Source organism: Molossus molossus, unplaced genomic scaffold (assembly GCF_014108415.1).
Source record: "Molossus molossus isolate mMolMol1 unplaced genomic scaffold, mMolMol1.p scaffold_m16_p_1, whole genome shotgun sequence".
NCBI classification, from domain to species: domain Eukaryota; kingdom Metazoa; phylum Chordata; class Mammalia; order Chiroptera; family Molossidae; genus Molossus; species Molossus molossus.
In genome coordinates this window covers 61470564-61614742 of record NW_023425344.1, presented here as the reverse complement: position 1 = coordinate 61614742, position 144179 = coordinate 61470564, and the positions used below count along the sequence as shown (strand labels likewise).

The 144179-nt window shown below is 42.6% G+C and overlaps 1 protein-coding gene and 1 pseudogene across 1 annotated transcript; both read left to right on the top strand.

Moving 5' to 3' along the window:
• Positions 1–33046: 33046 nt before the first annotated feature.
• Positions 33047–129616, top strand: TMEM150C (transmembrane protein 150C). The gene is made up of 8 exons (XM_036271707.1): positions 33047–33090; positions 114482–114571; positions 115369–115422; positions 115525–115557; positions 115993–116060; positions 122615–122742; positions 125271–125448; positions 128373–129616. The coding sequence occupies exons 2-8, from the start codon at positions 114492–114494 to the stop codon at positions 128579–128581; spliced, it is 750 nt and encodes a 249-aa protein (XP_036127600.1). The 5' UTR covers positions 33047–33090; positions 114482–114491; the 3' UTR covers positions 128582–129616.
• Positions 97732–97961, top strand: LOC118636577 (annotated as a pseudogene).
• Positions 129617–144179: the final 14563 nt, after the last annotated feature.

Genomic DNA, 144179 nt, shown 5'->3' with positions numbered 1-144179 from the left:
ACTGCCCCAGCATACACTCCTTTGCGTGTCCCTAGGCTAGACCCACACCGACACTTGTCGGTCCAGGATGCCACAGACTACCAGTTCTCTCTCTTCCCATCCTCAAGGTAATTTTACTTCAAAAGACCCTTTGCCTTATCCTGACGTGAGCCTTAGTTAGGGTCCTCCAAATCTACTCCAAAAGAGTTGTCTCACTTTGAGTTTCAGGGATAAGTTATCGGAGTCTCTGTCACTTTTCCCGCAGAAGTCCTCTGGGCTCCTTATGCAAAGGAGAGCGCTTTGTGCGGAAGGATGAGCCCCGAGAAGCAGGGAGACCTGCCTGGGCTCCGCCACCGAAATGCACTGTCCCTCCCTCAGGCAGCAGGTGCGTGGCTGCCTCCTCACACCACAGAGCAAGTTAATGTCTTAAATGATTCTTCCCGTAAAAAGGAAAGTGTATGTCAGGAGGCTGGTGGTCTCCTCCTACAGACTGAGAGGTCTCTGGCATCATTTTTTTAATTAATTAATTAATTAATTAATTAATTAATTTCTGTTAGCACCATAAAGTCCCCCCGGCATACTATCCTATCACATGGCTGCACTGTTACCTATTTCACTGTTCCTGTATTTTGGTACATTCAGGTGGTTTCCCATCATGAATTAACTGGGATAAAAAAACTCATTCACTTGACAGATGTTTATTACCGATCTACCAGGTGCCCATCGAGGTTTTAGGCCCAATGGGTCTTGTTTTCTAAGAACTTGCATTTTAGTGACAGAGAAGGAGATAGAAAACAAGCAAATATAGAAGTTAATGTCTTCATAATTACAACGGAGGAAAAGAAAGCAGAGCAAAGTGATAGGGGAATAGGGCTGCTATTCTGCACAGGGAAGTGGGGGCCTGGAGCAAACCCTGCCCAGCCTGCTGAGCGGGGGAAGGCTCTTTCTGAAGCACGGCACACTCACGAGGTGCTGTTTTTTTCCCTTTGTTGTTTATTCGCTTAACTACATCACATACAAATATAAATAAAAGGGAGAGCCCTCCATGAAGCGAAATTGCCACCGAAATCTACATGAGTGCAATTTGCATAAGCAGATCATGAATAAACTGGATATAAAACCAATACTATCCAATCACATAAATAGTAAAAACCCACAATTAATATTATACATGCTCCAAGAAATGCATGTGTTACCGAAATGAAAGGACACGGAAAACTGTAAAAAGTGGAGATACAGGTGGATCCATTTGTAACTTGTCCTTTTGTCTTTAGAGATTTGACAATTTTCTGTCCCTCCAGTTTCGTTAACAAAATTGGTACCAAATGAAGACTAGCAGAACTACTCAGACTCTGAAAGTAAGTCTTTTAAAACCTATTATTACAATTTACTTACTAAAAATACCCAGTCTGCCTTTAAACTGCTGTACTGAATTCCTAATACTTAAATGTTTTTGTCACACCAATAACCAAGCTCTTCACTATTTTTATACCTTAGTTTTATTGTACTGCAACATTTTAGATAGCCAGATGTCTTGCACTTAATATTATTTATTTATTTATTTATTTAATTTTTTAATTTATTTTTGTTACAGATGTTTCTCCTTTTTCCCCCCAGACACCCTCCTCCCCAAACCACCCCACCTCGCACCCCCGGCATTGTTGTCTATGTCCATTGGTTACGCATACATGCATATAAATTCTTTGGTTTATCTCATCCCTCCCCACCGCCCTCCTCCTCTGAGGTTTGTCAATCTGAACCGTACTCCTTTCTGTGTCTCTGGGTCTATCTTGCACTTAATTTTTAAAGTGAGCGTGTGCGCCCTGGCCGGTTTGGCTCAGCGGTTAGAGCGTCGGCTTGCGGTCCAGAGAGAACCGGGTTCGGTTCCCGCTAGGGGCACGTGCCTTGGTTGCAGTTTGTCCCCGGCCCTGGTTGGTCGTGCAAATGGCAGCCACTCGATGTGTCCCTTTCACGTCGATGTTTCTCTCTCTCCCTCTCTTCCTCTCTCTCCCTCCCGCTCTATCTGAACAAAAAATGGAAGAATGTCCTCGGGTGAGGATAAAAAAAATAATAAAGTGAGTGTGTGTGTGTGTTCTGGTTATCAGTCTAGTGCTGTGTAACAAACAACCCCAAAACTTGGTGGCTTAAAACGGAAATCATTTTACTATGCTTTCTCCCTGTGGGGCAGGAATTTGGGCAAGGTTTCACTGGGTGATTCTCGTGCTCAATGGCACAACCAATAAGTCGCCCGGTGACAGCCCGCTGGGGGGGAGGGGAGTGTGACTGGAAAGCTGAGCCCTCTGCCCTCTCCGTGTAGTCACAAGGCCACTCCTCGTGGTCTCTCCAGCAGCAGTCACACTCCTTCTACGGCAGCTCAGGGCTCCAAGCATGTATCACAAGAGACAGGGGCCGGAAACTGCTAATCTCATTAGGCCAAGGCTAGCAAACAGCACGGGGTCACCTTCACTGTACGCTGTTGATCAAAATAGTCACAGACCTCGCCAGATTAAGGGAAGGTGACACGAACCCCGCCTCTCAAATAGGAGAATTTGTAGCCATCTTTACTATGATATATATATTTAACTTTTATTATGAAAAATGTTAAACATATATAAAAGTAGGCAAAATACTCCACAAACTTCCATGTACCCTTCATCCAGCTTCGGCAGTTTCCCACTCACGGCCAGTCCGTTTCATCCGTGCTACCCCTCCACTCCCCCTAGCTCTGTATTATGTTAAGTCAAACCTCAAAATTCATATTAATTCATCCATTAATGCCAAGTTTTAAAGTGCTATGATGCACAGAGGACAAAACAACTTTTAGAGAAAAAATCTGTTCATTTCAGGGCTTTTCCTTTCTTAACACCAAGCTACCCTTACCTTTGGAAATGCCTTCCTTCCAAGAAATCTCTAAGTATGTGACCAGCAGAACAGTCACTTTCCTGTATAGTTTCTGGGGAAACACAAACTGGACTAGAGGTCAGGAGACCAGGGTTCTAGTACCCCAGCCACTGACCAGCTATATAATAAAGAGAATGATGATAGCTAATTTTTACCGAATCCTCACTTCCCTCTCCACAGTCATCATTTCAATTCTATTATTACTCCCATTTCACAGATAGTGTTAGAAAAGTTAAGCAACTTGCCAAGATCAAAGAGTGGCAGAGATGGGATCTCATCCAAATCACTTCGAGGCTCCGTTTCCTCCCCTGTCCCACGGAGTCCATCGAGCAAGTTCAACCTAGTTCCCTGGGGAGTCATATATTTTCAAACCACTTTGAAAATATTTCAAATTCTAATCATAAAAGCTTTTAAATAAGTATTCCATTTTTATGCTTCAGAAATCCAAGCAGTATAAAGCGGTGATGAGTCTGGCTCCCACTCCTGTTCTCATTTATCCATTCCCCTACCCACTTTCCCTGTACAAGTAACCATCTGATTATTATTTATTTATGCAAACACAGTGAATGTGAATAAGTGCATTTCTCTGTTCCCCCTTCTTACACAAAAAGCAGCCTTACATGTTCAGTCTCCGCGGAAGGTATTCCTGCGCCAGCAAATAGATGGCTTCCCTTCCTTTTTGTTAGCTGCTTAGTACTTCATTGTGTAGGTGCACCATCATCTATTGAACACATTTTCTATTAATGGACATTCCATTTCCCCCCAATCTTTAGCTATTAAATAACCTGTACGTTCTTTTGGAGTCTTCTCACCAGGGAAACCCCAGCGACCCGAAAATTAGACAGATGTATTATTATTATCATTGTCATTTTTTACCAGTATTGCCTGCGTTTGCTTATTTTAAAACTCTGCCTATGCCCTGGCTGGTTTGGCTCAGCGGTTAGAGCATCAGCTCGCAGACCAGAGAGACCTGCTAAGGGCACGAGCCTCAGTTACGGTTTGTTCCAGGCCCCAGTTGGGGTTGTGTGGGTGGCAGCCACTTGGCGTGTCTCTCTCACATCGATGTTTCTCTCTTTCTCTTCCTCCCTCTCTCCCTCCTACTCGATCTGAAGATAAATGCAAAAATGTTCTTGGGTGAGGATAAAAAAAAAAATTAAAAATAAATAAATAAATAAACCTCTGCCTATACAACCAGAGCGTCAAGAACAGAGTGTTCCAAAGGCTGAGATCTTAGAAGTGCTTCTAGGGAAAGATACCCTGGGGTATCTGTTCCCTTTATTATAGTTTGTACTATTATAAACCCATGCTAAATTGACTAAGGACACAGACCAAAGACATGGATGACCCTGACTTAAAAAGAGGGGGTAGGGGTCGTGGCCGGTTTGGCTCAGTGGTAGACCGTGGGCCTGCGGACCAATGAGTCGCGAGTTTGATTCCGGTCAAGGGCACGTACCTCGATTGTGGTTCGTCCCAGCCTCGGTCGGGGTAGTGCGGGAAGCAACCAGTCGATGTGTCCCTCTCATGCCAATGTTTCTCTCTTTCTCCCTTTCTCTCCCTCCCACTCTTTCTGAAGATAAATAGAAACATATCCTTGGGTGAGGATTAAAAAAAAAAAAAAGAAGGGGTAGGTGGTAAAATCCAAGACAAAAGGGAAGGTACTTCATGACTTCAGAAGAAAAATGTCTCCTTGCTTTCCTCGTTATTTCTCTCCGAAATGAGGAAGTGATTCTAGAGCTGGCTTTAAGCAGATTATTTGTTGTGGCTTAAGTGGGTAATACATCAAAGACATCCCCAGATGTCTACATCTCTCATCTCTCTGTGACTGCCTGAAAATCTTCACTCTTACTTCTCTTAGGCGCTGCCTAAAATGCCACCAATTACAGATTCATTTGTGTTAGAAGCATCTCATTTAAAAGCAAATATCTTCAGTCATTATGCCTTAAAGTAAATTGATTTTCTCAATTACCCTCTCCTAATACCCAGCAGGAGCAGCCATGCTGAAACACAATGTACTGTGGGGTGGGGGTCGGGAAGAGAGGATGCTTGTGATCATTCTGGACCGCGGGCTGCGGGAGAGAGGGTGGGAGAGGCCAGCAGGGGAGAGGACTCTGGGAGCTACCAGTGGAGAACGCTCACCATCTCGTCAACAGAAGGAAGGAAGCAGGGAATAGACTTGTACAAGAGAACTGGGTGAGGGCCAAACAGGACACTGTCCTCTATAATTTTACCCAAGAGTAGCCTTGTTTATTTGTACATGTTTTCCAAGAATGTATCAGTTGCTTAATTCTGGATCTTGCCTCTGTATTGTTTGTCCAGGTTTATTATTCCCACTGTAAACTGGGATCTAGAGAAGGCTGGACAAGGTACAGTTGGAAAGTAAACACTGGCATACCATGTGGTTGTATGGTCAGTGGTGCCCTCAGTGAGACTATCCCACTGGCACTGTGGTTTAACCACAGAATATTTTGTTTCATGGTCTGGATTTCAAAATTCTCAAACATCATTACCCCCACACCAAGAACACGAAGAAACAATTTAGACTGGAGCAAAGAGTTTTTAGAAAGGATGGAGTGGGGGGGAAGAGAGCAATACACACATTTTCAAAGAACTCAGTCAATCATTTTCAAAATGATTCAACAGCAAGAAATCTCAGCTTCATGCACATCCCAGTTCCTTGTCCTCTTTTCTTTAGAGACTCTCCAAGTTGTCGAAGTCTTTAACGTCAGGTGCCAAGCTGCCATGTAAATGGCGAAGCTGCCTAATGCAACATCTGTGTTTTGACAGATCAGCTTCTAAGAATCGGGGAAAAATCATCATGTAACACCAACGTGCAATGAGAGCTTTGTAAGCCTGACAAGATATTAAGCAATAGTGACCTGCTTCCCAGACTTTTCCTGTTAGGGGTTTTTTGATATCTGCATGTATTGTCTGGGTCTCCTTCTGATTTTTATTTCACTCCATTTAAGTGTTTCTTCCCCTTCCGGTTATACCAATAGTTCCTCCCTTCTCTCCCTACACATCATAAATAGATTTTTCTCCAATAATAGCCCATGCCTTGTACCTCATTCTCATGCCCCCCCTGGAAGACCCTGTGGCTGGGCTGTGGGCAGTGAGTGCTTGAAGAATATTTTAAGAGTGCTGGTCACCTGTGGAGAACACAGGCCAACGCTTCATTCCACTTCTGGCCAGGACTCCGTGGGTAAACTTGATACAGACATACCTTGCTTTATTGTGCTGCACTTTATTGTTCTTCACAGATGTTGTATGTTTTACAAATTGATGGCAAGACCGTCTACCAACAAAAAGATTATAACTCACTTTATTGAGGTGATCTGGAACTGAACCCACAGTATTTCCTGCGTATGCCTGTAATGGCACTTCATTTTTCTGTCTTAGTTTTTCCTTTTGTAAAATGAAATTCTAAATAACACGTCATTTAAAAATGCATATAGCACTTTTGCATGCACCATCTCCTTTGGTCCTCAACGTGATCCCATTAGGGTGAGTATTTCTATCCACAAGCCAACGTTACCTGGTTTGTTGGCAATGTCCCTGATTTGGGGCACTGTTAGGTGCTACAGACACTGTTGGTCCCTACACACTCTACTTCTGTGCCAACAGGACTCCTCTGTGCCAGGTGTGCTTCTGTTGGGGAAGAAACCCCTCACCCAGCTCAGCCCATCATGGTGATTTTATTTTCTTTGCCAGTGATTGTTTTGGGGGTGGGCAAATGATCCAGTTCTTGCTAATGAAACAGGAGATGAGGTCTGCTGGAGGGCTTCTAGACCTTAGAAAGACACAGGGATGAGACAGTCCTCTGGGCCTCGTGCCTGAGCTGATGTCGAGAACTGGGGAAGCCATCCTGAGGCTGTGCAGGAACTAGTCCAGGAGACAGCCAAGAAGGCTGCATCACAGAGGGGAAGGCAGACGGCGTTAAGACTGTGATGTCGTTACCACTGAATGAACCAAACTTGCATTCACCCTACCGAAGGCCTTCATGTTATGTGAAGTAATAAGTCTCTTTATGAATTCCAGCGTTTTCTGTTCTTTGCAGCTGAACACAACCTAAGTGACATGTCCAACTTTACAGGTATTTTGAGTCTTTTGGCTCCAAAGGAACCACTTGGTTTGTACCCAGTATGAGTATTGGTACCCACCCAAGGTCCTGAGCGGGGTTCTCAACTTTGCCTGCACATTGAAATCACCTGGAGGCACGCAGGACATGCTCGTGCCTGGCTTTTACCCGCAGAGGTTCTGACACATTGGTCTAGGCTGGGGTCTGGGGCTTGATTTTTATTTTTTTTAATTAATTTATTTAATCCTCACCCGAGGATATTTTTCTATTTATCTTCAGATAGAGTGGGAGGGAGAGAGAGAGAGAAACATCAACTGGTTGCTTCCCGCAGGACCCCGACCAGGGCTGGGGATGAACCACAACCGAGGTACGTACCCTGGACCAGAATCGAACCTGAGACTCATTGGTCCGCAAGCTGATGCTCTACCGCTGAGACAAACCAATCAGGGCTTGATTTTTTTTTTTTTTATCCTCACCCGAGGACATTTTTCCATTTTTTGTTTAGATAGATTGGGAGGGAGAGAGAGGAAGAGAGGGAGAGAGAGAAACATCGATGTGAAAGGGACACATCGAGTGGCTGCCACCCACACGACCAACCAGGGCCGGGGACAAACTGCAACCGAGGTACGTGCCCTCAGCGGGAACCGAACCCGGGTCTCTCTGGACCGCAGGCCGATGCTCCAACCACTGAGCCAAACCTGCCAGGTCAGGGCTTGATTTTTATTTTTAATCTCTCCAGCAAATTTTAATGTGAGAACCATTGGTCTAAAAGCTCTGAAGGACACATCGGATACACAGTAGAACACTTTGTCCTTCTTAACCCTGTCTGTCCCATCCCCCATCTCCCACCAAGTTCTCAGCACCTCCCAAACTCAAGCACAGGGTGACCATACATCCTAGTTTGCCTTGCACAGTCACAGTTTGTAACTGGTTGCCATGATGTAATTTCAGTAGCAAACCCCTTACCCTAAAAAAATGTCTCAATTTAGAGAATTGGTCACCTTACCTAGAAGGCTTCTCAGTGGAGCTAGTTTAATCCAGACTCTTATCACTATCTCTGCCCTGTTCCAGAGGAGCATGTGCTACTCCAGCGCTGCTGGGAGGCCTGGGTTTGCGAAGGACCCGGGCTTGCTGGGGTTTTTGATAAGCGCTTCAGTCCCAACCCTGCGGGCTTTAGATTCAGGCTGGAAGATTGGAGGTTGCAAGAGAATCTCAGATGTCTGGTAGAAAGTTATGTATGTCCTGAGTTATTTTTATATCCTAAATTATTTGTTGCCACTCTGATGTGCGTGTAGTCCTGCCTGAAGGCAAGGCAATGACCTAAGTGATCCCCCAGGTTCCCTGATAACGCATATCCCGTTGCAGCCCTTCGGAATCAGAGGGGGAAGTTATACCATCGGGGCTGCAGCAACAGAAGAGAGCCATGATGTAAGGGACTGGGCTGGCATCCAACTCAGATAGCTGAAGCATCAAGCCGAAGAAACTAAAAGGTGGGGAAAGCAAAAACCAGGGGACAGATAGTGAGTCACTTTACGATGAGTTAATGAAGATTTCAGAAGTTTCCTGGGGATTAGCAAGACACTTTGGATGTTATGCATGTACCTAAGGTGTGGGTATCAGAGGGGGCTGGCCAAGGCCCACCAGGGTAGCCAAGTAGAGCCCTCATGTCACAGAGACCTGATGACTCTGTGGGCGGGGTGGGGGAAGAAAGAGGACTTCGAGGACTGCTAGTTGGGCTCCAATGAAGACTTATAAACACGAAGCGGCGCTCCACGCTGCCCCCACTTTATGGGATGACGCCTTAGATGTTTAGAGGGATTACCTGTGGGAGGGCAAGGTCAGTTGTTGAAGAAAGGGAGTGCTTTAGAATGAGACCCTTGAAGGTGCCACCTCAGCCCCTAAGGTCTGTGACACACTCAAGAAGGAACTAGACATTAGAAATCGCAGCCCTGGTCGGTGGCTGAGTTGGTTGGAACATGGTCCCATACGCCAACAGGTGGTGGAGTTTGACTCCTGGTAAGGGCACATAACCAGGTTGCAGGTTTGATCCCCTCTCGGGACACCTATGGGAGGCAACCGATCAATGTTTCTCTCTCACATCTATGTTTCTCTCTTCTCTCTCTCTCTCTAAAACAAAATTTTAAAATATCCTCTAGTGAGGATTAAAAATAAAAACAGAAGTTAGAAGAACAAGTATCTTGCTGTTACCCAGAGGCAAGAGATCTCTCCTCTCCTCTAGGAGAGAAATGGGGTCAACTTTGGGGGTTGTTTCAGGAAAACATTGTTGTGCCTCACACTATCTCAAAGTGCAGTTTCTTAAAACAGGAACCATTTGTTTGATCACAATTTTGATGTTAGGTCAGGATTAAGCTGGCACGATTCATCTTTGATCCATGTAGCACCTGCTAGGCGGGCCTCAGTGGAACTGAGAATCTGCTCTCAAGTTCGCCCCCTCCCATAGCTGTCAAGTTCAGGCCAGCAGGCGGCTGGCAGCCAGGGCCTTGATTCTCGGCCACACAGACCTCTCCAAGTGGCTGGTCCGGCTGCCTCACAGCATGGAGGAGGACAGAGAGGAAGCTGACAGTCTTATTATTATTTTTTTATCCTCACCTGAGGACATTTTTCCACTTTTTGTTCAGATAGAGTGGGAGGGAGAGAGAGGAAGAGAGAGAGAAAGAGAAACATCGATGTGAAAGGGACACATCAAGTGGTTGCCACCCGCACGACCCAACCAGGGCCGGGGACAAACTGCAATTGAGGTACATACCCTTAGCGGGAACCGAACCCTGGTCTCTCTGGACCGCAGGTTGATGCTCTAACTGCTGAGCCAAACCGGCCAGGGCAAAGACACCTATTCTTTTTTTTTTTGGGGGGGGGGGTGCGTGCCCCTAGCGGGAACCAAACCCAGGACTCTCTAGTCCGCAAGCCGATGCTCCAACCGCTGAGCCAAACCGGCCAGGGCTGGCAGTCTTATTAAAGGCAAGGCTCAGAACTGGAATGGTGTCACTCTCTATAGTCTACTGCTCAGGGCAGTTGCAGGCCCAGCCCACGTGCACAGAGGTAGAGAAATAGATGCCACCTCTCAGTGATGAAAGTGACAAAGAGTTTGCTGCCATCCTTAATACACTACCTGGGCCATGAAAAAGGTCAGCCGTAAAATGTCAGAACAAATGGCTATCACTGTAGAACTTCTGGTTTGTCGATGAGAAAGTATTGTGGAGAAAGGAAAAAGGAGTTTGGGAAGCCCGATATTCCTGGTGATTTGCTGGGGAGGAAGAAGAGACCAACCATTTTTGTTATCATTGCTACTGTAACTCACATTCCTGGTCTTACTCCTAAATCCATGCACCCAGGGAAACAAAACGTACATCGCTGTAGCTGAAAACTTCAAACTTTAAGATTGACACATGACAAATTATTTAATTCAAAAATATTAAGTTAAACCATTTACTATGTACAAGATAGTATATTAAGTCTTGTATTCATGATAAAGTTTTACAAAACATGGCTCTGTCCTCAAGGAGCTTTTCAGCTGAGTTTGCATTAGTCAGGATGCCACACTGCTGGGTGTACCGGCTGGTGGATGCCAACGGAGCCTCCGGTCCGCGGGCCGACGCTCTAACCGCTGAGCCAAACCGGCCGGCGCAATATAGTGTTTTAATAGAGAGAAATGTGTGGAATGTTCTAAGAGCTGTACCCTTGCCGCTCTCAGAAGGGAGAGACATTCACATCGTCTCAGAATAGAGGTGCCATCTAAGTCATGGCTAGAAGGGTGAATAGAAATCCTGGTTGATAATTGTCTTTGTGTGTGTGTGTGTGTGTGTGTGTGTGTCTGTGAGGGGGTAACCTTACCAAACCCTCATATGGGGGAGAGATTCTTTATTGTGTGTGGTCCTGTCGGGTCTGGAGAGCTTTGTCCTCTGCAGGGAAATCAGAGATGTACAGCTCCGTTTCCTTCTTCCTGAGAGCCAGGCATGAGCACAGGGGCTGAGTTCAGCCTGTCAGACTCCCTGCCCAGCGTACTGAATCTGGGGCTGGAGGAGCAAAGACAGGATGGAGAGAATGTATCTGGAGCAGACGCGGACAGGCGCAATGTGGTGACCGTGGTAGCTCATGGCAACAGTGCCCAGCAACGGCGGTGGCAGAATCCTGTTTAAAAACAGCTGTATTTCTTGATCTTGATCCTCCTTGGTTCGCTGTTCCTGTCGCATTCTAATCTTGGTTCTCTAGCCTCCTATTTTTTTATGAGTCCCCAAAACCCTTCCAACAAATTCCTTAAGGAGAATCAAGCTTGGATCCCGTTGTTTGAAGCAACTGATTGACAGAGGAGTTGGCTGGGCAGGGGAGGGGGAGGGGACAGAATCACAGTACATGCAAAGACAGAGAAGCCTGAAAGGGTGGATGTTCTTTTATCTAGAAAAAGAGACAAGAGCCCTGGCCGGTTTGGCTCAGCGGTTGGAGCGTCGGCCCGCGGACCAGAGAGGCCCGGGTTTGGTTCCTGCTAGGGGCATGTACCTCAGTTGCAGTTTGTCCCTGGCCCCGGTTGGGGTTGTGTGGGTGGCAACCAGTTGATATATATATACAAAAGAAAAAAAAGAAAGAAAAAGGGACAAGAGATGCTCAGACATATATATGGTAGGGAAAAGGTACGTGCTAACTACTTTGGGGGCGCAGAGGAAGGCCCACTCACTTCCTGCTGGGTCAGCAAAGATGCAGTGGAAGAAATGGAATCAATTTAATCACTGGAGAAAAGGAAAGCAAAAAGATACTTATTCCAGGCAGAAGGAAAACTATACACTGACTGAAAAGATCCATGTGTCATTAGGACTCTCGTAGCAAAGTAAAGAAGTAGCTCAAAACAGCCAATGTGTGAAGGAGGAGCGAGGATCTGGGAAGGTTGGCGGGTACTAAATTCCACTGGTGTTTCATGATAGGACATAGAAGTTGGACTTTCTCTGGTAGGAAATAGGGAAACAGGTTTGGGGCCAGGGAGTGTCATTATGCAAGTGATGCTTTAAGAGGCTACCTCTGGTGGCTGTGGACAGAAGGGTCAGGTAGGAGGCTGCCGCCATGATTTAGGATGAGTTGATAATGTCCTGAGTTACACTGATGTCAGAGGGAATGGAAAGGACCAATGTACAAAACATAAATAAGGATTTGTAAACTGACAGCAACTCTGTTAAAAAAAAATTAAACACTCATATGCACACAATCACTGTGCTTATAAATGGGCTGTATTTACATATATATGGAGTATAACATCACATATGCTGGCTGTAATTTTCTCCAACTAATACAGTGGTGAATTTATTATCCACATTATGCAAAACAACTAAAATAAATATAGCCAGGCAAAAATGATCTGCATCATTCCTTTGAAAGTGTGTGTGTGTGTACGCACACGCGTGTGTGTGCTCACGCACATGTGGACTTGGAATGCAGAATACAGCAAAAAGCTTAGGCTATAGATGGAGTTCTGAAATTCCTCTGAGGAGTCAGACTATTTCCCACAACTTTGCTCTTACTGCAGTTGAAATTGACAATGAATACAAGGGATTGTTGCTGAAGTACATGGGAGTTTCTTGGGTGTGTCTATGGAAAACACTCTGATTGTTCCAAGGGCAGTGAAGTTTAAAAAGCTTCCTAACAGCCTGGCCGGTGTGGCTCAGTGGACTGAGTGTTGTCCCACAGACCAAGAGGTCCTGGTTCGATTCCCTGCCTGGGTTTCAGGTTCAGTCCCCAGTGGGGGGAGAGGGGCAGCTGACTGATAGTTCTCTCTCACATCAATATTTTTATCCTGTTCTCCCTTCCTCTGTCTCTAAAAAAAAAAAAAAAAAAAAAAAAAAATCAATAAAAATGTATTTTTTAAAAAGTTCCTTAACAAATAAGATGAGCTAAGGCAATTACGTGATAGACTGAGATTCAATTTACAACCATCCTGTAATCCAATCAAGTCTATTAATTCTACCTCTTAACTATATTTGAAATCTGCATCCTATTCTAGTCTAATGAATCACTGTCACCCAAAAATTTCACTCCAAACCACTTCCTGCCCTGGCTGGTTTGGCTCAACAGTTGGAGCATCGGCCCATGGACCAAGAGGTCTGAGTTCAGTTCCCGCTAAGGGCACGTACCTTGGTTGCAGTTTGACCCTGGCCCTGGTTGGGGTCATGTGGGTAGCAACCACTTGATGTGTCCCTCTCACATCGATGTTTCTCTCTCTCTCTCTTCCTCCCTCTCTCCCTCCTACTCTATCTGAAGATAAATGCAAAAAAAAAAAAGTGTCCTCAGGTGAGGATAAAAAAAAAACAAAAAAAAAACACTTCCTGACCACGGTGTCCTTAGCCAGAGTTATGTCTCTTGCTTTCCCACAAGGAAAACACGTCAGTCAATTTCCCTGTCTTCACGATACCCTTATTCCAGCAAGTGTGTCCCCAAGGCCCTTCCTGAGTAGATAGAGAGCAGATTTTGTGACCCTGCCCCTAACTATATTTGGACCTGACTCAAGACTCACCTGTCAAATTCTCTTTCTCAGGAATTTGGAATTGGGACCCAGTGACTCTAATTAGCTGTAAGTGTTGGACCTGAAGATTATGTAGACTCTGCAGCTTGGCACTGCTTGAGGGAAGCTACAGTGAACTGTGTGAAACAAAACAATGGACTTAGTCTGGAGAGAAAGAGGAGTAGGTATGTCAAGGGAAGAAGAAACTGAAGACCCCATTACCCCAGAAATAAAGACAGAGAGACAGAGAAGTAGCTCCCCTGGTTCCTAATGCATTTCAGACCTAAGCCTAGGGTTCCCGGATCTGGAGAGGCCAGGACGCACTGCCTCCTTGGATTCCAGGCCATTTTCCTATGTCTTTATAATGAGCCCTCCGGAATTTGAACCAGTCTGAAGTCATTTCTATTCTTTGCCCCAAACATGCCCTGATTAACCAATCCACAGCACCTGTTATGTGCCCTGGCTTAGCACTTGCCATATTCTACTGGAGCTGTGAATTTGCTGTTTCCTTTCCTGGTTAAGGCTTTGAATTCCCTTGAGGGCAAGAACTCTGTCCTGCTCATCTTTTGTATTCCCAGCACTTAGGAGAGTGACTGGCATATAGCAGATGGACAGTAAATTTTTAGAAAGTACTTTACGAGTTAGGGGTGACCTCTTCACAAATTGTATTGATTCTGCCTTTATTGTAACTCAATTTTTCCACTAGGTTTTGACAGCATAGCTGTTACACACAGCAACTGCTTCTGAGCTGCATTGGGAGTCTCAGACTGTGGTACTAGGAGCTGGGCAATATTAGACTCCTGGGCTAGAAGGAACCTTTCATAGAACATTGTTCTGTGAAAACCTGAGATAGTTCTGCTATAAAAGATTGGCCACTCCCTTTTATTTAAAAACATTATTTAAGCCCTGGCCGGTTTGGCTCAGGGGTTAGAGCGCCCACCTGCGGTCCGGAGAGACCCGGGTTCGGTTCCCGCTAAGGGCATGTACCTCGGTTGCAGTTTGTCCCCGGCCCTGGTTGGTCGTGTGGGTGGCAGCCACTCGATGTGTCCCTTTCACATCGATGTTTCTCCCTCTCTCTCTTCCTCTCTCTCCCTCCCACTCTGTCTGTACAAAAAATGGAAAAATGTCCTCGGGTGAGGGAAAAAACAAACAAACAAACAAACATTATTTAACTTCATACACACACACAAATATTGTGGCAATACTAATGAAAAGCTAAAATTTAAAAAAATAATCTATTATGTCATCATTGCAATAAAATAACGTGTTTTCATATGTCCACATCCCCTGCTAATCTCTATTTGTATGTATTATATAATTTTGTAGATATCATTTGGATAAAAATTTTCTTTTTCACTTAACAATTCATCATAATTGTTTTTCCATGTTGCTACAGAGACTTTCTAAGTTTTAGTGGCTCCATAATGTCTTAATTGATCAGATATTTAACTTCTGCTACTGTGGACATTCACTTGGTTTCTCTTTCAATCTTTCTTCCCTTCCTTCCTTTCTCCCTTCCTTCTTTGCTTCCTTTATTCCTCTCTCCCTCCCTTCCTTCCTTTTTTGCTATTATAAGTATAGTTGCACTGGACATCTTTGTGTAAATTCTTTTAGCTTGATTCTTTTAGGATAATTTTGTCCAAAGCCCAGTTACTGGTATAAGGCTCTGCTTTGGTTGAACAGCAAACATTTCCTGAGCACCTACTGCTTCAGCTGCTAAATGCTGGAGACACAATGATGAAAATGATATCCTGACCCTCAAAGAGTTCTCTTCTTGGTGATGGAGAGAGACATTTTAACAGAAAAATCAGAATATACCACCATAAAATGCTATAACATAGATAAGAACAATTGCTGTGGAAGCCCAGTCTGACTTTGTTTGGAGGGGTGTTGCTTGACTTGCCATATTTCTTTGTATAGGACACCTATGTTCCCTGGCCCAGCAGTGCATGGGTATACCTTGAATCTCTCTAGCCCCAATGTCATTACTAAAGATATTCAGAGAACAAAATTTGAAGCTCCCTTAATAATAGTAACAATGATTATTTACTAAATTCTTATCATATTTGAGTGCTGTAGGTATCTAATACACTGTATAGATCTAATATAATTCCTTCAACAACCAATTAAGATAGTTATTATTATTGTCCCATTTTACAGATGAGAAAATAGAGGCTCAAAGATGTGAAGTAACTGCCAGCCTCACACAGCTAGAAAGTCATGGAGCCAGGCTATGAATTCACCCTGTTTAGACACAGAATCACACTTTCCTGTGGATGATACAGCATTATGGGGAGGAGAACCCCTTTCAAACTAAATCCCATTTTTACAGGGGATGCGGCACAGCTGGGCTCTATTCTCTGTAAATGCAATGCCTGCTTTCCAGCAAGGAACTTGTGCTGTTCTTTTTTTTTTTTTTATCCTCACCCGAAAAAAATTTTTCCAATTTTTGTTCAGATAGAGTAGGAGGGAGAAAGAGGAAGAGAGAGAGAGAAACCTCAATGTGAAAGGGACACATCGAGTGGCTGCCACTCACACAACCCAACCAGGGCTGCGGACAAACTGCAACCGAGGTACGTGCCCTTAGCGGGAACCGAACCCGGGTCTCTCTGGACCGCAGGTCGATGCTCTAACCTCTGAGCCAAACCAGCTAGGGCTCTTGTGCTGTTCTTGAAGCCTTGAGGACCTAGTTTTAAGTCTATTCAAAGAATTCTGTCTCTCCTCTTCAACCCACACTATCAGGCCCTCTCCTCAACCCTCATATTCTTTATGGCTTAAAGGTGTTGTTTGAGCATACGATAGTTGGATCATCATTTGGAAGCCCATTCTGATGCACACTGCTATTAGACACCTGTGCAGCACCTGTGCAGGGAAGATCATATCCTCTAGCTTCTTATTTTAAGTCAGTGTGATCTTCATAGAAGGTAACACTGTACCTCCTTTAACATTTCTATTTTTAGTCACTGCAGTAATTGCATACATAAATATATAAGTATATAAAACTTACCTATATACAAATGAATAAACGTTCTTATAAATGTTTCTTAGGTAAGGAATTATTAGCAACGAACTTGCATCTAAATTGGAAAAAAAAAGTTGCCTTTGGTTGGGCTGCCAAGGAACAGTCCCTGAGACGGGGGCTCATGAGCAAGGGGTTGGAAGCCGGTGAGGGAGTGGAGGAAGTGGGACAGGAAGTGGGAGACAGACACTGGGCAAGAGTGTATTTCAGGTGAAGTGTCAGCCTGGGTCTGATCCCCAGGGGAGCTCTAGGGTCTTAATGACACCTCAGAATTTGTCTGGGTGAAAGCCCGGGAGTTGAACTTTGGTTCTCCCTTGCAGTGAATCGCTGGCTTTGGGCCACTTCATGGGGATGTGAATGCTGTGCACTGCGGGCTCTCCGGCCTTGGGCATGGCAGACCCATGGCCCCTGGGAGTCCTCTGAAGACGGTCACGATTGTGAGATGCTGGAAGAGAAGCAGGTGGAAGTGGGGGATGGGCATGCAACACCTGTAAAAGGCTCACAGCGGTGTCTGTTCCAAAAGTCCTATTGCCTAGTGGATAAGAACAGAGTCTCTAGAAGTATATCTGGCTTTGCATTCGACTTCACTGTGCTAGGTATGTGGCCTATCCTTATATGTGTGGTTTTCCTCCACTGTATCATAGGAACAGTACCTTCTGGGGAGGGTATGAAGATTTAAGATATTTCATTTGAAGGATTATTTTGATGACTAGCAGAAGCAGAAGCTCAATAAATGGTAGCTATTAGTTCTAATTTGATATAAAGATAATTTCTAGATATACTTAGCCCAGCTGGATCATATACATAAAAAGTCCTTTCTCATATCATGAAATGTGCATGTTATAAAAAGGCATATATTTTTCCTATCACTCCACCTGTGTAGACAACTCTTCCCTTAGAGAGAGCCATTAGTCTGGAAATCAGAAATAAGCTACTTTTACTCAAGAAAGAAGGAAGAAACTTTATTCTTGCTCACCAGTGCTTTTTACTTTTAACTTTGTATAAGGAAAATCTTTAAACATATAGAGAAAGAGAGAAGAGAGCCTAATGAACCCAGTTTCAACCAATTACCAACTCATGGCCCATCTCATTTCATCTCTACCCCACCATTTCCCTCCCTCCCATGTTATTTCAAAGCAAATGCTAGATATTGTATCATTTCATCCATGAATATTTCAATATATATCTCTAAAAGATGAGGACTTTTTAAATACTTAATTCTTAAATTAATATGCTGTAAAGTTGTCTTTTTGTGGTGTGTATAGTTCCATGAATTTTCACACATGTATAGACTCGTGTAACCAACATTACAATCATTATACAGAATAGTCCCATCACCCCAGAGGGCTCTCTTTTTAAAATACATAGCCACAATACCATGATCACAACTTTACAAAAATTGACATTAACAAATAGACTTTCAAAGATAAATATGATCCTATCTCTCTACAATAAAAGATAATACACTCCAATTCATAGTGTCCCTTTCACAAAGGAAATATTCATGTCAAGACATTCAGATGTGTCATAAATAGAACGTGTTCCAAGCGTCCCTTCACCCATTTTTCTGACAAGAAGGCCAAACATACATGACCCTTTTGTAACAAGTATTCATTTTCTTCCGCATACAATAACCTACCTGCTCAATACAGATCTCTTTCTCAGACAGACATTTCATAACACCCTCAGTTCTCCCAATTAGTATTATTATCCATCTTATCATGACTAATTGTTTAGATTTATAGGAGGGTGGAGTAGTCTTAATCAGTTTTAGTTGAACAATGGAGAGTTGCATCTGAAATAACTCCAATGCTGCCATTATTTCTTAAGAAAATAATCTAGGATCTTAGATACAGAACAGAGCTTAAAATCTATTCACTTGAGTGGAGGTGGACAAAACGGGTGATGGGGACATCTGTAACAGTGTCAACAATAAAAATAAAGTTAAAAAATGTTATTCACTTGGATCCTCTCATCTCATGGATGAGAAAATCAACGTGGAGAAGTTTAAAAACTTACCAAAGGCTCACCGCCGGTTAGGAGAACAGCTGAGACTAGAAAGGGGTCTCATAGTCTTTTTTTTTTTTTTTTTTTTTGAGAGAGAGAGAGAGAGGAACATTGATGTGAGAGCCAAACATTGGTTGGCTATATCCTGCACGCCCCCAACCAGCAATGTAGGCATATGCCCTGACCCGGAATTGAACCCCCCTCCTCTGTGCACTGCAAGATGCCCAACCAGCTAAGCTACCCTGGCCAGGGTGGGGTCTCCTAGTCTTGACGGCTCTTTCCACCACCGTGTATTATTGACCATCCCTTCATTTTGCTGTTACCCAACTGTGGGGTCCATTTCCAGTTGAGTGTCCATATGCCAAAAAGCAGTTAGGAATAGTTTCAGCTACCAAAAAAAAGCGTTATGTGAAATGTCAAAAAACACTAATCTGTACAGACAGAATAAATTAGAATGGGGATTGACCGCAGACTGGCACAAGGAATCTTTCTGCGGTGATGGAAGTGTTCTAAAACTGGGTTGTAATGGTGATTCACAATCCGTAAGTTTACTAAAACCGGACACTTAAATGAGTGAGTGTTATGAGGACTGAGTTAAAGTATACCTTAATAAAGTTGTTTTTTTAAAAAATTATTGCATACAGCTATTTAATTATCTCATAACAAGTTGTCTGAAATTGGTGATTCCAAATTTGGTCCACTCCTCTGTCAAAATGATAGTGACGAGTTGTCTGTGACCATGATGCTCCCTCCCCATTTAGCATTAGAAGTCTTTTTTTTTAAATCCTCACCTGAGGATATTTTCCTATTTATCTGCAGATAGAGTGGGAGGGAGGTAGAGGGAAAAAGGGAGAGAGAAACATCGATGTGAGAAAGACACATCAACTGGTTGCCTCCTGCACAACCCCACCAGGGCTGGGGACGAACCGCAACCGAGGTACGTGCCCTTGGCGGGAACTGAACCAGCGACTCAATGGTCTGTGGGCTGACGCTCTAACCACTGAGCCAAACCAGCCAGGGCAGCATTAGAAGTCTTAATCAATCAACCAAAGCTGCTCTTGATGTTATTTCTCATCAGGCTTCATCTGTGTAAACCTACTAATGAGGAAGGATAGGGGAGGCCATGGTGACTTGCCTCAGCTCCATTCTGCATGGGTGACTCTGCATCTAAAAATCATAGTCTATAAGAACTAGGAGATCATCAAAGATCCAAGACTTTAATTTTACAGCTGAGACACAGAGAATTTGCCTGGTTCCAAGTGACATAACCAGTTGATGGCCCAAGGACTGTCTTGGACTAACTCAGTTCCCTGACAGCAGGTTGTTGAGTGGAGTTTAATTGCATTGACTTGATTTGGCTACTGCAGGGACCTCCTCCTCTGTCATGCCTATTTATAATACAACATAGCCTTTTGTGAAGCTGTCTTGTGGAGTCCTGAACATAAACTTATCCTCACTACCTTGCAATTGTGGGGGGAGATAAGGCTGAGCCAGTGAAAGCAATGCTTTAAAACAAGGATGGTTCTGTTACTTTCAAAGACTGTATCTATAGTGACAGAAACTGCTAACAAAGAACAGCTAGGAGAGGTCTAGCCAGCACCCCCAGAGAGAGGGTTGGGCCAGCCTGCCTCTTCAAGGCTCAGAGTCCTGCGAGTTTGAAAGGGCTGCCTGAGGGGAGCTTGGAGGGCTGGCCCTGTGGAGAGAGGGTCTGCAGAGGCCAGGGGCAGAGGTCACCAGGCGGTAGTGCTGGATGCTTACCTTTCAATTAGTGTATTTGAGGAAGCAAAAGGTGAGAGAGATGATTAGTGTGCATACGCAGTGCTGAGCTACATATAAAAATTTGATAGACTCACACAGTGGAAGCTGTGGTCTGAAACTGCAGGGCCTGACTCTCAGGACCTATTCTGTAGAAATGAACAACCCAAGGTTTGTTAGTAACTTTGTCCTAGGAGATGGGTTCCGGGTGAATTTGGAATCCGTGATGGATCAGACCCTGAGCTGACCAGCTTACCTGCTTTCATAGGTCACTGTGGTTCAAATGAAGGCAGCCTTTAAGGAGAAAAGGCAGGAAACGGTGTTGGAAAAGAAAACAAATAGCCTGGAAATAAGGTAGGGTTTCGTTAGCAAGGAGGTAGCCCCAGCTTTTTTAGTGCTTTTGCAATTCAGGAAGCAAACATTGAGTGCCTACCTTGTGTGTTAGGAACTGTGCTAAGATACAGAGGTAACTAAGGCAACTGGGGTTACTAAGGTGAACAAAGCAGAGGCCTCCCCTTTCGCCAGGCCACACTCTACTCTGGGTGTATGTGTCTGAGGCTCACTTTCTTCTTAGTACCAATCCAGACAAATTATTGATGTTTCTCTCTCACATCAATGTTTCTCTCTCCTCTCTCTCTCTCTCTCTCTCTCTCTCTCTCTCTGCCCCACTTCCTCTCTCTCTAAAAATCAATCATTTAAAAAAAAAACAAAAACATGCCCTGGCCGGTTTGGCTCAGTGGTTAGAGCGTCAGCCTGCGGTCCGGAGAGACCCGGGTTCAGTTCCCGCTAAGGGCATGTACCTCTGTTGCAGTTTGTCCCCTGACCTGGTTGGTCGTGCGGGTGGCAGCCACTCGATGTGTCCCTTTCACAGTGATGTTTCTCTTTCTCTCTCTCCCTCCCACTCTATCTGAACAAAAAATGAAAAAATGTCCTCGGGTGAGGATAAAAAAAAACAAAAAACATATCCTTGAGTAAGGCTAAAAAGTAGAATGATATTAGCAGAGAGTACCCAGAAATAAATTCTTTAAAACAATTTTTTTTTTCTTTATTGATATATTAGAGACAGAGGAAGGGAGAGAGAGAGATGGAAACATTGATGAGAGAGAACATCGATTGGCTGCCTCCTGCATGTCCCCCATTGGGGAATAGGCTCACAACCTGGGCACATGCCCTGACCGGGAATTGAACTGGTTACTTCTTGGTACCTCTTGGTGCATGGGTCGACACTCAGCCACTGAGTCACACCAGCCAGGCCAGAAATAAAGTCAAGTTGATATTAAAATTAGTTTATGATGAAGGTGGTGTAACCAACATGTTTATAAGGTCTGTGAGCTGCTCTAGTAATTTAACTAAATTTGAGGAGAGAACTGTTGGAATCGCCAATCTACAGCTTGCTGGCCAAAAGCACAGGTGACGACCTGGACTTGCGACAGGCCTCTGAAGTGAGGATGGTGGCAATCTCATAGAATTAAACCCTAATCCGTGGGGTCTGCCACTATCTCCAGGTATAACCAACCTGTCAGAATCAAGTGAAATGGTAGGACCCAGCCGGTGCCAGAGAATTGCTTGATTGTGCGAACCCACAGCTGGTGTCAGAAGTGAGGTACTTTGTAGTAGATAGAGTTTGAAGGTAGAGGAGACACAGTAGGAGTGTGTTTTTCCTGCACATTTATTATTATTATTATTATTATTATTATTATTATTATTATTATTATTTTAATCCTCACCCGAGGACATTTTTCTATTTATCTTCAGATAGAGTGGGAGGGAGGGAGAGAGAGGAAGGAAGAGAGAGAAACATCGATGTGAGAAAGACACATTGACTGGTTGCCTCTCGCACAACCCTGACCAGGGCCGGGGATGAACCACAACCAAGGTATGTACCCTTGACCGGAATCCAACCCCCGACTCTTTGGTCCACAGGCTGATGTTCTAACCTCTGAACCAAACTGGTCAGGGCTCCTGTACATTTTGGTGGCAGTAATAGGATTTGCTAGACTGTCCCTGGCTCACAGAAACATGTGGTTTGGGAAAAAAAAGATGAAAGGGAAATAAAATTAAGAAAACAATCTACAATAGCATCAAAAGAATAACATACTTAGAGATTAACTTGACAAAAGAAATGCAAAACTTACACTCTAAAAACTACAAAATATTATTGAAAGAAATTAAAAAAGACTTAGATAAATGAAAAAATAAATGGAAAATTATTGCATGGTCATGAATTGAAAGACCAAGTATTAATAAAGAAACCATTTTCCAAATTGATCTATGAATTCAATGTAATATCTATTACAATAGCAACTGGCTTTTTTACAGAAATTGACAAGCTGATCCAAAATTTCTTATGGAAATAGAAGGGAGTCAGAATATCCAAAACAATCCTGAAAAAGAACAAAGTTAGAAGGCTCACACATCCTGATTTCAAAACTTACTGCAGTAATCATGAAACTGTGGTACTGGCATAAAGGCAGTTCAGTGGAATAGAATTGAAAGTCCATAAACAAATCCTCACATTTACAGCCAATTGATTTTCACCAAGGATGCCAAGATAATTCAATGAGGAAAGAATAGTCTTTTCAACAAATAGCTCTAGGACAACTGAATAATCACATGCGAAATAATGAAGTTAAACCTTTTTTCATACCATACACAAAAAATAGCTCAAAAGAGATTAAAGACCTAAATATAAGAGTTGAACCTATAAAACTCTTGGTAGAAAATACAGGAGCAAATCTTGTGGGCTTGGTTAGGCAAAGTCTTTTATGTGACACCAAAGCACTAGCAACTAAAGAAAAAACTAGATAATTTGGACTTGATCAAAATGTAAAACTTTTGTGCTTCAAAGGCTACTATTATGAAAGTGAAAATATAACCAGCAGAATGGGAGAAAATATTTGCAAATATATCCGCTAAGGAACTCATATCTAGAACATGGAAATAACTCTTGTAACTCAATAGTTAAAAGACAAACAACCCAATTTAAAAATGGGCAAAGGAGCTGGAGAGACGTTTCTTTAAAGGAGACATAAAAATAACCAATAAGCACATGAAAAGATGTTGAACATCATTAGCCATACAAATCAAAACCACGAGATAACACTTTACTAAACTCACTAGGATGGCTATAATTTTAAAAACACTTACAAAAGAAAACTAGATAATAACAGCATTGCCAAGGATGAAGAGAAATTGAAACCCTCACATACTGCTGGTGATAACTTAAAATGGTACAGTCATTTGGGGAAACAGTTTTGGAATTCCTCAAAAGGTTATATATAGAGTTATATATCCAAGAGAAATAAAAAAAATATATATATCCACACAAAAACTTGTACACAAATGTTCAAAGCAGCATTATTTATAATAGCCAAAAAGGCCTGGCTGGCTTGGCTCAGCAGTTAGAGCGTCAGCCTGCAGACCAAAGAGTTGTAGGCTTTGGTCCACAAAGTGCCTTTGATTCTGGTCAAGGGCACGTACCTCTGTTGTGGTTCAGTTCTGGCCGTGGTCCGGGTTGTATGGGAGGCAACCAATCTATGTGTCTTTCTCACATTGATGTTCTCTCTCTCTCTCTCTCTCTCTCTCTCTCCCTAAAGATAAATGGAAAAGTATCCTCTGGCGAGGATTTACAAATAATAATAATAATAATAGCCAGAAGGTGAAAACATTCCGAATGTCTATCAACAGATAAATGGGTAAATAAAATGTGATACATCCATTCAATGGAATATTATTTAACCAATAAAAGGATTAAGTACTGACACATGCTACAACATGGATGAACCTTGAAAACATGCTAAGTGAGAGAATCCAGACCAAAAACCCCACATAATATATGATTCCATTTATATGAAATATCTAGAATGGACAAATCTACAGAAACAGAAAGTAGATTAGTGTTTGCAAGGGAGTGGGAGAGATGTTGGAAAAAATGGGAATAACTGATAGTGGGTCTGGGATTTCTTTTTGAGGTGATGAAAATGTTCCAAAATTGATGATAGTGATTGATGTTTGCAACACTCTGTGAATATACCAAAAATCACTGCACACTTTAAATGAATGAATTGTATAGTGTGTAATTATATTTCAATAAAGCTGTAATTTTTTAAGAGAGTTAGCTTTGTATTTATTGACTTGGAAAGATGTCCATGATACACTTTTTTTTTCAATCCTCACTGGAGGAACATTTTTCCTTTTTTTTTTGTTTAGACAGAGTGGGAGGGGGAGAGAGAGAGAGAGAAACATTGATGTGAAAGGGACACATTGAGTGGCTGCCACCTGCATGACCAACCAGGGCCGAGGACAAACTGCAACCGAGGTACATGCCCTTAGCGGGAACCAAACCGCAGGTCGATGCTCTAACCTCTGAGCCAAACCAGCCAGGGCCCATGATACACTTTTAAATGAGAAGAGAGAGTTCTAAAGTAATATATATATATATATATATATATATATATATATATATATATATATATATATTATGACTCCATTTTTATGTTTAAAATGTGAATATCTGTTTATTTGAGCATCAAAAAAATTCCAAAGGATATATACCAGGCTGTTAACCTTGGAGGTAGAAAGGAAGGGATTAGAGACAGTGGGAGACTACTAACTTTTATTTACACATATTTGGATTTATTTTCACTTTTTAATTGCACATATAAGATCATGTACCTTAAAAAAAACCACGTGGCCCTGGTCGGTTCAGCGGCTAGAGCGTCTGCCTGCAGTCCAGAGAGACCCGGGTTCTGTTCCCCCTAAGGGCACGTACCTCGGTTGCAGTTTGTCCCCAGTCCCATTTGGGGTTGTGCGGGTGGCAACCAATCGATGTGTCTCTCTCATGTCGATGTTTCTCTCTCTCTCTTCCTCCCTCTCTCCCTCCTGCTCTATCTGAAGATAAATGCAAAAAAATGTCCTCAGGTGAGGATTAAAAAATAATAATAATTAAAAAAAAAATAAGAAAAGAAAATCACTGAAAAAGCGACTGGGGGGCAGTGAGAAAGGAAATTGGAACAGGGGAGAGGGTGGGGGCAGAGAAAAGGAAATAAGATGACCAGGCTTGCTGGAGGTGATGAGGATTTCCCTAAAGCAGTAGAAATAAAAAGGAGACAGATTCCTAAGACACTAGAAAAGGAGGTAGAAATAGAATTTAGTTACTAAGTGAAGATAAGATCTCTCAAAGAGAAAAGGGGTTGTTGATAACCCAAGATTTCAGGCTGATCTACAAATAAGATGTTCCTAGAATTTGATTTTGAATTAGGAGTACAGGCTGTTCATGAAATAGAGACTCATGGTGGATGAGTGGTCTGGGGAGTCATGTGAAAGATACAACATTACACAGAAGGAGCGACCAGTGTTAGAAGAGAGAGGACCAAGAACAAGATACTGAGGATCACACCCCTGAACAGGGCATTCCTGTAAAGGAATATATGAGGAAGAAGGAAATCCAAGAGTTTGTGATGACATCCCAAGATGGGAAATGTCGTCAAGTTTCAGAGACAGGGAGGAAGAGCAGAGCTCCATACAGCAGTCATTGGAACTCGGTGCCTGGAAGCTCATACCTTATGGATCTCCAAGGGAGCATTTTCAACAGAGTAGGTGTGGAATCCAGACTGCTGGAGGCTGAGAGTAAATCAAAGACTAGAATAAAGAAGAGGTAGCAAGTGAAATCTATGTTGTTGGTTTTTCATTGTTAATCCTCACCTGAGGATATTTTTTCTATGTATGTATGTATGTATGTATGTATGTATGTATTTTAGAGAGAGTGGAAGGAATAGAAGGGTAGGAAGGGATGGGGAGAGAGAGAAACATCATTGTCAGTAGGCTGCCTCCCGCACCGACCAGGGGCTTGGGATGGAACCTGCAACCCAGGTATGTGCCCTTGACTAAGAATTGAACCCATGACCCTTTGGTGCACAGGCCAACTCTCTAACCACTGAGCAACACTGGCCAGGGCACAAAAACTATGTTTTTGAGAAAAATCTCTTCAAAAAGAAGGGAAGTAATGAGACGGGAACTTGCCTGAGTAAGCTGAAGCTACGAAAGGTGTTTTAAGATGGAGGAAGTATGCCTGTGTTCATGGGCTAAGGGGAAGAGCTACTTGAGAGGGAGAGATGAGATACTCTAAGAGAGTCTTGGGAGAGGACAGAGAGAAGAATAACAACGGGTAGAGTTAGGAGGCTTAGATATAAAATGAGGACCTTCATCTTGTAAGAGTGGGGTTGGAGGAAAGAGGGAGAGAGAGTGGGGGGAATACAAATTACAAAAGATAAAAAAGATATTTTTGGTGGAGAGAAGTTGAGCTTCTGTCCAGGGGTGATATCTGAAATACTTAACGACCAGCATAGAGTAGGCACGAGCCTAGGTCTCCGGTAGAGGCTGGGCAGCTGAGGAGCGGACAGCAGAGGGAGGCAACAAAACAATAGGGCTGAAGCAACATCTCTCAGCTAGAACTTTAAAAGCCTGAATACAAATTGTCTAAATTCCTCAAAAACCATCATTTGTGACAAAAAATATGATACTATAAAGTGATTCATCTTTATTTTTTTGGTATGTGCCCCTAGCGGGAACCAAATCCAGGACTCCCTGGTCCGCAGGCCGATGCTCCAACCCCTGAGCCAAACCAGCCAGCTCTCTGATTTAGGTGCTTTTTAAAAAATCAAATAAATAATGGATGCCTTCTATAAACTTAATGCACATTGGCAAAAGGTTCGAAGAGAGGGACTTGATTGAAATAAAAACTGTTCGCACTCTTTTGGCTGACTCTCTTGCCAAAAAAACCCCCCCAAAAACAGTCTCATAGTTCAAATAGGGAAAACAGGGTTCCAGTGAACTTGAGACACAGAATCTGGTGTTCACTTGAGGTTCTCCCTCTGAGCACCAAGCGCAGACCCCTTTGCAACTCTGCTCCCCCGCAGGAGGAGAGAGCGCTGATCACACCTAGCACTCAGGAGAATACAGGAGACTGCCTGGCGGCGCCCAGATCACAACTGCCAAGTGCATAGTATGGAAACTGTCGCCAAGGAGATTGTCCCAACCTCAGCCCCATGCTAGCTTACAAAGGAAGGCACCCTTGTACTTGCCAGCCTGCATTTTGGAAACATGTATTTCTCCCTCGTCACTCCAAAGCACTGCAGGTCTCTAGCACCAGATATGCTGGTCTGAGGGATGCTGGCCAGCGGAGCCGGCTGTGAAGGATGGATAGGTCCTTGATCTAGAACGTGCTATATGTGGCTATAGCCCTTTCAAAACAGGATTTTGGGCCTGAAAGAGACCTTTTATCCAATGCTAGCTCTTTAGAGATGAGAAAACTGTGGCAGCTGACTATTTAATAGAAGATTAACCCAACATGTGGATCTTTCATTTTATTTTTTTCCTATTAACAGTAATCTTTATTTAGCATTTAGAAGTATCGACTCTGTGCTAAGCATTCCAAATATTATCATAGTTAATGTTCTCAAACACTCTATAAAGTTTTTTTTCTTTTCTCTAGTTACATCATCTGTAAGATAGGGATAATATTATCATCTTCATTACAGGATCCATTTGGTTCTTTTCATCCAGAATCCTTACTTCCAACTTTCTTATTGGAAAGCTTGTTATAGTTTATATACACATGAAGGGGGTTTCTTGATACATATTACTGATTTGTAAATTAGGTGAGATGACCGAATGAGACATCCTCAAAGTTTTAAGATGCGATATGGAATGCATTATATTTAAATGTATAGCTGATATATTGACCCAGTGGGGCTCAGCATAATCAGAACACAATTTTATTCTCTTCTATCATGCCTGGGCAACCTGCTCTGTGGGGCTAGCTGTTTTCCTGCCCCTTGGATGAATTAATACATAGGCCCTATCACTTTTTGGGTCACTCTTAAATAGTAAAAAGTCCTCTGGTTACTTTCAGTCAAAATTACAGCCTTATATCAGTAATATGTCAGGAGCAGTGTAAAAGAAAAAAACTCCATACTTGAGTAGCAAAGGGGAGTAATGGCAGGCTTCCTCTGTATGTCTCCCAGCCTGGAACGCCTCCCCTTCTTCCACACTCACTAGGCCGCCCGACTCCTCCAGGATTAGAGTGCGGAAGAGGAGGCAGAAAGGCTCTGGAGGGCTCCAGCTGGCCTTGCTCCCTCTGGCCATGGCAGATGTTTCCAGCTGACACTTTCTCTCCTGAGCACTTTTATGGGTTTGTCAGAACCACCGCTGAGGAATCTCTCACCACCTCTTTTCTTGGCACAGGCAAGTTCATTTTTCTTCTGACTGGTTGCCTTAGATTCCGCCCCCGCCCCCACGCCCAGGCCCTGGGCACCTGGAGGCAAACCTCTGGCTTCTTTCTGTTGAAGGCTCTTTACTTTCCAAGCAGTCTCTCCGGTAGGATCAAAGTCAAGCCCACACTGTCTCACTCTCCTAAGCTTGTCTTCCGTGGGAGTAAACCACTTCCTCACCGTAGTTCTTACCCTGTATTCAGGCCATTTTTGCCATCTCTGGCCCTTTAGATTTCTCAGGCATGAGGTAGACACCAGTCCATGGTGCTCCCCAAACTGCAAGGGACACGTCCTGGGCTCTCTGAGAGCTCTGCCCAAAGTGCCTCTCACCAGACTCAAGGTGAGAGTGAAGCCCCCGTCACCCTCTGCACTCCCCTGGGTGGGGGGCGGGGACGACATAGGAAAGGGGCTCTTAGAACACCTACAACTCCTCTACAGAAACCACTCTCTAATCCACAGGCTCCTCAGCCTCCACTTCAAACCTCTTATACCTTCAAGGTAAGTGAGACATCAAGGGAGCACTCCTTCGCAAGTCCTATACCTTGTTTGGAATGTAAAAGTGGTAGACAGCTATTTTGTGGAGACTGATAAAATGGAAACAAAATAACAGCTCCCATTGAACATCCTGTTACCAAATGTATTCTCCCTCTCTTTCTTTTTCTTTTTTTTTATCCTCACCCGAGGACATTTTTCGATATTTTGTTCAGATGGAGTGGGAGGGAGAGAGAGAGAGAGAGAGAGAAACATTGACACGAAAGGGACACATGTAGTGGTTGCCACCTGCAAGACCCAACCAGGGCCGGGACAAACTGCAACAGAGGCACGTGCCCCTAGCAGGAACTTCGGTCTCTCTGGACCGCAGGCTGACGCTCTAACCGCTGAGCCAAACCAGCCAGGGCTCATTCTCTTTCTAATTACCCCTACAAGGTTTCCTTTAATAAGTAGATACTGGTAAAAATCAAATGATATTTTAATGAACTTTGTGTAGTTTTGTTGTTTATCAGAGAAGACTTGAATTATGGGTGGTTGAAGAAGGTCTGGCAATAACTTTATTATACAGAAATTTTTATTATAACTAGATTCATTGCAATGTGACCAGTGGCAGGGATTCCCAGAATGCTGGAACTGTTATTTAAGAGTTGTGCTTCTCGCCCTGGCCGGTTTGGCTCAGCGGTTGGAGCTTTGGCCTGCAGTACAGAGAGACCCAGGTTCGGTTCCCACTAAGGGCACGTACCTCAGTTGCAGTTTGTCCCCGGCCCTGGTTGGTCGTGCGGGTGGAAGCCACTCGATGTGTCCCTTCACATCGATGTTTCTCTCTCTCTCTTCCTCTCTCTCCCTCCCGCTCTATCTGAACAAAAAATGGAAAAATGTCCTCGGGTGAGGATAAAAAAAAAAGAGTTGTGCTTCTCAAGTCTGTTTTTCCAACTGAATAAGGGAAGCGATTTGAATCTTCATCAACAACAAATTGGCTGTCCAAGAGAAAGGAAATGAATGTGAATATAGAGATTCCTTGTAATTCTAAATGGTCTATAGTTGTTTCAGTTAGATAAGTTTACTTATACAAAAAAAACTCCATCACCCCTACTCAGATGATGGACGCCTGTGCTATTCACCAGAGTTAGGTCAGCACAGTTGGTAGAACAACATGCTGGTGCCTCATTGGGATCCTGTGGCATGATTATGTCCCTACGTATTGATCTCCATTCTACCCCAGGAAGTTTGTGGCTGGCATCTGTCTTCAGGCCTTAAACTTGTTCTGTAGTTGGCCCTTTCCTCAAAGCTTGAAGCTTTTGGAACACTGTCAACATCCTTCAAGAATACAAGATGAGCCCTGGCCAGTTTGGCTCAGTGGTTAGAGCGTCCTCCTGCGGTCCGGAGAGACCCGGGTTTGGTTCCCGCGAAGGGCATGTGCCTCGGTTGCAGTTTGTCCCCGGCCCTGGTTGGTTGTGCGGGTGGCAGCCACTCGATGTGTCCCTTTCACGTCGATGTTTCCCCCTCTCTCTCTTCCTCTCTCTCCCTCCCGCTCTGTCTGTACAAAAAATGGAAAAATGTCCTCGGATGAAGACTAAAAAAAAAAAGAATACAAGATGATCCCTGGCCGGTTTGGCTCAGCGGTTGGAGTGTCGGCCTGTGGACCAGAGAGTCCCAGGTTCGGTTCCTGCTAGGAGCATGTACCAAAAAAAAAAAAAAAAAAAGAATACAAGATGAATCTTTATACACATATTTTAAAAAAGACATCCAGCAGTGTGACACTATTTCAATTTTACACCTATACATAATATAAAATATCTGAGGTCATATTGAGTATATGGTGGACATATTTTAGTGGGTAGGAGCCCACGACCAATAAAAGAAAGATAACAGCACAGTTAAATTTGTTTTGTTTGTCTTCAGTTTTCTTGAAGCTTTACTAAAACTCTCATGACGTTAACAGAATCTGTGTATAGCAACCAACTCTTCTTCATGGCCAGCATTTTTTTCCAAACCTCACCCAAGGATGTTTTTCCATTTATCTTTAGATGGGGGGGGGGGGGGGGAGAAAGAGAGAGAGACATTAATGTGAAAGAGACACACCTATTGGTTGCCTCCTGAGGGACCCCAACCAGGGCAGGGGGCCCAGCCACAACTAAGGTACATGCCCTTGACCGGAATCGAAACCTCAACTCTGGTCTGACACTCTAACTGCTGAGCCAAACCGTCCATGGCCATGGCCAGCATTTTAACGTAATATTTCAGCTGTCAATACCACTGTGAGGAATGTAATTTATTTCACTCTGGGTTTATGTAGATAGACATTTTGGAGATGAAGGTGGCAGTGATGTAATGCTGCTGACAAATGGCACTGAGCTTGCTATCTCCACAAATTCAAGTTGGCTTCTTAAGCAAAAGTGAGCCTGGCTCTAAGTGAAATGAAAATGTTCAAATAAATTAAACATAGTGCAAGGATTCTCAGTCCTTCCATAGAGAAAAGGAAAAGTAAGGGCATTTTACCACTCAGGGATCCTATTCCCAAGAAAGGCAGTGTCTTAGTCATGGGCATGTCAGAATCAGCCCTGGCTCTTATAAAAATACTCATGTATTAGGCTCAACTGCCCACCCTCCCCACTCCGAGTTCTGACTCAGGGGGTCTGAGGTGGACCCAGGCATTTGCATTGTTTAAAAGCACTCCCCCCTCCCCCCCATGATTCTGATATGCAGACAGTTGAGAGGGACCACTAATTGTTTGGATGGGTCCAGAAGTTTTTAAAGAATGGATTGGAAGGTCTGGCTGGAGGGCTCTTTCAGTCAAGGCAGAGTGGTTGGAGGTAGGAGGGGTGTCACCTCAGAGCCGGGGTTCATTCACAGATAGATCTCAAGCAATTCTTAACTTGGAGAAAGTGACAGATCACTTTGAGAGTCTGATGGAAGCTATAGTTACTCTCTCAGAAAAATACACATAGGCTAACCCCTACAAAAATTTAGCACATACTTTCAGAGGGTTCTAGATTAGAATCAAGTTTTTGTTTTTGCTATTTTAACCGGACGGGTAACAGTCCCATTTGTCAAGATGAGGAAAACAGGAGAGGCCGGGTCCCTGGCCATCTAGCAGCTAGGAGAAAAAAGTAACAAGTCAGTATATGCATACCTAGACAATAATTACAACAGCATGGGGAGAGGGTGAGTTCTCCAATGTTAACCTGGAGAATTTGAATCATGTGCTTTGAGAAGCAACAGATGAATGAGACAGGAGTGGTATGGAGGCCCCTGAAAAGAATGGAGTTCTGGTTGATAAAGGGGGACCCATTGTGTGTGGGAGCCCCTAAGACTACTTTTGGAATAGAAGTTAATGGTGAGCCTGTGATTAAAATGGCACCGATCCAGCTGCTGCTAGAGGTCACTGACAAGGTGCCACTGGTAGGTCCGGGTCTGGGGTGGAAGAAGCTATTAAAATGCGTATGAATTCAGTTTTGTAACAGACCCGGAGGAGACTCTGGGAGGAAGGGAGCGAGCTGGTGATGGGAGGGCGGCCTTGGAGTCCGCTATTCATTGCCAGGGTCAGAAGTTGGCCCCTGTTTGTTCTTTACGATGAAAGAAAACCGCGGGAGAGCGCCGAGTGGCGGAGAACTACGTTCAGCCGGTGGGCACAAGCATGGATTTTAGCTGCTATGTGCAAAAACCCTAGGTGTGTGGACAGAAGGGAGCCAGCCAGAAGGTTACGACAGGTCAGGAATAAATAACCACCAGGCGGAGGATCCCTCAGACTCCGTCCTTCCTTTTGTTGGGTGAGGAGCGCCAGGCAGGCGCGTCCACAAAGGCTTTGGAAAGAAGCGGTTCAACTGTCCCCACGCGGCTCCAGCCCCGGTAACTATTAGGGACCCCGAGGGGTGGTGGAAGCGGAGGCCCGGGGGTTCAGCTGTCGCCCGGAGGCCTCGCAGCAGGGACCCCAGAATAAGTCGGGGGCGGGCCGCGGCTCGGCGGGCGGGCGGGCAGATCCCACCCCTTCCTGAAAGAAGCGCCCTCCTCTCCGCGACTGGAGCCGCCGCCGCCGCCGCCGCAGGTCACGGCCCCGCGAGGCGCCCGCGGCCCCGCCGCCCCGGAGCAGGTAAGCGCCCCGATGCGCTCGCGGCGCCCCGTCCTCCGCCCGGGCCCGCCGGGCAGCCAGGGGGAGTCGGGCCCGGCTCCGCGCCCTGCCCGGAGGCAGAGACCGGGGGCGGCGGGCGCTGCAGCGGGGCTCGGGCGGCGGGGTCCGCCCGGCAGCGGGGCCCTGCTCGGCTCCGTCACTCTCCCCGGGGCGCCCCGAGCGCGGGGCCACCAGCCCGAGCCCCCGCGAGCGGACGCCCCGAGCGAGGCGCAGGTGCCGGGCGGCTCCCGGAGTCCCTGCGGACTCTCCCCGCGGACCGAGCGCCGAGCCGGCGCGCCCGGGTCCCGCCGCCGCCGCAGTGCCGGCCGCCGAGCCCCTGCGCCTCCCGCCGGCTGCGGCTCCAGCCCCGTCCTTTGACAGGTGCCCGCACCCGCAGCCCCAGCGATGCCCAGGCCTTTTGTTGTTGGGTGGACTCTGGTCGGAGGCGACCGCAAGTTTGGCCCCCCAGCCTCGCTGCCACTCGCTGTTCACTTTACCGTTAGCCAAGTCGGCGGGCCCGGGAGCGGGCATCCCGGCACCGAGGCACCAACTTGCCGTGCCCTGCGCACCGCCCTCCGCGTGCAGGCACAGCCTCGCTGCCCTTCCTGGGCGCGCGCCGGCGAGGGACGGGCTTTCTCTGGGGACACGCCGGTGGGGGCACCCAGGCTGTTTGGGGGCATCCGTTACAATAAATAAAAGTCATTAGCTTGCGTTATGGAGGGAGCCCTTGTTCACTGCTTTGCTCCTCCTCAAATAAAGTAGAGGACGAGTTTTCCCATTTTTAATTCATACTCCTTTTCTCTCCACTCATCCCTCTCCGCAGTCCACCGCTACCTCCACTGCACTTGACTGTATCTCAGACATTTCACTGATTTTTGGGGGGTGGGGGGTTCAGATTTATTCCCACCAGACCTTCTTTCAGGGCTAAGCTAGGATTGTGACTACGAATATGAGAACATAGCCCAGCTGAAATGGAAGCCCCTCTCCTAGAGTGAACCCATTATGACTTCCTACGTGCCCGGTCCTGTTAGGGAACCAAATATAATAAATGATGGGTTTTGTTTTTTAAGGTTCTTGGATATATCTTGCACCTCACTTTTCACTTTCAATATATCTTGGGGAATTTTCCATGTTAATGCTTAAAGAGTTTCCTAACTCTTTATATGATGGGTCAATTGATAAATTATTATCAGTGGTTTCACACAAAAAAAGTTACTGGGTCTATTATAATAACAAAGCCTAAACAGTAATGTTACTTTCTGCTTCTTCATTTGTCTGCTTGAATCAAAGGCAGATTTTTGATAGTGCAGTGCTGTAACCCCATTCTGGGCTGCAGTTCATCAAAAGTATAGGTGAAAATGTGGATGTATAAACTCCATGGTAGCAGTTAATAAATTGACCTACTTAAAGTTTTCAAAGAAAAATGGTTAGGCTCATATATGTGATATTTGCAGATCAAAGAATCTTAGAGTCTCAGGTCTCATTCATTAAATCCCAAACGTTTTCTTCTACATGTCCTAGAGACACCGTGTTTCCAAGATTAACTAATAGCTGTCATATCTTAATGAACTAGAAATGTGAGTTTAATCTTCAAGGCATAGCATAGGAATTTTAATGGTGTGTCCTTTATTTAAACACATGTAATAAATGTGTTGCAAGCTCCCCTAGTTGGACACTCAAAACTGGACATGGTAAATAAAAGGATGAAGAAGTTTTGCTAACGATAATGAATAGATAGCAGATGTTATGACATTGAGTAAACATAAAGTATTTGGAAAATACATGATTATTATAATATGCCATTAGCTGAAGGCAATCTGTTTAGATTATTTAAATCAATATTAAAGTGTCTTTATAACAATTGTTTAATTCATGTGTTTCACATCAAGTGCCTTTCACAGGTTGCTCTGCAGAGGAGATTTGCTCTATGGCATAGTTTTTTTTTTTACATGAACATAATAATGTCTGATGTTTAGGCTTTGTTTTAGAACGGCGGTTTTCAACTGGTGTGTCACAAGAATTTTTAAAACGTGAGATATCTGTTTAGTCAGGACACTGACCTTTTGCCCCCTAGATTGTCAAATTAAAAAATGACAACAGCGCTGGCCAGTTTGGCTCAGCGGTTAGTGTCGGCCCTCGGACCAGAAAGTCCTGGGGTTGGTTTCCACTAAGGGCACGTACCTTGGTTGCAGTTGGTCCCCGCCCTGGTTGGGGTCGTGTGGATGGCAGCCACTCGATGTGTCTCTCTCACGTGGATGTTTCTCTCTCTCTCTTCCTCCCTCTCTCCCTCCCGCTCTATCTGAAAGGTAAATTAAAAAATGTCCTCGGGTGAGGATAAAAAACAAAAATGACAACAGCCAAAACAACGATAACTGTGAATGAGTCAAAATTACACCTTTTTTTTTTTTTTTTGTCAGATCTGCAAAAAATATATTTTTGGTTTGCCACGGAATTTTAGTGATTAGTTCATGTGTGCCATGATTTGAAAAGGCTGAACATCGCTGTTATAGAGCTATCACAGTCATGCTTACGACGACTTTGCAGGGGATTTTTGTTTTGCTCACTTTACCTGTTCTGAGATCACTTTGCTTTACACTCTTGTCTGTCCTCCTGCTTTGTTCCCCTGTGACTAGGCACACCACCGCAGTACAGTGGCCAGATTAGCAAGACACCTGCCAAAATGACAGAGGGAAAACTAGCTGGCCCTGCAGTCTTAGCCACTTGGTTTCTCTATAATCTGGCCACTTGGGATCAGTTCCATTACCAATTAAGCAAGACAGCCACAGACAAGATAATGTATTCCCTGTCAGTCTTCCCCTTCACGAGAAGGATCTACAACGCTCAGAATCCACACTACAATGGTGATTAGGTTCTCTGCGGCTGAAATGAGATAGGTGCTAAAGTTCTCAATGTGTGATTCAAAGACCAGGGGTTGTTGAATATGAGTCTAAGTTCGTGAAAAGGCTAGGGACATACCCAGGTATGTAGTACATATTTTCCTCATCCTGGAGCTGATGGTACCTGTGTATTTTTATGTTTTTTGATAAATTGCTCTAAGCACTTTCAAACTAAGTGAGTGAAACTTCAACAAGTTATTGTGATCATCCAATAGTCCTTTCCTGGCATGTCTGGATTTTGAAAGACAACTTGTGGCAATGCAAAGTCAATGCAAAGTGATTTCAGACAGGCCGGTTACAATGATATTTTGAGATAATAATGGAATTTTTGGCATTAGCCTTTAAATTCAGCTCCACAGTATTCAAAGTCAAGTCAATTCTGCTGGGTAGGACTTAGAATTCTTTTACCAAATGAGAAGTGAACAATTTTGTTTTTAGCGTTTGTAAGCGGCCTTTCTCTAGGTCAGTGCTGTCCACTAAAACTTTGTAAGTGATGGAAATAGTCTACAATCTGCCCGTTGTGGTAGCCAAGAGCCACATGTGGCTATTAAGCACTTGAAAAATGCCTAGTGCACCTTGGCCAGTTTTGCTCAGTGGTTAGAGCATCGGCCTGCAGTCCAGAGAGACCCGGGTTCGGTTCCCGCTAAGGGCACACACCTCAGTTGCAGTTTGTCTCCTGCCCTGGTTGGGTTGTGCAGGAGGCAGCCACTCGATGTGTCCCTTTCACGTTGATGTTTCTCTCTCTGTCTCTTCCTCTTTCTTCCTACTCTATCTGAACAAAAAGTGGAAAAATGTCCTCGGGTGAGGATAAAAACAAAAACAAAAACAAAAAAAGAAAAGAAAAATGCCTAGTGCAATTGAAGAACTGAATTTTCATTTTTGTTTAATTTTAATTAACTTAAATAGCCCCTGGGGCTAGTGGCTGCCATACTAGACAGTGAAGCTCTAAATTCTCTTCACCCATCTCCTGCAGAGATGACTCTTGATGGCAATATTCCTTTAATTAGAACAAAGTGGAAACTGACATTGATAGAACCAGGAATGAGGAAGATTTGACTCTGTAATCCCGTTGTTTCCCTCCTCCCCCAAAAACACTTGTATTTACTCTAAAGATCATGTTTTATGCTGAAGATCAACTCCGAAAATAAAGCTTCCCTTTTAAATTCCATATGTCTGCTAGCCACAAAAATAAGCATCACCTAGAGTTGTTTAGATGCTTCACCCATGTGTCTGTGTTCTTGAACTTGCTTGAATTTGCTCTCTTGCACATTATAGAATTATTTATTCTGAGAGTTGGCTTCTGCACTTTTTAAATTTTTTAAGGGGAGGGAGATTTGGAAAGAGGTAGGAATTGATGGTGATTTCCACACACCCCTCCCCCACCCCAGCATTCACAGACACTTCCACAAGTCTGACAAATGAGTTCCCCTGCCTCAAGGAGTGACTGAAGGCTCTGTCTCCCCTGGGACCTTCTTGTCTGGTTTCTTTCCCTTGAGCTTCAAACCCAGGTCTTCTCACTCAGCCCAGCCCCTGTGGATGAAAAGAAAACCTATTATTATTTTTGGTTAAAACCATTAAAATAGGATTTTATTTAGCATTTGCCATGTTGTTTCAGTTTTTAAACTAATTTGTTCTGATTAAAGCCATCATTTGACCATTAAGAGTGACACGTTTTTAATTAGACTTTTTCACAAGACACTGCCTCTCCTATTTTCTTATGAGTGAATGACTGTCCCTTGCCCAGCCTAATAGTACCTAGGATACCTCTCTTTAGGCCAGAGCTCAGGGTCTTGGTGGTCCCCCTTCAATCAGTGGGGCTCTTTCTCAGTCATTTATTTAGAACTTTTTCAAATGTGTTTGTGCATACTAACTAAAATATAAATTAAATTTACCCCTGAATTTTCTGCCCTGAAGGTGTTAACACCCTAGGTTGACATTTCCCAAATTAGTGTCCATCCCATAAGGGGACAGAGATGCTTGAATAAATTTAGAAAATGCTCCATATACTTCATGTGTGTGTAGATTTGCAATGCACAATAGCATGGTAAGATGAGATATACAGACTTATTTAACTTTTTAATTAATGTTTTCAAAAATTTTTTATACAATGCTTATAGTATTTTTCAAACTATATGTCTTGGGTCATGAAATCCATTTAACAGGTTAGGATCAGCATTTTTTATTAAATTTATTGGAGTGACATTAGTTAATAAAATTTTATATGTTTCAAGTGTACAATTCTGTGATACATGATCTGTATATTGCATTGTGGGCCCACCACTCAAAGTGAGATCATCTTCTATCACCATATGTTTGACCCTCTTTACCCTTTACTAACCCCTCATCCTCTTTCCCTTTGGTAACCACCATACTGTTGTCTGAGTTGTTTGTCCGTTTATTGCTTTCAGTTTTATATTCCACATATGAGTGAAATCATACGGTTCTTGACTTTTTCTGTCTGATAATTTCACTTAGCATGATATTCTCAAAGTCCATCATGTTGTTGCAAATGGTAGTATTTCATCTTTTCATATGGTGGAGTGGTATTCCAATGTACATATGTTCCACAAATAGTAACAGGAATATGAAAAGATGCTCAACTTCACTAGTCATTAGGGAAATGCAAATCCAAACTACCATGAGAGCCTGGCCGGTGTGGCTCAGTGGTTGGGCATCAACTCATGCACCAAGAGGTCACCTGTTCGATTCCCGGTCAGAGCACATGTCCAAGTTGTGGTCCCAATCCCCAGTGGGGGGGCATGCAGGAGAGGACCAATCAATGTTCTCTGTCAACCATGTTTCTGTCTCTTTCTCCCTACCTCTCTCTCTAAAATCAATAAAGAAAAAAAAATTAAAAAGAAAACTACCATGAGATACCACCTCACACCTTTTAGAATGGCTTTTATCAACAAGACAAGTATAGGAGAGGTTGTGGAGAAAAAGGAACCCTCATTCACTGCTGGTGGGAGTGTAATCTGGTACAACCACTATGGAAAACAGTATGGCGACTCCTCAAAAAATTAAGAATAGAGTTACCATATGACACAGTAATCCTTCTTCTGGGTATTTACCTGAAGAATTTGAAAACAGTTTTTCACAAAGATATATACACTCCTGTGTTCATTGCAGCATTATTCACAGTGGCCAAGATATGGAAACACCGAAGTATCCTTATAGTAAGCACTATATAAGCATGGTCATTATTTGTAGTATTATTATTATAAAATGTATGTATATATACTGGATCATGATGTAAAATACTGCCTCTGAAACTAGGCTTGGGACCCACTTTGGGAAGTACTGATCTAAGACGTATGTAATAGATGGTAACATTGTTCAGTACTTACCAAAGGCTCCATGCTGAATTCTGTACATGTATTATCTTGTCTGTACCTCAGAGCAGCCCTTTGATGGTAGACACTGCCATAATCCCACGGTAGCTACATCCCAGTTAGTCATAGAGGCAGAACCCACAAGTTCAACCATCTCACCTCCCATATTTCCATGCGATATCGCTGCATAAGTAGACATCTGCAGACCTGTGAGACTCAAACATTGTACAGCACTGCACAGGTGCAGAAATGAGCTGACAACAGTGGTTTTCTGAGTAAGATGAGGCTTGATGGGTGAGAGGGGAGTCATTGCACATTTAGGCTGGAAGAGACCTCACTGCTGCCAACCTGTGGCTTCTGAAGGTTAATGCCCTCGGATAGGCAGTTTGGTGCCCAAAGAAACCTGAATGTCCCAACAGATTATGTCTCCAGAACTCAGTCTTTCCCTCCTAACCACTTCCTAATGTCTGCATACTGGTATGTAGCAAATAGTGACAAATAGTGTGAATAGGTATGTCTATCCCATCCATAAATCTCCCAATTTTTACTAACTTCTAAATTATTTGTTTTTCAAAACCACTGCTTGCCTGAAAGTACTTCATTTTATTTATGTGTGTGTGTGCGTGTGTGTGTGTGTGTAACAGTACAACATTATATTAATTTCAGGTATAAACCATAATGATTTGATTTTTTTATCCTCACCCGAGGACATTATTGCATTCCAGATAGAGTGGGAGGGAGAGAGAGAGAAAGAAACACAGAGAAACATTGATGTAACAGAGACACATCGACTGGTTGCCACCCACACGACCCCAACCAAGGCCAGGGACAAACTGCAACCAAGATAACCGCAGGTGGACGCTCTAACTGCTGAACAGGCCAGGGTCACTTGTTTTTTTTTAAGGTACATGATGCCATATGTGATGTTGAACATTTCTTCATATGTCTCCTGGCCATTTGTATGTCCAGTTTGGAGAGGTGTCTATTCAGCTCCTCTGCCCATTTTTTAATTGGGTTCTTTGTCTTCCTTTTGTTGAGTTGTATGAATACTCTATGTATTTTGGAAATTAACCTCTTATCTGATATATCATTGGCAATGATGTTCTCCCATACAGTGGGTTGCTTTTTCATTTTGATGGCTATTTCTTTTACTGTGCAGAAGCTATTGAGTTTGATGTAGTCCCATGTGTTCATTTTTTCCTTTGTTTCTGTTGCCTTACGGGATGTATCAGTGAAAATTCTGCTGCGTATGATGTCCGAAATTTTGTTGCCTACATTTTCTTCTAGAATTTTGATGGATTCACAGGTCACATTTAAGTCTTTTATCCATTTTGAGTTTATTTTTGTGTATGGTATAAGTTGATGGTCTAGTTTTACTTTTTTGCATGTAGCTGTCCAGTTTTCCCAACACCATTTATTAAAGAGGCTATCTTTACTCCACTGTATGCTCTTGCCTCCTTTGTCAAATATTAATTGAGCATAGTGTCTTGGGTCCATTTCTGGGTTCTCTGTTCTGTTCCACTGGTCTATATGCCTGTTCTTGTGCCAGTACCAGGCTGTTTAGATTACAGTTGCTTTGTAGTATAACCTGATATCTGCTATTGTTATCCCACCTACTTTGTCCTTCTTTTTCAAGATTGCTGTGGCTCTTCGGGGTCTTTTTTGGTTCCATATCAACTTTTGAAGTGTTTGTTCTATTTCCGTGAAACATGTCGTTGGTATTTTGATGGGTATTGCATTGAATCTATAGATTGCTTTGGGTAGTATGGACATTTTAATGATGTTAATCCTTCCAATCCATGAACAAGGTATGTGTTTCCACTTTTTTATATCTTCCTCTATTTCTTTTTTCAATGTCCTGTAGTTTTCTGCAAATAGGTCCTTTACTTCTTTGGTTAAGTTTATTCCTAGGTATCTTAATTTTTTTGCTGATGGTAAATGGGATTGTTTTTTCAGTTTCTCTTTCTGTGAGTTCATCATTGGTGTATAAGAATGCCGTCAATTTCTTGACATTAATTTTGTATCCTGCTACTTTGCCAAATTTATTTATTAAGTCTAGTAGATTTTTGATGGAGTCTTTAGGGTTTTCTGTGTATAATATCATGTCATCTGCAAATAATGACAGTTTTACTTCCTCCTTTCCAATTTGGATCCATTTTATTTTTTCTTCCTGTCTGATTGCTGTGGCTAAGACTTCCAGTACTATGTTAAATAAGAGTGGCGAAAATGGGCATTCCTGTCTTGTTCCTGTTCTTAAGGGAAATGCTTTTGTTTCTGCCCATTGAGTATGATGTTGGCTGAATGTCTTTCATATATGGCCTTTATTATGTTGAGAAATGATCCCTCTATTCTCACATTGCTGAGCGTTTTTATCAGAAATGGATGCTGAATTTTGTTGAATGCATTTTCAGCGACTATTGATATGATCATGTAGTTTTTATTCTTCATTTTGTTTATGTGGTGTATCACATTTATTGATTTGTGAATATTGTACCAGCCTTGCATCCCTGGAATGAATCCCACTTGGTCATGGTGAATAATTTTTTTGATGTATTGCTGGATCCAATTTGCTAGTATTTTGTTCAGGATTTTGGTGTCTATGTTCATCAGGGATATTGGCCTGTAGTTTTCTTTCTTCGTAGTGTCTTTTTCTCGTTTTGGAATTAGAATTATGCTGGCCTCATAAAACGAGTTTGGAAGTCTTCCTTCTTCTTGAATTTTTTGAAATAGTTTGAGGAGAATGGGTGTTAGTTCTTTTTTGAATGTTCAGTAAAACTCCCCCGTGAAGCCATCTGGGCCTGGGCTTTTGTTTGCTAGGAGAGTCTTGATTAACTCTTCAATTTCCTTAGTTGTTATTGGTCTGTTCAAGTTTTCTCTCTCCTCCCGGTCCAGTTTTGGGAGATTGTGTGTTTCTAGAAATTTGTCCATTTTGCTTAGATTGTCAAATTTGTTGCCATATAATTGTTCATAGCAGCTGTTAATGATCTTTTATATTTCTGTGGTGTCAGTTGTTACTTCTCCTCTTTCATTTCTGATTTTGTGCATTTGGGTTCTCTCTCTTTGTTTCTTGGTGAGTCTAGCTAAGGGTCCCTCAATCTTGTTTATCTTTTCGAAAACCAGCTCTTTGTTTCATTGATCCTTTGAATTGTTTTTTTGGTCTCTATGTCATTTATTTCTGCTCTGATCTTTACTATTTCCTTCCTTCTACTTGTTCTGGGGTTTTCTGTTTGTTTGCTTTCTAATTCTTTAAGGTGTGAGGTTAGACAGTCCATTAGAAATTTTTCTTGTTTCTTGAAGTAGGCCTGTAGTGCTATGAACTTCCCTCCCAGAACTGCTTCTGCCCCATCCCATAGATTTTGAGTTGTTGTGTGTTCATTTTCATTGGTTTCCAGGAAGTTTTTAATTTCTTCCTTGATTTCCTTGGTAACCAATTCATTGTTTAATAACATGCTATTTAGCCTCCATGTGTTCAAATGCCTTTGTATGTTTTTGTTGCAATTGATTTCTAGTTTCATGCCATTGTGATCTGAGAAGATGCTTGATATGATTTCAATCTTCTTGAACTTGTGGAGACTTAGTTTGTATCTTATCATGTGGTCTATCTTTGAGAATGTCCCATGTGCACTTGAGAAGAATGTGTATTCTGTAGTTTTGGGGTGTAATTCTCTGTAGATATCTATTAAATCCATTTGGTTTAGTGCTTCATTTAGAGTCTCTGTTTCCTTGCTAATTTTTTGTCTAGAGGATCTACCCAGTGGTGTCAGCGGGGTGTTGAAGTCCCCTGCTATGATTGTATTGCTGTCGATTTCTCCTTGGAAGTCCTCCAGAAGATTTTTAATATATTTTAGTGCTCCTATATTGGGTGCATGTATGTTTATCAAGGTTATATCTTCCTGTTGGATAGATCCTTTCAATATTATGTAGTGGCCTTCTTTGTCTCTAGTTATGGTCTTCATTTTGAAATCTATTTTATCAGATTGAGTATTGGTACCCAAGCTTTTTTTTGCTTTCCGTTTGCTTGGAAAATTTTTTTCCATCCCTTCACTTTCAACCTATGTGAGTCTTTTGTTGTGAGGTGGGTTTCTTGTTAAACAACATATAGATGAGTCATGCTTTCTAATCCAATCAGCTACTCTGTGTCTTTTTATCGGAGCATTCAGTCCATTTACATTTAAGGTGATTATTGATTGATATGTACTTATTTATTGCCATTTTTGTTTAGTTTGGTTATATTTTTCTTCCTATTTCTTCTACTAATTACAGCAGTCCTTTGAACATTTCTTGTAGTGCTGGTTTGGTGCTAATGTATTCTCTTAGCCTTTTTTTTGTCTGGGAAGTTCTTTGTTATCTTCTATTTTGAATGATAGTCTTGCTGGATAGAGTAGTCTTGGATTCAGATCCTTATTTTTCATGACCTTGATTACTTCATGCCATTCCCTTCTGGCCTGTAGTGTTTCTTGTGAGAAGTCAGCTGAGAGCCTAATGGGGTTTCCTTTGTAGGTAACCTGTTGCTTATCTCTTGCTGCTTTTAGGATTCTCTCTTTGTCTTTGATTTTTGGCATTTTAATTACTATGTGTCTTGGTGTGGGCCTGTTTGGGTTCTTCTTACTTGGGGCTCTCTGTGCTTCTTGAACTTGAATGCCTTCTTCCTTCACCAAATTAGGGAAGTTTTTTTGTCACTGTTTCTTTGAATATATTCTCTAACCCTTGCTCATTTTCTTCTTCTTTGGGGACTCCTATGATGAGAATATTATTATGTTTCCAGTTGTCCCACAGTTCTCATAAGCTGTCTTCCTGGTTTTTAATCGTTTTTTTCCTTTTGGTTTTCTGATTGGTTGATTTTTTTCTACCCTGTCTTCTAATTCACTGATCCAGTCCTCAGCTTCCTCTACTCTGCTCTTTAGACCTTCCAATGTGTTCTTTATTTCTGATATGTCACTCTTTATCTCTTCTTGGTGGTTTTTAATTTCCAATTGGTTTATTTTCAGCATCTCTATGTCTTTACTCATGCTGTTGAGCTTCCTCAAGATCATGGCTCTGAATTCTAGCTCTGTTAACATGCCTAAGTGCTCCACATTGATATCATCTTCGGTGGAGGTCTCTTGTTCTTTTATTTGGCTTTTGTTTCTGTGTTTCACCATTTTGGCTATCACAGTGGGCTTTGGAGCCTGCCAAGTTTTCTCTGTGGGTATTGGTGTTCTGCTGTTTGTGGTTCCCTCTCCTGGGTTTAGATGAGCGAGGGAGGACCCACGTTAAACACCACTATTAAGTCTTACTTTCCTGGTTAGAGTTGCTAGCCCAGGAATGGTACTGTTATCCTCTAGCTTTCCCTGGAGGCTAGCAGTACAGATTACTTGAAGAGTTTTGGGTTGTCAGTTGATTGAAAAACTCTCTCAGGTGCTCAGCATAAGGGGATTTCACGAGGGTGGGGCAGATGCTGGTTGTTAATGAGCTTCAATTAGCACTTCAGTGGCCCACAGGGTGGGGTTGGATCTCCGAGGGAGGGGCTGCTGCCTCTCCCCAGAGCCCTGGGAAGGAGCAATGTGGCCACCGTCCTGCGTGGCTGCAACTCAGCAAAAGCTCTGAGCGCCCTCCAAATCCCGAATGTCCCCACACAGTTCCAGTCCAGTCTGCCCTCCCTCTGCCGGAGCCCAAGGTGAGTGGCTGTGGCTGTTTCAGCCTCTGTCCCGGCTGCGCTGTGGGGCCGCCTGGGAGTGTGACCCGAGGGCGCTGCTCCCAGCTGAGGCCGCTGCCGAGCTGCCGACCGTGGGCTCCCAGCCCCGTCTCGCCTTCGCAAGCCTACCAGGATGGAGTCAGTGTCCCTCGTTATATGGTCCTCCAAGCTGCTTTTCTGTTGCTTTTTCCCATCAATTTGTCTGTGTTTTAGTTGTAATTCCAGTTTAGTCCTGGGAGATGGTGTGTGTAGCTCCGTTCACTCCGCCGCCATTTTGGAATCCAGTTTATACCTTTTAATTTCATTTTTAATATAATAAATGGAAAGCAATGTTGTTTTAAGAATTGAATCCCTCTTCTGGACATCTACCCGAAAAACTCGAAAACATGTATTTGCAAAGATATATGCACCCCTATATTCTTTGCAGCATTATTCACAGTGGTCAAGACATGGAGACAACCAAAGTGTCCTGTGATAGAGGATTAGATAAAGAAGTTGTGGTGCCCTGGCTGGTTTGGCTCAGAGGTTAGACTGTCAGCCCACAGACCAAAGAGTTGTGGGTTTGATTTTGGTCAAGGGCAAGTACCTCGGTTGCGGTTCAGTCCCTGGCCCTGGTCAGGGTCATGCAGGAGGCAACTAATTGATCTGTTTCTCTCACATCAGTGTTTCTCTCTCTCTCTCTCCCCCTCACACTCTATCTGAAGATAAATGGAAAAATATCCTTGGGTGAGGATTATAAAAAAAAGAAGAAGATGTGGCCCATATGTACAGTGGAATACTACTCAGCTATAAGAAAACACGCAATACTGCCATTTGTGACAACATTGATCTGGAGAATATTATGCTAAGTGAAATAAGTCAATCAGAAAAAGTTAAGAACCAAATGATTTCACTTACATGTGGGATATAAAACTGAAACTCATAGACACAGACAACAGTATGGTGGTTACCAGAGTGGATGTGGGGGGTAGTAAAGGGTAAAGAGGGCCAAATACATGGTGACAGAAGATAATTTCACTTTGGGAGATGGATATACAATGCAGTATACAGATCATGTATCATGGAAATGTACACCTGAAACGTATATGACCCTATGAATCAGTGTCATCCCAATAAATGTGCTAATAAAAATAAAAGTAAATTTAAAAAAGAATTTCATATAAAAGGAATTGTCTTTAAATTCAATCTGGAAACTTTTATGTCCCCTATTGAAATCTAGAAATTAAAACTAATTTCATTTTGGAAGTAGATTTCAGTTTTCCTTAAAGGTCAAACTAAATATAAGCAATCACTTGTCCATAGACTTTGCAAGGTAGAATAGAAGAGGCAACAGCTTGTCATCATGGTTAGTTTTCTTCTTTAAAAAGTTCAGAGGCTGTGTCTAACATACTAAAAATCCTTAAGATATTCAGATTTTTGTTCAAGGCTGCAGAATCGTCCATCTCCAGAGACAGTGATACAAACTGTCTCCGGAATACAAAGGAGTGACCAGAAGTGTCTTTGAAAAAATGTTGAACATTGGTAATACTTTTTGGAAAGTGTAGACAAAGCTTAAGAAGTAATTATGATTAACTATGGCAGTAGAGGAAATTAGCCTGTAGTTTAAATGGTGTTGACTCTGAATTATTATAATGAATTACAATGGTTTTCAACTGAATGTAAACATAAATGTCTCCAAAAATAGCATAGCTTTACTATTTACCAGACATTTCAAAGTAGACTTTTTTTTTTTTTTTTTTTTACACTTATGATGTGATTTAACTGCCAGAGAAATATTTTTAAATGGAAATAATTGGACATTTTAAAGCATAAACTGGCTGCACATGGTTAGAATTATGTTATACATTATTTCACTTGGCTGCTTAATGAAATAGTTTTTCAAATTATTTTTCTTTTAATTGGTCCATGAATGAAAAAGAATTAATTAAGAAATGTTGATACCACCCTGGCTGGTTTGGCTCAGCAGTTAGAGCATCAGCCTGTGGATGGAAGGGTCTCAGGTTCAATTACTGGTCAATGGCATGTAACTTGGTTGCAGAATTGATCCCCAGCCCCAGTGGGGATCATGCAGGAGGCAACCAATCGGTGTGTCTCTCTCACATCAATGTTTTTCTCTCTCTCTCCCTCCTTCCCTTCCTCTCTATCTAAAAATCAATGGAAAAATATCCTCAGGTGAGGATTAACACACACACACACACACACACACACACACAAATGTTGATACCACTGTAAAGCAGTCAAAATAGAAATATAATTTTTTACTGAATTTGGAGTGTATAAATAGAATTAGAATTACAATTCTGTAAAATAATTGCTGTGGAATTTCAAATGGAAATATATCTCCTGGAATTTCTAAATTCTACTTTTCACTAAAATGTAAAGTACATGTGCATAGAAGCACTAGTGATTAACATATACCCACATGCAGTAGCAGGAATATTCACTTGGAGGTGACAGTTTTTCTTCCTTGCAGCATTATGTTCCCACATAGCCTAGATGTCCAAAGTGTGTCAGTTTGAAATATTTTTTGTCTTGTCAATGAAAATTCAGTGTTCCTATTTATCTCCCTGTAATTTTAGCAGCTAATGGAATTTTTCTTGAGAAGGCTGATTATCTTTTCTGACATTTTGATTCATGTTTTTACATTTTAATTTGAGCTTGTATGTGGCATAAAAATTGGTTTACATGAAAAGGAGTGGGTTGCCATTTGTATACCAAAATTTTGATTGTATATGTAGAATATTAAAATAATTTTTCATTAACCAATTTGGTGAAAGGACTGTTGTGAGAAAATCTTTTAAGAGCAGGCCATTGAACCAAGTGAATATTCACTTACAGAGCTGTACTTTTGGCGATTCAGAAATGGTGTTCCTTAGTTAGCTACTGAACAATGTTTGTGAAATCCTTAGCATGGTCTTTGGCCAGAGTACCTTTTATCACATAGGAAATTAAAGAGAATTGTTCTGGATAATAACTGCTTCCCTATTGAGCATATAAGGCTAGAAAAAGCCTTTGCACATAATTTATTTCTTAAATCCTTGGCATGACCACAGTCATCACGGAAAGACTCCATTCTACTTTTAGGCTATGAATATTTTACCCTAGTTCTTGACATACTGTTTATCTGAGCTGACTTAACAGTAATCTGATGTTAAACCTAGGCTCACTTCAGCTTCATGGATCCCCTGGTTTGCTTGCTTGTTGCATATGTACCTTGTTTTTCCAATTAAATCATTGTTGTTTTCTGTGTAGAAATTATATTATGTAATTTTTTTGTATCCCACTAGGTTATCTGAGGACGGAGGTTGGCAAACTATTTTGTAAGGAAAGTTTTATTGGCACACAGCTATGCCCCCTGGTTGCCTGTTGCCTGTGAATACTGCACTGCCGCCACAAAGTTGAGTAGTTGGAACGGAGCACACATCTGGCCTATAAAGCTGAAAACCTCTACTACCTGACCCTTCCTAGGAAAAGTTTGTAAACCCCTGTTTCTATGCTACTCTTCTTATAGGGTCCTTGGAAAAAAATGTGGAAATTATTACAAATTATATCTAGCTAGATGCTTTCTGTAGGGACAGATTTCACATCTGAATGACTGGCTGAATGACAGATATCTTCTCTCTTCCTGCTGTTGCACTGTGCATTGACTGTGAAGGAGGGTGTCATCAGCATAGGCTTAGATGTCATATAGACCTGGGTTACTAACTGGAACCTTGAATACAGTACTTAGTCCCTTTTAAGCTATTATTTCCTCATGTACAATATGAGGATAAGTATGGTATGTACAGTGGGGAGACAGTTCTCCATGTGTTCCGTGCATTTTGATAGGTCTTACAAAGAGAGGCACTCACTGTCTTTTTGTTCTGAGCTGTCTTTTCAAGGATGTTTGTAGTGAACCATCTCGGATGATAGAGATAGTGTTGCCCCCAAAAGCAAAAGGCGAGCCTGCTTATGTCTGGTAGATGTGTGTTTCCCGAGGTCAGAGTTCCTTGCCAGTAAGGCTACCCACTGTGTGTGCAGGTGTCCTCTTTGTGGCACCCTATGGGATTTGGAGCTGGGTAACTGCACGAAAAATGCGGATATGAATATGTCACTGCTGTTGCTGTGAGAAATGAAGTCCTTTGTCCCTAACCCAGGAGTCTTGTGTCTTCTGCTAGCACCCATGAAACTGTGGCAGGCTAACTTGTGCAAATAGCATAAAATCTCAGCCCTTTCATAATTCTTGGACACCTTTGTATGGGGTTATTATGAGGCTTGAATAAGGTAATGAATGAAAGCATTTACCATAGCCCGTCATATGTTCAACTATAGGTCACCAGGGCTATAAAAACAGTTAATTAACTGTTCAACGAAAGCAGTTTACATGAAAACACAATATAATAGAATAATAAAGAAAAAAATCAAATACAAAATACGTAAAAAGGATACATGTTGATGTATAAAACTTTTAGCTTCAGTTATATACATATATATCTGTATACAAGGTTGGGATATAAAATATATTTTTTTATTGTTGCTCACAGTAAAAAGAGTCGGAAAGCCACTGCTGCCCGAATACATACATGGAATTGTTCTGAAAAACGTTTGTTTCTTTCTTAGTTCTCACGCCTACAAAGGGGTAGAAGGAGCCACTGTCACGCACTGAGGTGTGGCTGCTGAGAAGAAATGCCCAGACATTCAGTTTGCCCTCTGCACACCTCATGGCTCATTTTTTTCCATGAGTAAGCAGAACATGAATATAACCAGGTTATTTTCTGAAGAGAGATTTTTTTATCTTAGCACTATCCAGTGGAACTCTCTACGTGATGGAAGTGTTCTGGTTCTGCTTTGTCCGATACTGCAGCCACTAACTATTGAGCACTCGAATGTACAACCGAGGAACTGAATTTTTAATATAAAATTTTTTATTTTGGATTAATTTAAACTTAAATACCCTTTGTGGCTATTGGACAGCACAGTTTCAGATGGAACACAAAGGTGTGCTTTCCTCCAGGACAATAACTGCATGGTTTGGCTTCTGGTACTGTCCCAAGGAGCAGCATCCTTCTGCGGGGTTGTTCGAACAACCATTGTCTCTTGCCCTTGGCTGGCTTTGGCGGACATGGGGGTGAAGTGCTTGATGAGATGCTACCTTGGACAGTGCCCCAGCCAGGAGGAAATGACAAGGAGCCAAGGAAGGGGCAAAGGTTCTCAATCCTGGCTGTGCCATAGAATCACCTGAAGAGCTGTAAAAATCCAACCTGCACTCTAGACCAATAAGATCTGACATTTTTATAAAGCTCCCCAGGTGTGCTATCATGCTGTGTACGTTGAGCAGCACCACAGGTGGGCAAGGCAGCCCACATACTTCACTGCTCCATGGCATTCCAGTCGTGCCTGCTGTCAGGTGGGCAGGGGATTGGGCACATGAAATACAGTGGACCCCTGTCATATTTTAAACAGAAAGACTCCAACTTATCTTTGGTGTTGGGAGTTGAGCTGTTTTCCCACCCAGTTGCCTTGGCAACAAGGGCCCCCTTGCTCAGTGGGGCCAAAGTGCAAATTCCTGTATGGCAGATTTGAGCTTCAAAGAAGGAAAAATACAGGTTCTTATTGACCATCTCACATGACCGTCACACTTTCTGCTAAGTGATTTCCACTTACAGCTTCAGCAAACATTGCTGGAGTCCCTATTATGTATTCAGACATGCTGTTCTTAGTCTAGTGGGGGGACTGACATGTAAACAATTATTCGGTTGCCTTAAGAATGTCCAAACCTGTAGAGAATTTTCTAAGAGTTTCTTTGAGTCAAACTGACTACATGTACCGGAGAGCAAGATCTCAAATGTCCTGGAGAATATGATTTTGCCGCTTCTTTTATGTATCTGAAATTAAAGAAGGAACATAAGGACGATTACGTGAGGGGGAGAAGCAAGGCGGAGACTGGGTCATAGTTAACAATATTATGTGCTTTCTGGAGGGTGCTTATTGCAAAGGTGTGTTCACCTAGATGCACAGAAACAATGGACAGTGCTTAAAGCAAAGATAAACCTTTTACTAAAAAGTTATATGCTTTGGACATGGCTACTCACCAAGACCTGTCCAGTTAGGAATTTATCATCAGATGGCCTTGTGAGGTTACTTTCCATAGAACCCCTTTTTTCATCCACTACACATAATAATAGAAGAATCATTGATAGGGTGCCTTGAGAGTACCCAAGACGGGGCAGCTGCCCTGGGTTGGGGGAGAGACTTCAGGAGTGGTTTCCCAGAAGTGGTGGCGCTCAAGCTGACCTTACAGGATCAGAAAGAAGATGTAGTCATGTGAAGAGCGATGTAACCTGGAAGGAGGCCAGGGCTGACATTTTCTGTCTCCGACTGAACACCTGAAGATAGCTTCTTTCTGGGGAAGACCCTACCTGCTATTTTAACAAACCTCATGGGATAGCTTTATCCTAACTGGCCTTTATCATTTAGTCATTCACGCATTTATTCATTCAGCAATTTATTGAGGCGTTACCATGTGCAGACATGACCTAGGTGTTGGTGATAGAGCAATGAACAAAACAGATGGTGTTTCTGCCCTCGAGAAGTTTTATATTCTGGTGGAGAAGACAGATCAGAAATGAACAAGGAACTACTATAGTACAAGGCTAATGTGCAGTGGAGAAAAATAAATCATGGTAAAGAATTTGGAGGTATTGGAGAACGTGCTCTGGGAACTAGAAATCTCAGTGCTGTCACTTGCACACTTAATAGTGACTCTTACCTCTTTTCTAAGACTAGACCTGGGTCCTGCAGTCATTTTCTTTCCTTTGTTCACGCCTGGCCATCCACCTATGACCGTAACCCCATGTCCTCCCCCTCCTACAGGACCAGAACTGGTCCCAGCACAGCTCTCATGTGCACCTCCCTACTCCCATGTATAACATCTTGCATGTTCACTCCATCTTAACTTGCTCACTTCCAGTCCTCTGTTGATTCCCTCCCCCACCCTTGTCCTCCTCACCCTAGGGAATCCATGGTTAGCGTGCTCAGCCTTTTGGCCGGCCACGCTCCCAAGCTCTTTTGTGGGTCACTGCATGAAAGGCTTGTCATCCCTGACGCTGCGGCTCAATGTGGTAAACGGCCTGTCACCCATTCTCATCACTACGCTTCATCCAGCTCCCAGGCACTTTCACTCATTTCTTGAGGAACCGAAGACCTGGCCCCCTGCCTTCTCGTACCTCCCTTTCCTCCCCAACTCCTGTTGTAACCCTTAGTGGTGGCACCACCCTGGAGGATCTGACCATGGACCTGGTCTCAAAGTCTCTACTGGGCCGTCTTAATTAATGACCTCACCTCCACTAAACCACAGCTGGTCGTTCCTAACCCTCCACCCAAAGTCTTGTCCAGTTGGCACTTTTTCACCTCAGAACTCTGAACGCCAGTAGTCCATTTTCTGGACAAAGCCGTGTATCCTTCCAGCTCTTTCATTCATACCTCACTTCCTCTACCTCTAACTGCGCTGGGATGTGCAGTCTCTCCACCTTCTTCAGCTGCCCAAGTCCCTGTACATGCAAGTCTATTCATCGCCATCTTCCTCCCTTTTCTCAGAGGATGCAGTGTCCACGTTTCCCCGTGTCTGAGGCCGGCCTGGTACACCCGACGGCCGTCTTCTCGCGCCTCCCCCAGAACCGCTGCCCTGTTGATATTCCTCTCTTCTGTGGTCGTATGTCCCTCTGCCCTTTACTGGCTGCTTCTCCTCAGCCAAGCGTTCATGATCTGCTTCCATCCTAAAAATTAACTCTCATAGGTGAAATAAAGTAAAGTAGGTCTCTACAATAGAATACCGTGCAGTCACCTGAAACATTGCTGGAGGTGTGTATGTCTCTCATGGGAAGATGATAAAAAATAAGTGAAAAGAGGATTAAAACAGCTTCATTAAGTGATTTTCTTTTCCAAAGTTTATTAATTTACTTATATTTTTAATTGTGGTGAAATATATATAACATAAAATTTATCATCTTAATCATTAAAAATTTTTTTTTTAATTAATTTTTAAAGAGAGAGGAAGGGAGAGGGAGGGAGAGATAGAAACATCGATGAGAGAAAACATCAGTTGGCTGCCTCCTGCATGCCCCCCACTGGGGATCAGGCCCACAACCTGGGCATGTGCCCTGATCAGGAATTGAACCAGCAACCTCTTGGTGCAGAGGTTGACGCTCAACCACTGAGCCACACTGGCGGGGCCCATCTTAATCATTTTTACCTATACAGTGCAGTGATGTTAATTATATTGATTGGATACTGTTGTGTATCCAATCTCCAAAACTCTTATTATCTTGCAAAACGGAAACTCTGTACCCTTTAAACAACAGCTCCCTAATACTTTTCCTCCCCCAACCACCATTCCACTTTCCCTGTACATTTAACTACTAGGTACCTCGTGCAAGTGGAACCATACAGTGTTTGTCTTTTTCTGATTGGCTTACTTCACTTAGCACAATGTCCTGAAGGTTCATCCATGCTGTGGCATGTGTCCAAGTTTCCTTCCTTTTTGTAAGGCTGAATAATATTTCATAGCATGTATACACCACATTTTGCATGATTTCATTTTTGAAGAAAAATATATTTGTTAGCATATGTAAATAAATATAATATATAAACACACACATCTATAAGATTATACATCAAAATGTTAACAGTGGTTATCTTTTTTTTTTTGTATATCCCCCTAGCGGGAACTGAACCCAGGACTCTCTGGTCCGCAGGCCGACGCTCCAACCGCTGCGCCAAACCGGCCAGGGCAACAGTGGTTATCTTTAAATTGTGGTATTTTGAATACTTTTCATCTTCTTTTTTCTGAACTGTACCTTCTGAAGTATTTATATGAGTACATTTCCCTGTTGTAAAAGCCAAAGGAGACAAACCTTCAGTGGCTCCTCCTCAGCTAGTCTGGTCCCCCCTGTGATCGGCACCTTCCCTCCTCTCCTGCTCATCCTTCCCCGCTCCATGCCTTACCCACTGTGCTCTGAGCACCACAAACTCTGGTTCTTGCACACACAGTGGCTGGACGCCCTGGAGGCCCTGCCCAGGCCACAGCTGCATGGGAAGCCTCCACACCCCTGAAGGGGTCGTTTCCTCTTTGTGTGCCCCCCCCCTTCCCTTTGGAGCTCCGCATTACCAGTACCATTCTCTGCTGCTGCACTGGTCTCCTCGCTGTCTGTGAGCTGCCTGAGGATAGGGACTGTGCAGTCACCTCTGTATTCGCAGCACTTAGGACAGAGCCTAGCATACAATCTGGGCAGCGCGGAGAGCTACCGGTCATTCAGAGGGGTGATCACTGGATGCCCAGAAATGAGGCTGGGAAAGGAGGTGGAGGACTTGCCCTACACCCTTCATTCCACTATATACCCTGCTGCCTCTTGCATGACCAATGTACAGATTTAAAAATTCTTTACCATTTACTGAAAATAAATTAGATACTAAAATTATTATTATCATTTTTATCCTCACCTGAGGACATTTTTCCATTTTTTGTTCAGATAGAGTGGGAGGGAGGGAGAGGAAGAGAGAGAGAGAGAGAAACATCGACATGAAAGGGACAGATCGAGTGGCTGCCACCTGCACGACCAACCAGGGCCGGGGACAAACTGCAACCGAGGTACATGCCCTTAGCGGGAACCGAACCCGGGTCTCTCTGGACCGCAGGCTGACGCTCTAACCGCTGAGCCAAACTGGCCAGGGCGATACTAAAATTATTGAAAACACAATGTTTCTATCTTAATGATACTGGTGAACTCTGGCCCCTGTCTTTGGTCACCTGGGCCATGCCTGGTCTCCTATGTTGTTGAGCTCATAAGACATGTTTTGCAAATACCTGTTAACCTGCTTAATCACCCTAGTAGCACTGTATGATCCAACCTCTCTTCCTTAAATTCAGCTACTTTGACAGGATTTATTTAGGGGCTCTGGAGGCCTTTACTGTCACCCTCCACATCGTATGATAGTGTCTGACTGCCTACACTCTATGTATGATTGATCCCAATCAGGACCTTTTGAGAAATAAAAAAGAAGTAAAAAGAAGTACTGCTGCACGGCTCTGCGTGCTATCCTGAAGCACCGGGGCTAAAGACAGCTAACAAATCGCGCTGCTCCGTGTGTCGCAGCGTCTGAGGGGCTCAGGGACACGCGAGTAATGGTAGTTCACACTGAAAAGCTGTAAGGGGCCATGCAATGTACTAAAACAAGTTTTGGAGGCTGCTATAGTTCTCCAACATATAAAAGGGGGATTCTAGGCCTCCTTCAGGGGGCATGTAAAGAGCAGAAGGAAAAATGAAAAATAGTTTTAATTACTGTAGGACTGAATTGGTCGGGGCCATCTTCAGCTTCTCAGCCCACAAGGATTTATCTTGGTTTTCCTTGAGAAAAGTGGCCCAATGTGAGTGATTCACCCAAAGTATCTGCAATAGTTTTAGAAAAAATTACTGATGACAGGATATTTAATGTTTAAAATGATACATTTTTCAACTGTTGAACCAACACATGGTATATTGGCACAGAGAGCCTGTGCTGTTTGCCTCAGAATCACAATGGCTTAATTTAATGTTCCTTCTTACCAAGATCAGAATCTTTTTTTTATTTTATTTTATTTTATTTTATTTTATTTTATTTTATTTTATTTTTTATCCTCACCCGAGGACATTTTTTCATTTTTTGTTCAGATAGAGTGGGAGGCAGAGAGAGGAAGAGAGAGAGAGAGAAACATCGACGTGAAAGGGACACATCGAGTGGCTGCCACCCGCACGACCGACCAGGGCCGGGGACAAACTGCAACCGAGGTACGTGCCCTTAGCGGGAACCGAACCCGGGTCTCCCTGGACCGCAGGCCGACGCTCTAACCGCTGAGCCAAACCGGCCAGGGCAAGATCAGAATCTTAATGTAAACGTTTGGCTGGACTAGATAGTTCTGGTTATGATATTATTTTGTTTTCTTTTGGTTTTGCCCAGTAGACCAAAAAAGGAAGTAACAAGATCCCTTGGAATAAGCATTAGACCTGGAGATGTAACATCAACATTTCAGTCCTAGCCTAATCACCCTCTATATTGGCTGTGTGCTTGGATACATTTTGAATATATGCAAGCTTAGAGTTTTTGTTGTTCATCAGTAAAATACGAATTTATTTGTCTGTTTTGCTCACTGGACTGTAAGCTTCTTGAGTAGGTGGCTCATCCATCACTGAAAACTCAATGCATGGGATGGAGCCTGGCAGGCAAAAACTCTAAATATTTGTCGAATAAATCTGATTCATCTTACTACCCCATAGGTTGTTTTGAAGAGTGGCCATAGAATGTGGTGCTCATAGTACCAGCCCTGGAGTTAGCCCCCTGGGTCCTAATCCTGGCTGCAGCATTCCCAGCAACACGACATTGGACAGATTACTAACCTCTCTGCACCTGTGAAAGTGGATGACTGTCCCTACCTCCTAGGGCTGTGAGTATTAGATCTTCCTGGCACACCATGAGCGCTATATATATATATATATATATACACACACCAGTTATTAATATAACACGTGAAAGGCCTTTGCACTGTGCTAGTCATATGCCGTGTACTGGATACATTGTGAAATATTTGCAGTACTGTGTCTGTCCCTATCTTAACCAGTGGTAATTCCATTCTGCTCCACATTTTCTAAAGCCCAGTTAGGATGTCTTTCACCTGGACCCTTTTAATGATACCCATGGTCACCTTTATGCAAAGTATGAGCTCAAAGAAGAGCTGACCCTGGGCTGCCCGGCCTGGAGCTGCAGCTTGCTCTCTTTCTCCACTGTTGCTCTGTAGAAATAACTCTGGTCAGTTCCCAGGCTTTACAGATTTTTAAGATTATGTTAATAATAATGATTTCATACATGAAAACTCTGCAGTAATTTCCACACGGGTTTCCCTGCCTCCTGCCACTTGGCCACTTGAGTGCACAGTGCCATCTGCTTATCTCCCCAGCATTTCACTTGTATAAGGTCTCCCTGCCCCCAGGAACACTCCTGAGATAGTGTCTTATTTATGGCACCAAATCCAAGCTACTGGTGTTAGCATTCAATGCCGTGCATAATCTGAACCCATTTTATCTACTCACGTTTTTCTTCCACTCACCAGTCTTGTCTTCTTATTGTAGTTTTCTTGGTTCCCACACTGAAGTGCCCTCCCTGGCCCATTCTGTTTCTTGACATTTGCCCACAGCTTTAAGGCCCACCTTTTTCATAAACCCTGCCTCTTCACGAGCATTGATTTGCTTCTTCCTGTATGTTTGCATGTGATTATATTTAATTTAGAGCTTTATTAGGTACCATTTTTTAAATTAGTATCTTCTCAGATTGTTAACTTGCTAACATTGTTATAAGCTTCCCAGTTAGGCATTCAGGATAATTGTACTGGTTTCATATGTATAAGTGAAAAAACGAATAACATTGTCCTCTTGGCAGCTGTAATTCCCACCCCACTGCACATAAATAAACCTCTGGAGTCCAGACCATATGCAGTAAAACAAAATAATATTGTAGAGCAAGGCAGGGCTGCTGCTGCTATTACAGGACTCATAAGTCTTTATTTTTTACTTTTATAATACATGAGACTCGACTGCGCCAGTATATCAACATTTCTTCACCATTAAACTGTGGATAGGCTGTAGAATTAAGAGCCAGAACCTGAAATCATTTAAGTACATCTTGGGAACTCAATAATGTTGTGGACAGACTGGCTCCTTACCGATTAGTCAGATTCATACCTGTCAATTCACCTGTCTGGACTAATTTAGTACATCTAAAATACTAAGATTTTATTCAACATAAAATATAATGAAATACAACTTTATTGCAAGAGTACAAACATCTATATTATATATAATGAGGGTCAACAGCATCTTCTTTTCCTTTCTCTCTCCTTCTCTTCCTTCTTTTCTTTCACATCAAGGGACATCCAAAAAGTGGAAAGCATTGGACTAGGAGCTGTATGGGCTTATAGATGACTAAAACATGTCCTACGCCCTGGCCAGTTTGGCTCAGCGGTTAGAGCGTTGGCCTGCGGTCCAGAGAAACCCGGGTTTGGTTCCCGCTAAGGGCATGTACCTCGGTTGCAGTTTGTCCCCGGCCCTGGTTGGGTCGTGTGGGTGGTAGCCACTCGATGTGTCCCTTTCACATCGATGTTTCTCTGTCTCTCTCTCTTCCTCTCTCTCTCTCTTCTGCTCTATCTGAACAAAAAATGAAAAAATGTCCTCGGATGAGGATAAAAACAAAAAACATGTCCTATCTCTCAGAAATCACAGCCTAACACAGGAGACACATGTGAACAACTCACTATGTTCTAACCACAATACAAGACTGAATTAAAGTAGGGTAAATAGAAACAGGGAAAAATAAAGAGAAAGAAAGATAAACTTGGAAAAATATATAACTTACAATAAATCATACTACGTTTCTAATACGTGCCAAGCTCTGTGCTAGGTAATAATCATGTGACTGTGTTCTGACAACAAATATTTTTGCGATTCAACTCTTGACCACTCTTTTATTATACCAATCTGTCTTTATGTTAGTATAAAAATAAAGTTTAATATGTAAATAAAAGGTTTCAGTAGGCACTTTTAATTTTTTTTTAAGATTCTCAAATTATTATTTTCTTTTTTATAATTGTTGAAAGTTTACAGATGTCCCCTTTTTCCCCATTTACCCCCTCCTTTCTGCCCCCACCCCCCTCCTGCCTTCCCACCCAAGGATATTTTTTCCATTTATCTTTAGATAGAGTGGGAAGGAGGGAGGGAGGAAGAGAGAGAGAAAGAGAGACATCGATGTGAGAGAGACACATTGATTGGTTGCCTCCTGCACGACCCCAACCAGGGCCGGGACCGAACAGCAACTGAGGTATGTGCCCTTGACCAAAATCAAACCCAAGACTCTTTGGTCCACCGGTCGACACTCTAACTGCTGAGCCAAACCGGCCAGGGCTCAGTGGGCACTTCTAGATAACCACAGAGCTTTGCAGGAGTTTGAATGTCCCCAGAGGAAATTAGTCAGGATAAAAAGTAATAAAGGACAAAAGAAATAATGCACAAGGAAAAAAATACTTATTAAGAAAATAAATACCCATCATTTTTGAAGCCTCCCAAGTAATGAATGCTAATCTCTTAAAAGAACAAGTAGAGACATTGAATGACTTATTTTGTGAATTTCCAGATAAAACTTTCTTCAGAATTATTAAGTAGATTGTAAAGAGGGACTTAGACACAAATTTTTATATGTAGTTGTGTTTCAACAGTTATTCCAGATGAATGTTAGAAACACTGTCAAACCCCAAGTTAATCCCCTTAAGGTTTTTTTTATTGAATTCTTTGATACCTCTAAATTAATTTGGCAAGAGTGGCTTTCTTCACAACATTCTAATTAACCCTCCTGGAATATTGATTCAAGTTTGTGTGTCTCTCAGAGCTTTGTAGATTTTTTTTCCCATGTACATTTCATATTACAGATAGTATTAGATAGTTTATGGTTTTTGTTGCTACTGTAAATCTCTTATGTTTCCATTTATTTTGCATAATTAGTAATACTGTTGAATTTTTATCTTTTATCCATCCCTTTATGTGAACACTCATTAATTTCAATAATATTTTAATCAATCCTCTGGTCTTATTGTTGCAGATAATAATTCTGTTTTATTTCTTTTTTTATTTTATTTTATTTTTTTTATCCTCACCCGAGGATATTTTTCCATTTTTTGTACAGATAGAGTGGGAGGGAGAGAGAGAGAGAAACATCGACGTGAAGGGACACATCGAGTGGCTGCCACCCGCACGACCCAACCAGGGCCGGGGACAAACTGCAACCGAAGTACGTGCCCTTAGCGGGAACTAAACCCGGGTCTCTCAGGACCGCAGGCCGACGCTCTAACCGCTGAGCCAAACTGGCCAGGGCTGTTTTATTTCTTATAACTAGACCTCTGATTTCTGTTTCTTGTCTTGTTGAATTGGTTAAAACTGCCAGAACAGTGTTAATCACTAGTATTCATTCATACTAGTTTTGTTTAATAAGAAACCTGTCTTTTCACACTGAAAAACGATATTGGCTTATGATTTGCAGGAGATACTCATTATAGAATCCTTCTCTTCCTAGTTTTCCTAGATATTTTGTAAGGGATGAGCACTGGATTTTATCAAATATCTTTTCAACATCCTCTTAGAGTGCCTCTTATTTTACTTATTAATGTATTGCATTATATTCATACTAATAATGATATATTTCCTGGGATAAACTCTCCTACATCATTTTTCTTTTAGAATACTGTTGACTTTATGTGCTACTTTCTATTTGGAACTTTTTACTCATGTTATTCATCAGGGCAATAAGTATGTGTATTTATATAGTTCCATTTGGGGATCACATTGTACATATACATATTTGTTCCCTGAATTTACTATTTTCTATAATGTAAGCGTTTTCCTGTGGCATTATCTTAAAATACACACACACACACACACACACACACACACACACACATATATGTATATATACATATGTGTATATATATATATATTTTTATTTTATCCTCACCCAAGGACATTTTTCCATTTTTTGTTCAGATAGAGTAGGAGGGAGAGAGAGGAAGAGAGAGAGAGAGAAACATCGACGTGAAAGGGACACATCGAGTGGCTGCCTCCCGCACGACCAACCAGGGCCGGGGACAAACTGCAACCAAGATACGTGCCCTTAGCGGGAATCAAACCCGGGTCTCTCTGGACCACAGGCCAATGCTCTAACCACTGAGCAAAACCGGCCAGGGCTCAAAACATATTTTAATGATTTCACAATGTATTATGTATACATTATAACTTAACCTTTCTTCTATTTTTTATTGCTCTTTAAGTTTTTCCTAATTTTTTGCCATCACAAATAACGCAAAGGTGAACATCTTTATATATTTTCTACTGATATCACTGATTGTTTCCATAGTGTATTAGTTTCCAAGGGCCACCACAACCTTAATTACCATGAATTACTACAAACTTCATGGCTTAAAACAGCAGAAATTTAGCCCTGGCCAGTTTGGCTCAGCGGTTAGAGCATCGGCCTGCGGTCCGGAGAGACCCGGGTTCAGTTCCCGCTAAGGGCATGTACCTCAGTTGCAGTTTGTCCCCGGCCCTGGTTGGTTGTGCGGGTGGCGACCACTCGATGTGTCCCTTTCACATCGATGTTTCTCTCTCTCTCTGTTCCTCTCTCTCCCTCCCACTCTATCTGAACAAAGAATGGAAAAATGTCCTCGGGTGAGGATGATTAAAAAAACAAACAAACAAAAAAAACAGCAGAAATTTATTCTCTCACTGTTCTGAGTTCAGAAATCCAAAACCAAGGTGTTGGCAGGGCCATGCTCCCTTGGAAGGCTCTAGGAAGAGAATCTTTCCTTGCCTCTTGTAGATTCTGGTGGCTCCTGGAATTCCGTGGCTTGTGGTAGCATAATTCTAGCCTCTGCCTCTGACTTCACATGGCCTTCTTCTGTATGTATGTCTTTTTGTGTCCTCTCGTTTTCTTATAAGGGCACCAATCATTGAACTTAGGGCCCACCCTAAATCCATGATGATATTCTCAAGATACTTAACTAATTATATCTGCAAAGGCTTATTTCCAAATAAAATCACATTCTCAGGTAACTAGGGTTAGGACATATCTTTTTTTTTTTTTTTTGAAGGGGACACAATTCAACTCACTACGTGTTCTTTGACTAGAAATACAAAGTCAAAGGATAGGAGCCTTCTTAAGCCTCTTGATACTTAATACTAAACTGTTTTCCAAAATGTGTAAGAGGGCCCAGCTCATTTATCACCAGTGGTGTAGACCTTAAGTATTACCAAAGTAAAACTTTGCCTCTTAAATAGGGCAAAATGGAAACATTATTTTAAAAATTTCATTTCATTAATTGTTGGTGATGTTAACAAAAATCGTATGTATTTAATATGGACATTTGTAATTATTCTACTGCAAAATTTTTGTTCATGTCTTTTGCCCATTTTTGATGCATTAGTCGTTTTCTCATTAATGCCATATTGCTTGTAAATATTTTTCCAGTTTGTCACTTGCCTTTTAATTTTACAGTTTAGCCTTATGTGGTCAAAGCTATCAATAGTGTGGTTTCTTCCTTTGTTTCTAAACTTAAGAAAATGCTTCCCTATCCAGACATTAGCTAAATACTTACCTAAATTTCCTAGGCATGTCATAGTTTTAAGTTTTACATTTTATCTTTATTAACTTGGAATTTTTTATGCCTATGACGTGAGATAAAGATCTAAATAGATGGTGCCCTGGCCAGTTTGGCTCAGCGGTTAGAGCATAGGCCCGAGGTCCAGGGAGACCTGGGTTGGGTTCCCCCTAAGGGCATGTACCTCGGTTGCAGTTTGTCCCTGGCCCTGGTTGGGGTTGTGTGGGTGGCAGCCAGTCAATGTGTCTCTCTCACATGGCTATTTCCCTCTCTCTCTTTCTCCCTCTCTCCTTCTCCCTCTATCTGAAGATGAATGCAAAAGTGTCCTCAGGTGAGGATGATAAAGTTAAAAAAAAAAAAGATCTAAATAGATGGTTTCCCCCCATTTTAAATTTTATTTTCTCAGCATATTTCTTAAATAATCTCTGTACTCCTCACTGATTCCTTTAAAGCATTGTGATTTTTGCCACCTGGGGACATTTGACAACGTTGGGAGACCTTTCTGGTTGTCATAACAGGGACAGGAGTGCCATGGGCATCTAATGGCATCCAGTGAGTAGAGGCAGGGATGATGCTAAACACCTTACAGTGCATTGGTCAGACCCCACAACAAAGAATTATCCAGCTCAAAGTGTCAATAGTGCTGTGGGGAAACCCTATTTTAAAATTTATCTTAGACTAGCAGTCTGTCCCCATATTAGGTATTAGATGTCGTTACATATATGTATATGGCATTTCTGCTACTCACTCTAGAACCTGTTACCTAGAGTTGTCCACATGAGAAACAGCCCCAGGTCAGTGCCTGCATTTTCTTGCCCCCCCCCCCCCCCGCCCCAAGTTGGAGACCCTTTTTGATGTTTTATTACATCTTTTCACATCTGGAATGCATCTTCCAACTGGGAATTGCATGGCCTCACCTTGTTCCGGTTTTCATGGTACCTCTGAGGTGTACTGTATTGTAAAATTTTAAATCTCATTTTCCTGCGTCCTCAATATCCCCAACAGGCTGTTAGCACCTCGCCCAGGCAACCAGGTTAGTGTGATGAGGCTGGTCCCTGCCAGATGCTTCCCTCTGCCCGCCCCTGACTGTGACCTAGTGACATTCAAAGGCAGCATTGAAATCTCCTCCTACCCTTTGCTTGGGGCCCACCCCTGACCCCCAGTAAAGGTACATTGTACCTCACTGTCTCTGCTGCCACCTGCTTGGTTGAGCCGCTGTCTGGGTGCTCCTCCCCTGTGGCCCCTGCGTGTTGTGAGGCCTCCTTCTTAAAGAACCTGAGCATATAATCCATCTCTTTCTCTTTTATATGTCTCTGGGTGGTTGTGTTCCATGTCCCCAGCAGACTGACCTATTTTCAGTGGCAAGAACTCCATACGACACAGGAGGAAGCTGGGATGATGTGAGTCAGGACGGAAACCCCCACGGAGATGCCCCTGGATTGCTCAGGACGGGCCTGGCAGGGGGCCTGGGCTGCACCCTTTGGACCAGCTGCCTGGTGGGCGGCCTGTGCTGCCCCATCCAGCGCCGCCCACACTCCACCCTAAAGTGAGCCTCCTGCCCCAACCCCGCACAACATCCCGGGACCAGAGCGCTGCTGCCCTCCCATTCGGGGTGTGTGTGTGGGGGGTGGGGGCTGTCGGTTCATGCTGCTGGGTTGGCTGCCCGCTGTGGCCGCACCCTTCAGCCCCATGGATCCCGTTCATGCAGACCTGTGGCTCAGTGTAAAACAAACAAAATAAAACGGGGTTGGGGGTGGGGGCGGTGAGGGAAGGAGCATTTTGATCCCCCTCCCCTAAAATACCTGAGGCAGTGTCTCAGCCCTCTGAGATGACAAACCTCCGAGCCCAGGTGACTGGGCACTTTTAAGTGCTGCTCTATCAACATGCTAAGAGTCTCCTTGGAATTAAATTGTCACAAAACAAAGAATTTGAAAGACAAAGTTGAGGCCACTGTTGCTCTTACTTGTAGATCCTAGGCCCTCAAAGGGTCCCCCTAGAGAGCCCCCTACACACACACACACACACACACACACACACACACACAGAGCAGGGGTCACTCAGGACCACCAGGAACTTACCAGGTAGACTTCCAAAAACAAAGGAAAAAATTTAGCTGCATAGAAATACAAAACACTCTAAAATACTTTAACAAAACACAGAAGAGGGTGGGGTGCCATCCCAGAGAGAAGCTGCAGCCCAGAGACACCAGGTGCCTTCCTCTGTTTCGGGTTCCTCTTATCTTCCAGGGAGAGAAACTGAAGTTCCTGCTTGCAGACGGCTAAAAGCCTGAAACAGAAAAAAATGGGGGGAAAAAGGCAGGGGTAGGGGGTACTGCCACTTCAGGCCCAAGGGGAGAAAGAAAAAGAACTTTACATTTTACATACACAACAAACTCAGGTCTAGCAAACTAATGCTACTCCTGGATTACTTATTGATAAAAAAACAAAAACCAAGAACAACAACAAAAAAGTAACTACAGGAAAAAGTAAATCATTTAAAGTTAAATAAATACATTATGTTTGTGTGTGTGTGCATAAGTGACTTAAAGCAAGGCTCCATAATTTGACCCAATTGGAAGTCTAAAGTACATATACAATTTTTATATACCGAAGAATATCTGTAACAAAAAGAGTAAAAGGGTGCTGATGGGCTTTTGTGCCTCTCCAACCTAAGTTCTACAGTAACTTTAAGGTTTGCTAAAATTTCCTGGACTTAATACTGGGGCTGAAATTAGAGTTGTACATGTGCATCCCACTAACTGTAAACACTGTGCCCTCTATAATCTTAGAAAGGTAGATAAATATAAAACAGAAAAATAGTTATGCCTCACTTTAACTATAGCCTCGCTTAAATTTCCCATGGTGCTCATTGCCCTAAGATATTCCATATTAGACACAGATGCTCTAATATAATGAGTAATAAATTTAAATGAATGTAAGTTTTTGGCACTTACAAATTGGCTTGATAAAAGGAACCTCATGGACCCCAGTTAATATAGTTCAAAATAAATTAAAATAGGATCTTCAAAGATTAAAACTTATTATATAAAACCTAACAAGTAAAGGAGTAATTATCCCCGCTGCTTCTCCATTTGACAGTCTAATTTTGCCTTTCATAAATCTGAAAAGCAAATAAATAAATGGCACCTCAGATGGATTACTAGGACCTTAATGCTATGGTTCTACCGATAAGGGTCCCCAGACCCAATACCAATATTACTGAAATTATGGATTCTGTTCAAAGAACAATAAGTAAATACTTTCCTCTTACAGATTTGGCTAATGTGTTCTATTCGGTGCCTATTTCAACAGTCAGCTGCAATTTGCCTCCACCTTCAAAGAGACACAATATGTCTTTCCAGGCTCCCCACGGGTTACCTTAACAGCTTTGTTATCACACAGTCTTTGCAGACAAGACCTTGACTACATCTTTCTCCAGGAGCACACATATAATATTACATTGATAGCATCCTCCTCCAAGGAGATTCATAGAACACATTTGTTAATGACACATAAATCCAACATAATGTAGTCCTTCTTGGGTTCTGGTGGCAACATAGTCCTCATTTATAAATTTCACTTCCACGTTAAAACCAACAGGCACCACCCTGGCTGGTTTGGCTCAGCGGTTAGAGTGTCGGCCTGCGGTCCCGAGAGACCCGGGTTCGGTTCCCCCTAAGGGCATGTACCTCGGTTGCAGTTTGTCCCTGGCTCTGGTCAGTCGTGCGGGTGGCAGCCACTCGATGTGTCCCTTCACGTCGATGTTTCTCTCTCTCTCTGTTCCTCTCTCCCCCTCCTACTCTACCTGAACAACAAATGGAAAAATGTCCTCGGGTGAGGATAAAACAAACAAATAAACAAACAAACAAAAAAAACCAACAGGCACTCCTATAAGCACCTTCAAATATTCCTTCATTGTAGAGCCTTTGGCAACCTCTTCTCATGCCTCCTGGAGTCTCTGAACCACTTCTGATGGCCATTGGTTGCCCCAGGGCTTCTCATGGGAGAGCCTTCACCTGTTGGTCTCTCCATTAAAACATCAAGGGCTAGCCACCTATACTGGACTGTCCTGGAAATGGAGGCTCTCACAGCACCTTATGTAGTTCTCCTTGTTGACTCCCTAACAGGTTTTCCCTAATGAAACCACAACCCAGTGTGTACTGGTAATACTTGGGATTCCCAAGTTATGCGCCGGGTGCTTCCCCGTTTCCGTCAACCTAAGGATGCCAGGCAAAGCAGACAATGTTTATTCCTATCGTGATAAGACTTGCCATAACCACAGGAGCAGCCAGCATTGGCATCAGTATAGTATCCTTTTTCCAAAAAAATCAAATAACAGCCAGCACCTTTTCATGGCCCTTACCGATGATTCAGAAGCTGCACAAAAACCCATGACTCTCTAGCCCAAATCGTAATGGATAACAGACTGGCTTTTTTTTAATCCTCATTTGAGGACATTTTTGCATTTATCTTCAGACAGAGCGGGAGGGAGAGAGTGAGGAAGAGAGAGAGAGAGAGACATAGATGTGAGAGAGACACATTGAGTGGTTGCCACCCACACAACCCCAACCGCGGCCAGGGACGAACTGCAACCGAGTACATACCATTAGCGGGAACCGAACCTGGGACCGGGCTGACGCGCTAACCGCTGAACCAAACCAGCCAGGGCCAGATTGGCTTTTAACTACTTTTAAAGCAGGGAGGAAGAGGTTTGTCCATGCTGGGTCCCTCCTGCTGTATGACATTGATAACTCTGGACAGGTACAAGCCAAACTATGAGGAATGAGCCAAGAGGTAAAGGTCTCTCATAATATAATGAACAGATTTCCTTAAAATCAGAGGTGCCTCGCCTGTTCTCTTGACTATTGCTCACAAAATAGAATGCCTGGTTGTGCATATTCTTGTCATAGCCTTACTAGGACTCTTCCTAGCTGTCACCGTTATCAAAGTTTGCCTTCCAATGACTAAGTCAAGCTGTCCCACTCACCTTTAACATCTCCACAACCCAGGTGGCAAGGTCCCAGTTAGTATTGTTAGTGATGTTGAAGCATCACAGAGTTGATTGCATTATAAATTATAAAAACTTTAGACTTTTCTGCTGCCTCAATATCCCCACAAACAGGCTGTGAGTACCCTGAAATTCCCTCCTACCTTTTGCTTGTATCCTCTCTCTGAACCCCCAATTAAAGGCACTTGCTTGTGGGTTCTCTTTCTTTCTCTCTGTGCTCCCCACCTGCTCTGTTGAACCTGCCTTCTGGGCACCCCCCTGGAGTCCCCCGGTTGGTATGCCACGCCTCCCTTTTCTAGGACCTGGGAGTAAGATCAGTCTCTCACTTTCATATGCCTCTCTGTGGTATTAGTCCATGTTCTCCCCAGACTAATAATCAAAAAAAAAAAAAAAGATTAAGTAACAGTTGTTCCTTACACCACATGTACCTTTGACCTCCTCAGCCAAACTACTTTGATCTCATGTAGCATTAGATCTTTCCATACAAACCCTCCGGATCGGGTGAGGAAAGATGCAGCCAGTGTTTTGGTGATGCAATAATGGACACACAAAAACAGTTTTACTTCTGTAACTTAATGTGGGAATTTTTCTTGATACTATTCCATTCAGCTGAGTAGTTTGTTGGATTTTGCAAAAGACCACATTATTTCTATTACGGAAGTTTATGATATACCTACACATATATTTTAAGTTTATCATATTTTTTAACGTATGTCAGGGCAGCCTCCTTCTTGGCTCTCATTCCAGATGAACATGGAATCTTACTAAAGTTTATGAAACCTACATAAAGCTGTGGTTGCTAAACTTTTTTTTTTTTTTTTTATCCTCACCCGAAGACATTCTTTCTATTTTTTGTTCAGATAGAGTGTGGGAGGGAGAGAGAGAGAGAGAAACATCGACGTGAAAGGGACACGTCGAGTGGTTGCCACCCACACGACCCAACCAGGGCCGGGGACAAACTGCAACTGAGGTACATGCCCTTAGCGGGAACCGAACCCGGGTCTCTCAGGACCGCAGGCCGACGCTCTAACCGCTGAGCCAAACCGGCCAGGGCTAAACTTTAATGTATTAGAATCACTTGGGGAGTTTGGTAAGAAGACAGTTTTCTTGAAAACCTACCTTTCCCTCTCTTGTGATGGTGTTCAGTCTGGACTCAGCCCAGGGATATGCATTTTAATAAGCATCCAAGGGATTTTAGGGGAATAATCCCTAGATCCCACTTAGAGATTCATGCTGTGAGTAATTTGCAAGGAACTGACAACTTGTTACTGTCTCTCCATTTCTTTAGGTCTTTTTGTCTTTCAGCAGTTTTCCCTCCAGATGTTACATCTTGCACATTGTGAATACTTTTTTTTTTCTATTATATCATAATTGTTATTGCTAGTACACAGGAAAGCTACTAATTTTTATTTATTTAAAATAAATATTTTTAATCCTCACCTGAGGATATTTTTGCATTTATCTTCAGATAGAGTGGGAGAGAGAGAGGGAGGAAGAGAGAGAGAGAAACATTGACGTGAGAGAGACAGATTGAGTGGTTGCCACCCACACGACCCCATCCTGGCCGGGGACAAACTGCAACTGAGGTACATACCCTTAGTGGGAACTGAACCCGGAACTCTTTGGTCTGCAGGCCGACGCTCCAACTGCTGAGCCAAACCAGCCAGGGCTGAAATGTTTCTTTATTGATTTTAGAGAGAGAGCTAGAAACACTGATGAGAGAGAACATCAATTGGTCACCTCCTGCATGCTCCCCACTGGGGATCGGGCCCACAACTTGGGCATGTGCCCTGACCAGGAATTGAGCCAGTGACCTCTTGGTGCCTGGGTCTACGCTCAACCAGTGAGCCACACCAGCTGGGCAAGCTATTGATTTTTAGGTGTTTGTTTTGTATTCAGCCACTTTGCTGAGTTCCTTTGTTAAATCTAATCGTTTTTCAGTTAAACCTTTTTCAAGGCTGAGGTGGGAGGGAGACTGATCAACCAGCCCAGCAATGGGGACCACGTGATTTTTGCCTCCTCCTTTACAACATTATACCTTTTATACTTTTTTTATTTTATTTTTTTATCCTCACCCGAGGACATTTCTCCATTTTTTTTGTTCAGATAGAGTGGGAGGGAGAGAGAGGACGAGACAGAGAGAGAAACATCGATGTGAAAGGGACACATCGAGTGGCTGCCACCCACACAACCAACCAGAGCCGGGGACAAACTGCAACCGAGGCACATGCCCTTAGCAGGAACCAAACCTGGGTCTGTCCAGACCGCTGGCCGACGCTGTAACCGCTGAGCCAAACCAGCCCAGCTATACTTTTTTAAAATCTCCAGGTTTTTCTTAAAATCCTCACCCAAGGATATTTTTCCATTTATCTTCAGATAGAGTGGGAGGTAGGGAGAGAGAGAGAGAGAGAGACATCGATGTGAGAAAGACACATCAACTGGTTGCCTCCCGCACGACCCCGACCAGGGCTGAGGACCAAACTGCAACCAAGGTACATGCCCTTGACCGGAATCAAACCCACGACTCTTTGGTTCGCAGACCAACACTCTAACCACTGACCCAAACCAGCCAGGGCAATCTCTTGTTTTTTTTATCACTTTCTATTTTTTGATTACAGTCGACATACAGTATTATACTAGTTTCAGGTGCATACCCCAGTGATTTAGACATTATAAAATATATTGCCCCAGCTTGCTCAGTGGTTAAAACATTGGCCCACGCACTAACAGATCGAGGGTTTGCTTCTGGGTCAAGAGCAAGTACCTGGGTTGCAGGTTTGATTCCTAGTCGGGGCGTGTGTGGGAGGCAACCAGTTGATATGACTCTCACATTGATGTTTTCTTGCTCCTACTTTCTCCTTTCCACTGTCTAAAGATTAGTGGAAAAAATATCCTCAGGTGATGATTAACAACAACAAAAAACTTACTGATGATCATCCCCCAAAATCTCATACCCATCTGACACCAAATATGTTATTAGAATATTATTGACTATATTCGCTATGCTGTATTTTACACTCCCATGACTATACTATAACTACTACTTTGTACTTCTAAATCTCTTCACCTTCTTCACCCATCCTCCTCACCCTGCTTCCCATCTAGCAACTATCAAAATTTCTCGGTACCTATGAATCTGTTTCTGTTCTGCTTGTTCATTTATTTTGATTTTTAGATTCAGTTGTTGATAGATATGTATTTATTGCCATTATGTTGTTTACATTTTTCTCCTCTTCCTCCTCCTCCTTCTTCTTCCTCTTCCTCCTCCTCCTCCTTCTTCTTCTCCCCGTCCTCCTTTTCCTCCTCCTCCTCCTTTTCCTCCTCTTCTTCCTCCCTTTCCTCCTCCTCCTCCTTGACCCTTTGACATTTCATGTAATACTGGCTTGGTGGTGATGAACTCCTGTAGCATTTTCTTGTCTGGGAAGCTTTTATCTGACCTTCAATTCTAAATGATAGCTTTGCAGGATAGAGTAATCTTGATTGTAGGTCCTTGCTTTTCATCACTATGACTACTACTTGTGGCCTGCAAAGTTTCTTTTGAGAAGTCAGCTGACAGTCTTATGGGAGCTCCTTTGTAGGTAACTAACTGCTTTTCTCCTGCTGCTTTTAAGATTCTCTCTTTGTCTTTAATCTTTGGCATTTAAATTATGATATGTGTTGGTGTGGGCCTCTTTGGATTCATCTTGTTTAGGACTCTCTGTGCTTCCTGGACTTACATGTCTATTTCTTTTGCCAGGTAAGGGAAATTTTCTGTCATTATTTTTTTCAAATAAGTTTTCAATTTCTTACTTACTATCTTCTCTTGGCACCCCCATGATGTGAATGTTGGTATGCTTATAGTCGTCCTAAAGGTTCCTTATACTATCTTCGTATTTTTTTTATATTTTTTTCTTTTTGCTGTTCTGATTGGGTGTTTTTTGCATGTTCATATTCCAAATTGCTGGCTTGATTCTCAGTGTTCTCTTTTCTACTGTTGATTCACTGTAAAGTATTCTTCATTTTGGTTAGTGTATCTTTCATTTCTGACTGGTTCTCTTTTATGGTTCCTACGTTCTTTTTCATGCTGTTGAAGTTCTCACTAAGTTCCTTGAGCATCCTCATATCCATTGTTTTGGACTCTGTATCTGGTAGTTTGCTTGCTTTCATTTAACTTAGTTCTTTTTCTGAAGATTTCTCCTGTTCTTTTATTTGTGACATGTTTCTTTGTCTTCACATTTTGGCTGCTTCCCTATGTTTGTTTCTATGTATTAGGTAGAGCTGCTATGTCTCCTGGACTTCGTAGAGTAGCCTTGTGTAGTCAGTGTCCTGTAGGGCCCAGTGGCATAGCCTCCTCAGTCACCTGAGCTGGGTACTCCTGGTGTGCCCTGTGTGAGCTGTGTGAACTGGCCTGTTGTAGTTGAGCCTTGATTGCTGTGTCACTGGAGCCCTGGGCTGACAGGTCTGGTGTGACTGCCCCAGATGAGTTACTGTGCAGAAGTCAACCCTACAGAGTAGGACTTGCTTCAGTGGATCTTTGGTGCTCATCGAGTCTACCTCTTGAGTGTGTCACTTCTGGAGGTGGTAGGGTTATAATCCAGCATGGTCTGAAGCCGTCCACTGGGTGCACTGGCTCTGGGGCCTCCTGGGAGGTGCAAAGTCAGCCACTGCCTGTGTCCTGCCTGGAGCCACCCGGCATGAGCTATAGAGCAATCTGTAGATGGCTGCTACTTGTGTTGGACTTAGAAGTTCCCAAGAGAGGCCAAGCTGTGAACCAAGGTAGGGTGCTCCTACTGCTGGTCCTGGGGCCAATTAATGAGAGGTACAGGTCAGGGTGAGGCCAGCTGCTGCTTATTTGAGAGATTTTAGGAAAGTATGAAGCATTAGGCAAGAGAGACCAGTTGTGTGGAAAAGCCACCAGAAACAGCCTGGATGAGCCCACAAGCTGGGTGGGGTGAGGTCTCAGGGAATCACCAGGGTGGTGTAAACAGTGTGGGCCAGCTTGATGGAGACTCAGATATGGTGCCTACCTGTCTGTTGTGGCAGGAAGGGCTCAGCAAAGGAACAAAGGCCTCTGCCAGCACTTTTGTCTGGGAGGAAGCTGCCTCCACCACAGCTCTTGCCCTGATGCCAGACAATTTAGTTCCTCCCCATATGTTCCTGGTTCCTTTAAAGCTGTTGCCCCAACACTGGAACTCAGAGGGAGTGAATCTAAGTAAATCTGTGTGTGGGGCCTTTAAAAGGAACTGCCCAGGACTCCAGAAGCCTCTGTCTCCCTGCTGGTTTTTACAGCCAGAAGTTATGGGAACTTGTTTTCCTAGGCTGACAGGTCTGGTGTGGGGCTGGGACCCCATGCTCCTTGGGGGGACCTCCACAGCCAAGATATGCCTCCTGATTAAAAACCACCACATGTGGGTGTGGGACTAGCCCTTTCTGTGCCTCCACCCCTCTTACCAGTCTTGATGTGTCCTCTTCTTTAATTCCTAGTTGTAGGATTTACATTCAGCTAGATTTCAGGTGGTTCTGAATGATGCTGGTTTTGAAGATTAGTTGTATTTTTGATGTTGTGGAAGGATTTGAGTACCTTGTTTAGCTGGGCCACCATCTTGACCAGACCCCTCTTTCATATTTTTATATCTTAAGTTATGTGTCACTGCATTGTTCAAAGCTTCCAGGACATTGCTAAGTAAACACTCATAGGTTCACCCTTCATTTGTTGTTGATTTTAAAGGGAATGCCTTTATTAAGCTTTCATGGTTAAGAATGGTTGAAGCTATTGATTTTACATAGACTCTTTAAAAATTATGTTAAGAAGATAGTTTTCTATTCCTAGTCTTAAAACTGCTTTAAAAAAAAATAATAATGAATGGATATGGAATCTGTATGGAGGAAAAATTATTTTCCCTTCTACCCTCCTAGGTGCTCCACTGAGGCCCTGTAAACCAGACTGACAAAGACAAATGAACCAGACAAAACAAGTTTATTTTATTATTATTTTTTTAATCTTTATTGTTGAATGTAGAATGTATTACAGATGATCCTCATTTTTCCCCCATTGACCCCCTCCTCCCCACTCTCGCCCCCCTCCCGCCTTTTCCCACACTATTGTCTGTGTCCATTGGTTATGCATATAAGTTCTTTGGTTTATTTCTTCCCACCCCCCAACCCCTTTCCCTTTGAGGTTTGTCAGTCTAGCAATGACTTTGTACTTCTTAATCCCTTCACCTTTTCCACCCATTCCCCCAACCCCCCTCCCATCTGGCAACCAACAAAATGTTCTTTGTATCTATGAGAATGTTTCTGTTCTACCTGTTCATTTTGTTTGTAGATTCCATTGTTGATAGATATGTATTTATTGCCATTTTGTTTGTTCATATATTTTATCTTTTTCTTCAAAAAGACCTTTCATCATTTCATATAATAACGGTTTGGTGATGATGAACTCCTTTAACTTTTTCTTGTCTGGGAAAGTCTTTATATGGCCATCGATTCTAAATGACTTTGCAGGATAGAATAATCTTGGTTGTAGGTTCTTGCTTTTCATCACTCTGAATATTTCTTGCCATTCCCTTCTGGCCTGCAAAGTTTCTTTTGAGAAATCGGCTGACAGCCTACCTTGTAGGTAACTAGCTGCCTTTCTCTTGCTGCTTTTAAGATTCTCTCTTTGTCTTGAACCTTTTGCATTTTGATGATGATGTGTCTTTGTGTGGGCCTCTTGGGGTTCATCTTGTTTGGGACTCTCTGTGCTTCCTGGACTTGTATGTCTGTTTCCTTCACCAAGTTAGGAAAGTTATCTGCCATTATTGTTTCAAACAGGCTTTCGATTTCTTGTTCTCTCTCTTCTCCTTCTGGCACCCCCAAGATGCGAATGTTGGCACGCTTGAAGTTGTCCCAGAGGCTCCTTACACTGTCCTCACTTTTTTGGATTCTTTTCTCTTTTTGCTGTTCTGATTGGGCTTTTTTTGCTTCCTTATATTCCAGATCGATGGTTTGCTCCTTGGATTTACATACTCTACTATTGAATCTGTGTAAATTATTCTTTATTTCAGTTAATGCCTCCTTCAATTCTGACTGTGCATCCATCATTTCTGACTGGCCCTTTTTTATGCTCTTGAGGCCCTCACTAAGTTCACTGAGGTTCTCACTGAGTTCATTGAGCATCTTTATAAGCAGTATTTTGAACTCAGCATCTGTTATGTTGCTTATCTCCATTTCCCTTAGTTCTTTTTATTGGGGTTTTGTTCTGTTCTTTCATTTGGGACCTGTTTCTTTGTCTCCTCATTTTGGCTGCCTCCCTGTGTTTGTTTCTGTGTATTACTTAATGAGTGGTATGGGGCTAGCTGAGACCAAATGCTGCTCTCATTTGAAAGAATTTAGGAAAACCCGAAGCAGGATCCAAGACAGGCCAATCCTATGGTTAAGCAAGTGGCAACAGCTTGGGTGGGCCTGAAAGTTGGGTGGGGCGGGGCCTCAGGGAGTCACAGGGCGGGGCTACCAGTGTGAGCCAGGTTGCTGGAGTCCCAGATATGGCTGCTGTCTGCCACCCCAGGGAAGGGCTCACCAAAGGAACAAAGGCCTCTGACAGCACATTTGTCCCGGAGAAAGCCCCCTCTCCAGCCCTCGCTCCAGTGCCAAACAGCTCAGTTCTTCCCTGTATGTCTCTGGCGCCCCTCGAGCTGCCTCCCCTCCAAGCTTAGAGGTAGAGAGTCCAATAAGTTTGCGTGCAGGCCCTTTAAGGAGTTGCCTGGGGCTGCAGCTGCTTCAGCTTCCCTGAGCCTCAGTTCCCGCTGGTTTTTCCAGCCAGAAGTTATGGGGACTTCTCTTCCTGGCACTGGAACCCTGAGCGGGGCACCTGGTGTGGGACGGGGACCCCTCAGTCCTCAGGAAGGACCTTCCCAGCCGAGGTATCCTCCTGATTTTTATCCGCCACACATGGGTGTGGGACCAGCCTGTCCACCTCCACCCCTCCTACCAGTCTGGATGTGGCTGCTGCTTTAATTCCGTAGTTGTAGGACTTCCATTCAGCTTGTTTTCAGGTGGTTTTGAATGACGGTTGTTCTGTAGTTTAGTTGTAAATTTGATGTGGTTGTGGGTGGACCTGATACCGCGTTTACCTACGCCGCCATCTTGACCAGAAGTCCAAACAAGTTTATTAGTGTGTGCATCCCACTTACACATGGGAGCACCCAGAGATGAGTAACCCAAAAATGTGGTTAGAATTTGGGGTTTAATACAATGTTGTATGTCACTTATACTTTAATTTTAAAAGAAAAAGAATTTGGGGTCTATATACCTAACTTTTTAGGGGAAGTGGGGAAGGGGCACTAATGGAGAACAGATGACTTTTTGGAAAGATGAATGGGCCCTGGAAAATAGATGGGAGGTGTGCTAGCGTGTGACAATGTCTGTCTAGGTGTGGTGCTGACTTTTCTCCTCTGAGAAGAGTGTAATTAGAGTTGCTCCTGGGGAGGGGATTCTTGGCAATTGAGATTTTGTGGGGGCTCTTCTTTTAGACAGATAAGAGTTTTCAGGAAATTCAGTGCCTTCAACTCAAAATCATTCTTACGTCAAAGAGACATATTTTGGGGTGGCATATCCTTATCCCCTTTACATCTTACTCAATGGCTTTTCAGTGTCTATTGAAGGGATATTTTCCTATTTTAAAATAAAAAATGTATATTAATAAAATTCTGAATGCATCTTCACCCTTCTGAAATAACTCATATGTACTTAGTTGTGGCTTATTCTTTTTATGTATTGTGCACTTTGTTCCCTATGATAGCATCCCTCACCAACTGTGAGAGGTTTCATTCTAAAAAGTTGTTTACCTGGCAAGGCTAACAAGTATCAAAAACAAGGTTTTAAAGAGATAGGGGTAAGGTACCAACTTCCATTTTGAATATATAACTAAATTCAGTAAAGGGTAAGTTCTAGAGGGTCCTAACTTCTTCCAAAACAAACTAGATCTATTGATATTAAAACCTGTGCTGTGCCCTGAATGGTCTGGCTCAGTGGTTGGAGAGTCAGTCTGCGGACCAGAGCATCCCGGGTTCAGTTCCCGCTAGGTGCATGTAACCCCCCCAAAGAAAAAAACCTATGCTGATAGGTAACTTTTTCCTGTTTTACATTCTTTAATTGATCATTCTTTAATTTCTATGGTTTTATAATGAATTGAGAGACTTAATGTGCTTTGGACTTGAAATCTTCCACGGAATTCAAAACCCCCATTTGTTTTTACAAATTTGGCTGACTACTCCTTAAACTACGGTCATTTAAGTAAATTATCAAAGTACTTACTGGCATGTTTTGGGAGGCTGCCTATAGGTTAATCCATGTATTGAAAATACGGAGCTGAAAAAGGTCTCTTTTTTTGGAAAACAGTGTCTCATAAAATAAAAATAAGCCCTGGCCGGTTTGGCTCAGCAGTTAGAACGTCTGCCTGCGGTCCAGAGAGACCCGGGTTTGGTTCCCGCTAAGGGCACGTACCTCGGTTGCAGTTTGTCCCCGGCCCTGGTTGGTCGAGCAGGTGGCAGCCATTCGATGTGTCCCTTTCACGTCAATGTTTTTTTCTCTCTCTCTCTCTTCCTCTCCCTCCCACTCTGTCTGAACAAAAAAAATGGAAAAATGTCCTCGGGTGAGGATAAAAAATAAGTAATAAATAAATAAATAAATATTCCCCACTGGCTTCTTATCATCAGCCAATACAAACCATTGTGCTCAATTTTTCTGTCATTTCTAACCAAAAATGGCTTTGTTTGATTGACTCTTCTTCAAACTATTGCTCCATCTGTCTGTTTATAGCCAAAGTTCTTGAAAGAGTACCTCCCATTCCTTTCTAAACCCAGTTGTCTCTGGCTCTGACTCAGGACTTTATGAAAACCAATGTGCATACCAATGTCCATAATGACCTCTGAATTGCCAGATCCAGTGATCTCATCTCGTTTCTGGTCTGTTGAGTTCTCAGAACATTTGATGTTGTTGACTATCTCTTTCATCTTGAAACTTTTCGTTTTCTTGGCTTTCCTGCCAATATTCTTTCCTCCATTACTCAGCCTCTGTGACCACTTTTTCAGGCTCCCTTCCTCGCCCCCTGAACATGAGTGTTCTCCTGGCTCCATCTTTTCTCTCTCATCTCTCTCTCTCTCTCTATCTCTCTATCTCTCTGTCTCTCTCTTTGCCCTTACTTAATTTCACAGACGAAATGGAGATTTCAGGCACGAACTGAGACTTTCGCTCTCCTGACTTTGCCTCGCCCCCCCTGTGGTGGACAACCCGCACTCCACTCTGGAGCCAGCTCCCCACCTCCTGCAGGGTCTGGAACCACTGTGTGCTCCTCCCTCCCTCTGTGTTTTCAACCTCTCACCTCTTCCTATTGGCTGTAACATATGCTACAATGTCCATTTAAAAAAAAACTTCTCTCTTGACCTTTATCTAGATCTCCCTCTACTTATGGCTGTATATCTTTCCTTTCTTTCATAGTCAAGCTCCTTGAAAGTGGTCTATATTCACTTTATCTACTTCCTCACCACCCTTTCATTCTGTATCACTGCAGTTGAGACCTCTCTCTCCACAACTCCACTAAAACGGCCTGGTAAAGGCCACCACTGATCTCGCTGGAAAATCCCTCCGCCTCACTTCAGCCCTCAGTTTTACTTCCCTGAAGCCTCTGAGCTGGTTGACCACTCCATTTTTTCAAAACTCTTCCCTGGCTTCCATAATGAGACTCTCTTCTTCTTCTCCTGTCTGGCTGATTATTCCTACTCATTTTCCTTTGCTGCATTCCCTTTGTCTTTCCACTCCCAGTGTTCCTAGTCCTCTGTCCTGAGTTCCCTGCTCTGCTCTCTTCCCCTTCCCTCCTACTTGTTCATCTCTTCCCTTGGCACGTCTCCTCAAGTGATATCTTCCTTGCACTTCCGTTATGTCCAGCTTGATTGTTTTCCTGAACCCCAGCCCTAAATTGTCCCCTTCCTTCTGAACATCACCACTTTGGTGCCTCCTTTCAAGACACCATAAAACTTGATCCATTCAAGATAGTGGGCAAAGAGGGCTAAGGAAGTAGAAATAGTATGAGAGAAAGGAGAACAAGAGCAAGGGCTGTGGGAAGGCAAAAAAAAAAAATTGTGAATGAATGTTTATGCCTCTCTCACTTTGCACCAGCTGTGTCTAGGACACCGACTACCCTCATCCCCACTTTTCTTCCCTGGAGCTGTGGTTCACAGAGGGCAGGTCCCCAGGTCGGGTGCATCACCGAATCAGAAACTGGGAGGTGGGGCTCAGGAATCTGTGTTTTAATAAGTCCTCCAGGTGATTTCGTGCCTGCTGAAGTTTTAGAATGCCTGCACTAGTGAATTTCCTGTTCATCCTTCATGGCCCAGTGTCAGTGTTACCTCATCCGCAGAGCCCTCTCCAGCTCCTCAGACAAAATTAATGACTTCCTCCTCTGTTTTCCCATAGTACTTTATTCATGCCAATTATATAGCACTTATTCTGGTCTAGTTAGCTCTTTAAGAGTCCTTCCTCCCCCGTAGACTATAAGGCCCAGGGTTATTATTGATCTTTATGTTTTCAGTGCCTGGCATGAAATAGATATATGTAATATCTATTGTAATAGATATATGTTATCACAAATTACTTCTATTTTTCTGCTCCCATGACCCCTTTCACTCCCTACTTATCCTTCCTTTTTCTTCCTTGAACCTGGTTTCTGGGTATGAATAAATCATCAGAATGAGATCTTATCATCAAAAAATAGTGTTTTCATTGGATTCAAGCTTTCACCTCTTCATATCTGTCAGTCGGGTTTAAAAAAGAGAAATTGAGCTCTGGCCAGTTTTGCTCAGCAGTTGAGTGTCGGCCTGTGGACCAGAGAATCCTAGATTCGGTTCCCGCTAGGGGCACATACCACCAAAAAAAAAAAAAGAATAAATTGCTTAAAAATAAAATAAAAGAGAGAAATTGAACCACAAATAGAGATGTATAGGTGGGAAAAAGTATGCTTACAGTTGTGAATATGCAAAAGTCTGAGTTTACTCTTATATTATTACTTATTAATGTATTATTTTCCATATGAACAACTGTAAGCCTGCTTTTGCCAACCCCTGTGTACATATATATAATTGGCTACAGGGATTTTAACTTATGCAGTTGTAAAACTGGTTAAAGTGTCTGTGTAAAGCTGTTGTCTTCACTTTTATGCTGGAGCTTGGACTCCAGTAGGCAGACATTTGGAAGGGAATGATAGAGGAAAAGGGGGTCTGAGGGGTGAGTCTTTTGTTGTGAGGTGGGTCTCTTGTAAACAACATATAGATGAGTCATGCTTTCTTATCCAATCAGCTACTCTGTGTCTTTTTATCGAGCATTCAATCCATTTACATTTAAGGTTGTTATTGATACGCACTTATTTACTGCCATTTTTTGTTATTGTGGTTCTATTTTTCTTTCTATTTCTTCTTCTAATTACAGCAGTCCTTTTAACATTTCTTCCACTGCTGGTTTGGTGCTAATATATTCCCTTAGCCTTTTTTTTGTCTGGGAAGCTCTTTGTTCATCTTCTATTTTGAATGATAGCTTTGCTGGATAGAGTAGTCTTGGATTCAGATCCTTATTTTTCATGACCTTGATTACTTCATGCCATTCCCTTCTGGCCTGTAGTGTTTCTGTTGAGAAGTCAGCTGAGAGCCTTATGGGGTTTCCTTTGTAGGTAACCTGTTGCTTATCTCTTGCTGCTTTTAGGATTCTCTCTTTGTCTTTGATTTTTGGCATTTTAATTATGATGTGTCTTGGTGTGGGCCTGTTTGGGTTCTTCTTACTTAGGGCTCTCTGTGCTTCTTGAACTTGAATGCTTTTTTTCCTTCATCAAGTTAGGAAAGTTTTCTGTTACTGTTTCTTCAAATATATTCTCTAACCCTTGCTCATTTTCTTCTTCTTCTGGAACTCCTATGATGCAAATGTTGTTACGTCTTTAGTGGCCCCACAGTTCTCTTAAGCTGTCTTTCTGTTTTTTAATTGTTTTTTTTTTCCTTTTGGTTTTCTGGTTGGTTGATTTTTTCTACCCTGTCCTAATTCACTGATCCAGTCCTCAGCTTCCTCTACTCTGCTGGTTATTCCTTCCAATGTGTTCTTTTTTTCTACTATGTCATTCTTCATTTCCACTTGGTTGGTTTTCAATGTTTCTATATCTTTACACATGGTGTTGATGTCCTTACTCATGCTGTTGAGCTTCCTCAAGATCATGGCTCTGAACTCTACCTCTGATAACTTGCTTAACTGCATTTCATTTATCTCATCTTCACGAGAGTTCTCTTGTTCTTAATTTGGGATTTATTTCTTTGTTTCACCATTTTGGCTATCAGTGGGTTTTGGAGCCTGCCAAATTTTCCCTGTGGGTGTTGGTGTTCTGCTGTTTGTGACTCCCTCTACTGGGTTTGGATGAGTGTGGGAGGACCCACATTAAACACCACTGTCAAGTCTTACTTTCCTGGGTAGAGTTGCAATCCCAGGAAAGGTTCAGTTATCCTCTAGCTTTTTGCCTGGAGGCTAGTAGTCTCAGTTACTTGATGAGCTTTGGGTTGTAGTCCTCAACTGAATGAAAAACTCCCTCAGGTGTTCAGTGTAAGAGGATTTCCAGAGGGTGGGGCAGATGCTGGATGTTAATGAGCCTCAATATGCATTACTCTGGCCCAGCTGAGTGGGGTTAAATTTCCAAGGGAGGGACTGCTACTTCTCCCCAGAGCTCCAGGAAGGAGCAAGATGGCCACCGTCCTGTGTGGCTGCAACTCCACAAAATCTCTGAGTGCCCTCCAAATCTCAGGTGTCCCAGTCCAGTCCACCCTCCCTCTGCTGGAGCCCAAGGTGAGTGGCTATAGCTAATTTAGTGCTCTGTCCCGGCCTTCTGTGGAGCCAGCTTGGGATTTTAACCTGGGAGGAGCTGCTCACAGATAAAACAGCTGCTGTCCGTGGGCTCCCAACCCATCCTCTCATGCCTCCACAGACCTACCAGGCTTGATTCAGTGTCCTTTTTTGTGTGTGTGTCTCTGGTTATATGGTCCTCTCCAGCTGCTTTTTTGTTGCTTTTTCCCGATGATTGGTGTTTATTTTAGTTGTAATTCCAATTTGGTCCAGGGAGATGGTCTGTGTAGCTTCTGTTCACTCCACCACCATTTTGGAATCCTGTTTTGTTCTTTAGAGTCCACTTATAAGTGAGATAATTTGATATTTGCCTTTCACTATCTGGCTTATTTCACTTAGCATAATATCTCCAGGTCCATCCAGGCTGTCTCAAAAGGTAAGAGATCCTTCTTTTTTATAGCTGCATAGTATTCCATTGTGTAAATTGTACCACAGCTTTTTTATCCATTTGTCTACTGATGGACACTTGGGCTGTTTCCAGATCTTAGCTATTATAAATAGTGCTGCTATAAACATAGGGTTGCATATATTTTTTCTGATTGGTGTTTCAGGCTTCTTAGGATATATTTTCAGAAGTGGGATTGCTGGATCAAACAGCAGATCCATTATTAATTTTTTGAGGAACCTCCATACTGTTTTCCATAGTGGCTGCACCAGTCTGCTTTCCCACCAGCAATGTACTAGAGTTCCCTTTTCTCCACATTCTCACAGAGCACTTGTTGTTTGTTGATTTATTGATGGTAGCCATTCTGGCAGGTGTGAGGCGATACCTCATTGTAGTTTTAATTTGCATCTCTCTGATGATTAGTGACATTGAGCATTTTTTCATGTGTCTATTGGACATCTGTATGTCCTTTTTGTTTGTTTTTTTATCCTCACCTGAGGACATTTTTTCATTTTTTGTTCAGACAGAGTGGGAGGGAGAAGGGGAGAGAGAGAGAGAAACATCGACGTGAAAGGGACACATCGAGTGGCTGCCACCCGCACAACCCAACCAGGGCCGGGGACAAACTCCAGTCGAGGTATGTGCCCTTAGTGGGAACCAAACCTGGGTCTCTCTGGACCGCAGGCCGATGCTCTAACTGCTGAAGCAAACTGGCCCGGGCTGTATGTCTTTTTTGGAGAGTATCTATTCAGGTCCTTTGCCCATTTTTTAATTGGATTGTTTGTCTTCCTGCTGTTGAGGTGTATGAATTCTTTGTATATTTTGGAAATTAAACCCTTAGCAAATGTTTTTTTGGCATATATGTTTTCCCATATAGTAGCTTCTCTTTTCATTTTGTTGATGGTTTATTTTGCTGTGCAGAAGCTTTTTAGTTTGATATAGTCTCATGTGTTCATTTCTTGTTTTGTTTCCCTTGCCCTAGGCAATAAACATATTGGTGAAAATACTGCTACATGTGATGTCTGAGATTTTACTGCCTCTGTTTTCTTTTAGGGTTTTTATGGTTTCATGACTTATGTCTAAGTCTTTTATCCATTCTGAGTTTATTATTGTGTATGGTATAAGTTGGTGGTCTAGTTTAATTTTTTTGCATGTACCTGTCCAGTTTTCCCAACACTATTTATTGAATAAACTATCTTTACTCCATTGTATTCTCTTACTTCCTTTGTCAAATGTTTTTTTAAATATGTTTTATTTTATTTTATTTTTTTAGAGAGAGAGAGAAAAAAAAAATCTATGTGAGAGAGAAACATCAATTAGCCACCTCCTGCTTGCCTCCCACTGGGGATTCCACCCACAACCCAGGCATGTGCCCTGACCTGGTGTCGAAGCAGGACCTCTCAGTCCATGGGATGACACTCAATCCACTGAGCCACACTGGCCAGGCTCCTTTGTCAAATATTAATTAGCCATATTAGTATGGGTCAATTTCTGGGATCTCTGTTCTGTCCCATTGATCTATATCCCTGTTTGTATGCCAGTACCACGCTGGGTTTTTTTTTTTTAGTTTTTTTTTTTCTTCTTTTATTGATTTTTAGAGAAAGAGGAAGAGAGAGGGAGAGAGAGATAGAAACGTGGATGAGAGAGAACATCGATTAGCCGCCTCCAGCATGCCCCCCACTGGTGATTTGGCCCACAACCTGGGCATGTGCCCTGACCAGGAATTGAACTGGGCAGGTTGGGCAGGCTGTTTTTATTACAATGACTTTGTAGTAGAGTTTGATATGTGGTATTGTGATCCCTCCGATGTTGCTCTTCTTTCTCAAGATTGTTGTGGCTATTTGGGGTTTTATTTGGTTCCATATAAATTTTTGGAATATTTGTTTTAGATCTGTGAAATATACTGTTGGTATTTTAATAGGAATTGTGATGAATCTGTAGATTGCTTTGGCGAGTATGGACATTTTAATGTTGTTGATTCTTCCAATTCATGTATATGTATATGATATATGCTCCCACTTTTTTATATCTTCTTCTATGTCTTTTTCAATTTCCTATAGTTTTCTGAGAACAGGTCTTTTACTTCCTTGTTTAAATTTATTCCCAGGTATCTTATGTATGTATGTATGTATGTATGTATGTGTTTGTTTATTTATTTATTTATTTATTTATTTATTTATTTATTTATTTATTTACTTATTTTGCCACAATGGTAGATGAGTTTTTTGTTTGTTTGTTTCTCTTTCTGAAGGAGGGTTCATTATTGGTGTTTAAAAATACCATCAATTTCTGGGTTTTACTTTTGTATCCTGCTACTTTGTGGATTTGTTTATTAAATCTAGCAGTTTTGGGGTGGAGTCTTTAAAATTTCCTTTTTTTTTTTATCCTCACCTAAGGACATTTTTGCATTTATCTTTAAATAGAGTGGTAGGGAGAGAGGGAGGAAGAGAGAGAGAGAGAGAGAAACATCAGTATGAGAGAGACACATCAACTGATTGCCACCTACACAACCCCAACTGGGGCTGAGGACAAAATGCAACCGAGGTGTGTGTCCTTAGCAGGAATCGAACCCAGGTCTCTCTGGTCCATGGGCCAGCGCTCTAACCACTGAGCAAAACTGGCCAGGACAAGGATTTTCTATGTGACAGTTTTACTTCCTCTTTTCCACTTTGGATGCCTTTTTATTGTTTCTTCTTGTCTGATCACTGAGGCTAGGACTTCTAGTACTATGTTGAGTAAGAATGGTGTTCCTGATCTTTTAGTTTTTGCCCGTTTAGTATGATGTTGGATGTAGGTTTTGTTTTTGTTTTAAAATTTATTTATTTATTTATTTTAGAGAGAGAAAAGGAGCGGGAGATATAGAAACATCAATGAGACAGAACATTGATTGGCTTCCTCCTGCATGTCCCCCACTGGGGTTTTGGCCCACAATCTGGTCATGTGCTCTGACCGGGAATTGAACCGGTGACCTCTTGGTGCATGGGTCGACACTCAACCACTAAGCCACACCAGCTGGGTGATGTAGGTTTTTTTTTTTTTAATCCTCACCCTAGGACATTTTTTCATTTTCATTTTTTTTTATTTGTATTCAGACAGAGTGGGAGGAAGAGAGAGAGAGAGAAAAACATTGAAGTGAAAGGGACACATCGAGTGGCTGCCACCCGCACAACCCAACCAGGGCCGGGGACAAACTGCAACCGAAGTACATGCCCTTAACAGGAACCAAACCCAGGTCTCTCTGGACCGCAGGCTGACACTCTAACTGCTGAGCCAAACCAGCCAGGGCAGGTTTTTTTTTATATGGCCTTTATTACGTTGAGGTATGATCCTTCTATTCCCACTTTGCTGAGAGTTTTTATCATAAATGGGTGCAGGATGTTGTCAAATGCTTTTTCTGCATCCATCAATATGATCATATAATTTTTAAAAATATGTTTTTACTGATTTTTTAGAGAGAGAGGAGAAGAAAAAGAGAGAAACATCAGTGTGAGAAACATCATTTAGCTGCCTCCTGCGTGGCCCCTACTGGGAATTGAGCCCACAACCAGGGCATGTACCCTCACTGAGAATCAAACTGGTACCTCTCAGTCCATGGGACAATGCTCAATCCACTGAGTCACACTGGCTGGGCTGATCATACGATCTTGATCCTTCATTTTGTTTATGTGGTGTATCACATTTATTGATTTGCGAATATTGAACTATTTTTGCATCCCTGGGATAAATCCCATGTGGTCATGGTGTATGATCTTTTTAATGTATTGCTGGATCTTATTTGCTAATATATTGTTGAGAATGTGAGCATCTATGTTCATCAGGGAAATTGGCCTATAATTTTCTTTCTTTGTAGTGTCTTTATCTGGTTTTGGAATTACAATAATACTGGCTTCATAAAAAGATCTTGAAAGTCATCCCTTCTCTTGAATTTTTTGTATAGTTTGAAGAGGATTGGTGTTAATTCTTCTTTGAATGTTTGGTAAAACTCACCTGTCTAGGGATTTGTTTGCTGGGAGTTTTTTGTTGTTGTTGTTACTGCTTCAATTTCATCAGTTGTTATTGGCCTTTTCAGGTTTTTCGATTCTTCCTGATTCAGTTTTTGAAGTTTATATGTTTCTAGGAATTTTCCCATTTCACCTAGGTTGCCATGTTTGTTGGCATATAGATATTCAAAGTATTTTCTTATATTCCTTTGTATTTCTGTGATATCAGTTACTTTGCCTCTTTCATTTCTGATTTTTTAAATTTTTATTGTTGAAAGCATTACAGATGTCCCCTCTTTTTTTTCCCACTGACCTCATTTTTAAAATTTATTTATTTGGGTCCTCTTTGTTTCTTGATAAGTCTGGCAAAAGGTTCATCAATCTTGTTTATCTTTTCAAAGAATTAGCTCTTGGTGTCATTGATCTTTTGTATTGTTTTCTTAGTCTCAATGTCATTTATTTCCACTCTGATCTTTATTATTTCCTTCCTTTAACTTACTCTGCTTTTTTTGTTGTTCTCTTTTTTATTCTTTTAGTTGTATAGTTAGGTAGTTTATTAGAGAGTTTTCTTGTTTTTTGAGGTAGGCCTGTAATGCTATGAACTTCCCTCTGAGAACTGCTTTCTCTGTGTTCATAGATTTTTTGGTTGTGTATTCATTTTTGTTTGCTTTCAGGATTTTTTTTTTTATTTCTGCATTGAACTCATTGGTAATACATTTATTGTTTAATAACAATCTATTTAGTCTTCAAGTGTTTGAATGTTTTTGAGTTTTTTATTGTAGTTGATTTCTAGTTTCATACCATTGTGATCTAAGAAGATGCTTGATATGATTTCAATTTTCCTTAATTTGTTAAGGTTTATTTTGTGTCCTAACGTGTGATCTATCATTTAGAATGTGCCATGTGCACTTGAGAAGCATGTATATTCTGCCACTTTGGGATGAAATATTCTGTAAATATCAATTAAATCCATCTGATATAGTGTGTTTGTTTAAGGCCACTGTTTCCTTAAACAAACAGTGTTGATTTTTTTGTCTAGAAGATCTATCCAGTGATATCAGTGGGGTGTTAAAGTCCCCTACTATGATTGTATTGCTATTGCTCTCTCCTTTAAAGTCTTCCAAAAGTTTTCTTATATATTTATGTGCTCTTGTATTGGGTGCATATATGTTTACTAGGGTTATATCCTCTTGTTTGAACGGTCCTTTTAATATTATATAGTGTCCTTCCTTTTCTCCTATTATGGCCTTTGTTTTGAAGTCTATTTTGTCAGATATGAGTATTGCTACCCCAGCTTTTTTTTTTTTTTTTTTCATTTCCATTTGCATGGATTTTTTTTTTCATTCCTTCACTTTCAGTCTGTGTGAATCTTTTGTTCTGAGTGGGTCTCTTGTAGACAGCATATATATGGGTCATGTTTTCTTATCTATTCAGCTACCCTATGTCTTTTTTTTTTCTTTATTGATTTTAGAGAGAAAGGGAGAGAGAGAGACAGAGAGAGAAACATTGACGTGAGAGAGATACATCAGTTGGTTGTCTCCTGCACAATCCCAAGGCCCGAGATTGAACCTGAAACCCAGGTATGTGCCCTTGACCAGAATTGACTCTGTGACCCTTGGGTCTACAGGCTGACATTCTAACCGCTGAACCAAACTGGCCAGGGCCCCTATGTCTTTTTATTATTTTATTTTATTTTACTTTATTTTATTTTTTTCCTGACCCAAGGATATTTTTCTTTTTATCTTCAGATAGAGCGGGAGGGAGGGAGGGAACAAGAGAGAGAGAGAGAGAGAGAGAGAGAGAGAGAGAAACATTGATGCAAGAGAGACACATCAATTGGTTGCCACCCACATGACCCCAACAAGGGCCAGGGACGAACTACAACAGAGGTATGTGCCCTTGGCTGGAATCAAACCCGTGATTCATTGGTCTGTGGGCTGACGCTCTAACTGGCCAGAGTGGCCTCTGTGTCTTTTGATTGGAGCATTTAGTCCATTTTGATTTAAGGTTATTATCAATAAGTACTTATTTACTGTCTTTCTTCTTCTTTATAACTATGTTCCTTTCTCTCTTGATTTCTTTTTTTGTTTTAAATCCTCACCCAAGGATATTTTTCCATTTATCTTCAGATAGAGTGGGAAGGAGGGAGAGAAAGAGAAGGAGAGAAACATTGATGTGAGAGAGACACATCGATTGGTTGCCTCCCACACAATTCCAACCAGGGCCAGGGACCAAACCAAAAATGACACATGCCCTTGACTGGAATTGAACCCAAGACTCTCTGGTCCACAGGTCGATGCTCTAACCACTGAACAAAACCAGCCAGGGCGTGATTTCTTCTTCTTAATGCACTCCTTGAATATTTCCTGCAATGCAGGTTTGGTGGTAATATACTCCTTTAGCCTTTTTTTTTGGTCTGGAAAGATCGTTATTTTACCTTCAATTTTAAATGATAGCTGTGCTGGATAGAGTTGTCTTGGGTTTAGGCACTTGCTTTTCATTACTTTGAATACTTCATGCCAATCCCTTCTGGCCTAAAGTATTTCTGTTGAGAAATCAGCTGACATTCTAATGGGTACTCCCTTGTAGGTAACTTTCTGTCTCTCTCTTGCTGCCTTTAAGATTCTTTCTCTGTCTTTAATGTTTGTCATTTTGTTTCATCTTGATTGGAATTCTCTGTGCTTCCTGAACTTGTGTGACTTTTTCCTTCACCAGGTTAGGGACGTTTTCAGTCATTATTTCTTTAAACAAGTTATCTATTCCTTGCTTACTGTCTTCTTTTTCTGGTACCCCTTTGATGCAGGTGTTGTTATGTTTCATATTGTCCCAAAGTTCCCTTAAACTATCCTCCTTTTTAATTCTTCTCCCTTTTGCTGCTGTAATTGGGTGCTTTTTTCTACCTTGTCTGCCAAATCACTGACTTGATCTTCTGCCCCATTCAATCAACTTTGATTCCTTCCAGTGTATTTTTTATGTCAGATATGTTATTTTTCATTTCTATCTGATTTTTATTTATGTTCTCCCCTTCTTGTTTTATGCTGTTGTAGTTTCCACTAAGTCCCTTGAAATTCTAAGTTTCTTGAGCATCCTTATAACCGTTACTTTGAACTCTATACCTGATAAATTGCTTGCCTCCATTTTGTTTAGCTCTTTTTCTGGAGTTTCCTCATTTTCTTTCATTTTGAGGTTGTTTCTTTGTCTCTCCATTTTTGCTGTCCCTTTGTATTTGTTTCTGTGTATTAGATAAAACTGCTTTGGATCTCAGTCTTTGTGGTGTGGCCTTATGTAGTAAGTGTTTTGTGGGACCCAGTGTTGCAGTCTCTTAGATCTCCTGAGCTGGGTGCTCTAGGAATGTCCCTTGTGTGAGATATTTGGGCTCTCCTGTTGTATTTCAGTCTTGAATTGTTGTTGTCCTGTTCATGGTGGGATCTCCTCTCAGGCTGGCTATGAGGTTCACCCCCAACAATGTCATGCAAGCTGTTGTGCAGGTACTGACAGAACAAACAAAACAAGAAACAGAACAAAAACATAGAGGAAGGAAAACAGTATAAGAGAAAAGAGGAAGAAAAAATTATGGAAAGGAAATGAAAGGAGAAAGCTGAAAGACAAAAAATTAAAAAAGGAGAAAACAGATGAAAAATAGAGTAAGAAAAGGGAAGAGAAAAATTAGCAATATGAAAGAAAACAGAGAGACTAAAATAATGACAAATCGATAAAGAAAAAAGATAGAGAAGATAATGCGAAACAAAGAAAAAAGTGAAGTGCTCACCTCAGCAGAGTTAAGTGCCTCCTGGGAGCTGCCTTTGGATGCTGCTCTCCTGATGACTGAGGCTGACTGTTTTGTCTGCCAATTCTGGGACTTCCAGAAGGTACTTAGGTGCTAGCCACTGTCAGAAACTGTCCTCGTTTGGCTGTCAGCAACATGTTGGAAGCTTCAAGCTATCTGCAGTTTGTGTCTGTCTCCACAGAACTTAGCTGTGCACCCGAGGGGCCAAGCTGCACTCTAGCAGCAGGGGCTGGGGGATGGGTCAGCAAATTTCCCCAGGTTCCCTGGGCTCCATCTCCACCTGCCTTCCCCCTGCTGGCCGGCTGTCAGTCTTAGTCACTGAAAAGTCAGTTTCAGAAAGGGCTTTAGGTGGAATCAGGAGTATACGATCTCTGGATCTCCCGTGGGGAGGAGTTGCCATTCAGATTTCAGGGGAGGTAGTGGGTGTGTTTCCCCATCCCAGGGCTACTCCTCTGAGAGTGACCCAGAGTATTTCCCCGCCCTCGGCTGGGCAGAGATCCTTGTATCCCGTCCAGTGGGATCAAGTGGGAACCAGTAGTTTCTATCAGCTCTCCTGTGAGAGGGACGCATCAGTCAGGTTTCCAGGACAGTGGGACAGATGGCCCTACCCCAAGCCAGTCACTGACTCGCTGAGATTGTTCAAACCTGCAGGCTTGGCTCCCACTGCTCTCTCCTCTCAAGGGTGGAGATGCAGAGTGCGACAGGCAGGCTTCCTGACAGTGGGGTGAGCTGAATCCCTAGGGCGGGGTGTTTTCCTTGTCCTGAGCTGTGGTTTCTGGGAGGGGCCCACGCCTCTCAGTTTGGGGGAGATACGACCAAATTCAGGTCTCCAGGCTGCCACTTTTCCATGTCTCCCCCCAATGCTTTCCCCCTCGCCTCTCCTTGGGCATCTCCAGTCCACACCGCCCTCCCTCCACTGGAGCCTCTGATAAGTAGCTATAAACAAAAATGCTGTGCTCTGGGTTTGAAAGAAAGAAAAAACTAACAGAAAGAGCTGTGGCGTTATCTCCAACCAGCTCTGGTCTCCTCTGTGGCCAGAAGCCCTGATGCCTTGCACGGCTGTATGTGACGAGGGCCGCCGTTCTCAGCTCTGGTGCTCCGGACGGGGGAGCCCAACTGGGGTCTGGCCCGGACCCTCTCAGGGAAAACCCCTGTAGCTGAGATCCCTCCTCACTCGGCCTGCCGCCCATGGATGCAGGGCCAGCCCCTCTCTTACGTCACCCTTCCCACGAGTCTCCAGGTGGTTCTAAGTCTCCTCCTCAGCCGGACCTCAGTTGGTAATTCCGGGTGCATGTTCCCCAATTAATTACATTTCCAGTCTGGCCCTGGGAGGAGGTGCAAGAAAGGTCTGCCTATTTGACCACCATCTTCCCCTCGTCTCCCTAATTGAGGTTTTTTGTAAGAAATGAGTGTAATAAAGAATAACAGAGTTTAGCAGAATGTAGTGGGCAAGAGCTTGGACTCAGCCATTTTCTAGCTGTGCGACTCTGAGCAAGATGTTAAACCTTTGTAAGCCTTTGTATTCTCATTTATAAAGTGTCAATAATGGTAGTCTTTATCTCTTAGTAAGAGAATTCATGTAAAGGACTTAATAAGATAATTCATGTAAAGTACTTGGCAGGATGTTAAGCACATAGTATAATATTAACTGCTGCCAATATCATCTTCGTTATTGTTGTTACTATTATTGTTATTATTATTTCCCTAGGAAATACTTTCCGGGCAGGTTGATTCCCAAGGCTCAGTAGTACCTTTGCCCACTGCACACAAGCAGCAGACCAGGTCATCATCTGGGGTCCAGCACTGATTGTCAGAAGGACTTCGCGCTCGTGTTTTCATGCTTTCTTTGGATCAGAATATCGTTGCCCTTGACTTCTCAGCTCCAGGTCCAAACGCGTTCTTGAACTTTGCTGTAAAATTTATCTTTCATTTGTCTAAGGATTGGGCTCGGAGCTTTCCCCCCCTCCCTGCTCTACCAGACCTTGAGCAGAGATGGCTGTGAAGCCCAGGGTGCGCTGGCTAGAGCCCCAGCCACCTTGCCCATTCCCAAGGCAGGTGCCTGACCCCTCAGGTCCCAGCAGGAAAGAATGGGATGATGGTAAAGTGAATGTATGGCTTCCTTATGGCAGAGGTTAGGGACCTGTTTTATGGCGCCATGAGAACACAGACTGATGGCCACCCCCAGGCACGGTGCCGTTGTGTAACCATAATCAGAAGCTGTTAAGCATTTTACTGCCTGAGTAAAAGGACGGGATGGATAGCTCTTTATGTTTGTTAAGCAGTAAAAAACGAAGAATGAAATGTTATCCTTTCATTAAAGGGCCATTCTGATCTCTTTCTTTATCCTGATTATCATTGAGTTTCATGAATCTATCTCCCGTAAATCTTTAGGCTTATTTTCTTTTTCCGTGTTTAATTGGGTTTTCTGGTTTGTGGCCGCTTTAAGCGGAGAAAAATCACTGAAGTAGAATTTGGAAATATTACAGTCCCGTCTGGTTTTATTACTCAATTTCAGTATTGATTGGATCCCCAGAATGTACTTTAATTGACATACCCCTCTTTTAAAACAAAATCTATGTATCCTGTCAATGCAATCATTTTTACTCCTTTACCAAGTCCAAGCTGACATTACTTCAAATACAAAAACCCCTTATCGGAATAAATGGAGGCGTTGCTGTTTGGTGAAAGGAGCATACTGCGGGCCCCACCTCAGCTGTGTTTTCAAGAATGAAATGTATCAAGAATCCTTTCTGCTTCCCCTCCCACCCCCATGATGCTTCTCGAGTTCATATGTTTTGTTGCGATGTACCAACGGTAATGCTTTGGTTCAGGATCCCAGGGTCTCTCTCCAGGGGCATTACAGCTTCCAGTTCCCCCCCGTACCACTGCCATACTGAAATCCTCTTCACTGGCAGGTAGGTTCATCACGAGTCGTGTTTCCATGGCTTGGTTCAGGCTGTCCCTCTGCCCAGAATGCCTTTTACCTTTGTCTGCCTGTTGAATTCCTTCAAGACCATGTATAATGTCACCTCCTCTTGTCATCTCTTCCCAGCTTCCTCAGCTGGGATCATGCATGCCTTGCTTTGGCCTGGGTAGAGCTTGTTTGTATTATGAAAGGTACATCGGCATTTCTAATTATTCCATTGTGTCTGGTTCCCCTCTAGACACCTGAGGGCAGAATCCTTGCTTTCATAACTATACCTTCCCCACTACCCAGCACAATACCTGTCCGGGAAAGGCACTTGGTGAATACTTGCTGAGTGAATGCAAGTACAGTGTTTTCAGTGGGTAAATAAATAAGGAGAGACGTAATAACGAAGACAATTACTTGGATATTTTTCTGGAGAAACTAGAGAAAGCTGCAAGTAGCTTGTGTGCAATTGAAAAGAAGTGGGCTATTCATTCACAGCTAAAGGATGAGATGCAGGGCTCCGAGGCACACGCCTCTGTTTTTAGAAATGTACAGTGTCTACCTAAATGTACATTGAATGTCTTTGGAGGAAGAAAAAAAACACAGATTTTTTTTTTTTTTCAAAAAAAAAAGAATAAAAGGGTACTTCTGAGATAACTTTATTTTGAGTTATGGTTATGTTTTAGCTGTGTTTTAACAAAGTAGGTAATTTTGACCCAACCCACTCTTTCTCCTCACCCTTTCAGCACTATGTCGAATGCCAGGGTCATACAGGTGTCGCTCTGATGCCTCTCCGAACAGTACACGTTTTGATTTCGTATATTGAGATGTCAAACTTTTTCTGTGCCCCAAAGAAACCTAGAAGCATCTCTTTGTCTGTGTCAGTCCATCATTGAACTCATCAGGAAATAAAATTGTGAGTACTGCTGACCCGCAGCTGACTTCCCGAGTATGGTCCTCCCAGCATGGCAACCCCTTCAGATCGTCCACGCTGTGATGTCTCCGCATTGTTGGGCCTTGGTCAGCTGTGAGTTTTGGTGCGGTAACAAGAACAGGGCACTCCAGGCCAGCTCACCATTCCCAACCAGAGAACTCTGGAAGACAAGGGTGTTTACAACATGGATGGGGATGGCAGTCCTTCCTGCAGCCACCTCGCCTGTGTCTCCTCCTCCCGTGCCTGTGTTTCCAGAGAATACTGTAAACAAATAGCAAATTTCATCACCCTTAAGTGCCGTCCACACCTTATCAGTAATGAAGGGATGCTCCTTGCTCCCCCGTTACCCAGAATGTGGTCCCCTCCAGTCCTCTTCCTGAGCGTGCAGTCCAAGTTCCACGCGGCCTGGCTGCAGACACCCCCCAGCCTCACCTCCTGCCTCGCGTGTCTTCAACCAAACAAATGCCCCGCGCATCAGCACAGCTGCCTCACAGACTCTTCTCCACAAATACTTTCTCTCTCCTTGTTAGGCAGCTTTCTCTTCCTTGGTAGCCGTCCTTTCCCTCTCAGCACTTTGCAGTTCTGTGAACCATCCAAGGCCCAGCTCAATGCCACCCTCGCCGCGTACGCTGTCCTGAGCCCCATCGTCAGAATTAACCACTTGTTTTTTGTTTTGTTTTGTTTTGTTTTATCCTCACCTGAGGACATTTTTTCCATTTTTTTATTCAGATAGAGTGGGAGGGAGAGAGAGGAAGAGAGAGAGAGAGAGAGAAACATCGATGTGAAAGGGACACATCGAGTGGCTGCCACCTGCACGACCAACCAGGGCCAGGGACAAACTGCAACCGAGGTACGTGCCCTTAGCGGGAACCGAACCCGGGTCTCTCTGTACCACAGGCCGACGCTCCAACCGCTGAGCCAAACCGGCCAGGGCAGAATTAACCACTCTTACTGTGGTGTGGGCAGAGAGCTTTGTTTTCAGCTTGGTATAGCTATGATCAAGTTATTTCTTTTTTTTTTTTTATCCTCACCCGAGGACATTTTTCCATTTTTTGTCCAGATAGAGTGGGAGGGAGAGAGAAAGAAACATTGATGTACAAGGGACACATCGAGTGGCTGCCACCTGCACGACCCAACCAGGACCGGGGACAAACTACAACCGAGGTACATGCCCTTAGCGGGAACTGAACCTGGGTCTCTCTGGACCGCAGGCCGGCGCTCTAACCGCTGAGCCAAACCGGCCAGGGCTATTTCTTACACTGTGGTTGTTCGTGTCCACGTTGATGTCCCCTGAGCCCAGCCGTCTGCTCTGGTCTTGCTTTTCTCATTCTCACAGCTCCCGTTTCCTAGCGCAGTGCCTTCCACTCATTCTTCATCAGACGCTCCTGGAGCACCCTGCTGTGGGCCAGGCCTTGTTCTACTCCCTGGGGAGAAAACAGAAACAGATAAAACCCCTCCTGTCATTTCATGAAAGAGCAGAATTTGTTAATTAAATAGATAAAGTACAGTACGCAGTAGGAGTCATGGAGAAAAAGATAGGAGGGTAGTACAGGGAATTCTGGAGATGAGCGGTGAGGGTGACTTAAAATGAGTTTGCAGGGAGGCCTCACCAAGAAGGTACCATTTTGGTGAATATTTCTGGGGGCGGGGAGGCAACAATGGGAAGGGCCAGGAGTATCCAAGGTCCACATGGAGACCAGGGTGGCCAGAGTCAGGTAAAAGTAGTAGACGAAGTCAGAGGGGCGAGGGCGTCTGAGTTAGGGACCTGGGGGGTGCCCTTGGCTGGGAATTGAGCTAAAGAATGCCATGACCTGTGTTTTCAAAGGCACTCCCTGACCACGAGGTGAGAAAGGGCTCAGTTTAGGATCATTTTGGATCAGGACTTCCTGGCACATTGAACGTGGGGTATGTGAGAAATTGAATTGTCTAATGTGACTCTGAGGCTTTGGGCCTGAGAAACAGAAAGGATGGCGCCTCCTTCAGTGGAGAAGAAGAGACTGCAGGTTTGGGGACAAGATCAAGAGGACATCTCTGTCCACTGATGTTTAAAGGTGCCCACAACCCAGCCAGTGTGGCTCAGTTGGTTGAGCATTGTCCTGTGCACCAAGAGGTCAATGGTTCGATTCCCATTCAGGGCACATGCCCAGTTGTGGGCTCGATCCCTGGTCGGGGGCATGCAGGAGGCAGCTGATAGATGTTTCTCTCATCAATGTTTCTATCTCTCTCTCCCTCTCTCTTCCTCTCTCTCTAAAAAATAAAAAAAAACAATAAAAACATATTTTAAAAAATAAAGGTGCCCACAATATGTTAAGTCAGAATGTCACACTTGTACATGTCGGGAGGGAAGTCTGGGAGAATATACGTTTAACTGTTAACAGTTAACTGTTAGGGTGTGGCATTAATGGGACTTTGACTTTCCACTTTCCAATTTTTAATTCCATGTGTATACAGTTCATTAGTCCAAGTGACATGAAGGGAACAAAAATGCATGAGATTTGGCCCAGACCTCAGTGTGTGTAAGAAGGCGACAAAGCAGAGATCTGGTGAAGGCAGGGTGATCGTACCCGGTGAATCTGCCCAGGTCCCAGGTCTAAGCTCTCAGTTTTGCATGTTTCTTTCATTACTCACCAGAAGGTGCTCAGACACTGGAGGCCAGCTCCCCATTACAAAGTCATAAGACATTTCTAAACCAAACTAGAAATGTATTCACAGTGGAGTTAAAATAACGTTATTTGCTTAGGAAAATTCTTTCTTGTAAGTAACTCCATTTGGAAAACCATATTATAGGCCAAAAGTGACTTCATAAATATAAATTTAGAACAATAGAAGTGAGGATATTTTTATCAAGCAAGACTTGATAGTTTGGTGAATTGCTATTGTTTATGACTGGGTTGTTTCCTTCCAGAAAACAAACATCCTCAGAATTGAAGCAACTTTTTCCTTGTCCAGCACTCTTCAGACACACTAAGAATTCTAATGGTACTTCACACCAACAAGGAGCAATTCAAGATATTAGGGGAAGTGTAAGTGATTTAAGACTTCGAATAAAACGCTGTAAATCTGTTATCTGCAGAAAGAGAACAAGTTATCTCTTTTCTGGTGAGCTGTTTCTAAAAGAAAACATTTTTCTCAGTGTGTTTTTTTAATACGTTTTTATCATTTTTTAGAGAGAGAGAGGAAGGGAGAGAAATAGAAACATCGATCAAACATTGATCGGCTGCTTCCTGCACACCCCCTACTGGTGATCAAGCCTGAACCCAGGCATGTGCCCTGACCAGGAATCGAACCGGGACCTCTCAGTCCAGGGGATGATATTCAAGCCACTGAGCCACACTGGCTGAGCTCTTCGTATGTTCTTTGTAAGGGGACCAAGTACTTAGAGCTGCGAAAGCATTGTGGGACCCAGAGCTGGAGGGGAGGAGCACAGACAGGCGGAAGTCCCGAAAGACAGAAGGTGCTCATTGTGCAGAAACCAGGTAGTTCAGCTCCTGTGGGGAAGAGGCTGTTGGTCTGGGTGTGATAATGGAAATGAAAGGGAGAGACTACATGTGTGTCATAGGGAACAATTCCCCCACCTCCGCCCTGCCCCTCCCTCCCACCCTTGGGAACTGGGTGTCAGTGTCTGGTCCATCTTCACAGGGAAGTAGAGATGGGTCACAGAAAGGAGCTGGCATCTGTGCCGTGAAAGGGGCAGTTGGGAGAGCAGTACCCTGAAGAGGTAACTCAGGACCAAAGCCAGTGCACCCTTGGCCTGGTGAATGAAAGGCACTGGAGGCTTTGGAGAGCCACCTGCGGGCACGAGGGGGCCAGCACTCTGAGCAGCTTGGAGCTCCAGCTTCACGATAGTCACTGCTTCTGAGACTTTTGAAACACGCCAGTCCTCTTAGCTGCACACGTGTAAGCCGTTCAGATGCGTCACAGCTCTGCCTGTGTGATGTCATTGCTTAACCAGAGCCGCCTTCTTTGGTTTTCCTAAGTTTGTTGCTAATTCTGCAGGCACATCCTTATTTATACCCTGTAGCTTATCAAGTGCTCAAAAAGAACACCTAGTGACATCATCTGTGGGAATGGGGGTTGAGGAAGATAGAAAAGGTCGATGATGTATTGTATCTGTTCCAGGTGGTTTTTTGTACAGGGTACTGTAGGAAGTGAGAAATGGCCTTGGGTCACCTTTGACCAAGTGTGCAGAAGGCAGTTAAGTACAGTTACAAGTCCCTGGTTTCAGTGGTTTGCAATTCGATGATGTAGTGGTTCTGAGTGTTTGGGGAGATTCGGGTGCTGATTAGCTCTTCTGGCCACCAGTCTGGACTCCACAAAGCAATCTCTGGTCTGGTGTATTGCTTGTGTGTGTTTGTCCTTCCAAAGAAGTCATCAGCATAATGTCTAGAGACTGAAGGGTTTTTGTACAAGGTCATACCCGACTTCACCGAGAGAACATTAGAAGCCTCGCCTACATTCTCTCTCAGGTTCCTCACTGAATTCTAGTTAAGCTAGAATAACTCCATAGTTCTCCCATTTTGGGGGTGGACCACAAACAGGTGGGCATCAGCGATACTAAGACAGCCATTTATGCTCAGCGCACAGACTACCTGCTTCCAGGCCCTTGCAGTTTTGTTTTTCTCTGCCACAACCATGCTCCACCAGATCCCCGGTTAGTCCAAGAAGCATCCAAGCTCGATCTCTTCTTTACAGTTATTGGAGCCGGAGGTACTGGGGCAGCTCTGTATATCTTGCACCTGGCATTGTTCAATCCAGATGTCTGCTGGGACGGAAGGAATAACCCAGAACCCAATAATCAATACAAGCTCTACTCAGTGAAAGTAGATTACAGCAAACTGAAGAAAGAAGGTCCAGACTTCTAAAGGAAATGTTTCACTATAAAGCTGCTTAGGCCCTGGCTGGTGTGGGTCAGTTGGTTGAGCATCATCTCGCGCACCAGTAGGTTGCTGGTTTGATTCCCAGTTGGGGCACATGCCCAGGTTTCAGGCTTGATCCCCACTAGGGGGTGTGCAGGAGGCAGCTGATTGATGCTTTGCTCTCGCGTTGATGTTTCTCTCGGTCCCTCTCCCTTCACCTCTTTCTAAAATTAATAAAAATATATTTAAAAATAAAGAAAAAGAGGTTGCTTAGAATGAAGTTCTTCCACAAGCCATCTGCACAATTTCCACTTAACTAGGAAATATTTCCCCTCCCAATGCACACTCCGCTCCCATTCCCCATGTTTGTGTATCATGGTAGCATTTACACTGATTAGTACATATCTGAAACTTAAAAAAAAAAAGACAGCCATTTATAATAATAGGCTTGCAATTATTGAGCACTTACCACATGCTTATCAAAGAGCCTTTTGTGTTGACTACTTTAATCCTCATGGAGCCCTGTGGAGTAGATGCTATGACGATCCCGTGTTATAGATGAGAAACTGAGGCTTGGAGAGGTTAAGCAACTTGCACAGTGTCATCCAGCAACTAAGAGGCAGAGCCTGGATTTGAAAACAAAGACTGGATCTAGGACATGTGCTCACGGTTCCAGCTCTGTTCTGTGTTCTTACATTAATGGAGGGTGAAAAATTACCATTTTGGTTATCACCTCTGATATAGCATATACACTGAGCAGCTGCCAGTTTGTTGATGAGGGGATATCCCAGTTCAGGGTTTGGTGTTTGAAGGTAATGTGCATTAGACTAGCATTTCTCAGCCTTAATATCCTACCACTAGCACATAAGATTCTACCTGAATTTCCATCTCAGATCTCCATCTCTCCAACTTACTGACTGTATCTGCCCCTTGGGAATTTCTTGTTTGCTCTGCTATTCTTTGTGTTTGGTTATGTCTCTCCACGGAACCAGGCCTGAGGTGTTGGTGTCAGAGTGTAGCAAGAGATGGCCAGCATTACGATGAGTCATTATTTGTTTTGGCACTTAGAGCTGGGACTGTGGGCCAAGAAAGGTTGCAGTGATGTGACTTCCAAGCACAAGGATTTCATTTTCAGTGAGCTTGTGGTCTGACTCCTTTACAGGTTATTTTTACATGTTTGTTTTTGGTTTCAGAATAGGAAAGCACATGGAATAATTGTATATAGCAAAGGGTGTAGAAAAGATTCCTTAGAACTGCTGAGTCAGGCATGTCGGGAGTAAGCACGTCATTCATCTCTCAAATAAAATTAGTCGTGATCCCCAGCTTTTTATACCTCCCAGAATGCCGTATTTTTTTTCCCCTGTGAGTATTCTTTTGATTTCAGATCTATATAATACAGCTAGTTCTTTAGGGAAAAGTTACGTGTATATATTTATAAAACCTTTGTAAAATTATACGTAAAAGATTGGTCACTGCTAAGTGAGGAACCATTTCCTGGTCTTAAATCTTCCACGCACTTGGAGAAACCACCTTGTCACTTGGCACTCTTGGGTGTCATCTGATTCTGTAAATTATTACTACCTATAGATACAGAGAGCAAGTTGATGGTTGCCAAATGGAAGGGGGCTAGGGGCCTGGCTGGAAAAGGTGAAGGTATTAAGAAGTACAAATTGGCAGTTACAACATAATCATGGGGATGTAAAGTACAGCATAGGGAACAGTCAATAATATTGTGATAACTATGTGTGGTGCCAGGTGTTTCTACACTTATGGGGGGGAATCACTTCATAAATTCTATAAATGTCTAACCACTCTGCTGTATACCTGAAACTATTATAAAATAATATTGAATGCCAACCATAATTGAAATTTTTTTAAAAGAATACTTGTTGCCCTGGCTGGTTTGGCTCAACGGTTAGAGCATCAGCCTGCGGACCAAAGGAATCATGGGTTTGATTCAGGTCAAGGGCATGTACCTTGGTTATGGATTGGTCCCCGGTCCTGGTTGGGGTCATGCGGGAAGCAGTCAGTCGATGTGTCTCTTACATCAATGTCTCTCTCTCTCTCTCTCTCTCTCTCTCTCTCTCTCTCTCTCTCTCTTCCCCCACCACCCCTCCCTCCCACTCTGTCTGAAGATAAATGGAAAAATGTACTCGGGTGAGGATTGAAAAATAAAAGTATCCTTGTACCTCAAGTAGCTCATGGACAGAGCAACTTTGTCATGTTTATGGGGACTAATGTGAGGTATCAGATAAGGTGTTTGGGGTGCAGCTAATAGAGTATCTGAATCTATTAGCTAAAGTAAAAGTGGAGTTGCTGTATCAAGAAACCCAACAACGCCCTGGCTGGCTTGGCTCAGCGGTTAGAGCGTCGGCCTGTGGTCCGGAGAGACCTGGGTTTGGTTCCCGCTAAGGGCACATACTAAGGTTGCAGTTTGTCCCCGGCCCTGGTTGGTCGTGCGGTGGCAGCCACTCGATGTGTCCCTTTCACATCGATGTTTCTCTCTCGCTATCTCTTCCTCTCTCTCCCTCCCACTCTATCTGTACAAAAATTTAAAAAAATAAAAAATAAAAAATAAAAAAATAAAAAGAAACCCAAGAACAATGTGGCTTAAAGTTGAAGTTTATTTTTTTCCTCCTGCAGCAGTCCAGGGTGGGTGTCCCAGATTAGTGGGGGAGAGGAGGTTCATGACAGCCAGCCCATCCATGCTCAGCATAGCCTCTTTCTTCTGGTCATTGATGTTTCAGCCCATAGGAAAGGAATGTTTGAGAGGTGTGTGTACCCGGCCAAGAAGTGGCACACATCTCTTCTGCCCACATTCCACGGGCAAGAACTCCCTGCGGAGGAAGCCAGGCAGCCAAATGCCTAACTGTTATATTTCTAACACAATGAAAGAAGAGAAGGGATTTTCATAGACTGGTAATAGTCTTGCCACAGTCATTCCTTCTGGCTAGTGAGAGTCAGTGAACACCCTATTTCCAACACATAGATCACACTTCATCCCAAGGGAGACAGACAAAAGCCCATCAAGCCCTGGCTGGTTTTGCTCAGTGATTAGAGCGTCAGCCCGCGGACCAGAGAATCCCGGGTTCGGTTTCTGCTAAGGGCAGGTACCTCGGTTGCTGTTTGTTCCTGGCCCCGGTTGGGGTTGTGTGGGTGGCAACCACTTGATGTGTCTCTCTCACGTCGATGTTTCTCTCTCTCTTTCTCTCTTCATCCTTCTCTCCCTCCCGCTCTATCTGCAGATAAGTGAAAAAAAAAAAAAAAAAAAAAAAGCCCATTCAGTAAATGCACCAACTGAAAGTCCATGGTGTCTGAGTAATGCAGTCTTTTCCTTCAGGTTTGGATGTGGTTCCTAATAGTCTAGCAATCTGTGAACTAAAAAGCAAATTATCTCTCCTTCTACACTCATACGCACACTCGATATACCGTGGTGGAACAGGAAGTAGAAACCCACATTTAAAACTGTTCAAAAAAGAGGAGAAAGAAGGGCACACAGCAGCTCCTGGCCCATAGCAGTGCTGGGGTCCTGGGGGAATGGGAAGGCCACCTGCCCTGGCAGAGGAGGAGGTTCCTTGATTAAACCCTGGTTCTGCTCTTTAGGAGGGTGCCTTTGTCCATGCCTCTGTGTGTCCCTTGGACTTGTCCTTGGGGGGTGTTCAGTTTGCTCTTTAGCTAAATCTGAAGCGAGTGCCCTCCTTGGTGGCTGTGCAGCTTCTGCAGCCCACTGCCTACTAGTGCAGACTGGAGGTCCGAGAGTAGCAGTCACAGGGTTTTAATGGCTTGGCTTTGCTGATACAGTTCCCTCAGTAACTCAGCTGGCTTCTGATCTAGTAACATCCAAATAGGTCATCTCCCAACATTCTCTCTCAGTGTAACGGCGGCTGGACGGAGGCCTCAGAAACCTAGACTTTGGAGGGAAGGCAATATGCTTTTTCTCATCTCTAATCCTATGCTGTTGGAGGTATAGAAGCCACTGACCTCAAGTTTCTAACTCTTCCTTCTCTTTTGTATCTCTCTCTGCACATCAATCTTTTCTGCCCTGAGCTAGTCTCTTTCTTATAACACCTTGGTAAAAACAATAAAGAACAGCCAATTCATACTAATATACAGGCTCTTTTCAATTATTTGTATCAAGTTATAGGCTCAATAGGAATGTGGTCTGTCTTCCAAGTCAGATATATCAGGTGATTGTTTTGGTTTTTTTGTTTGTTTTAAAGAATCAAGCCCTGGCTGGTTTGGCTCAGCAGTTAGACCATTGGCCTGAGGGTTCAATTCCAGTCAAGGGCACATAGCTGGGTTGCAGGTTCAGTCCCTGGCCCTGGTCTGGGTCGTGTGGGAGGCCACCAATCGATGTGTTTCTCTCACATCGATGTTTCTCTCTCTCTCCCTCTCCCTTTCTCTCTCTCTCAAATCAATAAAAACATATTTAAAAAAAAGAAGAAGAATCAAGAAACTTTCTTGGCACAAACCAGATTTTTTAAGACATTTTCCTTGTGCTTATTATTTTTTAAATTGTGGTAAAATATAACATAAAATTTTCCATTTTAATTATTTTAAGTGTGCAGTTTGGTGACGTTAAGCACATTCACACTATGTGCAGACGTCACCACCACCCACCCCCAGAGCTCTTCATCCTGCAAAACCAAAAGTCCGTACCCATTAAATGATAACTCCACATCCCCTACCCCCAGCGCCTACAAAGTACCATTCTGTTTCCTGCCCTCTGAATTTGACTGCTCTAAGTACCTCGTATAAGTGGAATTATACAGTATTTGTCCTTCATGCCTGGCTTATTTAATTTATCATAATGTCCTCAGAGGTCATCCATGTTGTGTCATGTATCAGAATTTCCTTCCTCTTTAAGGCTGAATAAATATTCCATGTATGTAGATACCACTTTTTGTTTATCCACTTTTCTGTCCACGGACACTTGGGCTGCTTCCAGCTTTGGGCTATTGTGGAAGATGCTGCTGTGAACATGGATGTGCAGCCAGCTCTGAGTCTCTGCTGTCGATCTGCAAGGGTGTGCATCCAGAACGACTGAATTGTGTGGTAATTCTGTGTTTAACTTTTATCAGGAAATACCACACTGTCTTCCACGGCACGGCGCCGTTCTACATTCCCAGCCACGGAGCACAAGGGTTCCAGTTTCTCTCCGTCCTCACCAGCACTTGTTATTGTCTGGGCTTTATAGGTTTTGTTTTTGATAATAGACATCCTGATGGGTGTGATGTGGTACTTCTTTTTTTGAAGATGTGTTTATTTTTTATTTACTTTTTTATTATGGTGAAATATATTTAACATAAAATTTGTCATTTTAACCATTTTAAATGTACAATTCACTGGCATTAATTATATTTACAGTGTTGTTCAATTATCACCACTCTACTTCTGATTTTTTCATCATCCCATTGATGAAGTTTTTAAAAGTAAGTTTTGGACATTGTGACAGTTGATTGCTAAATACTTCAGTACGCATCTCTAGAAAATAGAGACCGTTTCCTGTATCATGTAAACATTATTATCATGTCAGCCTTCACTTGCATCCCATTGGAGAGAAGTTACTCAGGGCCACATTTATCTGAAAGGGAGACTGCTAATCATAGGGTAGTTGAGTAGCCACTTGCTCAGCTATAATGGGAAAAGAGAGAGTGGGTTTTGGTGCTGTACTAACCTACAGTAATAAAGCGATAAAGATTTAATTGATTCACGTTACAAGAAGTTTGGGGCTTGCACTATTGGGAGTTCGGTCTAGTTTCTCAACAGTGTTATCAAGGGGTCAGTTCTTTCCTGCTACTCTGCCATCCTCAGTATGTTGGTTTTGGCTCCTCATGTTTGCTGTCTCATGGTTATATAGTGGCTGCCATAATATTAGGTATAATATTTTCACAACAGCATCCCAAGTGGAAAAGAAGGAGAGTGGGGAAAAAAGAGAGGTTTTCTGTTATCGGGGATGTAAACCTTCCCTTGCTACTCAGTAGACATACCTTTGCCAGGCACAAAGGAGTCTGGAAGATACTCAACAAAGGGAAATAGGACCTCTATGATCGGCTTAGACCAGCCACGACACCCTTGGGCTAAAAACATTACTGTCCTGAATAAAACTAGATTCTATTAACTAAAAAGAAGAGGAAAAATGACTGTTGGATTGGCAATTATATCTGCCACATGTGGGGAATATTTTTTAATATTATCAAACATATAAGTGGACTTTGAAGAGGATCTTGGCATAGAAGTTCTAAGAAGACACTAGCAAATTGAAGTACCGGTAGAAGGGACTTCCTTCTGGGATTACTCCATGAATGGTGTGTGGACAGTATATTATTCCATCTATTTCTGAGAAAAAGATTCCTCTGGCCCACTAGCTTGAAAGTATCCCTGTAGGTCATCTACCAATTGAATGAGGGTAATTTATTTTAGAAATCAAGAAAGCACCAGGGAAAAACCAGTCACCATTGTTCCTACTTAGAAAGCATCATATTCTGTTGGAAGTAGTAATATTTTACAGAAATCCTTTATTAATCAATCACTGTTTCTTACCAGTGATCATGAAAATTATTTGGGGGCAAAATTGACCTCATAGATTAAATAATATTATATCTATCTGGTTAGCCATATAGTCTTAGGGCGACATCAGGTCATTCAAGCTATCATGCTTTCCCATAATGAAGGTTCAGTGAAAGCAGAAATGTAACTATCATCACAAGGAGCTGGCTGTGTTGCAGATCTCTCCGTGCTGATTTACATCTGAGAGCCTGTAAACATTTTTGGAACAAAACAAACCAAAGCAAATAGTCCTTGTCGTTACCACTTATAATTTTAGATGAATTACAAAATAATACAAGCCTATTGCATTTACTTTCCCATGACACACATGGAAAATAACAAGTTTCCCAAAAAGTTAAAAAAAAAAAAAAAAAGGAAAGGATGTTATTGGTTCATAGACACTGAAACAATCATGCTCACTTGTGGGTGACGCGTTACTCTTCCCTGCTCTATCCCAGCTAGCCCTGACAGCAGAGTGAGAAATTGCTGTGGCGGGAGCTCATTTTCTGATAAATTTACAAAATGAACAAAAGATGACTGAAGACCCCAAACATCACTTGCAGTGGAATATAGTTCATATTTATTGAAAAAACCGTTGAATGCTTAACACTTTAGCACTTTAAATGTATTTTTAACCCTTGTAAAAATCCTGTGAAGTGTAGGTACCATTATTATTCCACTTTACTGATGAAGAAACAGAGGCACAGAGAGGGCTCAACCAAGGTCACATGACTGAGCTGGCGTTCCAAGCCCTAGTAATCTGGCTCCAGAGTCCATGAACTGTTGCTGCCTCTCACCATTACCACAGGGAGTAAAAACTCCTGTAATTCCTAACAAGCAAATTCTTTCCAGCCCCAGAAAATATTATTTAATTTCTGTGACATTTCACAGTCATTATTATAAGTGGTTTTTCACTAATCAACTTTTAAAAGCTATACATGAAGACGATCAGTGGGCTTTGCTTTTCCATTTGTAAATTGGAGGAGTTTTATCGTCGCCCAATAGAATAGAAAGTTTGTCTCTAAGGATTATCATTGATAACAGTATGCTGTATCCTTTGACTTCTGTCGCTTCATTAGCTTATACTGCGAGAACCATTTGTTTGGAATTTGATGGTAACATTATGAATAATTATACGATCTCAACTTTATCACGACCCCCTTTTCAAATCAGTTTAAGTAATTGTCGTCTTAGGTGCTGAGCTAATGCGGGCTTATAGTAATACTCCGTTTGCTTCCATGTGATTATAAGTTTTCAAGTGGCCAGGTATTCCGTTGGGTGTTTGCAGCCAGAAGACTTCCAGAGGAACAAAATGTCAACAGCGGGGGCCACCACAAACCTTTGATACAGTTCATTTTCTCTCTGAAGAAGAAGGAGAGCCTCGGGGATGCAGGTCACAGAGGGAGCAGCGAGCAGGCTGGGATTTCCAGCCTCTAAGTCCGTGTTGCGAGTTCACACTATGCAGTCACACTCCTACCACAGGTTGGGTGAAAGAGGGTGAGAAATCACTGAAACTTTGCTCTTTATTGAAGGAAGAGAACACACGATAGGAATATACAAAGAGTTAGCAGTGTTGGCTCTCTGGGATGATTTGACCATCTGGATAACAGCTTTGCAAATCATTTGGCTAAATGATACCATTTGGAGGAGAGTCTTCCAAACCACATCTAAATGCCAGTATCCTTTCAAGAAGGTTTATACAGTTCTGGCTCTTTTCCTCCTTTTGTCTGAAACTCATTAGGTGACATTGTTCCAGATATATTTTACCATGTGGGACATGGGAACAATTATCATAAGCGTTTTACTGTGAGGTATTATTGGGGGATTAACATCAATGGAGTAAATATTACACAGAATAAAAAAGAAGTGTAACTCAGAATGCAAAGATAAAACTATCTCAGAAGTGTGGAGTGTTTTGTCCTCCCCACCTGTCCTTAGAAAGGCCAGGGAACATGTGCTCTGTCAGCTAGTAGGTACCGAGCTGCTGCAGCCCAGGGAAAGAGTGGACTTGTCTCTGATATGAACTGTAAGTGAAGTTTGGGCAACACTTTCTAATGTGACTGGAAGCAATGGACAAGTCTTTTTAATTTGTTTGTTTTGTTTTTCTAATTCTCACCCAAGGGTATTTTTTCCATTTATCTTTAGATAGAGTAGAAGGGAGGGAGGGAGGGAGAGAGAAACATTGATGTGAGAGAGACACATTGACTTGCCGCCTCCTGCACAACCCCACCAGGGCTGGGGATGAACCGCAACCGAGGTATGTGCCCATTGGCCAGAATTGAACCGTGACTCTTTGGTCTGTGGGCTGATGTTCTAACCGCTGAGGCAAACCAGCCAGGGCTGGACAAGTTTATTTTAATGGTGTCTGGATGGATAGAAGAGAAAGAATCATCTCTCAGTTTTAATTTTTAATTTTCAGATAACACCGAGGCAGTGAGGAGAGTTCATTGAATGGATCTATTGATTTATTCTTTGCAGAGGTACTCCAGTCAAATATCTCAACTTGTCAAGCCAGAGAACTCAGAGTCTTGTGAAGCCAAACCTAATCAAACATTCATCTCCTGGCACCTCAGGAGTCCTATTCCAGCAGAGTAGAAAGTGTATTAGTTGTTTCTCTACTGCAGGTTCTTTGGTCACATTATAAGATGAGTGTGAGCCGAAGAAGGAGAAATAGGTTGTTTTAGACAAGAAAAGTATATGTAACGGAGTCCCCTTCTTTGGTTAACATGGTCCCACCAGGGAGGGAGAAAGACGTAAAAAGACCAAGATATGTCAGATGGGGCATTGGTAGGTTAATAAACCAGAAACTGGTCCTGAAATAACTTTTTACTTTGATCTTCTGGTATTTATGATAACTCAGAGGTGGGTGGGGAGGTGAAGTAATTAAGGGAGCCCTCCCCATCTACACACACACACACACACACACACACACCCCTCACTATTCCGTTCTTAGGTTCATAATGGTCGGATGCCAAAAGAACCTAGCACACTATGATAATATTATGGCTAAAGTATATGTTCTTCATTATAAATATATTCCTTTACTACTTCAGAAGACTGACTTAGTGTCACATATTTCCTGATCCTTGTCAAAATGATTTATAAAATGTCTAGGGTCTAACCCAATTCAATAAGACAATAGAGACCTATTGTTTAAAAAGACATAACCAGCCCTGACCAGTTTTGCTCAGCGGTTGGAGCATCGGCCTGCAGATCAGAGAGGCCGGGTTCAGTTCCTGCTAAGGGCACGTACCTCAGTTGCAGTTGGTCCCCAGCCCCAGTTGGGATTGTGTGGGTGGCGACCACTCGATGTGTCTCTCTCACATCAATGTTTCTTTCTCTCTTTCTTCCCCCCTCTCTTTCTCCTGCTCTATCTGAAGATAAATGCAAAAATGTCCTTGGGTGAGGATAAATAAGTAAATAAATAAATAAAAAGACTTAACCAGATCACAAACTTAAAGGTAAAATGTAATGCTGTAACTCTTTTAGAGAAAAAATATAGGAGTAAATCTTCAGGATCAAGGCGTAGGCAAAGAGTTCTTAGGCTTGACATAAAGAAACACAGTTCATAAAAGGAAAACATAACCTGGCCGGTTTGGCTCAGTGGTTAGACCATTGGCAGGAGGATCAAAGAATCGCGGGTTCCATTCAGGTCAAGGGCACGTACCTTGGTTGCAGTTCAGTCCCCGGTCCTGGTGGAGTTTTGTCTCTCTCTCACATCAATGTTTTTTTTCTCTCTCTCTGTCCCCCTCTCTCCCTCCCTGCCTCCTACTCTATCTGAAGATAAATGGAAAAATAACCTCCGGTGAGGATTTAAAAAAGGAAAACATGATAAGTTGATCTTATCAAAATTAAATTACTTTTGCTCTGCAAAAGACCCTGTTAAGTACCAAGACCATTCAGTGGCGAAAAGATCGTCTTTTAAACAAATGGTTCTGGATATTAACATGCAAGCGAAGTTACTTTGTACCATATATAAAAATTAACTGAAAAAAATCAAGGACCTAAATGGGAGGAGCTAAAACTCCAAGACATTTAGGATAAAACATAGGGAGAAAATATCATGACATTGGATTTGGCAATGATTTCTTTGGATAGAACACCAAAAGCATGAGCAACAACAACAACAAAAATAGATAAATTGGATAGAAATTTAATAGAAATTTTAAACTTTTGTGCATCAAAGGACACTATCAGCAGGGTGAGAAGGCAGTTCACATAACGGGAGAAAATTCTGTAGATCATGTAACTGATAAGGGATTTATATTCAGAATATATAGAGAACTCCTACAACTCAACAACAACAAAAATAACCCAATTTTAAAATGTGTAAAAGATATGAGTAGACATTTCTCCAAAGAAGATATAAAAATGGCCAATAAGCACATGAAAAGATACTCAACATCACTAATCACTAGGGAAATGCAAGCCAAACCCACAATGAGAAACCACTTTATACCCATTAGAATTAAAAAATATATTTTAAAAAATAACAGAAAATAGGAAGTGTTTGTGAGGATGTGGAGAAATAGGAACCCTTGTGCATTGCTAGTGGGCATATAAAATGATGCAGCTACCATGATGGTTCTTCAAAAAATTCAACATAAAATTAGCATATGACCACCAAGTACCAACAATTCCTCTCCTAGGTGTACACCTAAAAGAATTGAAAACAGGGACTTTAACAGATATTTGTACACCCATGTTCATAGCATTATTCACAGCAGCCAAAACGTGGAAATGTCCCAAATCCTCATCCACTCACAGATGACTGGATAAACAAGATGTGGTCTATACATACAATGACTTGTTATTCAGCTTAAAAAGAAATGAAATTCTGATACATGTGACATGATGGATGAATCTTGAGGACATTGTGCTATGTGAAATAAGCCAGACACAAAAAGACAAATACTGTGCTTTCACTTATATAAGTTACCGAAAATAGTCAAATTCAGAGAGATAGAAAGTAGAAAGGTTGTTGCCAGAGGCTGGAAGGAGGAGGGAATGGAGAGCTATTATTTAATGAGTACAGTTTTAGTTTGGGAAGATGAAAAGTTATGGAAATGGATAGTGGTGATGGTTGCACAACAATATGAATGTACTTAATACCACTGAATTGTACACTTAAAATTATAAGACTTTGCCCGGCCAGTGTGGCTCTGTGGTTGAGTGTCAACCCATCACCAAGAAGTCACCAGTTTGATTCCCAGTGAGGGCACATGCCCAGGTTGTGGGCCTGATACCCAGTGGGGGGCATGCAGGAGGTGGCCAATCGATGATTCTCTCTCTCTCTCTCTCTCTCTCTCTCTCTCTCTCTGTCTCCATTCCTTTCTCTCTAAAGTCAATAAAGAAAAAAAGTTTTTTAAGAGTTTTATATTATGTATATTTTAACTTACAAATAATAAAATAATTTTGCTTAAAAAGACCCTGTTAAGCCCTGGCCAGTTTGGCTCAGCGGTTAGAGCGTCGGCCTGCGGTCCGGAGAGACCCGGGTTCGGTTCCCGCTAGGGGCGCATGCTTCGGTTGCAGTTTGTCCCCGGCCCTGGTTGGTCGTGTGGGTGGCAACCACTCGATGTGTCCCTTCATGTCGATGTTTCTCTCTCTCTCTCTCTCTCTCTCTCTCCTTCCTCTCTCTCCCTCCCACTCTATCTGTACAAAAAATGGAAAAATATCCTCCGGTGAGGATAAAAAAAAAAAAAAAAAAAAAAAGACCCTGTTAAGCCCTGGCCAGTTTGGCTCAGCAGTTAGAGCGTCGGCCTGCGGTCCAGAGAGACCCGGGTTCGGTTCCCGCTAAGGGCACGGTTGCAGTTTGTCCCCGGCCCTGGTTTGTCGTGTGGGTGGCAGCCACTCGATGTGTCCCTTCACATCGATGTTTCTCTCTCTCTCCCTTCCTCTCTCTCCCTCCCACTCTATCTGCACAAAAAATGGAAAAATATCCTCGGGTGAGGATAAAATAAAATAAAATAAAAAGACCCTGTTAAGAGGATGAAGAGATAAACTACAGACTTGGAGAAGTATTTGCAAGCTGCATATCTATAAAAAGGACTAATGTCTAGAATATATAAAGCATTCTCAACCTGTTTTTTATTCTCAACCATTAAAAAATCCAATTGAAAATAGGTATAAGCTATGTACAGACATTTCTCTGAAGAGGATATACAGATGGCAAATAGCACATGAAAATATATTCGACATCACTAGCCAGCAGGGTAATGCAAATTAAAATAGAGAGATTTCATTACATTCCTATGGGAATGGCTAACCTAACACAGTGATCATCGCTATCTTGGTTGTTGATACAGTACTGTAGTTATACAGATGTTACTATTGGGGAGATAAAGTGAAGAATACATCGGAAATCTCTGTACTATTTTTTTCTAAGATTTTTTTCTTTAAATATGTTGTTTGTTTGTTTTTTTTAGAGAGAGAGAAAAAAAATTCAATTGGCTGCCTCCTGCATGCCCCCTATTGGGGATTGAGCCCAGAACCCGGGCATGTGCCCTGACCAGGAATCAAACCGGTGACCTCTTGGTGCATGGTACTATGCTCAACCACTGAACTACACCAGCCCAGCTCTCTGTACTATTTCTCACAGGTGAATTTTCTATTATTTCCAAAATAAAAGAAAAGGAGGGGCATAACCAATGTAAAAATTCTGAAGTACCCAAGTAGTTCCATTGGAAGCTAATAATACAACTATCCATAGACTTATGCTTTTCACCTCTCAAGGCATCCCTTTGATTTAAAAAAGGGCAATTTCAATTATTAGGCAGGGGATATAGTATGGTTTCCCCAGAATTTGGAGATAAGGTTGCTGTTTGAGAATTAAACTCACAAAAGTAAAATATTTAAGGAGAGTAGCCATTAGCCACCTGAGATGTTCCAACAACAAAAAGAAAAGCAGTGCGCAGTGAAAGCTAACCTAAGAGGAGAATCTCAGGGAGGTAGGCCTGAGAGTACAATTCGTTCATTTTGGGGGGAAAGCCATCTGGAGAAAGAAACTATTATTCTTGGGAGGGGTGTCTGCATACTTCCAGCAAAGCAGGAGCTCAGAGAAGGTGTTCAGCTGTCCTGAGCCCTGCTTTGGAGGGAGGGGACCTCGTCCTAGCGTTGACCTCGGCAGTCAGTTGGCACAACTGCCATTACGGAACATGTACCATGTGTGAGGTGTTACCTCTTTGTCAGTAATCCTCAGCACAACCCTTAGAGTAGATGTTATCTCCATAATTAAACTAAGGCTTCAGACATGAAATAACTTGTTGGAGATCGGATAGCTAGTGAGCGGCAGAACTGGGTTCCGGTCCTACTCGGTGCCCTACCTCATATTGCCTTTCTTTAAAGGGAATTGCACATAAAGCTATTGTAGCTTGATGCCAGTCTTGGAATGATCTCATGAACTCTCTTCCCTCTGCATTCCTGCTTCCAAAGTCTGATTTCCCATGTAGACGTTCCTGCAAGGGAGCCAGTGCGAGTGTTTGTCCGTTTGGCGGTTGTTTCTCGGTGTACAGGTAAGGCGGCGTTGTGGTTGATTCACCAGTCTGTTTTTAAAATGGTTAATAGGCATGAGTTCATTAGAACCCACCCCAATATTTCCACCACTTGGTATATAGTACCTGGCACAAGTCGGTGTCAGTCTTGTGACTTGGACTGAATTAGATTAGATTAAATTGATTGCGAGTGTTTCTAACATCTTTCAACTAGATTCTGTTATTTTTTCCTTTATTGGTTTTAGAGAGAGAGGAAGGGAGAGGGAGAGAGAGAGAGAAACATCGATGAGAAAGAACATCACTGATTTGGGGCTGATCATTCTAGGCATATTGGAGCATTCTGTTACTGAAAAGATATGTTACGGAATGTGGCTTAACCGACCAGGTACCATCACGCTGTGCGGCCTCCGTCTTGGCTGTCCTTCTCCCTCTCTTGGAATTCAGCAGTCTTCCTGTGGTGAGATGGGGGAGTGGTGGTACAGAGTCAGGTAACTGGCCCAGGCCCCCAGAGTCAGTTATTGGGGAGCTAAGGGTGAGAACTTGGTGTCCTAACTCTTATTCCAACATAACGATTTCAGCTGTCCTGTCGGAGTTGCCTATTTCAGGGACAGATCTAGAACGGTTTGGTTTATATGCTTAATCAACATCCCTACTTTTCATACCCCATCTACAATTTAGCTAACTGGTGGGAGTATTTTGTTAGCGTAATTGATAGCTTTATTATGAGCCCACAATTTTCTAGACATAAATCAATGAATAGACACTGACTAACCAAATTATGTATGCTTAGAATATTCATCATTCTTCCACATTATATAAACTGAGTAGTCATGGGCCACTGGTTCATACACCAGCTTTTATATATTGCATAGACTGTTACATAAAAATAGTTGTATTCATTAGAACCCACCCCAGTATTTCCACCACTTGGTATATAGTACCTGGCACAAGTCGGTGTCAGTCTTGTGACTTGGACGGAATTAGGTTAAATTGATTGCAAGTGTTTCTAACATCTTTCAACTAGATTCTGTTATTTTTTCCTTTATTGGTTTTAGAGAGAGAGGAAGGGAGAGGGAGAGAGAGAGAGAGAAACATCAATGAGAAAGAACATCAATTGGTTGCCTCCTGCATGCCCCCCACTGGGGATTTGGCCCACAACCTGGGCATGTGCCCTGACTGGGAATCAAACCAGTGACCTCTTGGTGCATGGGTCGATGCTCAACTACTGAGCCACACGGGCTGGGCGAGTCTGTCATTTATTTAACACCCTGCCCAGATAGGTGTAGACTACAGAACAACTGTTCAAGGACACATTATTAGGTCCAGGTGTCTGTTCCTTGCCTGAAAGATCTACCTAATCAGCTTAGTAGGTCAGTTTGGGAACTGAGACCTTTCTGACACCTTCCTTACCAAGCTAAAGGAAGGGCCATGTTCGCCCTCTGTTCTCAACACTTGGAAGGCCCAAGGAATGTCAGCATTATGCAAGTAGATATTGCGGAGTGTGACAGTGCTGGTTCAAACCCGGTTAATTATAAAACCCAAAATAACGAGCAGCAGTTTCTCCCTAGAGGTGCCATGTAATCCCATATCCTTCTGCTTGTCAGGTCACCTATGAAGGTCATTAGGGTACTTTATTGTCTTGGAACTGATGTTTTGCCTTTAGGATTGTTGGCATCCGGTGTCTCAAATAGATTTTGTCTGATGGTTTTGGGTAAAGAAGTAAAGTGGTAGTTGTTTCTTTCTGTTCTATACCAATAATTTTTCATAGGCACTTACGAAGCTTCTGCTTTCCACTTTATTTTGGTGGGGAATTTTTTATTTATATAATTTTGCTTTAAGACATAACATCCAAAATGCCTAGCATCTGGCTTTTCCCCCGTGGTGCTTGTAGGAGCTAATTTAAAGTCATACACAACACGTTTTCCAGAACATTCATTTCAGAGTCTTCTGAGATAGTTGCTCAATAACATCGTGAGAAAAATTCAGATTTGCAAAGCATTTTTCGTTTCCTCCTGTGTTGCTAATTTATTTAGTAAGCATTTATTTCTAACATTCTTGTTAGCTAAGCTGTAGACTTATGTACCTACCTGCTGGGTCCATAGATCCATAAGCCATCAATGTTCATAGCACTAAAAGTAGGTTGGAGTTTGCCTTTGGTACCTAGTCCTGACCCAAAACTTTCTGCTCCAAGTCCTAAGCCAAACCCTTTTGTACTTTCTTAGATACAACGAAGGTTGTATACGGATAAATGTCATTACGAGAAATTTTTCATCAGTTCTCAACTAAGACTCTGGAATATTTGGGCTAACGCTGGATAACAGTTGTCCACGTTCCCTGCTCAAGGATTTCCCACGTGTGGCCGTAATGATACTGATTTGAACCATGTTTTCATGAAATGCACTTTTTCAGTGAAAGTAAACTTCCTGTCTGTCCTGAAAGAGTCGGGTAAATTTTTGCCTTCGTTAATACCTGCTCATTTTATTTCAGCGGTACAGGTATGGATGGGAAGAAATGCAGCGTATGGATGTTTTTACCTCTTGTATTTACTTTGTTTACTTCAGCTGGATTGTGGATAGTGTGAGTATTCTTTTACTTAATTATTTAAGGACTGGGGTGCAATGTAGATAAAAATGTGGTTTTGATAGTATATGGCATATCTATATAAATATATTTACAAATACTTTCAAATAATGTTTATGAAGTCAACCTTGCTAAAGTCCCTATTTCGCTTCCCTTCTTCTAGAAACCAAAGTAAATAACAAGAGTAATAAATTATACACAGCAGGTAATGAAGACTGCTAGACTTAACTGTGTCCTTCCAGTAATGAACATTCTATAAGCTGGTGATGCAGAGTCATTATTTGCAAAATGTGCTAGTCTGATGCTAACACCCTAAGGATTCCACTACAGTCCGGCTCATGGTCCAGGGTGGGCTTCTGTGACTGGCTCTGGTGTGTTTCTAAAAACGGGTATTATTACACTGGAAGTCTGTCTTATTTTATCACAAAATGTTCCCACTCTTGCTTATTTCAAGTACTGTTCACGTGTAGAAAATTATTTTAGTTCTTTGCAGCTCATTAAGAAAGGTGGATTGAGAATTTCCTGAGAAATTCTAAAATTTGAGTTTGAATTTGAGTTTACCCAAAGTTGTAAGGTCTTATTTCTTTGTTTTCCAGTTTTCAGATTATAATGATTTGCATTAGTTTAGGGGGCATTTTGAAAATTAATAATGACCTATGAGCTTCAGAGATCTGAATGATCTATATATTGGCAAAGCATTGTAATAAAAAAGCATTTTCCTGGATAGGATTTAATGTGGTTGCCTAATAAAATAAAATTTTTTTTTTTTATAAACTTTTATTCTTTCTTCATAGATATTTTATAGCTGTGGAAGATGACAAAATTTTCCCATTAAATGCAGCTGAAAGGTAAAGTTCATCTCTGTAATTCATTGGTCATTAATAGGCCTAACAAAAACTTTGCCACAAATGACTGCTTTAACCTGAGCCCCTGTGTTTTCTGTTGTCCAGGAAACCTGGTGTGAAGCATGCACCGTATATAAGGTAATTTGGTCATTCCCTTCTGACCTATTGGATCTTAGAAAAAGTTGGAGTGTCTTAATTCAGGCTACTAAACAAAGTAGCATAGACTGGACGGCCACAGAAATTTATTCCACACAGTCGGAGTGCCAGCATGGTCAGGTTCTGATGAGAGCCCTCTTCTGGGTTACAGACTGCTATCTCCTCATTGTGTCCTCACAGGGTGGAAAGAGGACAAGAGAAGCCCCTTTTCTAAGGGCACTAATCCCATTATTTGGGGCTCCATCCTCATAACCTGATTATCTCCAAAGGTCCTACCTCCTAATACTATTATATGGGGGGTTAGGATTTCAACATATGAATTTTGAGGGGACACAAACATTCAGTCCTTTTCAGAGGGTTATAGAGTTTAATATAGTCATTATAATAATAATAATATAACATTTCTTATTTTTCAAGTATTGCAGGTAATGAGCCTCCTGCAAGCTGTGTGTTTAGTCAAGTCATGAACATGGCAGCATTCCTAGGTGAGAAGATAATAAAGAATGCTTTATATGCTTTGATGTATTTCTGCTTATTTTCAGTTCTTCCAAACCCATATCAAAAGCATGGTGGGCTTAGTTGATAATTTGGGATCATATCGTGGGGAAGCCAGCTTTTTGTTTTGAGGGTCTTTCCCCTCATAAATCCTGTTATGTTCACTGTTTACCTGAACACTTTCTCAACCCTTTACCATCTGTATCATTTCAGTGTATTCTCGACTTGATTTCTTTCGCTGCATGAAACGATATATTTCACATACCATGCAACCCTGCATGAGAATGTATTACTGTACAGTACATTGGCCTTAAAAAGAATGCCTTGTTTATTTCTTCACTGGCAAAGATGAGGAAATGCCTCGGCTCTGTGATAAACACTGATGTGTGTAGATACTTGTTTAAAAGCTAAAGGTGATGCTCTTCCCTGTGTCTATCACATATATATATATGTCAAGCTGGCAAATGGAGACATAGGTTTAAAAAAAAAAGAAAGAAAATTCTTATACTCATGTCCGGCCCCAAATCCCCACTTTTTCTTCAGGGCCCAAGACCTTGATTTACTATCCTGTCCCCTTTGTTCTGTGAGTGCTTCTGTGACCTGGTAGTCCTGCGGGGACCGGGGATCGGAGCCGGCTGTGCTCTCTCCTTCTCCTGCCCGCATCACGTACCATCTCCTCGGCCAGGCCCTCCCAGTGTCTTTCAAAGGGTCAGCCAGCGGGCATCATTCGCATGTTGTGGGGGTCGGGTCAGTAACAGGTAAATATTTCAACAGTGGTTTTCTGGAAATGATTCTTTTGGAAGGTGAGACTTTTCATTCTATGTGAGAGAGAAGGTGATGTTATTACTGAAGGAGTATCTGTCTTCCCGAGAGGTGATCCGCTATTTCATCGATGTATAATCCGCCCCGCCAAAAAAAATTTCTGCTCACTCTGAACATGTTCTTTTTTAATGTTTGCTATAGGAAAAGGGAAGACCTGCAGACCTCATTGGAAAATCAAGGGAGATGGTTGGTCCAACATGCCACCCAGCCAGAATCTTAGCTCAGAGTTCACAGAGTGAGAACCATGGAGAGCACCCCTTGTGCCGTTCAAAGAGAAGCACACTGGGGGCTTCTCCAGTCAGCAAGATTGCTCCCTGGAGCTAACCTTCCCCTACCCAGCTTCCCAGAGCGCAGTCCACTCGCCTAAGCAGCAAATGTCTGAAGGCATGGACTGCTGCTAGTGCCAGGGGAAGGCTGGATAGGCCTGACGCTGGGGCTGCTGAATCTTTAATGAAGCTCTTCTCTTCAAGCCCTTGGCAGGCAGTGTTTTCATGCCCCAGACACTCCCAAGTTCTGAGAAAGGGGGTGTTTTCAGCAGCCGGTGCACATGTGGGCACCAGGGCCCGTCCTCGTCTCTCAGGTTTGTCTTCAGTGCCTCCAGCTTCAGCTTTCAGGAGCTTTATACTTGCCCTTTTTTTCTACCCTTGACACCACTCTTCTGCAAAGATCTAATTCACTTAGTCATATCGAGGCATACATGACTGCTAAGGAGATATTTGCATTTAGTAGAGCACAAAGCCCCGAGCGTGAATCTTCAATCCCAGTGTCAGGGAGCTTTCTAAACCCCTCTGCCATGACACTACGTAGGCCTGCAGGTTGGTACCTACTCGTGAGCATCCCCCCAGGGCCAATAACAACAATAATTCATGACAGTCATTTACATTCCAGGCACAATGCTGAGAGCTTTAAAAATGCTCCCTTAGCCCTGGCCGGTTTGGCTCAGCCGTTAGAGCGTCGGCCTGCAGTCCAGAGAGACCCGGGTTTGGTTCCCGCTAAGGGCACGTACCTCGGTTGCAGTTTGTCCCCAGCCCTGGTTGGTCGTGCGGGTGGCAGCCACTCGGTGTGTCCCTTTCACGTCGGTGTTTCTCTCTGCCTTCCTCTCTCTCCCTCCCACTCTATCTGAACAAAAAAATGGAAAAATGTCCTCAGGTGAGGATAAAAAATAAATAAATAAAACTGCTCCCTCAGTTCGGCTGGTGTGGCTCAGGTTTGACCAAAGAGTCGCAGGTTTGATTTCGGCACATACCTTGGTTGTGGTTTGGTTCCCAGCCCTGGTAGGGGTCGTGCAGGAGGCAACCAATCAGTGTGTCTCTGACATTGGTGTTTCTCTCTCTCTCTCTCTCTCTCTCCTTCCCTCCCACTCTATCTGAAGATGAATAGAAAAATATCCTCAGGTGAAGATTTAAGAAAATGCTACCTCATCTAATCACGATACAGAGGAAAGTGCTCTTATTTAAAAAAAGGGGGGGGGGCTGTCACAGCTGTCTGTCCTCCACTGAGCTTTAAAGAAACCAATGAACATGTTAGAAACCACATAGTTTCCTTCATATCCTTAAGAAACATCGGTATTTCCCAGTGGTCCTCAGTGTACATATAATCTAAAAAACACCAGTTTGCACAGCTCACAAATTTATCCAGTTACAAAGCTTATGAGTAACTATTTATAAAAGCATTTCAAAAACAAGTTCCCCTCTTCCAGATTATACTCATCACCACCCAGCCCTGCACTGCTCCACCAAGGAGCACTTAGGTTTTTACTAGCTTTCCTGCTCTAAAGTAGTGCAGCATCCGGTGTTTATTCTTTATTATCTTTCATCATTTTTAGTGCCATCTGGTAGACTTAAAACTGATTAAGATTAGTGTTCAGTGGGAGTAAACCAACAATTATTTATTTATCAACTCTGAGAGGGAAAGTTCGTTTACAAATGATTCTTGCTCTGAAGTGGGGATGCTTCCATCTCCCCTGCCTCGTCCTATTTCACCTCAGACTATGACTTCACACGACGTGACTGACGTTAAGAAACAACCTGCACTGCCTGTCAGTCACTGCTTTTTGGCAGCTGTATAGATTATAATTTACAATCTACAAATGAGTTGGTGTAGCATTGATTAAAAATAGTTACCCAAGATCTTTTATCTTTTTGATGGACTAATTGAAGATCAAATGCTCAATTATTTTCTTTACAGAATTAATTATGCTCTTTGTCCTGAGCCAACACTTTATTTCTCCTGGGCGTGGGGGGAAAACCTAAGACACATTTCTTAAAGGGAATATTATTTGCTGCTCTGGAGAGGATAAAGCTAATTGCTGAATTATTTCAGTCACCTAAAAGCAGCAAGTCTCCCTCCTTCTGCCAGAACATATCGATCGCCTGTTCTGCTGTAGTCACAAAGAGGAATCATTGATGCATAAACAATAAAACTAAACCAAACAAAAAGAATTTGGCCAGGCACCAATTTAGAACTACAGTGAAGAGCTGCTATTTTGAGTTGAACTTTAAAAACCCAATCAGGCCCAGCCGGTGTGGCTCAGTGGTTGAGCATCGACCCATGCACCAAGAGGTCGCCGGTTTGATTCCTGATCGGGGCACATGCCCAGGTTGTGGGCCAAATCCCCAGTGGGGGGCTATGCAGGAGGCTGCCAATCGATGTTCTCTCGTATCAGTGTTTCTCTCTCTCTCTCTCCCTTTTCCTTCCTCTCTCTCTGAAATCAATAAAGAAAGAAAAAAATAACCCAATCAGCCTCAAAGTCAAAAAAAATTTTTTAGTAAAGAAAATAAACGATTTAAACAATATTTGTATTATTTTAAACTAGAGAAAGTAAATGGGGCACCTGTACGGCAAAGGACTGTTCTAAATACCCAAAACAACAGGAAGGTGGGTTTTTAAAATCTTGTTTTAAACTGTTGATAAAATCTAAAATTTTTAATGAAACTAAAAATTGGTTAGCATATATAAAGATGCCTCTGAAATTACCCTGCTGCCCAGAAGTCTTTTTCAAGAAGGTATAATTAAACTACTGCTTGGTTGAAAATGAACTTTGTAACAGTCTAAGTCGGCCTCCCTTTAAACCTAATTGTTAATAAAAGTGTTAAAGGGTCAAAATCCTTATTTTTTCCACCACCCTGAAAATTCAGCCAGAGTCTGTTTTAGAAAGAAATTTCGCCTAGTCTGAGTGGATTAATAATGGAATTAATAGGTTAAAAGCGCAAAGTGAGGGTTGAGAATGCAATTTTGGAAGTTGAGTGTTGGGTTGAAGTCCTGTCTTCAAGCAGGTTTCTGTTTCCAGCTTAATTTCATCCTCTGTTCCTGATAAAAGGATTTTCCATCATGCCTGTTACAAACAGGAAGTCTAGCAATGCTGAGACCAAGACTGATGCATGCCCACTGATCTCTTCTCCTAGACCTAGCGGGACACACAGACCGATCCACCGTGATCCTCTCCTTCAAACTACATGACAACCAGAGGGTTCCCAGAGTAATTCCTGCCACTAGTCATCTTTAGAAGACAGGAAATGTTCTGTCTTGGTATTTTGTCCTTAGGCCCTGACTGCTGCCTACCACAGGCAGTCAGCACGTGTCTCCATGGTGCCCTGTGTTTGGGTTTCTGGATTGGATCTAAGGGCTTCTGTATCTGATGATCACTGTGTCAGAGTGTTTATGTCGCTTTCTTCTCTCCCCACTTCCTCCTCCTATTTCCACCCTAAAAAGTAACAAGTTGTGCTTATTTTTTCATCCTCCAGGGTAGTTCTTGTCATTATTAATGGACTTGTAATATAATGTAATGCCTAACTAGGTTCCTCAGACAAGCAGGTTGGAAAACTGTTGTCAATTCAAGTATAATTTATTGATAGTATGATCAATCGTGGGCATTAGCTGAAACATAAATATACTAAAAGCTAAATCAGAATAGAACTTTGAAATTGCATAAATAATGGTTTATTTCTGTTTTGTTTCCAAAATCCAAATATTGTCCAAGTTGAATACCACTCTTTGATCAGAGGTACTTGAAAGTTAATGTCAACTCACTGAGCTGAACTGTGTCACTTGGAATTATGAAATTCAGCATACTTGGAAATGCAAATTTATGGATGGGTGTCCTTTATTAATGGCTACTAATAATGGCCTTTGATCAAGGTAAAACCTTTAGCACATAATTACCTACTTCATTGCTGTATAAATAGGATAATTCTTGAATTTCTAATTATCTCCCCTGCTAAACCTTAATGTCAGAATAAATTGTCTTAGGAAATAGTAAGTGCATTTCCTTTTATGTAGATATAATTTACATTAATTGCAAGTGTCTTTTTTTTTTTTATCACTTGTAAACTAACCTCTCTCAGCTTTTTGTATAAATATGAAAATATCCCTGTACTAAGCTGTTAATAAAGGGGATTCTTAGATTTGTGGCTTGAGTATGGACCATCCTCAAGGTTACTGTTAGGAGTCAGATGTGAAATCTAAAGTTCTCCAGTGACAATTTGCTTCAAAAGATGGAGTGGTCTTTTAAAATAAGTAGTTAACATCATTTGGAAGACTTGAGCTTTCTTAATATAATCAGTGTGATTTTTAATACATACTAGACCTCAAAATCTGCTGCTAAAACCCATAGTTCATCATTTGGTTACTGCAGCTGCTCTTCTTTGACAATGAACAACCCCAGGTGCAATCAGCGGGAAGTAGGAGCAAAGCACTAGTGAAGGGATTTGCACACTTGCCTTTATCTTCCTTCCTGTCCCCAGGAATGATTTCTGGCACAGGGGCCAGCAGGTTTGTCTAGATGTGGAACCTCGTCGTCTTCCCCGTGCTTTCCTGTTCTGTTTGTCCTAACACTGTTCTAAGCTAAAGGATGGTTGAGTCTGAATCCCATTTATTTGTTGTGCATCAAGCTTCTGCAGTGTTCTCCTAAGCCAGTCTGTCTTGGCTGGCCTCGTTTTTAAAAACCCTGAGAACACTATGAACAGTTCCATCATCCTTGTATCACCCCGATCACAAATAGCACTGCTTGCCGCTTCAGCTCCTCTCTGCTTCCCCCAGGGTAGGTAGGATAAAACATCGAAATATTCATAAGCATCATGTGGAAAACTCCTTTTAAAAAACGGTTATTTCGCCCTGGCTGGTTTCGCTAAGTGGTTCGAGCATCAGCCCACGGACAAAGGAGTTGCGGGTTCGATTCTGATCAAGGACACATACCTCAGTTGCAGTTCATTCCCAGCCCTGGTCAGGGTCATGCGGGGGGCAACCAGTCGATGTGTTTTTCTCACATCAATGTTTCTCTCTCTCCCTCCACCTCTCTCCCACCCTATCTGAAGATAAATGGAAAAAATAACCTCAGGTGAGGATTAAAAAATAAATAAGTAACTTATTTCAGCCTGGCCAGTGTGGCTCAGTGGACTGAGCATCATCCCATGGACTGAGAGGTCCCAGTTCCATTCTGGGTCAGGGCACATGCCCAGTTTGCAGGCTCGATCCCCAGTAGGGGGCATGCAGGAGGCAGTCAATCAATGTTTCTCTCTCACATTAATGTTTCTATCTCTCTCTCCTTTCCTTTCTCTCTAAAAAAATCAATTGAAAACAAACATATTTTAAATTGTCATTTCAGAGATTTAAAAATGTATTGTGAAAAGTTTGACTTTGCGCATTGTGGCTTTAGAACACGGCCTCATAGTCTGAGTGTTATAATTTCAGATTTTCAATTTTAATACTTTGTTTTATTCCCCAGCTCTTGTGGTAGCTGTTCTGCGCTTCATACAGCTGAAACCAAAGGTTTTAAATCCGTGGCTGAATATTAGTGGATTGGTGGCACTGTGTCTGGCTTCCTTTGGAATGACTTTACTTGGTAATTTTCAGGTACTTCATTTGGCCTTTTTCACCTACATCTCACACTTCACCTATATGATTATCATAGCCACCGAGGGACAGTCACTATATGGCCCATATCATTCTGTACAGATCTTTTAAAACATTGCTAATAGTGGCTCCTAATAGCGCAGGTTCTCCAGCAGTCAGCCTTTATGGTCTCTCAGCCTGGTCTGCCTAAGTCTGAATTACACATGCGCGGGTGCTCACTGTGCGTTGGAAATACAGCACAGCTACGAAAATAGCTGTTTATTTTCTACAAAGGATTTTAAAGTGTTTTATACATTGTTTTCATAACAAATTGTATCCTAATGTACCTTTCTAGAAAATGAATAGGATCATTGTCTTTCTATTATTAAACACGGAACATCCTTTTAGCATGAAAGCTTGCATTTCAGATTAGCAAACTCAAGTTTGAAAACCCAGAATTTCTCTAGAACACCTATGACTTGTACAAAGATACACTCACTCGTCTTTCCAGAAATTTAGAAGCCCAAGGTCACAACATTTAAGAATAATTTCCCTTGTCAATACCATCACCCAACTCTTGACCTGCATGACTTCATTTGTAAAATAGACAAAGAGGCCCCTGCAGTGTTAGAGAAGTTGCCTGATTTCCCTGCCTCCAGTCCCTCCCCAGCATCCTCCAGCCTGTGCTGGACACTGCTGCTAGAAACTTCCCTCTTGTAATCAAGTACCGGACCTTGGACACCCCTCTCCCTTCTATTGAGTAAAGTCCAACTGGCATAGACATTCAAGAAAATATGGCAGTAGATTGTCAGAGTGCCTCTTGTCCTAACCCTCAGTCCTGATAATTCATTAAACCAGGGTTGTTTGACAGAGAGGCAACCCCAATTTCTCTAATTATTCTAGGTCTCATCCCATGTCAAGCTGGGTAACAAGAAAGTTGCATCCATAGAACATGTTGACTAGGACAATGAATTATCAGGAGAATTTCTGAGAGTTTATCCTGTTAAACTCCAAAATGGTAGGGCACAGAGCATTTTTTGAGATGTTGGTGGGAGTCTTTTCTCTCACTACCCGTCCGTGCCATGGCACTGGCATTGTCGCAAAGTGCTCAACAACTATCGTTTCTCTCAACCAGGACTTGCATGGGGGTTAGTGAGTAGACGTTTTGCTCTTTACTGAAAGCCCCAGGGGAAACCCAGAGGTGAGGCTGTTTTGGGGAACCACAAATAGTCAAAGCCATGAACGATGATGCTCTATTTGAAAAACACTTTCTGGAATACCTCAGAGAATACACAGGAAACAAGTAACAAATTAATTTCCTGTGGAGAAACCAGGTAGATGGTATATGGGGTGAGAGACAGACTTCAATCTTCACTTTTGATAATTCTTGAAGTTTGAAGCATGTAACTATATTATCTATTTGAAAAATAAGGTTAAAATAATAAACGATAGAGTTTAGAAAACCAGTGTTCTAGAAGTAAAATTATACTGGAGGAATCATTATTTAGAATAAGTTTTTAAAATATGTCTTTTGAACTATGGAAGAAGAAAAAACTGGCTTCTTTCCAAAAAAGAGGTGAAAAAAATTGTACAGCAAAAAAAAAATTGTAAAAGGAAACTAATACTGATTTGATGTGACCCTTATTCACAGCAGTGTCAAACAATAAGACATCTGAAGGCAATTCAAAAATATATTTTCACCATGTTTTAAAAGTCACCTCTTCAAAATAGATTTTCTTTTCATAAGTATGTATTTAATAATATATGTAATTATTAAAGATGTTTTAAGTGATAAATAAAAATTTTGAGACAATGTGTAATGACTTGAGGAGTTTACATCTCTAACGCCCAACTGAAATAAGCCAAATGGGTCTCCATTATCCCCTTAACTCTATAGTGCTGTAACCAGGAATCTTCAAACACTGTTTTCTTTTAATGGATCTACAGATATGGCAAAAGTTCATAGGTGGCAGTTTTATGATAATAGGAAAAAACAAAATCCTGTTAACAATGAACTGGTCCCACTATATGGACAGGCCAGTTTTGCAGGAATAATGAACAGCCAAGTCTTATTATTAGTTGACGATACCAATGAAATACTGACCCGTTTAGAATTGGTCCTCCTCAATCAGTATATACAGGTCTCATTTCTTAGTCTAGAAAACAGAATTTGGGGTGTATGTTTGTAGAAACCTTGACATTTCTCTTTCTCTGGGTGTAACTTTCCTGCTTTTTTTCTTTTACTTTTCCACAAAGCTTTTCTGGAAAATAAATTCAAAGAAAAGATTACCACTGCTTTGTATGGTTTTTCTAAACAAATGTTTTGAGGTTTGGGGTACTGTTTATTTCCCTTCTTCCCCTCAGAGTTCAAACCAACTGAGAACTGACACAAGGAGCTAGTGGAAATGAAGGACTGTAATATTTCTAAAATTCATCATTTTGTTATTGGGATATCACTTTACCTATTTTTTTCTCCTCCACATATTCCATTGGCTTTTATGTCTTTTCTGAATGGGCCTCCCCACATCCTCATCTGTTCATCCCTTCAGCTCACAAATGATGAGGAAATCCATAATGTCGGAACCTCCTTGACTTTTGGATTTGGCACGTTGACTTGCTGGATCCAGGCTGCATTGACACTCAAAGTCAACATCAAGAATGAAGGACGGAAAGTTGGAATTCCACGAGTTATTCTCTCAGCGTCGGTCACTCTCTGTGTGGTCCTCTGTATCCTTTGAATGTGAAAAGGGTCTTTGCCAATGGTATTAAAACACAGATAACTTGTCTGTGTAGAAGGTGAGAAAATTGCCATTGTGGATTTGTGAGAATATAGATAGATCATTTCAGAATCTTAGATAAAACAGAAAAGTAAATGGGTATAAAAACAAAAACTCTAAGACTATTTTTCATGCCAAAGAGGAAAACTAAAAATAAAATAAGCTCTGTCTTCTCAAGATTGTTTCGATCTGCAGAAATGGTGGCATGCATTCTCCTAATCACCGATGATATAAATGTTTTCCTTTATGAAAAACAGAATGCATAACCAAAAGAGAATTAGGATTTCCCCCCACCATCTTAAAAAAAAAAATGTCACTTGACTTTATCAGTGGCCCTATAACTTAATTTATTAATTCTAATATGAATTTCAAGGGATAAATACATTTATATCTTTCAGGAAAATAAGCTTTTCTAGAAAACAAATTCAAGAATTGAATTACCACTGCCTATATAGTTGTCCTAAAAAATATATCTGAGGTTTTGAGGTGCTATTTATTTCCCTTCTTCCCTCAGAGTTTAAACTAATAGAGAACAGATACAAGGAGCCAAATGGGGATGAAGAAATCAGCCTTTATTCCTGGTAAATATGGAAAGAATGCCACAGGCCTCCTATCTCACACCCTGGAATTCAGCTTATCTACTCAGTAACAAGTACAGAAACCAGGGAAAGGAAGAGAAGAGTGCTTCACTCAGCATAACCCCAAACAGATCCCAGAGAGAGGCTAGTCTAGGAGGGAGCACAGTGACTGCACCTACTGGTGGCATGGCCCAATGGAAACCAGCCAGTTGCAGTCCCACCAATCAGATTGTTTGTTCGTTCCATGGGGTGGAGTGATCACACATGTTCACTCCCATAGGTCCCCCCAAGGAAACCAGAGAAGAAGGGAACAAGATTCCTAGATGATAGACTGCATAGGTAACACAATTACACATCTTCAATCGTGTAATAGCCAATATTTATTGGGAAGTTATAATGTGCTATGGATTATTCTAAGCACTTAGATGCATCAGCTTCCTAATCTTCACAAGTAAGATTAGTGAAGCACAGAGGTTAATTTACCCAAGATCATACACGGTATGTCACAGTTTGTGGTGATCTTGATTTCAAGTTAGGCTCAGTTCAATACATGATCTTACCTTAGAGAATATGGCTTTAAAATGTAAAACGATTTAGCCCAGCCGGTGTGGCTCAGTGGTTGACCATCAACCCATGCACCAAGAGGTCACCCAGTCAGAGCACATGCCCAGGTCGTGGGCCCGATCCCCACTGTGGAGCAGGCAGGAGGCGGCCAGTTGATGTGCTCTCTCATCAATGGTTCTCTCTCTCTCTAAAAATTAATAAATAAAAAAATTTTAATATAAAATGTAAAAAGAGTTAGCATTTAGTGATATTCTCTAGTTAGAGGAGTATTTAGAGTCTTATTTCTCCTTCCTTCACAAATTGCCATTAAATCATTTATTGATTTTTTTGAAGTTCTGTAGTTGCACTAGAGAACATTTAAGGACTTGAAAATTTTATTGCTAACAACCTGATAAAATATTTTAAGTGAGAAGGTCAGAACTCTGCTAGTATGGGATTTGAAGATTCATCCCTTCCTCATTAACTTAATAATATTGCTTTGACATATTTTGACCCCTCAGTCAGAAGAGTATGTACAGACTTTAAATGATTCTGAGTTTTGAGCTTATACCAAGCGATTCTGATCCATATTGTTTCTGAACACTTGGAACCATTTCTTGGTTCCCAGGTGAATGGATCAAATCTAATCCAGAGAGCCAAGTTTGCTGAAGTAGTTTCACATACTCTCTAAAAATTTCCCAACATCTTACATCTAAGTTCTGAAGCTAGAAGGGGGCATTTCTGGTTTTCCTAAGTAAATGTATGTAGCCCTTGGCCTCTGGTCCTTTCACTAAAGCATATGCTATGAACCTTTCTCAACACCCACACTCCATATATATTCAGGCGTAAGAATCATGTCTGTTTGTTGTTTTAATTACATATTTTCATCTAGGCACCAGTTTAAATGTGACACCAGGAACAAAGCTCGCCTATACAGTATTGTCTGAAAGAAGATAGCGACAACCAGACAGAAAAGGAAGAGGGACCCTTAGACATTATTAGTAGCACGCAGAGACCAGTGCAGCTACGTGGAAGTGGTTAGCAATTTGATAACGTTTAAAAGTGTATCTGTAGATAGAATGATGACCATGAATCCATAGTCATTTGCAGTGATTTTTAAAAAGATAACTTTATTTTTCTGGCCAACTACTTACATTGGGATTGTGACTCCTGCTAATCTCAGTGTATTAGCCGTAGAGTATAGTGGTTGAATGCAAGGCCTGGGAGTCAGAGTGCTTATGTTTGAATCCACCAGTTAAGACCTGTGTGACCTCAGGCAAGTTACTTATCCATTTGGCTTTAGTTTCCCTACTTTAAAAAAAAACAAAACATTTTTATTGATCTTAGAGAAAGAGGGAGGGAGAGAGAGAAACATTGATTGGCTGCCTCCCCTATCTACCCTGGGGACCCGAAACCTGGGGTATGTGCCCTGACCTGGAGTCCAACAGGCAACGGGAGGATGCCCAGCAAACTGAGCCGCACCAGTGAACAAATGCTGATAGTAGGACTGTCAGGAGGATTAAGTTAGATTTTCTGTGAAAGCACCGAGAAGCGTGTCTGGCACAAAGGAAGAGCTCGATAAGGCCATCACGTGTTACTCTTGTAGATGTTTGTGTTCAGCAAGCTCTTGTCAAGCGAATTCTCGCCTAGTGAGGGGCAGAGCCAGACTTTTCCTGTAATCTCTCTCTGGTCAGGAAAGCGTCCAGTTTTCGCGTGGCTGATGGGGGTACTTTCCTTGACCGCTCCTCCCCAGACTTCATCCTCATGGCCCAAGGCATCCACATGTATGCAGCCAGGGTCCAGTGGGGCCTGGTCATGTGCTTTCTGTCCTACTTTGGCACCTTCGCTGTGGAGTTCCGGCATTACCGTTATGAGATTGTTTGTTCGGAGTACCAGGAGAATTTTCTAAGCTTCTCAGAAAGCCTGTCTGAAGCTTCTGAGTATCAAACTGACCAGGTGTAACCTAACCATTTTTCCTTGCTGGTGAGGTGGGTGTGACAGTGGGGATACACCCACTGGACTTGACACATAACCTCATGACACATTTTATACACACACACACACACACACACACACACACACACAGTTCATAGCCACATTTGCCAAATGAGCTCTACAGGGCGAGTTATTTCTTTAATAAAAAAGCACAAGCCCTTCCTTACGTGTCAAAATACACGCTGTTACACTGAAAATATATGCACGACAGCAAGAAGCTTGTGCATGATCACCTCCCCCCTCCCTCTCCCAGTACTCCCTGCTCTTCTCCTTCCCTTCACATAGTTCGGACATTGGGGTCTCTCCACCATAGGGTAGCGCAGGCCAAATGTAACATGGGAATAATGCCAACTCCTGAAGTTGCCTTCAGATCCTAAGGGCTTGGAACCAGCTCATGAAGTTCTGAATCTGGCAGCAGTACCCCTGGAAGTATAGCGTGTCATCCAGTTGGATGGAAGCTGTATAGAGACGTGACCCTGGGTAGCCTGTGGAAAGGATGGGATCGAGGACAGAACTTTCCCACAAAAACTCCGTCATTGTTCAGTGGTTGGCTGAGAGGATTCAGTGAAAGAGGAATATGTTACAAACTGTGAGAGGGAAGCCCACCACCATGATTCGGACTTGACTGTGACCTGAGAAATATTTCCATGTGAATAATATTTGTGATCTGCCCGGCATGGGACAAGATGTGACAGTGAGAGTGTGGTTTCACTGTTGCTTATCTAGTATGCTATGTATAGCTCTTGTTTTATATTTCATGGCTTGCCTTCTGTTTTTTTAAAGTAACTACCAAGCATCTCTCAAGGCTTCATGGACAAAGATGTAGGCCAAACGCAAGAGGTGAGCTTGTTTTGGGCTCAACCTTGATAAAAGAAAAAAAAGGTGACCCTGAAGGCTTAATTTGCTGCTTTTATGTTTGAAGTTCACAGAAAAGCACAAAGAAACATGAGTAGAGGTAATGAAAAGAGCTCCTGCTGGCCATTTATTACAGATGGGAGTTTTCGAGCAAGTCCAAGTCAGGGGAGAGTTTCTTAATATGTATCTATAGCTCAAATTTAGTATTGGGAGAGGGGTTAAGGGTTTTTCATATGTGCAGTTTGTAGAAGCCAATGAAAAGATTACCATCCCCCATAAACAAATCAGCACCGCTGTCCCCTGCTGTCTATCATGTAGCCCCACCTTGAGGCTGTGCTTCACAGAGAGCAGTTATACATTCAACATGTGTTGGAGTTGGCCACGTTGACAGACCCTCACGAGTGCACTTTGTTTCGAGAATCCCCAAATTTACTTTACAGGGGCCTGGGAGTTCATGGAATATAATGTGAAAAGCATCGTTTTTTAATTCAACCTAAACTCAGTTTCTTGAGGAAGGGGGCTGTCAAGGATTTTTCATCTCTGTATCTATCTTCACCTCCTGCACAGTGCCTGGCACATAATAGGTGCTCAACAAATGTCTGTTGAATAGAATTATTGGTCAGGTAACAGAAGGAAAAGGAGTATTAGAGAAAGACTTGAAGACAAGAGAGAATGGAAGATGACTTTCAAGGAAGACGTGAATGGTAGAAATCACGAATGAGGGTCAAATGGAGGAGTGAGAATACTTACAATTAAATTTGTGAGGAAAATAATCGACCAGAGAGTATCCTATTAAAAAGGTATCTTACTGTAAATAGCCCAAGGTGACATTTATTATTTTGAAATACTGCTTTTGGTGGTGGTTTTATTTCTTTGTTTTTTCTATTTTAAAATTTTTATCAGAGAACAAAGATTTATGAAGTTCTCTGTTGCCCTATACCACCCAAAGTAAACAGCTTTTGGTGATGCACTGTACACTTTCTTAAGAGCATATCTTATAAAATAGCACATTTTAGCAGAATCAAGCAATGACTGACATTATTCATTGGGATCTGACCACTAAATAAAATTCTTTTATGCAGAACTGTGATTTGTCTCTTCACCTATCTCTAATATTGAAGCATGTGTAAACTCAGTAAGACAGTACATTGAAAATGAACTTGTGTTATGTTGGTAACATATTTCTAGAATGTTTTCCAACAGCAACAACCAATTCTCTGATTCTGTGGACGCCAACTGGATGTCCTACAATTCACTTCACTTCTGACACTAACTTCCCAGGGTTATTGTCAGACCCCACAAGTTTAAAGTGGTCCCACAAAAGTGCCCTCACTTCAGATGCCAGCTACTAGTATGGGGTCCCAGGTTACCCACACTTCGGTCCAACTTGGTTATAAAATTGGGGAGTTCCCACCACCCCCTTCAGTTTTAAGTTTGATAATTTGCTAGAATGGCTCACAGAACTCAAGAAAACACTTTACTTCCATTTGCCTGTTTATTATAAAGGATATAACTTGAGAACAACCAAATGGAACAGATGCATAGGGCATGAAAGGGGAGGGATTCAGGGACATGCCAGTGTCCCAGCATTTCGATGTGTGCATCAGCCTAGAAGCTCTCTGAATCTCACTGTTCGAAGGTTTATAGATCTCTCTCTAGCACCCTCCCAGACCTTCCTGCAGGTTGGTCAGAGTCTGATCACTTGGCCTTAGGGTTGACCAGCTCCATCCTAGTGCTGTCTGGGAACCCCACCCTAAGTGACCTCACTCATTAGCATAAACTCAGGGGCTCATTATGAATAACAAAATACACTCCTATCAGGAAATTCCAAGAGTCTTAGCAGCTCTGCAGCAGGAACTGAAGACAAAGACCAAATATATTTGTGTATTATACCACACATATAAACAAAGATCAAGATTACAGACCCTCCTGGGAGTTAAGAACCACAGCTTTCTTCTAGGAGGCCAAGACCAGGGAATCTGCATTTGGAATGAGCAGCCCTGGAGGATCTAAAGTAGATGACTCAGAACAAAGTCTGAAATACATTTAACTATGATTTTGGTAATCTAAGCCTCCTAAAGAAGAAAAGTTTCCCTCCTGGTTAAGAGTTTTTGTGGGAAATATATATATTTCATTCCTCACTTGAGGATATTTTTCCATTGATTTTTAGATAGAGTAGGAGGGAGGAAGGGAGAGAGAAAAACATCAATGTGAGAGAGAGACATCAATTGGTTGCCTCCCTCACAGCCCCAACCTACAACCGAGGTGCATGTCCTTGACCAGGAATTGAACTCAAAACTCTGGGGTCTGAGGTCCGAGCTCTAACCACTGAGCAAAACCAGCTAGGGCAAGATAAATATATTTTTTAATGTTAACATTTTAAAGATTCAATCATTTCTTTTTTTTATCCTCACCCGAGGACATTTTTCTTTCTTCTTTTTATCCTCACTTGAGGACATTTCTCCACCTTTTGTTCAGATAGAGTGGGAGGGAGGGAGAGAGGGAGAGAGAGAGAAACATCAACCTGAAAGGGGCACATCGAGTGGCTGCCTCCTGCACGACCAACCAGGGCCGGGGACAAACCACAACCGAGGTACGTGCCCTTAGCGGGAACCGAACCCGGGTCTCTCTGGACCACAGGCCGACGCTCTAACCACTGAGCCAAACCGGCCAGGGCAATCATTTTTTATTTAATGGAGAACTGACAGGTAAAGTTTTATTACCCTTGCTATTTATTGCATTTTCTTTGGCCCAGGTATGGGAATGTAAAATCTTTATATCCTGAAGTGTGTAATCTATTGGTTGTAATGGAGCTGGGACACCACTGTTTATTTTTGTTCTTGGGCACTGTTTCAGGATAAGTGGGTTTTGCCATACTAAGATAAAGCTAATAAAACTAAAGTTCATATCTCATACTAAATGTCTATCCAGGTTTGAAAGGGGGCTCTACTCATTGCTGTGATTCAGACCCTGGCTGATAGAGGCCTCATCTCAACACCTGCTTCCATAATCGCTGACAGCCAAGAAAATGTGGCAGATTGCTCACTGGTTCTTCAAGCTTCTGCTGGGAAATTACACATCACCTAGCTCACATTTTGTTGGCTAAGGCAAATCACAAGGCTATATCTGACAGCGGCCCTCCTGCCATCTGCCCAGAATAGGAGAAACATTTATGAATGTCCTCGTGGCCACCACAGGCTTCACACTGAGTTTTTCAGGCTTCTTTGGTCATTGTCATTTCTTTGAAGTGGGAGTTCCAAAAAATCGATCAAGAACCTATCATCATACAGAAGCTGAGGAAAGTAGCTATCTATGGGGTTGAGATAGAGCACCAAATTATAAGTATGAAGAGCCATCCAAATATAATTAAATTAGAGAAATGTAATTCCACTCAGCCTAAGGACTCTTGGCCACATCTAAAATGTGTACTATTCTGCAAAGTAGTGGGAACCAACAGTTTGAGGGAAGAGAAGAATTCTACATATGAAATGTTCATTTTCACAATTCTTGGCACTATATGAGTTCAGATTTCCTATTAACACTCCTCAAAGTTAGGGTTCCAAGAAGCAGCAAATATCCAAATTTGAAGCCCAAAACTAAGTGTGGGTGAGAAAAGACTAGTCCCGTCACTAGAAAAGCAAAGATTTTTTTTTCATCCTCACCCGAGGACATTTTTGCATTTATCTTCAGATAGAGCGGGAGGGGGGGGGGTGAGAGAAACATCAATGTGAGAGAGACACATCGACTGGTTGCCACCCACACGACCCCAACCGGGGCGGGGACAAACTGCAACCCAGGTACGTGCCCTTATTGGGAACCGAACCTGGGACTCTCTGGTCCACAGGCCGACGCTCTAACCACTGAGCCAAACTGGCCAGGGCGCAAAGATCTTTTTATCAGCATAAAATATGCTTTTACTTCTCCCATCTTTAAAAAAGAAAAACTCCATATTTGCTGTCTCCCATCCTTCTCTCCTGATTCTCTCTTGACACCACTCTAGTCATGCTCTTGCTGCTCCTACTTAAATGGAACAGCTCTACTCAAGTTCTCCCGAGACCTTGTAATGTTACACGCAGCAGTTAGGTTTCTTTCTTTCTTTCTTTTTTTTAATTCTTTTCATTTTATTTATTTATTTATTTATTTTTGTTACAGATGTTTCTTCTTTTCCCCTCATTGATACCATCCTCCCAATCCCGCCCTTCCCCCACCCCCGGCATTGTTGTCTATGTCCATGGTTACACATACATGCATATAAGTTCTGTGGTTTATCTCTCCCCTCCCCATACCTCTCTTCTGAGGTTTGTCAGTCTGTACCCTACTTCTATGTCTCTGGGTCTGTTTTGTTCATCAGCTTGTTTTGCTCATTATATTCCACAAATAAGTGAGATTATGTGATATTTATCTTTCTCTGATTGGCTTGTTTCACTTAGGATAATACTTTCCAGGTCCCTCCATGTCATCTCAAAGGATAAGAGATCTTTCTTTTCGACAGCTGCATAGTATTCCATTGAGCATATATACCGCAGCTTTTTATCCAGTCATCTATTGATGGACACTTGGGCTGTTTCCAAATCTTAGTGATTGTAAATAGCGCTGCTATGAACATAGGGGTTACATATATTCTTTCTGATTGGTGTTTCAGGCTTCTTAGGTTATATTACTAGAAGTGGGATCACTGGTTCAAATGGCAGTTCAATTTTAAATTTTTTGAAGTAACACCATATTGTTTTCCATAGTGGCTGCACCAGTCTGCATTCCCACCAGCAGTGTACTAGAGCCCCCTTTTCTCCACACCCTCGCCAACACTTGTTGTTTGATGATTTGTTGATGGCAGCCATTCTGGCAGGTGTGAGGTGATACCTCAAAGTTGTTTTAATTTGCATCTCTCTGATGATTAGTGACACTGAGTATTTTTTCATATGTTTCTTGGCCATTTGCACGGCCTGTTTGGAGAGGTGTCTATTTAGGTCTTCTGCCTGTTTTTTAATTGGGTTCTTTTATCTTCCTTATGTTGAGTTGTATGAGCCCTCTATATATTTAGGAAATTAACCCCTTATCTGATGTATCGTTGGCAATTATGCTCTCCCATACAGAGGGTTCCCTTTCCATTTTGATGATTGTTTCTTTTGCTGTGCAGAAGCTTTTTAGTTTGATGTAGTCCCATATGTTCATTTTTTTCTTTGTTTCTCTTGCTTTAAGTGTTGTTATCAGTGAATATTCTGCTGCATGTGATGTTTGAAATTTTGTTGCCCACATTTTCTTCTAGGATTTTTATGGATTCATAAGTCACATGTAAGTCTTTTATCTATTTTGAGTTTATTCTTGTGTATGGTGTTAAGTTGGTGATCTACATTTTTTTTTTTTTTTTTGCATGTAGCTGTCCAATGTTCCCAACACCATTTATTGAAGAAGCTGTCTTTATTCTACTGTATGTTCTTGCCACCTTTGTCAAATATTAATTGAGCACAGTGACTTGGGTCAATTTCTAGGTTCTCTGTTCTGTTCCATTGATCTATATGCCTGTTCTTGTGCCAGTACCTGGCTTTTTTTATTACAATGGCTTTGTAGTAGAACCTGATATCCGGTATTGTGATCCCTCCTACTTAGTTCTTCTTTTTCAAGATTGCTGTGGCTATTCAGGGTCTTTTTTGGTTCCATATAAACTGTTGGAGTATTTGTTCTAGTTCTGTGAAATATGTCGTTGGTATTTTGATGGGGATTGCATTGAATCTATAAATTGCTTTGGGTAGTGTGGACATTTTAATGATGTTAATGCTTCTAATCCCTGAACAAGGTATATGCCTCCACTTTTTCATATCTTCCTCTATTTCTTTTTTGAATGACCTGTAGTTTTCTGCAACTAAATCCTTTACTTCTTTGGTTAAATTTATTCATAAGTATCTTATTTCTTTTTGCCTCAATGGTAAATGGGATTGGTTTTTTAGCTTCTCTTTCTGTGAGTTCATTGTTGGTGTTTAAGAATGCCATCAGTTTTTTTTTTTATCCTCATCCGAGGACATTTTTGCATTTATCTTCAGATAGAGCGGGAGGGAGAGAGGAAGAGAGAGAGACATTGATGTGAAAGAGACACATCGAGTGGTTGCCACCCACATGACCCCAACCGGGGCCAGGGAAAAACTGCAACCAAGTGACATCCCCTTGGCAGGAACCAAACCTGGGACTCTGGTCCACGAGCTGAGGCTCTAACCACTGAGCAAAAGCGGCCAGGGCACTGTTGATTTCTTTTTTTTTTTTTTTATCCTCACCCAAGAACATTTTTCCACTTTTTGTTCAGATAGAGTGGGAGGGAGGGAGAAAGAGAAACATCGACGTGAAAGGGACACATCAAGTGGTTGCCACTCGCACGACCCAACCAGGGCCGGGGACAAACTGCAACCAAGGTACGTGCCCTTAGCATGAACCAAACCTGGGTCTCTCTGGACCACAGGCCGATGCTCTAACTGCTGAGCAAACAGGCCAGGGCCAATTTCTTGATGTTAATTTTGTATCCTGCTACTTTGCCAAATTCATTTATTAAGTCTTGTAGATTTGTTTTTTTCTTTAATCCTCACCCGAGGACATTTTTCCATTTTTTGTTCAGATAGAGCGGGAGGGAGAGAGAGGAAGGGATAGAGAGAGAAACATCGATGTGAAGGGACACATCGAGTGGCTGCCACCCGCACGACCAACCAGGGCCAGGGACAAACTGCAACTGAGGTACATGCCCTTAGCGGGAACCGAACCCGGGTCTCTCTGTACCGCAGGCCGACACTCTAACTGCTGAGCCAAACCGGCCAGGGCAAGTCTTGTAGATTTTTGATGGAGTCTTTAGGGTTTTCTATGTATAATATCATGTCATCTGCAAATAATGTTCCACTTCCTCCTTTCTCATTTGGATCCCTTTTCTTCATGTCTAATTGCTGTGGTTAAGACTTCCAAAACTAGCCCTGGCCGGTTTGGCTCAGCGGTTAGAGTGTGGGCCTGCGGTCCAGAGAGACCCGGGTTCGGTTCCCGCTAAGGGCACGTATCTCGGTTGTAGTTTGTCCCCGGCCCTGGTTGGGTCGTGCGGGTGGCAACCACTCGATGTGTCCCTTTCATGTCGATGTTTCTCTCTCTCTCTCTGTTCCTCTCCCTCCCTCCCACTCTATCTGAACAAAAAATGGAAAAATGTCCTCGGGTGAGGATAAAAAAAAAAAAAGACTTCCAAAACTATGTTAAATAAGAGTGGCGAAAGGGCATCCCTGTCTTGTTCCTCTTTTTAAGGGAAATGCTTTTCGTTTTTGCCCAAGCAGTTAGTTCTTTTAGTACCTTATCTAGACCCATAAGCAACACCTCACAACTTCATCACCTCCTCCCCATTAGCCTGCTTAAAATATTTTCTTCACTTGGCTTCCAGAGCATCATGTCCTCTTAATTCGACTCCTCACTCTCCTTTGCTGGGCCAAATCCCTGATATACTAATATTGGAGTGCCCGATGCCTTAGTCCTTGGAGCCCTTCCTTCCTGTCTACATTCACTCTCTTCCAGCCGCATCCAGTCTTCTAGTTTTAAATATTGCCATATGTTGATCTCTCAACTTCTCCAGCTCAGATCTCTATCCTACAAACCTGTACATTCAACTACCTTTGTGATACCTCCACTTGAAGGGCATCTCAAGTTTAACACATCCTGATCTTATCCCTTTAAAATTATTCTTCTTGGCCCGGCTGGTGTGGCTCAGTGGGTTGAGCATCATTCCATGGACTGAGAGGTCCCAGTTCAATTCCCAGTCACGGCACATGCCCGGGTTGTGGGCTCGATCCCCAGTAGCAGGTGTGCGGGAGGCAGCTGATCCATGTCTCTCTCTCACATCAATGTTTCTCTCTCTCTTTCCCTTCCTCTCTCTCTAAAAAATCAATTAAAAAACGATTTTACATAAATAAATACATAATAAATAAAATAAAATAATTCTTCTCAGAGTCTTCCCATCTGAGTTAAGGACAACTCATCTCTATCAGTTGCTCAAGACTAAAACCTTGAAATAATCCTTCCCTTTTTCTTTCTTTTGTCAACAAATGTGGTTTGCTCTACAAATTACACTAAAATGTATCTACTGCTACCATTCGGTCCAAGCCACTTCCATCTCTCTTGGACTTTTACGATAGTCTACGAATACTGATTTGCTTCCATTTTTTTTTTTTGAGGGCAGGGAGGGGAGAGCCAAGGGGATGGGGGAAGGAAGCCGAGAAGGGGGGAGGTAGAGAGGGAAGAGGTGAGGGGAAGAGAGGGGAGGGGAGGGGAGGGGACGGGAGGGGGAGGAGGAAAGGGGGGAGAAGCGAGGGAGCAGGCGGGTGCACCAGGGAAGAGGCGGAGGCAAAGAGCCCTGATTTTCTTCCATTATTTGCTACCTTTAGGCTGTCCTCAACACAGAAGTCAAAATGATCTTGTTAAAGCTAAATTAGATTACTCTGCTGCTTGAAACCCTCCAGTAGCTGTTCTTGTACTCAGACTAAAAACCCCAAGCATTGAAATACCCTACAAGTCCCAAACAAACCTGCCTCTCCACCTTTCATTCTCTGTTTCAGTCCCTCTGCTTCCTTGTGTTCCTCCAACAGCCAGGCATACTCTAGCCTCAGGACCTTTGCACTTGCTGAAACCTCTGGCCTGGACCATCTTCCCCAGATTCTTTATTGCTCACCTTCATCACTTATTCAGATGTTACCTTCTCACTGCTCTCTGGCCTCTCTGCCCTCTAAGTTAACTCCCTCAAGCCCACCCTTGCTCTGTGGCTCTTTCCAGCTGTATCTTACTCTATAGCATTTTAAAAACATGCTCCTCTGATTAAAATTCTAACATGCATAACAGTTTATCTTATCTCATCCTCTTCACTCCTCAAAGGCACATTCCACAATGGCAGGGATTTTTGTTTGTCATGTCCTGGCACACAGAACAGTGCCTGACATTAAAGTTAAGTGTTTAGTACTTCTAATATAAATGCATAGCAAGTAGCTGATCCCCACCCACCCCTTTTTTTGTTCATCCTTACCTGAGGACATTTTTTCCATTAATTTTTCTTTATGTGGAAGAGAAGGAGGGAGAAAGGAAGAGAGAGAGAGAAACATCGATGTGAGACACATCAACTGGTTGCCCCCTGCAACCCAGGAACATGCCCTTGACTGGGAATTGAACCCAAGACCCTTTAGTATGCAGGCCAACGCTCTATCCATTGAACCACACTAGCCAGGGCCTGACCATCATCTTTCTTTTCTTTTTTTTAAAAAAAATCTGGCCCTGGCCAGTTTGGCTTAGCAGTTAGAGCGTCAGCCTACGGTCCGGAGAGACCCAGGTTCAGATCCCGCTAAGGGCACGTACCTTGGTTGCAGTTTGTCCCCGGCCCTGGTTGGTCGTGCGGGTGGCAGCCACTTGATGTGTCCCTTTCACGTCGATGTTTCTCTGTCTCTCTCTCTCTCTTACTCTCTCTCCCTCCCACTCTATCTGAACAAACAAACAAACAAACAAAAAATGGAAAAATGTCCTCGAGTAAGGATTAAAAAAAAATCTGGTCACTTAAATATGAAATGCTCAAAAAAGGCATTTAGGAAACCATGGTGATGTCAGATTTCAGATGATGCATTGTCCTCCTGCTCTCATCATAGCAAATAGCTTTCTGTGTCTGAAGGAGGAATTTCTAGATTATAAGATGGGTTATTTCTTATAGTGATTGTAGCAACTAGTATACATTAAGTATCCACATTCTAAATAGGACCTGAAATAATCTTTATGCAAACTGTGCCAGTACCTGATTTCCTCCAATATAGCTTCAATAAAATGGTGGGGATAATTTGGTTTTTACCTGAGGAAAACTGCTTATATTTCATGCTATTTTTTTAAATATGATTTTTAGAGAGAAAGGAGAGGAAGAAATATCAACCGGCCGTCTCCTGCATGCCAACCAAGCCACACCGGCCAGGGCTATTTCATGTTTTTTTTTTTTTATCCTCACCCGAGGATATTTTTCCATTTTTTGTTCAGATAGAGTGGGAGGGAGAGAGAGGAAGAGAGAGAGAGAAACATCGACATGAAAGGGACACACTGAGTGGCTGCCACCCGCACAACCCAACCAGGGCTGGGGACAAACTGCGACTGAGGTACGTGCCCTTAGCGGGAACCGAACCCATGTCTCTGGACCACAGGCCGATGCTTTAACTGCTGAGCCAAACTGGCCAGGGCTATTTCATGTTTTAAGTAGCTGAACTGGGGGGGACTTCAGGTCACGATGGCAGTATAGGTAAATGCAGTATCACCTCCTCCCACAACCACGTCAAAATTACAACTAAACTACAACACAACCATCATTCAAAACTGCCTGAAATTGAGCTGAATGAAAGTCCCATAACTACAAAATTAAAGCAGCCGCCACACCTAGACTGGTAGGAAGGGCAGAGGCGGGGACGGTGGTGGATAAAAATCAGGAGGATACCTCAGCTGAGAAGGTCCTTTCTGAGAAGTGAGGGGTCCCCGTTCCACACCAGACACCCAGCTCAGGGTTCCAGTGCCAGAAAGAGAAGTCCCCATAACTTCTGGCTGGAAAAACCAGCGGGAACTGAGGCTCAGGGAGGCTGAGGTGGCTGGAGCCCCAGGCAGCTCCTCTTAAAGGGGCCATGAACAAATTTACTCAGACTTGCTCCCTCTGAGCTCAGAGGAGAGGCAGCCTGAGGGGCACCAGAGACATACAGAGAAGAAATTAGCTGTTTGGCTTCGTGATGAGGGACAGAGAGGCAGCTTTCTCCTAGACAGACGTGCTGGCGAAGGATGATGTTCCTTTTTTTTTTAATCCTCACCCGAGGAAATTTTTCCATTTTTTGATCAGCTAGAGCGGGAGGGAGAGGAAGAGAGAGAGAAAGAGAGAGAGAGAGAGAGAAACATCGACGTGAAAGGGACACATCGAGTGGCTGCCACCTGCACGACCCAACCAGGGCCAGGGATAAACTGCAACCGAGGTACATGCCCTTAGTGGGAACTGAACCCGAGTCTCTCTGGACCGCAGGCCGATACTCTAACCGCAGGGCCAAACTGGTCAGGGCAGGATGATGTTTCTTTGGTGAGCCCTTCCCTGGGATGGCAGATGGCCACCATATCTGGGACTCCAGCAACATGGCTCACACTCTTTGCCCCACCCTGGTGATTGCCTGAGGCCCTGCCCCAACCAACATTCTGGTCCACCCATGCTGTTTCCAAAGGCTTTACCATAGGATTGGCCTGTCTTGGATCCTGCTTCAGCGTTTCCTAAAATCTTTCAAACTAGCAGCATCTGGTCTCAGCAAGCCCCATACCTCTCATTAAGTGGCCCCAGGCCTGGCGCTAGAAGCAAGTAGACTTGGTACACAGCTTGGCTTTGCCTGGCACCTCCAAGCCCAGCACAAGAAGCAGCCATTGGCAGATCACTCTGCAGGTTATGCTGGGTGACCTTGGGTAGAATGTAGGCAAAGGCTGACCTTGCCCCAGAACCAGCACACCCAGTGGACAGCTTCAGACCACATTGAAACACCACCACCCAACCACCTCCACAAGTGACACACTCAATGAGTGGACTCAGTGGGTACCAGAGCCCTGATGAAGTAAGTCTTGCTCTGTGTGTTGGGCCCCTACACTGCTGATCCTCCAAGGGAGTCAGAGGCCAGTGGTCAGTGGGCACAGCCAGTCCTTGAATCTGATCAGCCTGAGTAAATCCCTCCCATTGACGTTCCAACAGCAATCAAGACTCAGTTACAACAGATGGGTGTACAGTCCACACTTGGAGTGCACCTCGAGGACCCAGCTGAGGTGATCAGGGAGGCTGTGCCACTGGATCCTACAAGACACCTACAACAATAGGTTACCCTATGAAGCCTAGGAGACATAGCAACTCTGCCTAATACGTAGAAACAATCACAGGGAAGCAGCCAAAATGAGGAGACAAAGAAACATGTCCCAAATGAAAGAAAAGAATAAAACTCCAGGGAAAGAACTAAATAAAATGGAGATAAGCAATTAATCAGATGCAGAGTTCAAAACCCTGGTTATAAGGTTGTTCAAGGAACTTGGTGAGACATTCAAGGAACTTAGTGAGACCTTCAAGGAACTTAAGGAGACCTCCAAGGAACTTAGTGAGAACATCAACAACATAAAAAAGGACCAGTCAGAAATGAAGGATGCACTAACTAAAATAAGGAATAATTTACAAGGGAATCAATAGTAGAGTAGGTAAAGCCAAGAAGCAAGCCATCGATTTGGAATATAAGGAAGCAAAAAACACCCAATCAGAACAGCAAAAAGAAAAAAGAATACAAAAAAATGAGGATAGTGTAAGGAGCCTCTGGTACAACTTCAAGCGTGCCAACATTCGCATCTTGGGGATGCCAGGAGAAGAGAGAGAACAAGAAATTGAAAACCTATTTGAAACAATAATTACAGAAAACTTCCCTAACTTGGTGAAGAAAACAGACATACAAGTCCAGGAAGCACAGCGTCCCAAACAAGATGAACCCAAAGAGGCCCACACCAAGACACATCATCATCTAAATGCCAAAGGTTAAATACAAAGAGAGAATCTTAAAAGCTGCAAGAGAAAAGAAGTTTGTAACCTACAAAGGAGCTCCCATAAGACTGTCAGCTGATTTTTAAAAGAAAGTTTGCAGGCCAGAAAGGAGTAGAAAGAGATATTCAAGGTGATGAAAAGCAATGACCTATAACCAAGATTACTCTATCCTGCAAAGCTATCATTTAGAATCAATGGACGTATTAAAAGTTTCTCAGACAAGAAAAAGCTAAAGGAGTTCATCACCACCAAACCAGTATTATATGACATGTTGAAGGGTCTTCTTGAAGGAGAACAAAAAAAATATGAACAATGATATGGCAATTAATACATATCTATCAACAATTGCATCTCCAAACAAAATGAGCAAGCAGAACAGAAACAGACTCACAGATACAGAGAACTTTTGTTACTTGCCAGATAGGTGGGGGATGGGGAGATGGGTGAAAAAGATGAAGGAATTAAGATATACAAATTGGGCCCTGGCCGGTTTGGCTCAGCGGTTGGAGTGTCGGCCTGCGGTCCAGAGAGACCCGGGTTCGGTTCCTGCTGAGGGCACGTGCCTCGGTTGTGGTTTGTCCCTGGCCCTGGTTGGGTCGTGCGGGTGGCAGCCACTCGATGTGTCCCTTTCGCGTCGATGTTTCTCTCTCTCTCTCTTCCTCTCTCCCCCTCCCACTCTATCTGAGCAAAAAATGGAAAGATGTCATCGGGTGAGGATTTAAATAAATAAATAAATAAATAAGATATACAAATTGGTGTTAGACTGATGAACCTCAAAGGGACGGGTGGAGGGAGGGTGGGATGAGATAAACCAAAGAACTTCTATGCATATATGCATAACCAATGGACACTGACAATAGTGTGGGGAAGGCAGGAGGTGGGTGAGATTGGGGAGGAGGGGTCAATGGGGAAGAAAAAGGGGAACATCTGTAATACATTCAACAATAAAAATGACTTAAAATTTTTTAAAAAGCTGAACTGACCCTGTAAATTTTACTCAGATTTTAAAATTTAACTCATCAAAAATTCTCCCTAAGTAAATGCTGTTTGGGTCAAGATAAAGAAAAATATGTAAGCTGTTGAATGAATTTTTCTATAGAAAGCAGAATTAGGGGATTTATTCAACAGTTGGTATTAGGATAACATTTCATACCTGTAGGTTTCTGTAAAGCAAATTTAGATGTGCAGCCAGGAATAGTTAAGAGGAGATGGAGGGAATGGGCTATGACTAAACACAACAAAGTCGAGTCACAGACTCGAAGTACTCCAGAGACCAGCCGGTGATTTGCTGTTTGCATTGCCCTAGTAGGAGGGAGACAGCTTTCTCAAAATACAGTGGACTTACACATCTTATGTACAAACATTATTATTACTTGCCCTTGGAAAGTGTTAAGTACTACCCTTTTCTAGTATAAAATCTGAAAACACTAAGCCCATTATTGGTAGTAGTTTTCTATTCCACTGCCTTTTATTCTGTAGTTAATAATGAATTCCTGGAATTTCTAGCACAGGCTGTTAGGAAAGGGAAGAAAATAATGGATTTGTGAGGCACAGTGAAAAAGACAGGGGGTGTCTGTTATTGCTTATGTAAGGAGGGTAAGGGGAGGGGAAATCAGATACTCTGAGACTTCAGGCCCAGATGACTGGGAAGATGGGGACACTTGCAAAATCTAGGAAGACAGATGTCACTGTTTGGAGGGACAGAGAGAATAATGAGACAATCTTGTTGCTCCTAACTGCAAACACAGCACAGGCCCTTTAAAAGCCTAGCTGTGCTGAAAGGGATTAAAAAGCAGAGCCACTGCTTGGTAGCATTTGATTCACTTGGTGACTGTTCCAGTTACTGTGGATGCCTACCAAGTTACCACCAAATGTAGTGGCATAAAACCATGTATTATGTTCACTGGTTCTATGGGTCAGGAATTCAGACAGTATATTTCTGCTCCTTGATGTCTGAGGTCTCAGCTATAAGACTTGAGGACTAGAGGCTGGAAGCATCTGATGGCAAGTTTACTCATGTCTGGAGATCAGAGGAACTGAGGCCCCTTTCCACGTGGGCCTCTCCACCAGGGCTAATTCCTCACAGCATAATAGAGGCTTCCCAGAGTGAGTGTCCAACCCCCAGCTCCTGAAAGAAGAATGTAGACACTGTAT

Excerpts from the sequence above, each read along its gene's own strand:
- TMEM150C (XM_036271707.1), top strand. The coding sequence starts at position 114,492 with ATGGATGGGAAGAAATGCAGCGTATGGATGTTTTTACCTCTTGTATTT. Across the intron at positions 114,572-115,368 it reads TCAGCTGGATTGTGGATAGT|ATATTTTATAGCTGTGGAAG; the intron begins GTGAGTATTCTT and ends CTTTCTTCATAG. Across the intron at positions 115,423-115,524 it reads CCATTAAATGCAGCTGAAAG|GAAACCTGGTGTGAAGCATG; the intron begins GTAAAGTTCATC and ends TCTGTTGTCCAG.